The 144,179-nt window shown below is 38.2% G+C and overlaps 2 protein-coding genes and 1 pseudogene across 2 annotated transcripts; all 3 read left to right on the top strand.

The window, feature by feature from the left end:
- The first annotated feature begins 27,267 nt into the window (after window positions 1-27,267).
- On the top strand, window positions 27,268-78,595 carry LOC129764959 (tubulin beta-3 chain). The gene is made up of 4 exons (XM_055764653.1): window positions 27,268-27,746; window positions 73,198-73,306; window positions 76,408-76,652; window positions 76,724-78,595. Exons 1-4 carry the CDS (start codon window positions 27,690-27,692, stop codon window positions 77,675-77,677), a joined length of 1,365 nt encoding a protein of 454 aa, XP_055620628.1. The 5' UTR covers window positions 27,268-27,689; the 3' UTR covers window positions 77,678-78,595.
- A 17,377-nt stretch (window positions 78,596-95,972) lies between these two features.
- LOC129772361 (U4 spliceosomal RNA) lies at window positions 95,973-96,138 on the top strand (annotated as a pseudogene).
- Window positions 96,139-99,155: 3,017 nt separating this feature from the next.
- LOC129765969 (uncharacterized) lies at window positions 99,156-106,850 on the top strand. The gene is made up of 3 exons (XM_055766427.1): window positions 99,156-99,215; window positions 104,448-104,636; window positions 106,431-106,850. The coding sequence occupies exons 1-3, from the start codon at window positions 99,156-99,158 to the stop codon at window positions 106,848-106,850; spliced, it is 669 nt and encodes a 222-aa protein (XP_055622402.1).
- The last annotated feature ends 37,329 nt before the right edge of the window (window positions 106,851-144,179 follow it).

Raw genomic sequence — 144,179 nt, 5'->3', positions numbered from 1 at the left:
TTAAACAATCAGTAGGGCGTTTAGTCGCTATCTCCCTCTACCGACTCGAATATATCATTTTATTCTTCCCAGTCAAATTGTCCTCATTGCATTTTGAAGTGACTCCCACCAAAACGAATTCATTTCTCTCTTTCTCTCTCTCTCTCCCATGTACGTCTACATGCATCGATGTTTGAGTTCAACGTGGTTTGACATACGCTACAGGTGAGCTAGATTATTTTGTATCGTACACGAAAATTACTCACACGTATAAAATAGCGTGCAGTGTGTAGACAATAAACCGTGAAACCGTCATTGATGGGGTGATTTCTTTTTCGCATCAGGAATCATGTTTTCGTTCCTCTTTATATGGACGTAAAAATAAGTTGCGTACGCGGGTATAAAATTAGTGTCAGGGGGAAATGGAAGTGTGGATTGAAGTCAGTTGAATGTAGAGGCAGATTTGTATTCATTAGTCGCGTCAGTTAAAATATCCACTGACTGGACTAGTTCACCAGTCATTCTCGCTAGTCAACGCTAGTCAATTCATTTTCTAGTCAAGTAACTTTTTGTTGGCGGCGACTGCCGGAGCAGTTCTAGTCGGAGCGAGGCTGCGGAGAGTAGAGTCGGTCTTCATTTTTCACCTTGTTTACTTTTTTACGTAGAACTACGTCTTCCATTAAGGGTGCCAAATCAGAAAACAGGTCATGTTTTTATGAAATATAGTTAACTTTAATAACTATTTCTGCCGCGAACGGATTTTAGCGATTTACATACCAAACTAAGTTCTGTTTGCCTACAGAAGAGGCTCCATTTGATGCAGCGAAACTGTATGTTGATAACAATAAATGAAATAAATTGCATTTTAATTTTTGAATGCTGTGTGGGGTGATATGGTCATGTTTCTTTGGGATGAATTGGTCATACATGCTTGAGATTTTTCTTTGACCTAATTGGTTCTAGATGGTTCTAGAATTACAAAAAAATGGACAAACGACGTTGAAAGAAGGAAGAGCTTGAAAGAGCAACACAGGTCTTCAACGGATTTTCTTTGCATCGAAAGTGTTTGAAAATGCTCGATCAACAGTAAAAAGGTTCATGCAGAATTCGAAATGATCTCAATGCAATTTTTCTGATCTGGCTTCTGACCAAGACACTGGTATCGATCCCAGAACACTGTTACTGATTGTAGTATTATCCTGAATTACTTTACATAAACATAAGCATGATTTTTTCGATGAAACATCACCCCACATAAAATTTTAATGTCGAAAAATCATCTCTTTTATTTGATTACATATTTGGTAGTTTGAAGCCCGATTTAATGAGGGGGGCAATTTGGGCCCCCAAAGCGAACCGCCTAATCCGAAACAAATACGGTCTAAATGAAAAAAGTCACATTGTACACTGAGCTACATTTGTTTTCTCTCAATCAATCATGTTATCAGCTCCCGTGTACATTGGCCCTATCGCGATGCAACACTCGCCTAATTTTTTTATGCTATGATGGACGATTGTTTGGTGGTGCAATTTATGTAGCCGTGATAATGAATATATATATATATATATATATATATATATATATATATATATATATATATATATATATATATATATATATATATATATATATATATATATATATATATATATATATATATATACACAAAGAGGAAGATAGTGGAAAAGGAATATTTGCGTTAGGGTATGAATAATGGATCTCTGCTAAGGCAAATATTCAGACTTAATGAAGCAATGCAACTCTTCCCGAGGATATTGAGATAAACAGACAGAGTGTCGTTCTAGAATTTTGTATGTGATTGGGTTTCGCTTGCCAGTAGCAAAACTTTCTCCACTAAGGATAGCAGCTGCGCTTATCTAGAGCATGAGAAAGTAATGCATCTTTTTTCGAGGCCAGTAATATTAACAAAAGCGTTTCTTTTGAGAATAGCGCAAAATGATGAGAAGTGTTTACATTCTTAGTCGCTTCAAGCCACCAATGTATGCCTTTGCTGAACGCTTGTGTGACGCTGGTGGGTTTACGTTGTACAAAGGATGTCTAGAGGTGCGATTCCACTGAGACAATACTATAAAACATGAAGCATGATATTTGGTACTTGCAAGTATTGCCAATGATGTTGTTTCCATTCGGTGCCAAAGAATGATTGATGTAGTTATGAGATGTGGAATAATGGTGCTGGTGCAACAAGTATATAATCGCCTGTAGCCGAGTGTATGTTAATTGCGAAAAAGGCCACCGGAATAGCGTTCGAGGTAAATTTTCAATGCACTGACATGAAACAAAGTGCAACATGCGATCAGCTTGTGTATTATTCTGTGAGGGCAAGAATGAATCATCAATCAATTATCGTAAATTGATTCTACAGGGTTTTCCATTCGGGCTTCCGAAAGTATACAGCCCTGCGCTGACAACAGTTTGACATAGCTGTCAACCAAAGCGTCATATCGTTAGTTGAATGTCTGTCATTTTACAATATGGATTGTTTTAGCATCGCACAACGTGTTAATTTTGTTAAATTATACTATAAAAATGATGAAAAACCAGCAAATGTTTTTCGAGCATTACGGACGGATTTTGGTCGTCATGGACGGCCTACAGAGCACACAATCGCTAATGTCGTGCGTAAATTCGAACAAACTGGATCCGTAGCGGATATTGGTAAACCTGTGCGTCATCGTAACGTGCGTTCGGCCGAAAATATTGCTGCTGTTGCTGCCAGTGTGGAGGATGACCCGAATGTTTCGATTCCACGGCGTGCTCAGCAATTGGGCTTGTCAAACACATCATTGTGGTGAATTTTGCGATGAAATTGCGGTGAAATTTGGACTTACACCTACATCCATATAAAGTCCAACTGGTACAAAAATTAGAGCGTGGTGACCATGGAATGCGTCGGGCATACGTCGATTGGGTGAACGAACAACAGCAGCAAAATGCTGAATTTTCGCATCAAATTTTCTTCAGCGATGAGGCACATTTCGAGCTCGATGGCTATGTGAACACCCAAAATTTCCGTATATGGGGCTCAGAAAATCCACACGTGATTGTTGAGAGGCCATTGCATCCGCCAAAAGTCACTGTTTGGTGCGCATTATGGTCTGGTGGAGTCATCGGGTCGTATTTCTTTGAAAATGAGGACGGTGAGACGGTAACTGTGAATGGTGAGCGCTATGGCAGCATGTTAACCGATTTTTTTGCCACAAATTGAAGATATGGATACGGATGACATGTGGTTTCAGCAGGACGGCGCCACGTGCCACACAACACGACCGAACATGGCCATATTGCGAACGAAATTTGAGGGACGCATAATTTCGCGTTTTGGTGATGCCAATTGGCCGTCCAGATCTTGCGATTTGAACCCGCTACACTTTTTTTTGTGGGGTTATGCGAAAGACCGTGTCTATGCCAACTCTCCGCAAACTCTTGAACATTTGAAAGACAACATTCGTGAAGTTATGATCGAGATACTGCCCCATATGTGCCGAAAAGTCATCGAAAATTACCTGTTCCGGATCAAGGTGTGCGAGGAAGCCCTAGGTGGACATTTGAATGATGTTGTATTTCACACATAATGGCATAAACCAAACTTTAATTTGAAATAAAAGTTCCATCGAAATTCGAATTCTAAGTGTGTTTTATTTCAATTTACTTTCGGAATTTAACCCTGTTTAATAAAAAAAAACATTTGAGGGCGACCAAACCATTCTTCTAAACAGATATTTGTAAAGATTCGCAGCATTCTAAAATAATACCCGAAATTATTAACAAGCGACTTGAATAAAATAACAGCGTGGTTCTCATCAACAATGTGGTCGTGTCTTGGACACAACCTCCTTTTTTAAACTGAAATGCGTAACTCATCCAATCAAGTACAATGACAATTGGCTGCTTCATAGACACATGCAAGATATCTTTCGTAATGTAAATGATTTTGGTTTGTCCAGTCGAAAATATGATCATGGTTTGCCCTTGAATGCTCTAATTCAGCGCTCCTGTGTCAAATAAGGTATTCGAATAACAACATATAAATAAATTTGTCTTTTTCATGATTTACAGTAGTAAATCAAATCATAATTCATAGTATATTTTAACGGAATCACATGTTTAAAAGGATTATTAAATACACCTTCTATTGGTGTCAATGCGCCCCTCATTCGAGCTAACTTTTAAACGATCACCAGATGAATATTTGGCACGTATTCAGACCTTTTCTGGAATATAACACTTACAAATATTGTAAACATCATGCTTGCACACCATTCGTATTAGATTTACATAGCTAAACCATTAAATTAACGCATTTTGATAAACTCAATTCTGATCATTCAATAATGTTATTTTGTTCACATGATTTCTATGGCAACCGCTAGGCGCGCTGCAGTTTGTTTATTGTGTCCTTCGCGCAGAGCAGAAATAAAGTTTCTCTATGTTGAGTGTGTTGAGGGTAACACTTTTAAAATGCCAAAGAAAATGAACTATTCTGAAGAAAGCCTAAATTATGAATGGATCAATATGATGACAGTAAACTCAAGCAATGAAAAATGCAACATCTACTTGAGAATGAAAGGTTTTCATTCAAAAATGGTGATTTCTAAAACCGGACAAACCATGTTCATTCTTTGGACTAACCATGATCAGATGTGGTCAAACCATGAACATATTTCCTCTTTAAGGAAAATCGTTAAAAACATAAAAAATTTAATAATTTCAACACCTTATGGTAGTATTAGCAACCAGAAACTTGGGACTTTTCAACAAACCCAAACTCGTATGGATTATGTGTGATTTTCATAAAGAAAAATCGATTTGCATCTACTAGTTGCGTAAAAACACTCCAAATCGGACAAACCAAGATAATTTACCCTAACTGTATAGAAATTTTTACACTGTTTACGGAATTGTGTCTCATCGTTTGTCATTCCATTGTGAAGTAAAAATAACACTACTGATTGATGATATCTCGGCGACTGGATTTAATTATATTGTTATAAATACTGGAAGCTTCATTTTATGCGGCGGCAGCAATTTCGCTGAACATTTTTGTCGCATCAAAGATGAACGACAGCTGCTCAAATAGCGGCGATCGGCGGAGGAAAAGAGTTTGTAAATTAATTTCGAAAGACGATTAACGTGAACTATGAGGGAATGTCACATTTCTCACTTTGTTTCCACGTCTAATGATGACTTACTCCCTCTGCTTTCACTCGGTTGAATTTGTAATAGTTATTTATCAATTGGTGTAATTACAAAGCACTAAGTATGAATAAAACACCAGCTGGAAACGCTTCACTCTTCCAGATATGAGTGGAAATGAAATGTTTCCTTCTGCTTTCCTGCTCACCGCTGCAGTAACGGGGCAACATCGTTTTGATCTTGAGTGTATGTGCTTTTCAATTAAAACGATTTTCGGTAGTGTAGCGAACCGTTGAGAGGCAATGTGATGAACCGTTTCCCGGTCTGTAAGGCTATTGGACTTGGGTATTTCGCTCCCCGCCATCACACAGGAACCTCGGACCGCCTTCGCTGACTAGCGAATGGAACTAATTCGAGTGGCAGTGCCTCTTTTTCACCGAAACCTGCAATAGTGATAATTATAGATGTCAGGATCTCGTTTACGACTCGATGTGTTTAAGATGCATTTGGAATACATCAAAATCATATCACAGGTCCAAAAATAAACAAGAATTACAGTTTGACCGAAGTGTAGTGACCGCATGCAAAATGCAACCGAAGCAAGCGATTTGATACGAATAATGGCATCATTAGGCATCAAGTTTATTGCCAAACGTGAAATTATCTCGCATCGCTGGTTAGCGTTCATTGCTTATAAATGAATCGTGAAACGCAAGCAGCGAAGTCGGAGTCAACATTCGATCCATTTGATTTTAATGAGGAAATAAAGGCCGTGAATAAATCAAATACGAAAAATGATGAAATGCTTATCAAACTTTGGAAGAGAACCAATGTACTTGCTCAAATTTGAAATGTCGATCAACTCAAGTTGGAAATTTTACTCATTTTCGTTCATATATTACTGATAATTATTTCGTCCATGCCATGAACGGTAGAATGGAAATACCTGGTTCAATGGTGTTATGGGATGTTAAAATTAGACCTACAATGTGTTTTTTTTGTTCATCCAAGAAGAATATTTTTGGCTGTGGTTTTTTTACTAGTCATATTTTGGATATATCATATTTATATTTCAGAGATTGCACCAATAATTTGTTAAATTATATTAAACATAGACGAATTTCATGCCAACTCGACTGGCGTAATTTGCAGCCAAACATTATGGATGTAAAGACATCGGTCATCGTACATAAAAATAAAAAAAACATACATAAAATTTTCCGAAAAAAATCCAAAGATTTTGTGTCCTTTTTTTACAAAAATTCCTATCTGCACTTTCTCAGATAGCAGTGAAACATTGTGGGTGTAAAGACATGGGTCATTTAAGCAACTTTGCATACTTGAAATATTCGAAAAATAATTAGACAACTTTTTGGAAAAAGCCAATTTCTTGTTCCTAAATTTTTATCAAAATTAATGACTTAAAAACTATGATACCTACAAAATTCATGTCAAAGGATGAAATGTAGGAAATTGTTTAGACTTTTACGAGAAAATACCAAAAATTTCTAGAAAAAAAAGTTATTTTAAAAATTAAAATCCATTTTTCTCAAAAACGTATTTATTTAAAATTATCTTATTGAAATGTGAACTTTTGTCGAAGACGTCAACTTTCTATCTTTCTATCTATTTCTATTTTTGGAATATAGGTAATTTTTGTATGAAGACTCCTGAAAAAAAAATGTTTTGCTCGTAACATTTTTGTGTGAAAATTCTCACGTTTGACATGTTCTTGACATGCTTCCAAATAGAGAAAAGTTAGCAGAGCAAGTAAATTGCGATAATTTATACTTTTCGCAAAAAAATTTATTGAAAAAAAAAAATGATTTTAAAATTAAAATTCATTTTTCTCGAAAAAATATGCTTTCAAAATTCTGAAAGATAGAGATATGAATAGCCCTTAAAATTTCCAACAAGTTTTCCATACATCGGACAATGGGCACATTTACGTGGAAAAAGTTTTTCGAACAACATCTTTTTCATGTTTTTCTTTGAAAAAACGCTATTAATGTTCAATTTGTAACTTTTTTTTTGTATACATTATTGCATTTTAAATGCTCTGCTAACTTTTCTCTATTTAGAAACATGTCAAGAACATGTCAAACGTAGAATTTACACACAAAAATGTTACGGGAAAAACATTATTTTTTTCAGGAGTCATACAAGAATGACATGTATTCCAAAAAGATAGAAAAAAGAAAGTTGATGTCTTCGACAAAAGTTTATATTTTAACAAGATCTAAAACTTTGTCGGATACACTATATCGCTCTTAACTTTAAACAAAATTAGGATAAATTGTATTTTTTTCAAAGTAAAAAAAAAGTTGTTGTTCGAAAAACTGTTTTCCTGTAAAAGTGCCCATCTTCCGATGTATGGACGACTTGTTGGGAATTGTAATTCATATATATATTTTTGGGAATTAAAAAAAATACGTTTTTGAGAAAAATGAATTTTAATTTTTAAAATAACTTTTTTTAGCGAAATTTTTTTCCAATTTGTTTTTGGTAATTTTTCCTACATTTCATCGTTTGACAAGAATTTTGTAGGTATCATAGTTTTTAAGTAGTCTACGTAGTCTAATTGTTTTTCGAATATTTCAAGTATGCAAAGTTGCTCAAATGACCCATGTCTTAATGGTTTTTTTTCTGTATTATAGTGACTTTCAACACATTTGGCTGGTTCGTCACTTTTTACTTCCATTGTTGGAAGAACGTCGGGAGTGAGAATTGAACTCGTGACCATTTGCGTGAGAGGTATGGATGTTACCACTACGCCAGATCGCCTCCTATCTGCGATGGTGCTGCCAAGTTGGCATGAAATTCGTCCAAAAATAACATTTTGGATAAAAAATCCTCAATTCGGGTGGAATTTGCACCATTTAATTTTCGAAATCTGAAATAGAATGAATTTCTTATCCAAAAAACATAAATGGTGTACAGATACAACGTCAATATATTTGAGGTTGAAACATCATTCCATCTGGAAGTACATAAATGTGCGATTTTTGATACCCCCCTCGTCTGGTTCTAATAAGTCTTTTCCGGCATATTGTGCAAATAAAATTTTATTTATCCTCTGTTTTCTTAGATTCTATCGATTCTCTATCCGGCCCGTTTCCATCGCTAATGCATTATTTTGGTGTTTATTTGCTCTTGGATCCTAATGTTTTGCGAAGCAAAAATTATATATGTTGATGACAGTCAAACCTTACGGCTTCCGCGTTAGGTTATGTGGTTCATATATCTTTTGCTCGCAAAAATAGAAAGAAAACTAAAACTGGCAAACGAACTGGCAAAACTAATGCGAGTTCGATGACGTGCGCCAGCGATTTCCAGTGCGCGAATTTATTTCCATCTCTAATCACATTTCCACTCTATTTCTGTTTCATTTTGCCGATTCGTTTACGTCGCTGCTTCTCATCATTTCGTGAAATGATTAAATCTGCGAGTAGGTGCAGTAGATACTGAACTGAAAAGTTTAGAATAAGTGAAAGAGTCGTGGCTAAAAAGAGATAAAAATTAACGGCTCTTACTGGTTGGTCGCAATACTTGCAACTGGTAAAGACCCCGTTACAACATTTGTGCAAAATTGTTTCAGAGGGTTTATGATTGTCCAACATCACACAACTGTTCTCTCCCCTTCGAAATTTTACATATGGCACATGCGACTTCTTGTTGGATAAATCTCTGCTTTCATTAAAATCCAGTAAGCCTATACAAATGTGCGAATTCTCGCCCATAGGATCAACGGGTAGGTATAACAACAGAAGTGTAGTCATTATAAAGCGAGGAATTTCCAACCACCTGGCATTTGAACCGTCTCTCTGCACACAACACTACTTCAAATCGATTGAAGTCAATTTACACACGTACCAAAACTGTTTTTTTTCCTTGTATTCTGGATGTTCCATTTCCACGCAACGTAATGTCATCGGAACGGAGCATAATGTCTATTGTAATGTAATTATTATGGCAATAATTGCACAAACTAGAAACTTTACAAAACGTCGACTTCCGGTAATTCAATTCGAAACATTAAAAATTTGATGACCGAATCCTAAGCTCAAACTGGCGTTTGTCCTTTCGGAATTGTGTTAATGGCGCCTTATGTAACGTCATTGTTTCAATTATTTCATATTAGAACATTAGAACAAATTTCATCGATTGACAAGTGAGATGTTATAATTTGACATTTTGTAGTTGATACAAATGTTCTTGCATATACACTTTGACCGTTGTTGTGTTACGATACTTCAACGATTCGTTTTGCTGTTGATAATCCGTTCCTGATCGTTCCTGTTATTCCTACAATTCGTTAAAGTTACATTGAATAAGAATATGCCTTTATTCATCCACTGTTGTAGAGATTATATATCTTGAAAAAAATGTTCACCTTATGTACGTGCAACGTTTTTACGGTTATTGCATTTAAAATACCCCGATAGGGTCTACAAAAATCATTCATAAAGACATGAGAATTACTGGCAAGACCGTCTGGAGGATCACGCCGTCACCACGTATCATCAATGGATCACCAAAACATAGCCGATCTCGAAGGCTGGCTGCATAACAAGTGGTAAACATATGCGACATCGTCTCAGTGGACATCGGTAGAAATTGGAGAAATTGAATGGGACGATCGCTTTGTGCTGAGCGTGAGTGAATTCCAATTCGCGCTGTGTAAATAAAGGACCGTGAAAAAACAAACTGAGCCGTCCTTCTTCACAATCCCACGGATGTCGATAAACGAATTAAGACAAGTAATATGCAAAATGAGAAGAAGTGCAGAGTTTAGATCGAAGAGTTGAATGTGGAAGATTGATTCGATTGGAAATTGATCTTCATATTGGAGGTACAGGTCGTACTCTATTATATACAGACTCGATTATATACAGTTTGGATTTTTTTTTAATTTCAAATATGACTTATTTCAAGAAGAAAAATGTTAGTATTAGAGCTGGAAATTTTGAACTGAATGTTATATTAAATTTAAATGCAATGGAGTGGTTTTTCGTAGTTTTGTATATAAATCTATGTGAATATAAGTTTGTAACATATTGTAGATACTTGTATCTAATAAGAGGTTTATACAGGGCCTCTAATTTTATCGCCAGCTTATTTTACTCTTATAACTAGACCACTATCCAGGTCTATCTTTGTTTCAGTTATCTGTTGTATTTGTGAAAATAAGTGCGATATATTTGTGCATTCCTCCCGAAGGCTCATGGAAACCAGATTTTGGATTTAGTTTTTCTATTAGATATGGATGGTTTTGGACATTTTGTTTGTGAACTACCTTTAGGAACTGTGGAGGTACACATCTGTATCAGTGTGGGTAGTTGCTCTGGACGAATACAATACATCATGTACTGTGTTTGGCTGGAGCTGCTGTTTGTATTGGTATAGGTGTGTGCTTCTATGGTTTTGGAAATGTTCCTAGGTAGATCACTAAGTAGATCATTAATAACCCTAAAACGTCGCGTTCTTGATCTGATTAGAGGAATACTAAAAGGATTTCTTAGCGACCTTCTCAGGTTGCCAAAAATAACCTTGGTTTCCGCGATTAAAAAAAATATACAGATCGAGCGTTGCTAAAGGAGTTTTTTATGACCTTCTTTGGTCAGGAAGAATATCTATGTACTACGCACGATGAATAACGAAATGCATGACCTGTCCGATAAGAATGTATATTTCCTTAAATCTTATTTCGCCGAATAGTTGACAGTTAACGTTTTTTAAAATCATATCACTTACCGCAGTGAATCCTGATTTTTCTTAACCATTCCCACTAACAACTATCCCTTCTATGATAAACGCTAGGGAACCACGCTATAGAGGCGACCCTTCTGGCCTTCGGGCGGCGAATATCATACTAATATTCCTTCCCTTCCCCTGGTGACTGTAAGGACGTGGCCGGCGTCGTTATTGGCCAATTGAAGCTCGAATCAGCGAAAATTGCACAACGAAAATGATTTGCTAGTCCCAAGCGTCATTCTGTGTGTTCTTTGTGCAATTTGGTTGGTTCAGGTCAATCACGGAGAGCAACTACGAATTGTACAGTCTACCCAAGCTCAAGCTCAAGCTCAAGATTGATTCAATACAGCATGAGAGAGCAACAAGAATGGTGCCATAGCCTTCGCTGATTCATTTTTGGAAAAAATTAAAAATAAATTTAATTGTAAAATTAATATACCTTCCTTTTTCCTTTCCGCGTTGCTCTTTCAAACAAAAAAACCATATACAGATTAACACAGGCTTTGGAACATTTTTTCGAAAATGCAGCAGGTAATTTTAACACATTTGAACAGAAAAAGAACAAAATGTAAAAATAATTGGTACTTTTTCTTTCTTTAAACATGAGTTGTTCTTTCGATTTTATTTGATTCGTTATAAATATTTCAGTTGGATTTACCAGATATAAATATCGAAATTTTATAACTTCAGAAAATAATTCTTAATTATTATTTTATTATTGATGTTAGAAGAATCTGGACATGGATAACAACACAGTGCGGTGAGATTTTATTGAGAGATAAATTACAGACAATTGATCACTAAGCCAACGGTAGTACTTCAACCTTCAAAGATATAACCCACCCCTAGTTTTTTTTTATTTCTTTCTTTCTCATTCGGGTAAATATGCTAGGCAGATAAATTGTATTTCAGTGCTCGTGTTTTTTGTAAATGCTCTAGAATCTCACTGTTTTATATTCTTTTATCATCTTCGATTGACTGTGTTCAAACTATTGGAATTGTACACCACTTCATTCTTGCCCTTACATAATTCAATAGCTAATTGATGCTGTATAGTCTCTCATTCTAACCCAGAGAAAAACAATTTTGAAGATCTATTAAGTGCAATAGGATGTGTTGTGTTAATAGTCGGATATTTATGTGTAACAAAATAGTCACATCAGTTTACAGAAGTAATAGTTACTAGTAGGTAAGTAGATATTCTAGTACCGGTTGAATAACCTCCATTCGGAAAAAATAATATTGTTTACGTGAATATGGCGAATTTATCGTTCATATAATTATTCATTTAATGCATTAGCTGTCTTTCAGGGTATACAGTACTGGCAATAAATAAGAATACACTCTGTTAGTTCTAAAAATGTAATCAAAAGGGAGACTCATTTTGGCCTGGTAAAGGAAAAGAATACATGTCGTGTATCTGAAACAAAAGCATATAAAACCAGTCAGCTTAGAGGCGAATGAACTGCAAAGTTTAAAGCCTCTTAAAAACAAAGAAAGAAGAAGAAACCAGTCATTACTTTTTCGTGTGTCCTCCTTCGGTACAGATAACTGTCTGCAGACGTCGGGGCATACTTTCACCAAGTTGTGCAGGTAATGGTGATCAATTTGTTTTCACGTCGTTGGAAGTTCTTGAAACTGCAGAGTTTTGTTGGTTACCGTTCTTTTTTCTATTTTTTTTTATCAAGAATCGACCACAGATTTTCGATCAGGATCAGATCGAGAGACTATGGTGGCCAATCCATCAACTTTACACTAGATTGACGGAAGTAGTACATCGTTTTTTGGTGCCGTATGCTTTGGATTCCGTGCTGAACTCTTGAAATTGTGCATAAGGATATCGATGTACTTGTCTGCGTTCATTCTACCATCGATCTGAACCATGTTTCCAACACCGGACCAAGCCAAACAGCCCAGAGCACGAAATTGCCGCCACCGTGTTTAACTGTTTTCTGAACGTTCTTGTCACACAGCTCCTCTCCTCGTCATAATCCATACTAATTTCCTAATTTGCTTTTGCTTTAGTTGCTTTTGTCTGACCACAGCACCTTCTTCCAGAACGAGATTGTCTTTTTTTTTTCATCTGTATTATAATGATTTTCAACTCATTTGGCTGGTTCGTCACTTTTTTCTTCCATGTTTGGAAGAATGTCGGAGGTGAGAATTGAACTCGTGACCTTTAGCGTGAGAGGCATGGATGTTACCACTACGCCAGATCGCCTCCACGAGATTGTCTTTTGGACGTATTAATTGGCGACCTCTACACATTTGATCCGATTAACCTTACGGATTAATGGTCGTCGAGATGCAAACTTGCTCTTTAATCCTGGCTGATGCAGTCTTAATCGCATTGTTCGTTCCGAATTGTTCATTGATAAGTTTTCCTTTATAGTTCTGCTTGTAGCACTTGAGTTTTTTTACACTTCTCTGACGATTCTGGCATCATAGCGGTCCGTTGTCAAGCGTTTGCGGCCACGTCATACCCGGTCGCAAACGGTACTAAGTACTTTCTACAAAGCTTTTGAATCTCACCAATGCCTACGTTATATTTGGCCGCTATGTTTCGAAAGGATACGTTATCTTGGAGGTGTTTAACTAAAGGGTGTGTCACATCAAATTGCATCACGGAAAAAACGCTGTAGAAATTCGCCTAGTAGACCGATCCTTTTGAAAATTTTAGACAGTAAAATAAAAACTATTAAACAACTTTTGGCATTTTCTTTTTATTCATACTTCGAGCCCAAGCCCGTATGCTCGCACCTTCCTCTTTACCCCGTCCATAAGGTTCTGTACAACGTCAGGTTGTAGTTTTTTTTGAACAGAAATCCATTTTCTCTTGAAGTCCGCCTCCTATTTGACAACTTTTGGGTTCTTCCGGAGGGCCTGCTTCATAATCGCCCAATATTTCTCTATTGGGTGAAGCTCCGGCGCGTTGGGCGGGTTCATTTTCTTTGGCACGAAGGTGACCCCGTTGGCTTCGTACCACTCCAACACGTCCTTTGAATAGTGGCACGAAGCGAGATCCGGCCAGAAGATGGTGGGGCCCTCGTGCTGCTTCAATAGTGATAGTAAGCGCTTCTGTACGCACTCCTTAAGGTAAACCTGCCCGTTTACCGTGCCGGTCATCACGAAGGGGGCGCTCCGCTTTCCGCAAGAGCAGATCGCTTGCCACACCATGTACTTTTTGGCAAACTTGGATAGTTTCTGCTTGCGAATCTCCTCCGGAACGCTGAATTTGTCCTCTGCGGAGAAGAACAACAGGCCCGGCAGCTGACGAAAGTCCGCTTTGACGTAGTTTTCGTCGTCCATTACCAGGCAATGCGGCTTCGTCAGCATTTCGGTGTACAGCTTCCGGGCTCGCGTTTTCCCCACCGTGTTGCTCCTTTCGTCGCGGATAGGAGCCTTCTGAACCTTGTATGTACGCAGGCCCTCCCGCTGCTTGGTCCGCTGGACGAATGAACTTGACAAATTCAGCTTATTGGCGACATCCCGGACCGAACTTCTCGGATCACGTCTAAACTGCTTAACTACGCGCTTGTGATCTTTTTCACTGACGGAGCATCCATTTTTGCCGTTCTTCACCTTCCGGTCGATGGTTAGGCTCTCGAAGTATCGTTTTAGTACTCTGCTGACCGTGGATTGGACGATTCCCAGCATCTTACCGATGTCCCGATGTGACAACTCCGGATTCTCGAAATGAGTGCACAGGATTAATTCACGACGCTCTTTTGCGTTCGACGACATTTTTCCAAATTTACGAAAAATTGACAGTGAAGCATGGCCAACGTGATCTATACACTCTTATCTGATTATAAGCGAAAGCTGAAGATATAATTCCTAAAAATTAGATTTCTACAGCGTTTTTTCCGTGATGCAATTTGATGTGACACACCCTTTAGTGAACGTTGCACAGAAATTTCGACTATCATGATCAGCAAGAAAAAAACTTTGAACAACTCGCGAACCCGTATCCAGAATCAACAAACTCAATCCGACAATCTGACGCCGAAAGCGTACAGAAATGTCATTCATATCAGAAATGATGCGCCATCTCCAGCTGAATACGAAAACTGTTCACCTGTATTCTTTTTTGTGCCTCTTTCAAAATGACCGTTTCTATTATTTATTTGTTCACAAATATTATCAAATCTGGCACAATCAATGTAAAAATTTTGTACTGAAATCCAAAAACAATATTCGTGGTGATAACTGATGTCTTACTTATGTAAAACAAACGATTCATTAGCAAACAGGGAAAATTTTAAACAGTGTATTATTGTCTGTACTGTACTGTATGTTAAGCGGATTTCAATACCTCATGCTTCTTCTTCTTCTTCAATGGCACTAACGTTCCTAGAGGAACTTCGCCGTCTCAACGTAGTATTACTTGCGTCATTTTTATTAGTACTTAGTTGAGATTTCTATGCCAAATAACACGCCTTGAATGCATTCTGAGTGGCAAGCTCTAGAATACGCGTGATCACAGTGCAAGTCGGAGGAAATTTCTTTGACGAAAAATTCCCCCGACCAGAACGGGAATCGAACCCGAACACCCGGCATGTTAGTTATGACGCTAACCACTCGGCCACGGGAGCACAATACCTCATGCTATAAACTTTAATTGACACCTTTCATATAGGTATGGGACTTTGTGATCAAAATGTGATAATCATATTCGAAAGTCCGTTATTCATATAGAACTATTAATTTAATAAATATAAAGTGAAACTATACACCTTTTCAGAATTTTGAAAAATATAGAACACAATGCTCCCTTATCTTGTTATTGCTCTACCTACACAATACAGTTCTTTTTTACGCGATTTTTTTTCTTAATTTTTTTTACGCGGTTCTCCAGAAATTAAGCGATTTGCTCGAAATTACGCATCATTCGTGTAAAAAAGAATTCAGTGTTCAAGAGTTTCTAGATAGCAGTGAATGTACAAATGTGATGTGATTTAAGAAGGTATTCTGGTGTAGCGACACGAATTCCGGGCGGTTTTTCGAGCTCTGAACAAAAAAAAAACAAAGAATATTTTTACTATACATTATTTTATCATTTGTTTATTTTTTTTTTTTACAATACAACAAGAACTAAACGGAAAAAATATTCAAAATTAGAATAGTTACAAGTTGTGGAAGTAAAGGGGCTCAGAAAAAAGTTTTGCTATGACGTATTCCAGCCCTTCTTATTGTCCTTATCAAAAAAAAAAACGAACAGATTCTGAATCAGTAAAGATGTCGCTATCGTATGAACCTCGGAAATGTCAAAACAATTTTTTTTGAAAAAATGGCGAAGAGAAATTGCTTTTACACACATTTTTATGACAATTTTTTTTTTAATCTATATAAAAAAAATGGAAGGCCAAATGTATGGTTAAGCGCAAAACCTGAAGTCCGATTTGAACCGTCTTTATTTTGTTGTATCCGTATGTTGTATTCGAATGTATTCCATGTAATGCAGAAACACGTTATTTGCAGGTGAATCAAGAAACTTGAGCGAAAATTGTGTCTGAAATCTATATTATAATGACGAGTATTGTTTGAAGTAATAGTAAATTTTCTTGATCTATTAATGGCGAGTTCTGCGATTGAACCCACGAACGTTCGCCAAGTAAGAAAACGTGAATGTTCGAAAAAAAATCATATCATAAAATTAATTTTGGACGGGACGAGGTATTTTTTTATTATTTTATGTAATACAGAGCTTTATGAAGATTGATTCACATCAAATTTGGAATTATACCATGAGTTATCGAGGTTTTGGCAGGCGTACTCCCACTAAAAGATCGCTTCAATTTATTATCACTTCGGTTCCTCATCCGGTGTAAGGTTATGAACCCATTGGTGATCGGAAATTTTGAACAGCTGATCGAGCTAAATTTTCAATCTGGGTTCATGAGTCCATATCATGAATTCATCTCCATGCAGGTTGATCCTTCTTCGTATATTCCCAACCGTGTTTGTTTTCCTGACTACATCAATTCCTCTGTGCATTTTGATCTGTCCATGAAGCAGGATATCCATGGAACATCAGATTATCTTCGATCGAGGATCGTTCCAACGATCTTCGATGCAAAGTATGGGGATATCAATTGTGATAATATGTACTTTACTGATGGGTCCTCTATGAATGAGTTCACAGGATTTGGAGTGTTCAACGAATTTTTTAGCACCTCACACAGTCTTCAGAATCTTTGCTCAGTGTATATTGCTGAATTGGCAGCGATACACTGGGCGCTGGACAGCGTCGCCTCACGACCTGTTGAACACTATTACACTGTAACGGATAGTCTTAGCTCTGTCGAAGCTATCCGTTCAGTGAGGCCGGAAAAGCACTCGCCGTATTTCCTTGAGAGAATACCAGAAATTTTGAGTGCTTTACCCAGACGCGGTTATGTCATTACCTTTGTCTGGGTCCCATCACATTGCTCAATTCCGGGTAATGAGAGGGTTGACTCATTAGCAAAGGTAGGTGCAATTGAAGGCGATATTTATCAGCGTCAAATCGCCTTCAATGAATTTTATTCTTTAGTCCACAAAAACATCATAGTTAACTGGCAACGCAAATGGAACGAAGATGAATTGGGCCGGTGGCTCCACTCGATTATCCCTAAGGTTAGCCTCAAACCATGGTTCAAAAGTCTGGACTTGAGTCGGGACTTTATTCGCACCTTCTCCCGACTCATGTCCAATCACTGTTCGTTAGATGCGCTACTCTTTCGTATTAATCTTGCCGACAACAATCTTTGTGTTTGTGGCCAAGGTTACCACGACATTGAGCACGTTGTTTGGTCGTGCGAGCTGTATCTTGTCGCCAGATCGAATTTAGAAGTCACCCTTCGGGCCCGAGGAAGGCAGCCCATGGTGCCGGTGAGAGACGTGTTGGCTCGGTTAGACCTTGATTACATGTCCCAAATATATGTATTCCTCAAAGCTATCGATCTTCGTGTGTGATTGTCCTTATACCCTTAGTTTTTCCTTTTCCTTTTCCTTTGTGAGAGATCAGATCCCTTCTTAAGAATAAGATGAAATGTAAATACATATTAGATATAAGATAGGTTTAAGCATTGAGTGTGATGAGTGTGATTGAGAGTGTGAGTGAAGAAAATATGTCACCCTTCTAAACTCGAGTCGACCGCGAGTAATCGGTTTCCTATATTATTAACATTAGAATTAAGGAAAAATGTATATATACTAGTAACAATACAGTAAGGAGTTCGGCTCCTTTAAACCTATGTAACTGAGCCTGTAAAAATAAACGATTGAAATAAAAATAAAAAATTTGGAATTAATTCCTAGAAAAACGCGTTCAAGATTTTGTGTCAAGTCGCACTAGATTAGATACTGCATGACTAAAATGTCTATAACTCGGATAATAATGGGGTTTTCGAAAAATATTTTTAGGGTATGCTTTTGGGTGTCTAAACTTCAGAATTATGAATAAAAAAATGTAGATGTTCTTCAAATTTCTTGACTAGAATATCTTCTTTATAATTTTTTTTCAGAAATATATGTATAAATTAAATTATATTGGGTAAATGCAGCATGCGGCCAGATGTTACATTCTGGTACCTGTCGTATTCGAGTTTTTGTTACACTCGGGTGACCATAACACAATCTAAAATTTAAATTCTAATGAATATGACTTTTTACCGATAGAGAAATGAATTGAATTTAAATAAAACGTATTTTTTTGTTTTTGTGGACAGTACCGTTTTAAATAAATGTTCAATCATTTGGAAAATGGAATGGAAAAACTCACGTTGTATAAATGTATAAATAACAAACAATATAAGATATTGTCTTCCATTCTCTTAAAAACGTTTGTCTCTGGAAAGCCAAAACCTTTCCCAAATTTCCTTTTGCGGCTTCCGGGCGTCTCAAAGCGAACAATAATTCATCGAACCGTGGCCATAAAACTCCAAATGACAAATGTTACATGAATGCTAACACCAATTAGTTTTCACAACTAATAACACAAAAACAGAATGGCGTTATGGATTATTCAACACTACGGCAGACAATCGGCGAGCGAAGAGCACTAACATAACAAGAAATACAATGCCTCGCCATTAATCAACGCCACTCTTTGCCTATTGCTGTTTCTTTCCTATTCCAATTGAGTTGGGTTCTATTTCTGCCTCGGGAAATTAAGAATGCTCCAATACGATTTGGTCGAATTGCAGCATAGAATGCTTGCGGTGGTGTCAAAGGTGGAAAATGTCATACTTGTTCTTTTTCCCGACAATGCATTGCTCACCGACTTATCACCTCACACGCCTCACAAATGCGCGAACGCATCGGAAAAGCATGTGTAATATTGAGGCTGGCGGAAAAAAAGAGAAAGATATTCCCAATAAAAAATACCGATGGGTGGCGCACGGGTTTTCTTCTGAATCATAAATTTAGATCAGCTGCACTGATGAAAAATGTTTTTGGTCTGAGTGGAGCTTATGTGCCACATTGCTTTATATGGTGGATGTTTGAGTGCTTATGGTGGAATGTATTGGTGTCGGACTAGTCGATGATGATCACGATGATGATGATGGTAATAACAAACGCATGCAAGCATTCATTCTTCTGACTCATCCACTGTGCAACATTTCATCGTCTTCACTAGAGAGGGGTATCCCACCGGTGCACGTGGTCTATTGGTATGTAAATGTTCTTGCTCTATAGTAGCTGAAGTCAAATAGCGCGACTGTTAACTGTTGCTCTGCTGCTACCGCATGGAAACATCTCACGCCAGCGTTTCGATGGATTACTAGCACTCGATTTTGGCATCCAAGTAAATAAGAAATCAGGGAGAATAAACAGAACACAGAACTTTTATAAATAAATGCAGAGATGGATGAATGTATTTGAACACGTGCATTTTTGCAATCAATAGATATCTTTTGCTCATTAGAAATTTTTGTTCAATTTATTGTGAGGTACAAAATTACAGAAACAGACTTTCTTGAATCCATCAAGAAAAAATAAAAATAAATTGATGTTTTCCATACTAATTGACCACATGTAGCTATTGATGTCCAATCACCTTTTGATTTCGTTTTGAACTCGATCCTTAGCGTTGATCCATGAACAGCAGATTGCTGATAAATTAGAAATTATGAACGAAAGTCGTCCGTGGTAAACTTGAAAACAAATAAGAACGAATTAAAAATTGTAATATTTTTTGAAGTTTTTCTGGACACACAATTGGTTGACATAGCTCAATCGTCACTGTGCCCCGACGTTAGATACACTCTGATGGTATCGAAGCAGCGAGGGAATTCCAGTCATATCTCACGGTGTTGAAATGGAAGGGAGTCAATGTCGGAGTCAAAGACATTGCATGTTGAAGAAAACTGTGGATTGATACGAATCGACGGATACGATGGAGGAATGGTGAATATTTTCTCTTCACCTCTTTTTTGATGATTATATCGTTGCCGGTGTTGTGTTGTAGTTTTGGCTGGATTCACTATTGCTTCTTTTCTGATTGGTCCTCTTAATTCGTTCCATTCCCATCTATACGCTCTCGTTCTTCTCAACAGTTTCATAGCGAATGCTGTCGTTCATGGTGATCGGCAGAGAGAGCAAGCGTATGAGTATAAGAATGGCTGACAAAGTACATACTGTTATATGACCCGAATGCTTAGAGTTATCAAAATGAACGTCAGTTGATATTTTTCCGCTAGCTTAACACGTTCATGCGGGCTTGTGCGCCCTACCAATTATGTCGCAATTAGCTGCAGTCTGTTTCCATGCTGAAAATTATTTTTAGATAAAGAGTATACCAACATGCTCTGTTAAATTTTGGAAATTTATATTGTTTTTAGGGAATCTTATTAAAGAGAAGAATAAAAAAATATCTCTTTCAATGTTAGTAATTCCTAAAGGAACTACTTCATAAAGTATCACTTGCGTTGTTTTTATTAATAATTAGTTGAGATTTCTATGCCAAAAAGCACGCATTGAATGTAATAACCTTTTACATTTTTTTTCTTTTAGAGTAGTTCTCCTCAAGATTTACAAAGCGATTTGCAAAATAGTGAAGTACAGGGTTGTCCAGAAAGTTTGTGTCAATTTACAGGGAAAAAATCAAAAACATCGTTTTACAGGTAGATATAAATTTCTTTAATTATACCGTGCACAGTGGATCGCTGGCCATAAGGCAAAAATAAAAATTGCCTCAGCTGTATCGTAATATTTTTCCTTTCTTTTCTATTCAAGTCCCTAAAATCCCAAATTTGGGCGCAATATAATAAAATCTGTTTTTTTTTCATCACTTTTCAAAGAAAGTACATCACTTTGAAACACTCTGCAGCTTCAATGATAGCTTGATTTTTTCGACGTTAACGGGAAAGCTGTTCGAAATTTTATCAATCATATTAGGCCCGACAAAAAAAAATAATGAAAAAAATGATTTTTGTAGAAAACCAGCTTAAAAGTTTTGTTGCCACAGTTTGCCTCGGTTTTGACAGTATACAAAAATTAGGTAAAGACTTTAATATGAATACTGTCTGCTGTGGCGCAAAACTGCGCAAATTGTTGTTTTAGATAGAAAAGCGATAACCTTTTTTTCACTATATTTTTTAATATTGTAATTTCATCTAGGATTTAATTGAATCATAATCAATAATAATCAATTGATGAAAATTTTGGTATCTCAGTAATCTTTTGAGGATAAAATTTAAATTTAAATCAAACATCATGAAATTTATCATTAAAATGTTTTAAAAAAGAAAAGAAAATTCATGAGTTGCAGATAATGATGAAAGGCATTGTTTCATTCTCATTATCCCTAACAATGATTAATGGAAAATGCGTCAACTCCTTAACAAAAACAACTTCTGCGCAACGGTGATATGCTTTTAAATATGTAATATCGGGGTTTCCTCTCCCTCCCGCACGACGTTCTGCGGCAACCATGTTGTTTCGATGATCACCTAACGAGAAATGGTGTGGCTTCAAATCGCGGATGGCTTATTTAAACCAAAAATGTTGAAAACGGGCTGAAACAAATGTATCAGTTGCTCGTTATTGACAGCTCTGTTCGGGAATGCATACAAATCGGTAGAACAAATCTATGGGAAAATGAGTATGCTTCCAGTTTTCTTTAATTTAAACTGTTTAGGCATTAGTGGATTGTACTGTATAGAGCATCAAACGAGTCTTAGAGAATTTCCGTTTCCATTGGTATGCAAATTATCAGAATTTGTTCGCTGTTAAAATAGTTATTAACGTTATCTTTATTTCACAAAAACGTGACCTGTTTTCTGATTTGGCACTCTTCCTGAAAGACGTAGTTCTACGTCAAAAATTCAGGTGAAAACAAATCGATATTTGAGCCCAGCAATACCAACCAATAGAATGGGGGCGTACTGTCATACAAATTAGAACACAAATTTCTGCATTACTCGAGAATTAATCAAGCAAATGAAACCAAATTAGGCATATGAAGGTTTTAGGGTACAATAAAAATTTCTATTGTGGTTAGAAACTTCACCCTGCTCTCAAAAAGAGGGCAGCCATACGAATGATACACAAATTTCTACATTACTCGAGAATTAATCAAGCAAATGAAACCAAATTAGACAAAGGGAGGTTTTAGGGTGCAATAATTGTTTCTATGGTGGTTAGACGCTTCTCCCCCTGTCTAAGGGGGGGGGGGACTGTCATACAAATTGGAACACAAATTTCTGCATTACTCGAGAATTAATCAAGCAAATGAAACCAAATTAGGCATATGAAGGTTTTAGGGTACAATAAATGTTTCTATTGTGGTTAGACACTTCACCCTGCTCTCAATAAGAGAGCAGCCATACAAATGATATACAATATTCTGCATTTCTCGTCGAGAATTAATCAAGCAAATGTAACCAAATTAGACAAAGGGAGGTTTTAGGGTGCAATAAATGTTTCTATGGTGGTTAGACACTTCTCCCCCTGTCTAAGAGGAGGGGGGGACTGTCATACAAATTGGAACACAAATTTCTGCATTACTCGAGAATTAATCAAGCAAATGAAACCAAATTAGGCAGATGCAGATTTTAGGGTACAATAAATGTTTCTATGGTAGTTTGAAACTCCTTTCCCCTCTCTAAAGAGGGGGGAAGTGGGAGGTAGTTGCAACTCGAGAACTAATCGAACAAATGGTATCAAACTTGGCATATAGAGGTTTTAGGGTTCGATAAACGTTTCTATGGTAGTTCGGCACTTCTCCCCCCTCTCTAAAGGGGGGCTGCCATATAAATGAAACACAAACTTCTGCATAACTCGAAAACCAATCAAACAAATGGAGCCAAATTTGGGATGTGAGGGTTTTGGACACGAGAAATGTTTCTATGATGCTATGACACCCTTCCTCCTCTGGAAAGGAGAGGGGGTCCCATAAAAATAATGCACATATTTCAACCAAACATGACAATTGAAAATTTTCGAAAAACTCTGAAGGAAAATGGGAAAATTCGAAAAATTCAATTCGCATGTGATCTACAATTACATACTGACAAGCGTTGTTAGTCCATTTGATGTTAGCGGTAGCGAAATTGATTTTCGTTCGAATGTGGAAATGGATTTTCATGTGATAAAACGCACTCCTATATTGTCTTCTATCTATATAATGGGTCCCCACGAACGTGAAGTAGCGAAGCTTAGTCACCTGGGTTTTCCGTATTGGATGTCTGAGTGGTTGCGTTCCTACCTATCTGGACGGTGGGCGTATGCAAACATCAATGGTTCTCGCTCTCGATATTTTCCCATCACATCAGGGGTGCCGCAGGGAAGCTGTTTTTGGGCTGCTTATCTTCGTTTTGTTCATAAACGACCTGAGCTTTCGACTGAATGCTAGAAAACTTCTCTATGCTGACGATCAGAAAATTTATAGATCAATAACATCTCATCTTGACTGTTGCGTGCTTCAGGCTGACGTAGAGGAGCTACGGCGGTGGTGTCAGGATAACGGAATGGAATTGAATACCAAAAAATGTAAAACAATGTCGTTCACCCACCGGCAGTCTCGAATTGAATTCCTGAAACACTAGAGTGTGTTGATTCCATTCGCGACCTTGGAGTCGTCCTAGATAACAAACTGAGGTTCAACGAGCATAATTGCGTCACTACCGCTAAACCGTTTGCTGCCCTTGGATTTGTTCGTCGGTGCACCAATAACTTCAGAGATGTTTACGCAATCAAATCGCTATACTGCTCCTTAGTACGTAGCATTTTGGAGTTTGGAGCTCTCTGTGTGTGGTCTCCGTTTCACAGCACCCAAATCACACGAATAGAGAGAGTGCAGCGTAGTTTCATTCGATATGCTCTCCGACAACTCCCTTGGACAGATCCAGACCATCCCCCCCGACTACTCGAGCCGCCAATCTTCAAAAAATATTTGTGTTCGATCTGTTAAATGGAAATCTTGACTGTCTATCATGGTTATATAATGTATTGTTGTTTGTTTATCAATCGCCATAGGACTTCCTACGGATTCCATAACACCTTAGATAATTGTTTCCGTGAATTCAATAGTGCTTGTGCTGTGTTCGATTTTAACGTGTCCAAAACTGTTTTCAAAAATAGGATTAAGAATTTAATATAAGGGTTCAGTCTCTGGAGTTATAAACAATTCGAGACGGTGATAAATAAATAAATAAATAAATAAATAAATAAATAAATAAATAAACATGGTGGTGGTGGAGGGATGGTATGAGAGTTTACCATGACAATGACCTAAAGCACATGACACATAAATTTCGCACATGGTTGCATTACAATTACTCAAAAATTATTGATACTCCTCAACAATCTCCCGGCATCAATCCTAGTTAAAAACTATGTAAGTAATCTATGTACAAAATTTACAAATCATCAACTTTCTAAAAATAAGGATTTTAAAAACCACTTGAACAAAAATTGATGAATATTCCTTCCGAATACACAAAAAATTCGTAGAATTCGCGAGAACCATTGATGTTTGCATACGCCCACCGTCCAGATAAAGACAGCTAAAGATAGCTGCAATGAACAAGGGATACCATACTAATGATGGAATTCTGAAATTGATTAACGTCTTCGAAATCCAGTTGAGAATTCAACCAGCGTACGAATATGAGTTTGAGTCATTTTTCATACATTCGCACATAAAGGGTGTGTCACATCAAATTGCATCACGGAAAAAACGCTGTAGAAATTTAATTTTTAGGAATTATATCTTCAGCTTTCGCTTATAATCAGATAAGAGTGTATAGATCACGTTGGCCTTGCTTCACTGTCAATTTTTCGTAAATTTGGAAAAATGTCGTCGAACGAAAATGAGCGTCGTGAATGAATCCTGCGCACTCATTTCAAGAATCCGGAGTTGTCACATCGGGACATCGGTAAGATGCTGGGAATCGTCCAATCCACGGTCAGCAGGGTACTAAAACGATACTTCGAGAACCTAACCATCGACCGGAAGGTGCAGAACGGCAAAAATGGATGCTCCGTCAATGAAAAAGATCACAAGCGCGTAGTTAAGCAGTTTAGACTTGATCCGAGAAGTTCGGTCCGGGATGTCGCCAATAAGCTGAATTTGTCAAGTTCATTCGTCCAGCGGACCAAGCAGCGGGAGGGCCTGTTTACATACAAGATTCAGAAGGCTCCTAACCGCGACGAAAGGTAAAACATGGAGGAGAAGACGCGAGCCCGGAAGCTGTACACCGAAATGCTAACGAAGCCACAATGCCTGGTAATGGACGACGAAACCTACGTCAAAGCGGACTTTCGTCAGCTGCCGGGCCTGTTGTTCTTCTCCGCAGAGGACAAATTCAGTGTTCCGGAGGAGATTCGCAAGCAGAAACTATCCAAGTTTGCCAAAAAGTACATGGTGTGGCAAGCGATCTTCTCTTGCGGAAAGCGGAGCGCCCCCTTCGTGATGGCCGGCACGGTAAACGGGCAGGTTTACCTTAAGGAGTGCCTACAGAAGCGCTTACTACCACTATTGAAGCAGCACGAGGGCCCGACCATCTTCTGGCCGGATCTCGCTTCGTGCCACTATTCAAAGGACGTGATGGAGTGGTACGAAGCCAACGGGGTCACCTTCGTGCCAAAGGAAATGAACCCGCCCAACGCGCCGGAGCTTCACCCAATAGAGAAATATTGGGCGATTATGGAGCAGGCCCTCCGGAAGAACCCAAAAGTTGTCAAATCGGAGGCGGACTTCAAGAGAAAATGGATTTCTGTTCAAAAAAAAAACTACAACCTGACGTTGTACAGAACCTTATGGATCAAAATTTTCAAAAGGATCGGTCTACTGGGCGAATTTCTACAGCGTTTTTTCCGTGATGCAATTTGATGTGACACACCCTTTACATTCGCCATTCTTAGATAAATAAAAACCATTATTCTGAAAACAGATAACAAACCATATAACTCTCATATGACACTATGATTTTATTTAAATAGAATGTTCCGAAAGCTTGTTTTCGACTTCTAAAAGAAGGGAATAGAGGTCGGCATGTTGGAGTACGATTACTAGTTTGTGTCACTGTATCTTCGCTCATTACCGTAGAGTGTTTCGAAACCTCTTCTTTAAATTAAAATTTTTGATATTAATTTGTGAAGTCATTTTCGTGGAATCTATAAGTGCAGTACAATAACATAAGATTTTTAAGAGTATAGTTTAAAAGATAGGTTTAATTTAGAAACACTAATGTACACATGTGTGTTCCCCGATCTAGTGATAAGCGCAAAATTGTGACGGTAGTTTGTTGTTATGTTTGCATTGCTTATACAATTATCTTCGAACATTCTATTCAAGAATAGGTTGTGTGACTTTAAATAGTTAAAAAATTGACAGATTAAAATAAGCTTAGTTATTATATTCACTAACTTGAAAATAATAGACTGATTTTTGAAGTAACATAGTAATGTGATTAAAAAGTATCTTCTTCTGGAACTGCTTGCGACTCGGTCCGTGCATGGCGACTGGGTAATTCATACACACCACCGTTGCTGAGCCGGCCGGAAAGCGAAATCATATTTTCTCGCGCCTTCTTTTTACCATTCGCCTCATCATTATCATCACCATCGCCATTGATGCGATTGCCATGAATCGCAATGCCATAGAGGCAACGGCTCTACATATGTGCATGAAACGGTTCATTCCAATGTGTGGTGGTGATGTCGACGATGATGGGGTAATGATGATGAGCAGTGAACGGTGACTTTAGCCGGCCGGCGTGAGTGAATTTACCGCCGGGAGAGCGTCAGCGGTTTTTCTTCCTTTCTATGTGCTTATGCTATGTGCGTTGATTTTTCCTTTTTGCTCTGTCTCGTCATGTTCTACCGGCCGCGGATCTATGATAAAATATGATTTGAATTTGAATTTGGTATCAGTTGTTGCCTGCACGTCAATGCGAACGGTTGTAGTCAGCTGTATCGCCTGGTCTGTTCCAACTAGAGTGTAGTAATTGGAGTAAGCTGCATCTGTACCGAATCATCGTCATCATCATTATCATCATCGTGAACATCATCATCCACCCAGTCGGTGGAGGAGAGTAAAACCAAGCTGCTGAGCAGTCAATTTGGCCACACCAGTGCCAGACGCCGAATCGTACGGATTACTTCCTCACATTTCTTCTGTGAAGAACGCTGCTCCAAGAGCTTACAAAACAGTGCGAGACATCTCTCAGTGCCTTATAGCCAAAAACCAGTGATACAGCACCACAGCTCCTCAGTTATCCAAGTGCAGTGCGCGTGTTGACACGTGAAAACCCAGAGGTCCTCATTTTTCTTTGAATCGTTCAAATTTTAAACCAACCTCACCAAAATGAGAGAAATCGTCCATCTGCAGGCCGGTCAGTGCGGAAACCAGATTGGTGCTAAGGTAAGCATACCGTTCCACGCTAACAAATCCCTGCCCCCAAGGATAGGGAGATAACTATCAATTGGAACCGGCATCCGGTGAATTCGCTATTAGTTCACGTCAGAATTGCAGATAACGCATGCACGCAGCAATTAGCGTTCTCTGCTGCCGACAAATATTTGGAGTGATTAATGCGACTGGCTGATTCAACCCACGCGCTATGGTGTGTATCGGTTATCAGTATTTGCGAGGTTCTAGGGAAATGTCAGAATGCCACGGGTAATATCGAGCGACCGTGTGGAATCGACCGAGGCGAATACTTTCGTGATAAGAATGTTGATGCATTTGTTTTTCTGTGAATTCTTGTGCTGTGCTACAAACGACAATCAGAGATAACAGAATGTGCAGTGCTATGGTAAATGGGAAATAATCATGTTCCTGTCAAATGTTTCTTGATTGGAGGGGGAGCTACTTTTTAACATATTGTCGAGGTCTCCCGCTGGATTAATCAACGCTTGTACGGAGACCTGTCAGACATATGTCGGTGGCTGATTGATATCAATTCTAGAGAGCCTTAGGAACACGGTATTTTTCACGAAATTAATGGAACAGTAGTGACGAAATTAATATCAAATTTCAATTAAAGTTAACAGTTCTTTTTTGTGGAGTAAGATACCTCATTTCACACAAGTGTATAAATATTCTACAATAAACTAGTCAGTTTGATTATTGCCATACTCAAATTGGACAGCATTGCACAGAGAAACTGCAAAACTGTAGCGGATTGTTTGCCACTTATCTTCATGAGTTCCGTCGATTTCCGGACGGCCAGTATTCACTCTTCTCGTTGCAACTCTCTGTGTATTTGCGATAGCAGCATACAGTTGTTGTTTGTTTCATTCTGCGCGCTCGATTGCTTTATTATTCTCATTATCGGCATTTGTTCAGCATGACTGAGTATCTAGCGAACAGTGAAAAGAGGCAGAAGACTTTTCTGATGTTGTATTTTCACTGTACTTTTGTACAGCGAAACATGATGTACACATTCAAGACTGGCAAGAAACATGTACCCGAACTGGAGCATCGGAGCGAACGGCGGTTTTATTTTGAAAGTTGGTGAAACTCATTCCATCAAAACTCATCTCAGTAGTGTATGCTACGCCGGAAGCTCGTAATTTCGATCTGGTCTATCTGGTACTTTGCCATTCTTCATCAACCACAAATGAGTTCCAGACAGTCATACAAATCATATACAATCCAAAGAACAGGCTCAGTTGCATCACGACTGGATGTCCTCAAATGTACTGCACACAAACATAGTCGAAGAAAGCAGTTATGATGACAAAGATCCGTAGGCGAAATTGTCATTCCGTTCGCCACAAAAAAAAACACTTATTCTGCAAAACAAAATATGATATTCTGGAAAGAGGAGAAGATTTCTTATTATAATGTGGGATGTGTTGGCGAAGGAATATTGAAAACAACTGGAGATGATGATTGCTTCGGCTATTCAGAAGGAGATGTTACATGGTATAATATTACTTTGCTATGCAATGAATATGGTTTTATACATCGTCAAAATTAATTTACGGCAGTTCTACTGTAGATATGCCAAGCTTAGGTTGATTCAGGGGTGCGAAAAATTCTGAAGTTCTATCAATGTATCCAACTCTCTTCCATAAACCAGATTTGCATCTGCAGAACGATATTTCAAAGTCAGCTTTATTTAGAATTTGGCTACACAAAATTTCTAATTTATCCATGAGCTTTTCCGATGAATTTTCGTACTTTTCGCTGAATACATTTTCTGACATTGTCATTGACATTGTGACATCGTCAACCATATCTGCTATCTTTTTCCACCACTCTTCCAAAAAATACCAGGTGTTAACATGGTATTTTGATTGTTTTGTTACACTTCTTCAATTTACGCCCAATATTTTTCAATGGGATGCTTACACTACTTACACTATATTAGATGTTGTACATCTTGGCTGTAATGGTCGAACCAGAGCTTCACGGGAGCTTCGTGTGATCACATGAATGGCAATATAACATTCTGAAGACGGTTCTCATTTGAAGTTGTCCATTCATAGTTGCTCCAGTGATGAAAACCTTTGTATTTCTTTCCACGACTACAGATGCCTTGCCAAATCATCAACTTGCAAGCGAGTTTCTCCTTACGTTTAGCAAGGTAAAATTTTTGGTCCGGAATTTGTCTTATGTCTATTTTCACATATGTTCCATCGTCCATAAACATACATCCATTGTATTTGGTCAGAATAGATGGTGTACAGTTTCATTTAACTGTTTCTTTGCAATCACTTTCTGTGTTTCACGTCCTATTGGGATGTTTACTGGCATGGTAGGACCGAAATCCTTCTCGCATACAGATTTGCCTAACTGTACTGTGCGCCGCAGTAAATCTTTTTGCTAAATCACGTCCGGAGATCCCAGGATTATTTCGGACTACCCTGATGATCAAGTTTCCGGTCATATGTTCCATTTCAACTTTTGGCTTGCTTTGCGTGATCCAACGTCAATGTTCGCTGGTAACGATTGGGCACGATATTGAAGGTCGAATTTGGAAATTTGAGAGCCTTGGCGATCATTCCTCCTGACCGCGGTGGGTTTTCAACGTAAGTTTGCAGAATTATTCTCAGGTCTCTCGCGTAACTTCTTCGGTAACTTTTCAACGCTTGTATCAATCTTGATGAAATTTTCCGCATTAAGTAAACAATCCTTCCATATCCAAACACTGATATTAGTTTCTTGGCACGATACTGAAATCGTATAAATGCAGTTCTGGATCTGTATTTCAAACAAGTGGAAAATATGCATTCTGTCTAATAGAGTGACATGTTTTCTGCAAGTTGTAATTTGGTTCAAATTTCAACAGTTTAAAACTTCCTCCGGCCACGCCAATCTAATGGAAAGTTAACAAGCTTATACTACGGTAGATGTCGACACTGTATCTTCGTGATCGTGGATGGCTATTATTATCAATTACCTAACTAATCTCCAACTAATCACCTGAAATCGATTGATCTTGGCAAGTACTTCATCCGGTGCTGCTGTTCTGTTACTTATTAAAATCAGTTTATAGTGATTCGATGCTGCCAATTAAAACCTCAAACAGCAAATTATTACACAACGTTTTGAAGAACATAATTCGTTAGTTTTCTGTTTCGTCTTAGGTTTTTATGTCTTTCATCACTGACATTAGAATACTCACGTGTTATCCCTGTACGAAGTAGACATAATAACTGCGAAGCCTAACAACTAATGCTCTTGTTGACAAACTAAATTCAACTACGATGGCTTCCATAATCGTACCTTCCGCAGCAGACCGATTACTCCTGTTTCTTCTGTAGGAGCCCTGAACTACTGCACACTAGGTCTTTGCATCCCCCCTCATAAAGGTATGACTTGCTTTATGAACTTTCTACCTTCTACCTTTTTGTTCAGCGGACCATATATCGTTAGGCAAAAGAAAACAAAAGGAAACTTCCCAAAAATTACAGTCTTCACTGAAGCAACAGACTGCTTTGACCTAGTAAGTGTTCCGATGATTCAGTTTCAAAATTACAGAAACGACAATTATCATCTGTAAGCTTAACAATTTTTTTTGTGATACCTGCTCGGGCAGTGTCCGGCAAATAGATCGGCTAACGTACTGAGATCTGCATTATTCAAGCTCAGTAAGCTACATTTAAGTTGTCTGTTTTATCTATTTATTTATTTTGGCTTAACGTCTTCACAACATGACCAGATTCACAATCTTCTTGTGTATCGTTCGTTGCTCAATGTTTTGTTTTAGTGGTGCGGCTTGCAAGGCCTGCGACCAACCCCACTATCTCGCAGGAGGATCATCGTGATACTGCTGCTTTACGTCCCGAGAACCACCAGGACTGGGCAAAGACGCTTATAGCGGCGTCAATTCGCTTCGAGGAGCTGTTTCCGGATTTTTGTGGCTTTTTTTTGTGGACTGGCAATGCCCAATGCCCATCCCACCACACCCTAGACAGTTCCCCTTTACAAGTGCAAGCCAGAAAAACGATCTATGACTATAGAATTTCTGACCCGAACGGGAATCGAACGCGAAGCCCCCATCTTGGCAAGCGCAACGCTTACCATTTGGTCATGGGGACCACTGTCTGTTACAAAGTGTAATGAATAATTTTGATTGCCTTTTGATTGTCGATAATCCACGAAATGGATCAGGCCCGACGAAATTAGTTGAAGAATCAACCTTTGCCAAAAGATCGTCGTTTTCATCACCTTCTACACTGTAGGGACCAGGCACCCAGTATAGTTAAGCATCGTAAGTTGCAAGTTCCCAAACTAGCATAGACTTATATGAGTATGCTTTCAATGCATTTAGAGCTGCTTGGTTTTTGTTTACAATGATTCAACATCCCATTGAGAGATTCGATCTGATTCACAACTTTTCGCCAATAAACACGGTCCATGGCTGCAGTTATCCAACTCCCGGCTGTACGGATTCTTGCCAAGTCCTGCTCCTCCTGGTCCAACCACCTCGCTCGCTGGGCTCCTTTCCTTCTTGTTCCTACCGGATTCGATGCGAACACCATCTTTGTAGGGCTGCTGTCCGGCAATCTTGCAACATGCCCTGCTCATCGCACTCGTCCAGCCTTGGCGACTTTCTGGATGCTGGGTTCGCCGTAGAGTTCGCCAGTTCGTGGTTCATTCTCCTTCTCCATACTCCGTTTTCCTGTACACCACCGTATATTGTTCTAAGCACTCGGCGTTCGAAAACACCAAGCGCTTGTGAGTCCTCTTCAAGCATTGTCCATGCTTCGTGCCCATAGAAAACAACCGGTCGAATTGGGGACTTGTCAGTTGTTATCAACGAGCCAAGGTAGACAAATTCCTCTACCACCTCGGAGCTGCTTAGTTATATTAGTAAATACAGTTACTGGGCGTGTATTTCCAAGCCAAACAAACATTTGTATATATACCGATCATGGTTCTTGCCAATTAAGATGCGACAAAGATGTTTTCATACTTCGTATAACATATGATAATAAAGGTAACTAATATAAGCATATAAGCTCATAAGCATTCCCTTTCGAATAAAAATACCTTCCACTACGATAAGAAACGTTGGCCCTAATACGTTTAAAAATTCCCATAAAGTCGATATAAAACCGTGTTACTCAACGTGTCAATACTATCTGGTTCAGCTGACTGGCTGCTCGTTGACTGATCGCGGAAAGGTTTGAGTATATACACATATATTTTTTCATTTTTTTACGATTATCACCTCAGACCACGATGGATCCCTATGAAATTATGTAATATGCGCGAGATGTTTGCGAGTGGAATTTAACTTTCCTTGTTAATTGCGGTCATGGTACGTTATATATTTTTTGTTTTTAATATGATGTTTCGTTTCTTCAAATGAAATAAAATTTATGTTCAGACATAAATTTCATTCCATGAGTACCAAATCAGGTGGAACCGGTTGCGGGTTTGGATCATATACGCGATTCCAAGCCAAAATTTGATGCGCAATTAGTTACTTGCAATCTGGATTAGAAGATTCGGCTCAAATTCTGCGGAGTTTCTAAACTCTAAGTTAATACCTAGATATACAGACCACATAAATCATTCAATAAACCTGCTACAGAATTTTCGTTGATATACAAAGTTTCTTTCAACTTATGAGAGCTGTCTATATGGAGTGAATGTAACATTTAAGTCAATTTCAGAATAAAGATAAATTAATAGTGTAAATAGTTTTTTATCCCATCTGTTTATTTTATTAGGCTTATTTTAGCAATTCAGCTGTAACAGGATCGAATTTATTCGTGTACATTTTTATCTAATGATAATTTTGTTGTATATTACACAGTAGCCATTTTTTTGGCGCAAGAATATTCGATACACATTTTTCATCTATTACACGGTAGCCATTTAGGCGGAAGAGTATTCCTATTCTAATGATTTTTTTTCGGCGTAAGAATATTCCTGTTATTTGAATTTTCAAAGTTGGTCTATTAATATGAGGCTTCTATTCCTAGTGCAAGTGGTTGTGGTTTATTAAAAAAAATCTCTCGGACAAAATAAATCTTACACATGGTTTTCATTTTATTTAATGAATATCAGAAGAGCTTCATTCAACCGTTAATATTTGTTGTGGCCACCTTTTGTCTTAATTACGGATTCCAGTCGTCGTGGCATGCTTTCGGCATGTTTGTGTGGATATCCCTGGTCAATTTGTTCCCACGCTGTCTCAAGAGCTTCAAATTTGGATTTTTTGTTAGTAACTTCTGTTTTGTGCACTTTCTCATCTAAATAACCCCCTTAAATTCGCCATGAATTTTGAAATTGAGAGACTGTGGAGGCTACACCAGTAGTTTAATTCGGTTTAGCTTGAAAAACGCAATGGAATCTTCGCAGTGTGTTTCGAATCGTTGTCTTGAAGAAAAATGTAGTTGATTTCTATCCCAGTTTTCAAAAGTGAAACCTCGGAATTTTCGCAAACGAAGTCAATATCAGCAACCATTATTCCTGTTATCCGTGTAAAGCTTTCAACTCCAGACCACGCGAACGAGTATCTTACCACTATGATGCCACCTCAATGTTTAACTATTTGTTGGATATATCGTTCCCTTAGTGCATTTCCAGATTTTCTTCAAACCCTAGAGCTTTTTTTTGTTCAAATAGGTCATCATACTATAATACTCTATAAAACTTCTGGGAAAAGTTATAGACATTCCAGTATATTTTCTGGCGTTTTTTTTTGTTCCGTTCGTTGTTGAAAAGGCGTTTAGCTGTCAAACTGGTTTTCGAAACTTTTTAATTGAACCGACGGTGAACAGTGCTTCTGTTAATATTGAGTTTTGTTGTTTCCACTCGATGAAAACTCCGGATTTTGTTCAGCCAGTCGAAAAATCCGAGCATCGTCGCGATTAGTTGAACACCGCTACCGCTTCGTACTTTTTCGTACTATGTTCTTCACAGATTCTACTGAAATAGCGAACTTGGTTTTGGGTAGAAAATTTCGAATTTTAAAAGAAATCTTCTTGGGCGACATTTTTTTACTTCAAATATAAAACTAAAATGGTTTCATTCAGTTTTCATGAATTGCTTCCTGTTGTAACGTTTCAAACCAGATCACGTTGCAGTGCTGCTATATATTTAAACTGGAAAATCTAAAATTGCCCCTAGGCATAAATATTGAAGTGTATTATTCATTTTATCCACGCCTAAATCCGCTCCATGTACAACGTGAAACAACGTATCCGTACTACAAAGTATGTCTTTGGCGATAATGTAATAATTATTTTGTCCAATATTGTATGGATAAACCGTTTGACCAGAAGGCACAAAGCTGACACCCCAAGTCAGTTCTGATTCTGAATGGTGGTTTCAATCGAAACAAACTTTTTTACATTTTGAGCCAATAATAATATATTGCCACTTTGCTTAAAAATATTATAAACTAAAAAATATTGATAACCTGTCCAAAACCTATTTCTAATAGTCAAAGCAACGATAATATGATTACATCTGTAAATGAAGATGACACTTATGTCACTTCATATGTTCTTTTGACCGTTTCTTATCATTCAGTGACATAACTGCAAGGTGCTCACCCCCATTTTCGCAATTTTCACACTTTCACATAAAAAGCGGTCAAAAATGTCATTACTCTGAAATGAAGCAATGAAACTCGAGAAATCTACGATAATCACCTCCATCCGGAAGACACCTCAACCAGAGACGTAACCCATTAAAGCATTCCATGTATGAATCAAGCATTACGTGCAGATTTAGTATCATTTCAAAGTGAAGTTATCTCCAGATAACCCCTCCCGATCTCATGGGGAAGAAAAGATCATGCCTGCATGCTTTCGCACAAGCTTGTTGACGTACGATTGTGGTCGTTTGTGGTTTGAAGCGAATCAAATAAAAAATCCTTCTCCTCACGTATCCACCGGTAGAAGCCTCCAACCTGTGGAAGGTGCGCGGCGAGCTGGCCGCAAGTGAACCATTAAAAGAAAAAAAAAAAGGCTTAGAAGAAAACCGCCAAACGGCCGTCATGGACATGAACTTCTACCACGTTCGTCACGGGTTCGTCATTTGTTTTACCCCTTGTTTCTTTGCTCGTACATCTGTATAGGGGAGAATTAAATTTTGCGACAAATTTCAGAAGCACATTCGTTTGTACGTACAAGAACCATACTCAGATTTACGATCAACGCACCGGATTTGATCACTTTTGGAAATCATGGAATCATGCGCTTCAACCCTGTTCCTAGTTTTTCCCCTATTACATGAGGGAATAAAGTTTATAGTTCAAAGCGTATACTGCCACAGTCATTAGGCGGCTTGGCTTTAATTACAGAGTTTCCATTTGCGTGAGAGACTTTTTTCTGCTCTGCTCCGAAACGTTCACGCAGAATAAAATCAGCTAGCGCTAAACGCATTTTTTGGGTGTAAGTATGGCTCGATCGACCAATTCCGGTGATTCTCTCATACACCTGATTTTCAGTAAACGGGACAATACTGAAAAAAAAACGAGACTCGTGGCTTCACTAGAAAATGAACGCCACGAATCACCAGCAGCAGTAGTGATCTATGGTCGGTTATGGTCGGGGAGGGCTGGAAAAGTCAATAAACTTGCCAAGCGCGCTAACTGGCCCGATGAGCAACTGTGGCACAGGCGTTGACGATGATCAGTCAGCTGCGGCGTTATACTACATGGGTTAGCGGATATTTTATGAAGCTTGAAATTAAATCTAGTCTGGGTCTGGGTCCGCCACGAATTGCCTATGGATTACCGCCGTTCGTGTGCGATTTCACTGGGGAAAAGCTTTTTTCCATCTGCTGCTGCGGTTGAAACGGTGTAAAGTGGGCAAGAAGAAAAGCAATTGAAAGAAGCGGGAAATAGGATTAACAATGGTTGGGTAATAAAACTCATTACGGACCGTCCGATCTCATCAGTACAGTTTTGCACAAGTTGGAAATCGAAATTGTTCCGATTCGATCTCCGATCGGAAGCGATGGCTGCGGGTGATAGTCGTATTGTTGTTTTCACCATTATTCTCCAATCATAACATGAAAAATATATCGGATTGATTTAACGCAAACGAAGCGCTGCCGAGTTGAAATGTGATTTATCCGATAATACGGGATTTTGCCCAGCCAGCATAACAGGTTCAGTGATGTGCGGTTTTCGAAGTGATGTTATGTGAGTAAATGCGGTTATATTGAATAGGGTGAGATATGGGATATTCTGTTCCATCACTTTGTGGTAATCACCTGAGATGTGCGTCCGCAGATGATTGTCTAACAGATAATCGATTTCAAAGAAAGGAAGCTGTTTTGATATTGCAGCTTTGCATCTTCTTAACATTGTAGAAAATTCGGGGGCTTTGGAAAATATAAATTTGAGCATAATATTGACAACTCGAAATTTTTTTGCGATTTTTTTGTATGTATATTTTTTCTAAATTTTAAATATAATAGAAATAATCAAAACACAGAGCAAAGTGTTTTAGGACCTGTGTAAAAAATCCCATCCATATCTTTAACCTGAAAATTATTGGGGTTCCGAACAGTGTTTCGTAATAAGGAAACGCCTCTGTGAGACAAACAGTGCGAATGTTCTTTCTGGAAAGGCATCATTTTCTAAAAAATGTCAAATGATAAAATCATAATGGTGAGATAATCGAGAATAGAAATCTGGTCGTTTTTTCTAATAATTAAAGCAATACAGGTCGGACTAGATTATCCGAAAGAATTTTCTTTCGGTAAACGTAAACTAATTATTATTTGCACTTATTTATTAAACGGTTTTATCTAGCTTGATCCGCTTGTATGTTTGTGACTTTGTAACTTTGTCACTTTGTCTGTAGCGCGGTACCACACTAATAGAATTTCAACCCCCTTCCCCTTGTTGACCGATTGATCTGAAATTTGGAACACATCTTTAATACTACCCGTTATATATAAAGTGGTATGGAAATATAAGGGAGCTTTAAGCTCTTGAGCGGTGGTCTTTTGAGAGGAATTCAAAATAAAATTCAATAAGTTGTTTACAACGGACACCACATCAATTATCCCGCCTCTGCGATAAATTTAATCATCGGAGTCTTCTGAACTGGAACACTCGTTATCGCTGATTTTCGCCGACGTGTTGACCGTCCACGGTTCGTTCAGCAGCGAAGTTCGTAGATGTTTTCTTCTGCGTTAGTTGAACGCCAGGTACATCTGCAATCAGGCATCGATCGGTTCCAAGAGCCTTACGAATGAATGACGGGCCCCTGAAACGTGGCTCAAGCTTCTTGCTAAATCCAGTTGCTTGCGGGTCCTCTTTTCCACAAGAACCAAATCTCCTTCACAGTACTTTCGTGCTGGACGTCTCAACTTATCGAAATAATACTTCTGCTTCTGTTGCTTCTTTCAATTCTGGCACGCACTAGATCCTTTATAGCTTCCGATTGCCCATCTGGAATTTCCGCAGTAAACAATTGATTCTGTATAATATCACGGGGATTTCTCGTCTGTTTTCTCGTTCGACCTGACCATTGGCGCGAGAAGTTCCAACGGCAACCCTCACGTGCGTGATCCCCGACTGAACACAACAATTTTCGAGGTGTAGGCTGTTCCACGATCAGTGTCTATGCGTCGTGGTTTTCCGAAGATAGAGAAAACTTCATTCAGCATTTGAACGACTGGAATTGTCTTCGCGTTGCGCACCGCTTTGAGCACGACGTATTTCGTGAATCCATCAACCAGGACAATGATGAATTCATTCAGTTGCGACAAACGAATAAATGGACCAAGATGATCCAAATGGATTGTGTCGAAGGGCACCGCAATTTTCTCTATAGGATGCAGCAAGCCCTCTTTCGCCCCGCCTTTAGCTTTCACGTACGCACGGTGTACGCATGAACCAATGTATCTCTTCAAATAATTTCTCATTCGTCGAAACCAAAAACCTTTGCGAATGGCTTCCAACACCTTCTCGACTCCTTTGTGCCCCAGATCGTCATGGTAGTTTCGAGCAATTCGCCATCGGGCACATGTCGGTACTACCCACTTCAATCTATCCTTACACTTTCGCATAACACCTTCCTTCTTCTGAGCGTATTCCTTATGAATGTGCTTGTCTCGATTATCCACCGGGGCTTTCGACAGCATCATCATAATCTTGAACAACTTTGGATCTTCCCTCTGCAGAAGTTTCAAGCACTGATCTTCTACAATGTTCATTTCCATCATGTGTGCCAGTGCAGGTTCTGGTTCTTCGGTTTCCGGCTCATCCACTGGATTTCTGCTCAGACAATCAGCATGTTTAATTTTTTACCCTTTTTTGTGCATTAATTCATAATCGTATTCTTGTAGCTTCAACAACCACTTTCCTACTACCGGTAATATAATCTTCTTTGCTGCAGTTTTCTTTGCCACTTCACAATCCGTGACAATCACAAAATGTCTTCCCAACAAGTATTTTCGGAATCTTTCCACCGATTCGACTACTGCTAAGGCCTCAAATTCGTAGCTATATTTCTGGCACTCCACTGGGGACGTTTTTCTGCTAAAGTAGCCTCTAGGATGTAAACCATCCTCCATTTGCTGCAGCAATATGCCTGACAACCCATGGGAACAAGCATCTGTATGCAACTCAATATTCCGATTTGGTTCGTACATTACGACGACTGGTCGACTCACCAGGGTTCCCTTTAAGGTATGAAAAGCTGCCTGTTGGGCATCACCCCACACGAACGCCATTTCATTCTTCGTAAAACGGGTCAGTGGTTCAGCTATGATACTGAACTCCTTCACGAATCGTCGAAAATAGTTAGCTCTTATCGCTAAAATTTTCTCCGTTCCGGGTCTTATTTCACCTTCACTAACTTCATGGCCCAAAAAATTCACAGTATTCTTCAGAAACTGCGTCTTCTCTAAGTTTACTGTTAGTCCACAATCAGCTAATCTCTTCAACAATGCTTCAAACTTTCTCCGCATGTCGTCAACATCGTGTCCACCGAAGGTAACACCATCAAGATATGCCACGAATCCGATCGAACGCAAAGGCGCAATCACATCGTCTATCATTCTCTGGAACACTGCACTACCATTGCTCAATCCAAAAGGCATTTTCCGGAATGACCAAATAGAGTCGAAAACGCTGTAAACTTTCCGCACGAGTCCGCAATTGGAATCTGATGATAGCTCCTAAACAAATCAACAGCCGTAAATAATCTTCCACCAACTATTCGATTCAAACAGTCCTCGATTTCTGGCATGGGCCACGATTCCTTTACTGTCATAGCGTTGATTGCTCTATAGTCAACCACCATACTGCCGTAATCTCGCAAAGTGACGCATGCGCAAAAATTGTCATTTTACGTTTTTTGTTATAGATCGAAAAAGAATACCAAATCCTTTCAAACGACTGTGAATTTGATTGTGATGCGATGTGAGTTTTTGATCTGTTCTGATAGCGTGGGATGAACGAGCAGAGACAGCAAATTTCACATAATAACATCTTCCGTAATGAACGTTTAGCATAATAAAACTCACTTCCCTTTTTTCTTGTAAAAACACTTATCCGAAAAGCTCGTCATGCCAAATATTTTAATCAAAAACAGTCCATCCCCATGCAATGCTACTTTTATAATAGCAATTTTGTTTTAGAACTACAAATCATATACTAAGGAGCGCATAAAATCATGTACTCTAAATTCATAAAATCAATCTTATCTCAAAGGAAAAATTTAAAAAATTTAAATCCTAGGTTGTTGTTCTCACATATAGCATATAAAGATTAGAACTAAATACTTAAAACTCAACAACTTAATCGTTGATTACAATGATTCCCTAATATGTAGTGTCTTTTTTCTTCAGGCATCAAGGGACAAAGTTTCTTGACGATGTTTACTTTAGTCGCCTGCTCAATTCCTCTTTCGAATACATTGAAGATGTGTGTTGATTGAAGGGTGAATGTCGGATTTGGTGAACAGCTGCACTCTTCTAAATGCTACATCGAAACGTATCTTGTAACAAAACTCAAAACATCCTCGCGTAAACTGTATCTGTATCTGTATCTTTTGTCGGATAATTTCGGACGGTATTATCTTATTTAACAAGTATGGTTTAAATTGCATTTTGAATTAAAAAAAACGGTGCTGTCCATAATTATTAGGCTGTCAAAAAAGTCCTGCGGTATTTTTTTTTTAATTTTCATTTGTTCATAAAATTAGTTACAATCATCTGTTTTAAGTCAAATATGCGCCGTTTTGTTCGATGACTTGTTCCCAACGAGATGCCAACTTCATAATACCTATGTTATAGAAGCTCGCTTCCTTATTGGCAAAAAACTCGGATAGCCAATTTTCACAGGCATCTTTTGTGGCTAACTTCTGACTACCTAGCTCGTTCGCCATGGACAAAAACAGGTGGTAGTCACTTGATGCAAGGTCCGGACTATACGGTGGATGCAAAAGAACCTCCCATCCGAGCTCCCGGAGCTTCTGGCGCGTCACCAAAGAAGTGTGTGGCCTGGCGTTGTCCTGATGGAAGACAATGCGGCCTCTGTTTATCAAAGATGGCCTCTTCTTCATGAGTGCTACCTTCAAGCGGTCCAGTTGTTGGCAGTACAGGTCCGAATTGAGCGTTTGGCCATAGGGAAGCAGCTCATAATAGATTATTCCTTGACAATCCCACCAAACACACAGCAGAACCTTCCTGGCCGTTAATGAGGGCTTGGCCACCGTCTGAGCCGCTTCAGCGGGCTTCGACCACGACCGTTTGCGCTTCACGTTGTCGTAAGTGACCCACTTTTCATCGCCAGTCACCATCCGCTTCAGAAACGGGTCGATTTTGTTTCGATTCAGCAGCGATTCACATGCGTCGATACGGTCAAAGATGTTTTTTTGCGTCAACGTGTGTGGCACCCATACATCGAGCTTCTTTGCTTCTTCGAGCTTCTTCAAATGGTTAATAACGGTTTGATGACTTATCCCCAGCTCTTGGCCGATGCTACGGCTGCTACTATGCCGGTCTTTCTCGGCTAATTCAGCGATTTTGTCGCAATTTTCGACGACAGGCCTTCCGGAGCGTGGCGCATCTTTGACGACCTCTACACCAGAACGAAAACGTTGAAACCATCGCTGAGCGGTGGAAATGGAAACTGTATCGGGTCCATAAACTGCACAAATTTTATTTTGGTTAGGTGGTCTGCCATACAAATGAAGCACAAATTTCTACATTACTCGCGAATCAATCAAGCAAATGAAACTAAATTAGGCATGTGGACGTTTTATGGGGAAGAAACATTCCTAAGGTGGTTCGACACTCCACCCCCCTTTCTAAGGGTTGGCTGTCATACAAATAAAAACAAATTTCTGCATAACTCGAAAACGAATCAAGGAAATGGAGCCAAATTTGGCATGTGAAGATTTTAGGGGGCACGAAACGTTTCTATGGTGAATAGACACTCCTACCCCCTCTCTAAGGAGAGAAGAGGGGAGGGGTCTGTCTTTATTCTATCATATGTTCTGTATCAATCATTTATTCCATGTAACGGAAACACATGTTATTTGCAAGTGGTTGAAAAATCTTGAACGATAATTGTGTCTGAAAATAATCTGATATTATAATGATGAGTTTTGGTAGAAGTACTAGAAATTTTTTAGTGAAAGGTAAATTTAACGAGGTCGATTAGAAGATCAATCAATGACCAGTTCTGCGATTGGACTCATGAACTTGCGCTTTGTAAGAAAACGTGAATGTTTGAAGGTATTGATAGTAAAAAACAAATTTTGGACAGGACGAAGTCAGCTCAACTAGTTTCATATGAAAATTAAAGATTTTTAAAGGCTACGAGAAAGTTACAACTAAATCACAAATCTGGACCACCAAAAAATTCTACTAGAGAGATGATTGATCCTCATATGTTTAAACTTAGCCGAAAATTTTGAATTACGACTTTATTGACCTACGAAGAAATTTGAAATTCGATTCTAATTTTCGGAAGACTCGTGTTTTGGTTGACAATCATTACCTCCTGCCGTAGAATAAATCTCATCATCCATCACAAACTTATATTCCGATGAAGCAGCGAATTAAAATCGTCAAGAGCCGGTAGCTTGGATTCAATCACGATGAACTGGTTCCGATGGAAGGAGGTTTCGTTGTTTCAAATTTTTGTTGTATACACATTCTTGAACATATCGTTTCACTGTTTTGGATCAATATAATTCTTGCCAATTTGTCAACCGAATAGCTTTTTTTTCCATTTTCGCCGAAGTTTACTGTCTCATATATCGCATTTGAAAATCAATTAACTACAGTAAACTTCCGATAACGCCACTTTTCAACTAAATGTTACTTGACAGAATCAACTGGTCGTGTTGCCAATTCCATAAAAGTGATTTTTCATTGTGTAGAAACATATTTCCCGATTCATGTAGTTCTCAGAAACAAAGATAGCTTCAAAAGTTGTTCGAATTTTTTTCTTCGCAAGTTCATTGCTGCTGGATAGTATTGAAGCAAGATCTGTTCAGTTGCATATACTGTACCCAAAACTCCACAGATTTAGAAAAAGAACACAAATCATTAGGGATATTTTTGGGAAAAAAAATAGAGTTATGCATAGAATTCAATATCAAATTTGAAGAAGTTGTCGATTGAAGAGTATGAATCACCCCAGAAGTACTAAATGTGTCGAAATGCTATGATCGAAAGATCATTAAAAGTGCACGGAAATCGAGATTTGACGTAAACGACACTGTGACGTCGTGTTATCCAGCGATTAGCGGACCATGCAGTCGTCTTTAGACTTAATCAAGTCCCCTCTATTTCTCCCCCGCCTCGTCCAACTTCCGAATGACAACGTGAATTTTGCGCATGAATTATGCTGTTTATGTGGTTGCCTGCGTCAGTAGTCTTGCATTGCTTTAATCGATTAGTTCGTTTCCCGCGACAACCACTCCATTCCACTTCCGCTGGATTTCGATGGATTTTAGGGACGATGTAAAAGAGAACAATTTTTCTTGGCGTGCGACACGGCAAGAGACGGACGGCACCACACCAAGTGAGTAATGAATTGGGTCTAATTCAATTAGCGGACGACTTGAGGCAAGCCGCCGTTTCTGTCTTATCTCCGTCAATTACGACCAACAGCTATATTTTCTCCGGAACGGTCTGATTCAGCGGTTGAGCAATTCGCTGAGTTAAAAACAATTTAGTTCGGCTTAATTACAGCACAACAGCCACACTTGGTTGAGTCAGACTCCGCCATCTCTGTCTCCAGCAGCTTATTTTCGTAAGCTATGCACGCGGTTTTGTGTGTGTGTGTGCGTTTCGAGAAATTACTCCGTTGACAGGATGATCACCGTGTTTTTTTCGGTCCAAGCGCGACAAAAACCGAACATGGTTTATCAGTTTATGGGCGGCCCAAATGCAACAGTCAGAAGTGCCGTGGCGATGGAGTGATTTAAAATTAGATCTTTCGAACGCGAGCACGTTTTGGTTGCATCCTCGCGATCGCACATTCGCTGATAAGTCGTCACATCGTAAAATTGGAAGTGTGCAGGGAAATGCGTTTCTCCGAGGAAAAGAGACACCGTGGAAGCGAACGTGAAAATTAACAAAACGGACATGGTTTTCTAGTCGCTAGACGAGCGATGGGATGTATTTTTAAACACAACACAAGAAGACTCCAAGTGATGAGTGCTTGCAGGGCGGTTGCACGGTGAGCTGCATGTTTCAATTCGATTCGATTCAACACTGATGGTCCCTTTAAGTGGGTCAAACTAAGCAAGAAAGAAATAGCGCACTTCAAAACCGTTTTAGAGAACACGATTCGTGGTGGTAATTTTTTTCTCCGGTCTACACACAAAATCGATCGGAAGCCAGTTCAAATACCCCCGAGCTGGCAGATAAAATAAACAACACGTTATTTCGATTTGAATACGGTGCCGTAATAGGTTAACTGGAAGGGGATGTCCAGGTCACCACATTTCCCGCCACGCTATCGCGTTGGGACGCCCTAGAACATGTCGATCGGAGCCAGTGGCGTGTTCCATCTCTTTGTGTTGCACCTACGAGGGTACATAATTACTATCATTCGTACGATTTATTTGAGGTTATTGGCTGTCTAGGGGACAACTAATTGCGGGTTTGGTCGAAACCGCGGATATGAGCAATTAAATAATACGTTCTTGTTGGTTTTCCAATCTAACAGACTGCATGCAGATTACTTTTTTTTCGGGAAAAAAAACATTGGTGTGTCGCAACGAAATGAATGCTAGTTTCGAGCTTAGATTAACATCGACGCCACGCTCCTCCCGTTTGCTCTTCAACACGCGCACCACGTGTGAGCTATAAAACGCATGAAGGAAATGTTCGGTACTGTTTCCAAAAATATCCGCGCCCAAATCGGCGGCTTCTTAAGCGGTGCAGTAAGTATACACGCACCCGTTCGGATGCGACTCCTCAGCTCGATCTCTTGGGTTTTATGTTGCAATCGGCGTCGTCGTTGCTGGTGGCGACTTGGTTGTGGGGTGGTTGCAGTGCTGTGTGTATTTCTTCATCGACCAACCGACCGACCGATGATGATGAGCGCATGTTGTCTGCCGCTTTTAGCCTAATTAGCTGCTATTTAGGTTCCGTGTAGAACATACGTACGTGCTTGATTCACGGAGGTATTCACTTCACAGGGACATTAAATAGAAACGCAGGTTCGCAGGCCTCCGCATCGCTCGTTTCAACTGGGAAATAAACCCGCCTTAGGCACAAGCATTCATTTCTATATTCCAGTCAGACCTGATGTAATCAGTCGTAATTGACATCGGTTGGTGCTTGATGTGCATTCGTATAAACACGCATCTTAAATTTTTAAATAATTTGAATTTATCTTAAAATTTGATTCATGCCGTATCAAACATGTACCGTGGGAATAAATATTTCGAAACGCGGTCGAACTGAAACGAGGTGCAATCCTGACACAGACAATTTTGGCTGTCGACTGCAACAGGTACGACTTCTTTGGTAAAATTCCATGTTTGGTGATTGCTGTCTCAGGAGCGTTACAGCATGAGCGTATTTCATGGGGGATTCTATCCCAAAAGAGTTCAGCCGAATTTCTTCCTCTCTGGAAATGATTCAAGAAAGATATACGAAGGAGTATGACCAAACTTCAATGCAAAGGAAGGATAGGAAACTGGTTTCATTTCCAAATTCAGTTCATGTTTCTGATTATCGTTCAACTAAAATTATTGAAGTACAATCATTTGTTTTCTTTACGTGTCATTTGAAGATATCAGATGTAAAAGCAAGTTGTAATGGGTGCGCAACTAAGATCATGTTGTTATTTTCATAAAAGTGCAACTTCATTGCACAATGGTCCAGGAGATGTATTTAAGTGGAAATTAGCATTTAGAGCTCGACAGTTATTGTCTAGACAAAAAACGCCTTCGACAAAGTTGTTACAAAGTTGCTATATACTATATAGTTGTCATTTTATGTTATCAAAAATAGGGTGATCAAAATTTTCGATGAAATAAAAAATCTAACTTGTGAAAAGAGCGTGTTTTTTGGGAAGAAATGTCAATTACTTTGGGTGAAGTTGAGATATTGACAAGTTTTGCATAGCAAAATGTTTGTATTAGTATGTTCTAAAAGTCTTCCGAAAACTGTTTGTATGTAGAATTTGAAATAGAAAAGTTAGAGCAAAAAACATTTTTTTTCATGGTGACCCTAAGGTAACTTAGAAAAAAAGCGCTGTATCGGTTATCTCAAGAGATAGAAAAAAAATTGTTCTGCAAAGATGTCTCAAATAACTGGGACTAGAACATTGTCGAACTATATTCACCTTTATCTATAAAGATAAGAAATTTAGATTTTTTATTTCATCGACAATTTTGGTCACCCTATTTTTGATAACATAAAAATGAGCGCTAAAAATAAAAAATTGCTGTAATGGAGTATGTAACAACTTTGTCGGAGACGATTTTTGTCTAGAGAATAACTGTCGAGCTCTAAGTGCTAATTTCCACTAAAATGCATCTCCTGGACCATTGTGCATTGTTGAAAAAAGGTAACAAATGGATCATTCATAATACTGCCCAGCGTTAGCTACCATTTTTTTCATCTTTCTCATCATCAAGCTTTTGTCTTTCGAGGCTTTCCACGAATGAAGCCATTTTTTTATCTTCTCATATGAGCGGAAATTTGGTTCAGCCAGAGTTATGACTTATGAGTTCCCATGACTTCCTTTTGTTTGGATTGCTGCAATGGATCTATTTTTCATCACCCATTAGGACGCCCTTCTTGTATTTCCACTGAACAGTTATTTACAGACGATAAAACGTCCCTCGGGCTCGAATTATAGTAACCAATGCTCCTTGCTTTTGATTTGTTCTCCATGCATGTAATCGCTGAATCGGAAGTGGGTAACTTCCAAGGCTAAAACAAGCCTAACAAACATTTGATCGTATAACTAGCGCATATACATCATCATATACCCCTTATTTTAGTAGTTAGATATCACATTTATAAATCAAATTGGGAACCTTGCGCAGCAAAAAAAACCAAGGCGCTTAGAATTATACTACCAGGTACGACAAAGCCACTCTGCAGCCATCTTGAAACTCTATTGTGTTTCGTTTTTCAACAAAAGTGCTAGGACTAGTAGCATCTAAATGTCACTTAATATATTAAGAGAATGTAGGATTTTTCAGACTGTTCAACATTTGGGAAGTGTTGAGCATTTAACGAGTTACCTTAACTCATTTTGAATTTCAAATAAATGTGTTTTTCAAGCGAAAACGTTACGAATTAAGTTTCAGTTGTCATTTTGTTTATTTTGTTGTTGTTGGTGCCTCCCGTTTTCAATCCAGAACTATTTGATCAGCCTATCTCGACGAGCGATGCTTATATCCAATTCAGCGTCTTGGAAGGTTTTCGGTCTTCCTTTACACGGACGGTCATCAACATCACAGGACTGTGTTTCACTCAGAGCACCATCTCTGTGATTTTTTTGGAGCTCTCGATTGGCTTCAGTCTTCGTTTTATTCGAATCAAACAGAACCAAAAATATTTAACGACAAAATCAAAATCTCTGATGATTTAAAATGGTTTGTCTACCATATGTCTAAGCTTGGTTCATGAAGTTCTGAATATGTTAAAATTTTCCAGCAATTACAGTTGGAGTCATCTACAAACAACGGAAACTTAGTTAAGTAACTAAAATAATATAGGAACATCTGAACTCGAGTGTCATATCAGTCGGAATATCAGAATAAAATTGAGAACTGAAGAGCAAACGTCAACATCAAAATAAAGGAATTATTTTAAAAGCACACACCTACATGATGGAAAATGTTCAGGTTTTCAAAAGACACTCTCAAAGAAAAGATGTTTGATCGTACCACCCTTTATCAGCAATTCTTTTGATGAGGAGTCCATATGCTGCCAGAAAGATGGGAAAACGTTCTGATCAGTGTGGCTCAAATGTTGATAAAGAACGCCGAATGTAGATTTGTATTCATTTCGCAAAAAAGAAATTGAATTTTGACGTCTTCAATAACAAAGATGAATATGACACTGGATGGAAAAATGAACTATAAAACATTTTGAAAAACAAAAGTTCGTATATTCAATAGTTTTGGGTAACTGAATTTTTTTTCCAACTTTTCTCGAACCCAGGACGTGATAGCTGTCTCCACCTCATTGTCCGAGCTTTCACGATTACCCTTAAGGTCTCTTTTGAGTAGAAGAAGAAATAAAAATGGCATGGCGTGGGGTCAGGAGAATCCGGAGGGTGTTGAATTGGTTGCCTCTAATACGACAAACTTGACGTCGGATAAGTTGTTGAGTGATTCGCCGGACATTTTGCATCAAATCTTAAAAAAGTTTGCGATGATAAACGTCTATGGCGTGTTCTGTCAACAATTAAGGCTTTTCCATGTTGCCAACAACGATTTTTTTTTAGTTTAGTTAGTTCATCTTCTAAAAGCATGCGTGCATTACTTATCAGCCTACCCTTGTATTTCAAACGGAGTGTAACTTTTCTATTTCATTCCAGATACATACGAATTGTAGGGAAATGGTCTGCACATGTCTTTACTGATGGAGTATGTTCACCATAAGCTTCCACAAGCAAACGATGAGGTTCGACTGTTTTTTTTTCTTTAAATGGAAAAAGAAACAAAAGTAACGAATTCCGCAAATGCTCTCTACGAGTATTCGGAACGAACATCGACATTTTCAATACGCAGAACAACCAAGATACTTTGTATTTTTTGCAGACTGTCGCTAAAGTATTTTTGAAGCCTAATGTCAATCAAATGACATATATGTCAAACCGAAGGAATGCATGCAACACTGCTAGCAACAACAATTTTAACTTGCACACATAGTATAATTCGACCATTTCTCACAATTGAGTGTGCAACTCAATTAGTGCCATTTCCACTTTTTTGTTGTGTCTTAGAGTTTTGCACAACACAGCCATTGGCGGGAAGCTTTGATTTTCTGTTTTCATTGGAAGAAAAGTGCAGCTGGAGCGCATCGAATGCTTGTGGAAGTTTATGGTGACTCTGTAACATTGGATAGATTTTGTAGAGAATGATTTGGACGATTTAAAAGTGGTGATTTTAGTATTAAAGACAAAAAGCATCCCGGTCAATCGAAAAAGTTTGAAGAAGAAGAATTAGAGACATCACTCGATCAAGATTATCAAACGCAAACAGAGCTCACCGAATCATTGGGAGTAACTCTACGAGCTTTCTTTCTACACGACTCACTGAAAAGAACGGCACTTATGGTCGCAGTGATTCGAAGCTCCTACAGAAGAAGGGGAGAAACCAATCAAAGCCACAGTCCAAAAGCAAGGAAATTATGTTCCATGCGAATTGAAAGGGAGAGATGTCGAGTGGCGACTCTGTATGTCCGAAAGGTTGCTTGAACGGCACAAAAGGGCGTCGAATCGTTACTGAGGCTCACTACGACAATCCAAAACGCAAAAGATCGTATGTGAAGCCGAGCTAACCAGGAACATCAACGTCGAAGGCGAATATCTACGGTGCCGAAGGAATGTAGTACATTTGGTGGAATCAAAAGCATGTGATCCACTGTGAGCTGCTAAAGCCTGGTAAAACACGTTCAATGGAGACTTCTACAGGTAACAACTGATCCCTTTAGAGCGAGTTATCGCCGAGAGATGTCCACATTATCCGACCAGACACGAGTCGATAATATTCCATCATGACAACGCTCGGTCTCATGTTGCTGGTCTAGTTAGAAACTATTCGGAAAATAGCGGCTGGGAAATTCTGGTTCACCCGCCTTATAGCCCATACATTGCCCTTCACACTATCATTTGTATCGATCGATGCAGAACCCTTTCAGTGGAATACGTTTTAGTTCAGAACAAGGTATCGAAAATCGGTTAGATTCGTTTTTGGCTCCGAATAATGAACGCTTTTTTCTCGACGGAATCTGTAGATTGTTAGAAAGATGAGAAAAAGTAGTGACTAAAGATGGCCAATACTTTGAATAATGTACTGATTTCTTTTATTATTCAAACAAATGTGTTTTTTATGCAAAACGGAACGGGTTGAATTGCACATCCAATAAATTCTTCCGGATTTCTCTTCAGGTAGACCGAGGAATAAAATTTTTGCTTTGAAATTTGACCGACAACTATCAGATAGTACGTTTTGTTATCCATAACCACACAATCGTATTTTGTTAACAATATTTTGCACAATCTGGGCCCTAAAACTTCTCAATCCAGCTTTCTTTTTCGCTTATTGGAATAAAAACTGCGAAGCATTTGCTTCTTTCGCCGTTTTTATCGAGAACAGCTTCGGGTTCCGATTGAAAAGACCTGCTTCTTTTGCACGTCTTTTAGGATTCGCTGGCTTTGTCGGTCTTGTACTCCTGGCTTTCCGGGCGATTGTCAATCGCTAGTTATCAGTTACATATTACGATGGTAGCTCAGAAGAAGATTGTCAAAATATCGAACTCCCGGTCTCAAAAGACTAACGCCAAATGAGATTCAATACAAATATGACTCAATACATTAATACATTAATGATTCCGGTGATGATAAATATATCACTTCAGATGCGGAACAGGTATTATTGGGAACACGATTATGTTCACGGTTTTGAAGATGCTAGCCCCCTTTCCTCTTCCTGTCGCCGTGTAAAATTACTGTCCAGGGAACTGCTTGAAGTCTGATTTTGCCAACTTCGCATGCGGTTAGCTTGATTTTTTTAAGAACGTTTCTCCTCTTTCTATGGACGCCATTTAAGAACTGAAGAGCAAACGTCAAATTCAAAATAGTGGAATGATTCCACACGAACAAACATTCAAAGTTTTTTAAATATATACTCAAATGAAATATGTCAAATTTAATTTGACCAAATTTATGACTCAACCATTGCATGTCATACCTATGTAAATGTTTGCTGGGAAAACATCGGGATTCAACCCTGGAAATTAATGTCAACAGTGAATTCTGAGAAGAAGATCTATTCTTTGTTTGGTGAGCCAACTCGGACTCGATTATATATAATCGTCATTTCACTTTCAACGTTAATTTTCGAATCCAATACATAATCGAATCACAAAAATGCTATTTTTCTATTAATGTTTGACATTCATACATTAATGAAAAAATTGTTTTCTTGAGATTCGATTATGTATAGGATTTGAAAATAATTGTTGAAAAAAAATGGTCGACTATATATAATCGAGTCCGACCTGTATTAACTTTGAAATAATTACATGTCAAGGTGATCGATTCTGATGTCTGGCCATCTTTCCTACATTCCTACTATCTATATCCAACTATCTATCCAGCCATTGACTAGATCACCATCGTTAGTTGTCTCGTCATTCTCTTTGCATAATTTTGGCTCTACTGAACGAATAGTGACGAAATCGAAACTAGATATTCTAGAGACACTCCAGAATTGAACTTGTTTGTACATCATTGGCATCCCCGTGGAATTTCGTGTTCTTGCTTAAATTTTATTTACGATAATATTTTTTATTTGAAATCTTTTGAAATTGTTTGGAAGTATACATGTCTTGTAGATACATAAACACTTACTCACTGCTTTGAGCGATTGGGTAAACAACTTTCACAAATAAACACCTCTCACGAGTAACCGATATATATTAATTATCCTCGAAATAAAACCGGTAGATCACAATTATAAAACCGCTCAGCCGCAGTTGGAGTGCCATCGATCGAAGCGTGAAACTGCTTCAAACTCGCTTCGAGTACTTGCTATGGCTAAAAATCAGCCAAGTTCATAGGCGCAATACGTGATGATCATGATCATGGCAAAAGTCAACAATCGGAGCGAATCGGAATTGTTTCCACGTTGCTGTTTTTGTTGTTGTTGTTGCTCCTGTGTGCCCTTCCGCGGCGATGGAAATGTGACTTCCCAACGATGACGATTCACTAAAATGGAAACTTCACCAAACCAAAAGCTATTAAAAACGCTACAGGGAATCTACAAGGGGGGCAGACGCCTGGTGGAAACTAAAAACGATTTCAATCTCCGGAGACTTTAATCTGAATCAGTCAAGCTGAACCAGTCTTTGTTGAGCGCATGGTGTGTGTGTGTATATGTGTCCTAATTCGACACATGAGCACCCGTTGAGTCCCAGAGGATGTAGGTTTGGTTGATGTCGAGAAACGGGTTGAGAATTACTTCTTATTCATCACAATCAGTAAAAGTTTTCCTTATTTTTGTACACGTTAATATAGCTTCACCAGCGTGGTTCAGTTTTTTTTTCACAGTTCAGTGATTTAATCTCTTCACAATTAATCAATTTTCAGTATTTCATTAGTCCGAGTTCCCGAATTTGGTGTGAATGCTTCTAAAATGACGCGTAAAACAGTCAAACGACATGACATTTCACAAACCTGATGGTATCAGAGTTTACGATCACGGTTACAAAGCGCACTCGCTAATCAAATTATCGGTTCTTCACGGTGGATATCTTAAATCCTTCACGCTCAATAAACTCAGTCGGTAGGCAGTTGAATGAAACCCTCATCGTCTGCCCCTGGTCATTAGTTCCGATCAAAGCGGGCAATTAGATTCCTTAATCTGGCGATTTCCTCTTCATTATCGAATCATCACACCACACTCACAATCAATGCTCGGTTGCGTAAAGATGCTTTCACACACCGGACGACTTCCGCTGGTCAGTTGTTTTTTGTGTTTTTGTTACAAAATTATATTTCATGCGTGAAAGTATTCTTATTCCGTCATAATGGTAGAGGTTAACATTGATCATGTTTGATCAATGCAAAATGAATCACCCCTCAGGGTGCTCATACACTGTTTGACCGAAGCCAAATATTTGACTCTTTTTGACAGATAAATTTTGTCCAACGTGTACTGATCAAATATATTCTACACAAAACACGACAAGCAAATATTCAATTATGCCTAAAATATTTTTTCAGTCTGTTCTTCGAACCTGTCGGTATATGGTTAGGTTACCTTGAATATTTCAGTTGATTTTTTCCATGTTCGGTGTTTGATATTGTTTACTACTGTTGAAAATTGAAGAGTGGCAAACAAAATAGTGTTTGTACAAATATCAACTCAAACCTTATCTGTCAAAAAATATCAAATATTTGACCTCCGGGCAAACAGTGTACGGCCACCTTCAGCGAAGCGCAAAATTTGTCTTACTGTAGAGGTCAGCAGTGTTGAGTATCGTTTCGAAGTGTGACCGATGAAACTCACATCTACTTTTGAAAATGTGAACTATTAATGATATACGCTGTTCCTAGAGGATAGATGAGCTTTTTAGTGATACAAAGATTTGCGAATAAACAATGATAAAAAAAGAGAAATTGACACAACCGTGATTCAATCTGGAATTGAAATTACAGTGTCGCTGTGAGTCTGCGCGCCGCGTGGTTTGATAACTGCCTTAATTCAATAATAGTCGCGTATAAAAGCAAAAATATGTTACGAATGCTTATGCGAGCAACGTTTATTTCCTCCGTCCCAAAAAAGCAACAATAACGAACCACTTAATTTCACGCTTCAAACCAATCACATTTGCACGTTTGGAATCGTTCCTGTTTAATTCAATCAAAGCTCCAAGTGGCAGATTTTGATGTGGTGAACCTTGGTCTGATTTCACACACAGAGCTGTTCCAGTTTCAGTTTTTGATATTCCTGCCTCCTGCCTTTCTGCCATCAGATTCTGGCTTCCTACGGCAAAGATCACCAACCAAATTAAGACATCGATTCCCTGTTGGATGGATAGATCCAGTTGATCTGTGCCACTCCACTAAGCCGATAATCTGTTGATGTTGATTACGGGTATTGACGGGGTGGAAAGTATATCAAAAACATGATCAACGGGGTAGAAAACATGACTATGTAGAAGTCTGCTTTGGCGTTTCGCATTTTGCACTCCACACTAATTGGACCGGTGGAGCGAGAAAACATTTTCTGCTGCTCAGCTGTGAACGCATTGCTTGATTGATTTTGAAGGAAATTGGAACATCAAATTCTAATAGAAGTTAAGAGAGAAAGTGCAAACTACACTTTGATCCGTGAACTGTTGTTCCAGATTAGATTAACGACCAACATTCGTATCCTATAAAATAAACTACATGATTGCTGATCACATCTCCTAATCGAACAGTTATATTCAAACACACAAATTAATCAACTAATCAACAATCAATAAGAGAAATCGTCATAAATCTGTAGGGCTTTCAAAAACTGCAAAGCAATGAGATGCATTTCTTAGACGAAATTTATTACCTTTTTTATATATTTGAATCGAAACTCTGATTTATATGCCATTACTCCACTTGGACATAAACTTTGTTCAAATTTGCTCTCTCTCTAAGTCGCTCTGATCACAACATTATCTCACATTCCCACAGACAGCGATGCGATGTGATTGGATTAACAGCTTTCAATTTTATTTCGGCCCTCGTGTCGACGAAAATGCTTGGAAAATTGGATCAATCCATTTCTTTCTCCGTTAATTTTTTTGTTCCTCTTCATTGCTCCATTGGATTCGTTCAAGAAAAAGAATCCCGTAAGCAACACTTTCCACCGTTAATCGATGGAAAATTACCTCCGCGTTGAGCCTTTACAGGGGAGAGGAGATGTGTGCATGCTGGAGTGCAACTTTGCTTCACAGTTTCTTGACTGCTATTAGTAGACACTAAACTGATTTAAATTGCACCCTCATTAAATTAATTGTGGCAAAATACAAGACAATGCATGCGAAAAAAAAAGAGACCGTCGAATGCTGGAGTTTGAAGATGGAGAATCTGCAGACGTTTGCGTGATAAGTGTGATCTTGGCACCATGCAGTTTTGTTTCGATTCCCATCTTATGCCGAGACTTGGTTTGGAGATGCTGCATTGAAATTTTATTGTGTACTGTTAGGCATGTCAGATGATGGTTTTATAATGTCATGTTATTATTTGGAACTGATTTTTATGAGTCGGGTTTCATTTAATTGTTTGCAAAACACCAAGCATTTTGAATTATATTCCCTAGATGACGATAGTTCTTTCATCCCGTAATGTTCGTTGTTCAAAGCCTTTTCTCATCGAATTCAGTTTTTGCTACTAAAAAAGGGAAAGTTTTCTTAGGCTTTTCTTTTATCTGTATTCATGACATCGATACTGTATGCTATTTACTATCTATGTACGATTGATGATGTCAAAAAAAACAATAGCGTCTAACGTAATCGAGCTAAACGTTTTTCGCTACAGTGGAAGTAAGTTCCTCTCCATCGACCTCCCGATAAAACCAACAGTATATTATTCTTCTAGATGCATCCGATTTCAGCACATTGATATATTCAACAGCCTCGTACGGTTTTTGGAAATCAACGTCTTGTTGGGATGTTTGCTGGCATGGTACGACCGAAATATTTCTAGTATACACTGCGTTTCACAACTATAAAACCACTAGTTTTTTATGAGTATCCAGAGATATGTAAGAAGTCGATTGAATTCAAGTATATTGAAGTATTGTAGAACACAATAACTATCTTCATCTATAAGGCTGGCCATTTCAACTTTATTGTTTTGTTCAGGCGCGAAACACTCAAAAAACTAAAATTCCAATAACTATGGAACCAGAGGGAAAACTCTCACTCCTTTACAAAATTAACGCCAATTTAACATGAATTACGATAAGTTTCTAATTCGTAGGTCATCTTTACGTCACAATCAGCTCGAATAACCCATTCGGTGTAGTTACGACCAAGCTGTGACATGTTGTAGTGTGTATCTCGTAATGCGCAGAAGGTACTGCTCGTTTAAGCTCTTCAAATCACACATACTGCTTGTAGACTGCATCTACTTTCCGTACGACCACTCCTCATAAGTTCCTGACATGGTTTTGATTTGGTAAACAAGCTGACCAGTCCAGAATCTGAAGCCCTTATTCATTGAACCATACCATGACTTTCCGGATTTTATGAATTGAAGCTAAATTTCGCAATAATCACTTTGTTTTTGATGCAATAACAGCAGTAAATGATTCTGAAGTACTTCCTTGCACTTATGACTGTTCATTCGTGTTGATGGTAAGCTATCTGAACCAGACCTTTTTGGGAAAATTCTCCTCAAACCATAAAAATCCCATTTTCAAAGCTGCTAGGCCAAGAACTAATGTGGAAGCTGATCCCATGGGTTTCTCTATTTCAGGAGAACTTTTCCGATAAAAAAAAACAATTTGAATAGAATTTCTTCATACTGGAAGGATTTACGGAGCGTGTCATGTTATTTTTCAAATCGTTCTTTGCAGGCGACAGTTCTCATTCTACGAAATTGGTCATTCGAGATTCCGTTTTGTTCATATTACTATTCATAAATGGTTACGATTTCGCAAAGCATGGAAATTAAATAAATAAAGGTCTAAAAAAAGTAGAAGGGTCTGAGCCTAGGGGCACGGTCGGAAGTTTGACGTAGGACTGTGATTGTTCAGAACACTTGGTTATTTTAAATGTAATTTTTTCTCATTGTTCAGAAATCTGTTAGTTTAACTCTTTTGGAACTCTAAATAGTAGCGCTAAAAAGAGCCGTTTGTTGTATGTACTCATAACCTTCAAACGGTTTGTAACGAACAAAGAAAGACAATAAGCTTCTGAAAGGGAAGTTCAACTGTCTAACTGAAAATGATTAATGAATGGTGGAATGGTAGATGAAATATATGTGAATCGGTAAACAAAAAAAACATCGTCATTGATTACATTGAATATGAAATTTATGGGGGAGAAACGAAAAAAACAAGTTGAAAATATTCACAAGTTGAAGATATTCACGAAAATATTCACAGACTATCACAATCAAGTTGTATTGGTTCTACTGCTCAATCTATCATAGAAGGAATTGAGTCATTGAGAATTGTGAATATGGTTCATGAAGAATATTAATATTTAATATCGTTTCATTTTTGTGTTGCGATGTAATGCAGATCTCAATAAGTCTTCGCATAATCGCTGCCTCCTCCTAATTAATGAACGATCACTGTATGAGTAACACTTTCCTCGTTGCTTTGATTAAATCTTGCATGAAGTTTGAGTGATGCATGGCATCTTGCATATCATTACTTTAACATATTGCCTATTTTTTAGATAGAACGAATTATTGCACGCAATTTTGTATTACATACAACATTCATGGGAACGAAGTTCGAAGAAAGAATGCATAATACATGATTTACCTCCGCTCGTTCAAAATACCCCTTTTAATTGTTAAATTGCTCTCTTGTTTTATTATTTCCACTGTTGATGTCTCAGACGAAAAAAAAAGTGGATCAATTTGCCTAATGGTACATATTATAACATACATCGTAAGAACGATTCTGCCTAATATGCATTTGAAAACTCTTTATAAACGTAACATTTTTCGTAGAGTGACCCCCCTATATAGAAATCAAAGACGTAGTCCTACGTCAAAAATCGAAAATTATCGCGTCAAAATCTGTCGTTTTAAGGCTGATTTGACGCGGTATTACGATCCATTGGATTTTTTACGCGATTTTTTCCGTGATTTTATTTAACACGATTTTTTTTACGCGATTCTCTCGAAATCACGAATTTTTCTTTTGCGCGATTCTCTTGAAATTAAGTGATTTTCTTGAAATTATGCGATTTGGCAATGTCTACCGTCGCTTCGTTGGGAAGAGAAAGAGAAGAAAAGCAAATTCTGTGAGAGCGTGTGCGAGTGTTATTGTGACGAGCGCGTGCCGGTGATGGGGAATCTTTTTTTACGCAATTCTCAAGATATTACGCGATTTGTTTGGAGTTCCTGGTTGGAAATTCCTGGTATGTTCCGTAACAGTCGGAGTTCTCATCCTCTCATTCATCTCTTCTTGCATGAAAAAATGTCAACTGTTGACGTCATAGATCAATGGATCATGAGTGATGTAGAATGCTGATCTCAATCATCAAGTTACACAAAACTAGCTACGGCTTCAACAAGCCTCTGCATTACTGAAAGCTGAGAAAAAAAAATTCAAACGTTTGAATGCAATCTCGTCCTGCTCTTCAGACGTCGTTCTTTTGAACTATCACAATTATCAAAATAGGGGAAGCAAATACGCAAAACTAAACCCACTAAGTTTTCCATATTTGCATCAGTAGTCTTTAGCACATCTTTTAACATCCTCATACAAACCTTTAAATGAGCTTGAAAATATCGTTAAAAGAACTATCAGAGGAAGCCATACACGTCGTACACACACTTATACAGAATTTACACAAGCGAGAGGCGAGTTTGTGTATAACACATATGCATGTCATAGCGTTGAAAAATAACATAATTTTTTAACGCACACATCAAATGTTTTACGTTTAAATACAGTTGTTTACACTCTCCGTTTTATTCTCAGTAAAAAAGGCATGTTTTAATGTGGTGTACTACTCTCGTGCATTAGTGTGACTGCGCCAGTAGTTGTGTGGCTAGCGCGGTGTGTTCCACACCACCTCAGCCAACCCAGCCGGCTTGGGTTCAATTCCTGTTTGGCATCGTTCGGGATTTTCTTTGGTTATAATTCTAAACTAACCTTCAGTCTGAGAAAGTGATAAATCTGCTCTATACATGTAAACATTTTCTTCTCTTAAACTCAGCATACGGCCTGGCACCAAGGTGCTTCTATTTATGCAATTGCCGCTCTAATGCAAAAAAGCATATTTTCTGTCAACGCTAGTTTGGGCGTACTGATCAGGGCTCGGCAAAGTCGTATTCAATTGAGCATAGTCAGGAAACTATGAAGAAATTCGCCTTCGTATTCATTTGGAAATGACTTTGGTTTATTTCAGCAGTTTTTCCGTCACCAATCATTCGGATATTTAGTTGCTATCTCACTCTACGACTCGACTATCGCTTTTCATTCTTCCCCGTCAAATGGACTTCATTGCATATTGAAGTGACTCCCCTCAAAATGAATTCGTTTCTCTCTATCATGTATTACGTATGCATGTATTGATGTTATAATTCAACATGATTTGACATATACTACAGGTTAGCTACATTTTTTTGAATCGTACATGAAAATTACCTATACATTCTAAAATAGTGTGCAGTGTTGTGTTCAGAAACACTGATAAATTTGTGTATTTTGTTGATAATAACCCGTTTTTCTAACCGTAAAGGGTTAAAGTTTAATAACACCGCTACCAGGTATTTTCCATTCTTTATGTTAGAATACTATTTGTGTTATAATAAGTTTATCAGAATAGAAATAATTTTCCAGAAGCCTGATGGTTCTGGAATGGAAATAGCTTTTCTGTTGATAAACTGAAGCAACCGCTTTTTTACACTCAATTCTGGAATTTTTTTCTTGCAATCCTAGAATATTTCGACCCAGGACTTCGTCTTTGATTTCTATATAAGGGGGTTATCCTCTGGAATGGGAACTAGTAACGGAATATAACGGGATGTTTACATACACCATTAGACGGCGAACAAATTCGCTGAAAACACAAAAAGTGGAGATAGTAAAAGAAATGGACATTTTAACGAATAACATAAATATGATTTGTAAGTGAATGCGTTATTCGTTATTTCAAATATCCAGCCAGTGTGATACAAATATGTGTGATGTAAACGGTTTCCGACCTTTCGACCTTGTGACATAGATAATCGTGTTTATATCAACTTGGTTACTGCTTCCATGTGATAACGCTACTTTTATTGTGAAATCACGCCGGGAAAAGCGAACAAAAGCGATTAAAACGCATCGCCGTCAATGTTTCGAACAAGAATAAAATCTACAAGTCAATAAAGAAGAATAGTTTGTTTTCTATATATTTCTATATTTCTGTAGCAGTATTGATAATTAAAGGTTCATAACTAACAGTTTAATTCTCACAATCCATTTGAAGGATATTCACTGCTTATAAAATATACAGTTTTTCCCACGGAAACCATTTCGAGTATTAAAAGATTCGTACGTCAACACATCTTCCTTGTCTTTGGCAAAGACCCTTCTACTTTTATTGTCTTAAGATGCGCGTTCCTTTGTGAGATATTAACAAAGCACTTTCTAACTCCACGTTGCATAATATGAATTAGAGCCCTTCGCCTTAACGTTGATGTTCTATGTGGGTCTCAAATATTTTAAGAGATTTGCATTCTCCAAGAGATTTATAGTCTCCTGTTCGTGCATGGTGCTTGAGTAAACGCGTGGCACGATCATTATCATCATTATTTTTTATTTAGGTCTTTGTATATCGAACTTGACCGTATTTTTTCATTTTACATTTTATCTTTCTCGCTGACTTTTCATGTTTTCAATTATTTCTTGCATCTTGCATTTCTTGCATTTCGAAGATGTTCAATTCAAGATTTTTGGAAAAAAAGTCAAAACACTCGTCGTTGGTAAATCTAAGGAAAATGAAGAATATATTTTCGATTCGGACTCCGTTAACGCATCATTTTTGAATAATTTTTCTGCTCGTGACTCACTTGTTCAGACTCGGTTGTTCAACGCTGGGAAGGAAACGCCACTAGGTTAGAATTCCAACCCATTCTCACTCATTAGGTTGTAAATGTGATCTACGAGATCAAATCAAATGCGGCTGGTGTATACGGAATATCCATGAAATTTTTGAAGATAATTCTTCCGTTGATCGCTGATCATATTACCTGGTTCTTCAATAACATTCTTGCGTATGCAGTGTTTCCATCTCTCCGGAAAAAAGCGAGAGTATTGCCACTTCGCAAGAAAAAGCACATCAACGCAATTGATAATTTGCATCCTATAAGTCTTCTGTGTGTGCTCCCTTGGTCGAGTGGTTAGCGTCATAACTAACATGCTGGGTGTTCGGGTTCGATTCCCGTTCTGGTCGGGGGAATTTTTCGTCAAAGAAATTTCCTCCGACTTGCACTGTGATCACGCGTATTCTAGAGCTTGCCACTCAAAATGCATTCAAGGCGTGTTATTTGGCATAGAAATCTCAACTAAGTACTAATAAAAATGACGCAAGTAATACTACGTTGAGACGGCGAAGTTCCTCTAGGAACGTTAGTGCCATTGGAGAAGAGAGAGAAGAGAAGAAGAAGTCTTCTGTGTGGATTATCTAAAGCTTTGGAAAAGCTAGTCAAGAGACAGATTGTAACACATATCAAAAGATTTAACCTTCTTTCTGATCAGCAGGCTGGTTTCAGAGAAGACCAGAGCGTCAAAACAGCCTTACTTGGGGTTTATGATGACATCGCAGTAGCCGTTGATAACAAGAATAAAGTGATGTTGTTGTTGTTGGATTTCTCAAAAGCGTTCGATACGATCTCACACACTCGTTTGTGCAGCAAGTTTTTCAACCGCTATTTCTTCAGCAACACAGCTATATCATTGATTCAATCCTATCTGAGTGAAAGAACACAAGTGGTTGTTTGTAATGGAAAGGTTTCCCAATCGGCTGCTGTAACATCTGGTGTTCCGCAAGGCTCCGTGCTTGGACCAGTTCTTTTCGTAATGTACATTGACGATCTTCCGAACGTATTGAGGTATTGTGAAGCCCAAATGTTTGCTGATGATGTTCAGCTTATCTGTATATGTCCTGATAAATCGCCTGCTGCGTTGATACATCTGATTAATGGGGATCTGACTAGACTTCATCGATGGGCTATGAGAAACAAGTTATTTATAAACCACAATAAAAGCAAGGCTTTGCTGTTTGGAGCGAACAGGGACGAGAGCATAGTACTACCAGATGTGGTAATTGACGGTAATAACATCGAGCTCACCAGTGAAGCAGTTAATCTTGGGATATAATCTGTCTCACGTCAATGCGGAAAAATCTACAGCGGATTGAGAACTTTACGAGCAGTGACGAAGGACATGCCTATGCAAACGAAGCTAAAATTGTTTAAATCACTGCTGTTACCGCACTTCATATTTGCGGATGTTATCTACATGAATATGACTATGGGACAATTTCCTAAACTTGAAGTTGCTTTGAATGGCTGTGTAAGATATGTTTATAACATAAATCGATGGACCTCAGTACGACATCTTCAAGGAACTCTTCTGAGTTGTCCTTTTCGCAACTTTCGCAACGTTTCGTGAAGGGTCTGGTGTATTTTAATTCACTCCCACTTGATTTAAAACGTAATTGTTCGGACGCAATGTTCAAGAAAGGCTGCACTTCATTTTTCCAACAGAGGTTTTAATTTTAAGTAATTTTTGTAGTATAAGTATAATGTTAATGCATATGGTGTTATACGTACATGCTACCGATATGGCAAGAAAAAGACATTAGTCTTAAGTCATGATTTATAAATAAACTTAAACTAAAACTAAACTAAGATGTTCAATTCAGTTTGCGTTAATTTTTTGATGAAGTATTTAGTTTATTTTGATTACAAGTTTTTGAGTTTTCGGGATTATCGATTATCATGAATTTTCTTGGCATTATCATACAATTAATTTAATCTTCGTTATAGCCCACGCACCACTGGTAGACTGAGTTATGGAGTCTAAAATTTAAACGCAGATTGAAAACATGATTTGATGTTGGATTATTGTTCGATATCAATTATTTCGCCGACAAAATAAACACATTGTCGTTCACAGAGCAATAATGCAAATTTTAACTTTCTGTTGTTTTATAGACTACAGATATAAACTGGAAACTGACATCTTCAGTTTTGAGTGAGTTTGATAATCAATGAACAATGAGGCCAAAATAAAATGCTTATTCTTCAAACTTATTGCGCAAAAAATGGTTTGAATTTATCCTCTGTTTACATTCTGTCGTACGAATGTAAAATAACATACAATCTTTCCTATAAAATTATCAACTTTCAATTACTCTTTTCGATACAAAAAGCACAGCTCATAAATCAGTTACATGAAAAATCGCGTTTTCGCCAATTTCTCATATTGCTCGCTCCAAATGCTCCAACTCCTCCATAATTTACTTTCTAAATCTGCTTTTCTCAACCCCATGAACAGAACAGCCCCCTTTCGATGTGAGTTTCTGCAAAGTACCAGCGAACAAAACCACTTTAATAGAAAACACGATCATGAACCCATTGCCAAGCGATGTTTTCTTTCCTTTCTTTTTTTTCTTCTTCTGAACGACTACCAGTTTCTGTTTAATGGCTCAACAGCGAAATTGTTGCCTATTACTCTCACATCTAATACTTTAGGTGAAATTATCTAGCACCAAAAAAACACCATCAGGTGTGTGTTCAATCATATCTTGTTACTTCCGTGCTTAATGATCGTAGATCGACGGAAACTAGGTGGAATCCCGATCGAGATAATTGGATATTAATGTTTCTTCTGGGTGGTTGGGGTAGTAGAAGTGTGCATTCGAACATCTGGTTTTGATTTGACAACTTATTTTTAAAGAATTTGTGTGAATATGATTTATGATCGCAAATGCTTCTACAGAAGTGATGTCAGAGTTTCTAATATCAATTTTTATTCTCCCTCTGTTACAGGTAATTATTCCTCGTGTCATGGACGAACCTAATAAATCGTAAGGATTGCTACAACAAAACGGAATTTCTTTGGATATTTTTCTTGCGAAGCATTGTACAAAACGGGGATGCGAGAAGCCTTACTCATTACAACACATACGACTTCCCAGCATGGGATAGACACTGACTAACGGAAGTCATGTTTTCGTTTCTCTCCATTGAGGGGCCAATGTGCTAACAGTAGCACTGAAACTTTTCTCTAATGATACTTTTAATTGCAGTGGTTATTTTCGACAACCGAAACTTTGGCTTTGGATAAAACGGTAGCGGTAGGAAGTTGGAACGTTTTTTAACGATCTATACTCTGTCACACACGGCTAAATTTCGACCGTGAGTTTAATATAAGGTTAACATTCCTTCTTCCCTCCCCAAAAATCGCTCGAGAATAGCTTACACCGTTGAATGAAACTTAACCGGTCGGGGAGAAAGTAAGTTGCTCGTACGAGTCAACCGTTAATTATGCTTAATTGGTGAACTGTAGTTTAGCTCCATCGTACACAATATTTATGCGCAATTGTACCTCGGCTTATCCATTGTTTGGTTCTCGAAATGGCACACGTCCCGTGAGTCAACAAATTCAAGCATAACTTATGCCCTATATTGGCGGAAACATGCATTCCATAACTCATCCGATATATGCTATCAAACGACCGACGTCACATAACGCATTCGCATGGCGGTGGAGCCAAACGATGACTCATACACCACATTCTTCCCCCCGGAGAAATTCTTGTGAGCGGATGAGAAGATCTTGTGATAGCATTCTCCAGCATAATTAAAAATCATTCGTTGCGACCAATTATAATAACGTTGTTTTTAACACCGTCACACAAGTGAGAACGTGATGTTAAATGCAGGCGCTCCGGTCAACATACACACACAAAAAAAAAGGCCAGCGGGGAACACCTTTCCACAAATGTGGATTTAGACAACATCAAAAAAATAACACTTCTTCGTTTCTGTTTCGTGGAATTCCTTGGGACAAAGAAGACGCAAAGATAATAAATAAATACCATAAAGCCACCGTGTCTCTCATAAAAAAGCGAGCGCGACGGAAGACTATTTATGGAGCCACTTTCCAGGCGCTTCTGGGGGATTTTGGAATGACAGCCATACTGCATGATCTTCGTAGCATACGATCCGTTCATCTTGCGAGTGAGCTTCGGCCCATTCTGGGGAACGTTCTCGTTAACGAATTCATAACAATAAAGATTAGTGTTACGATTATTTTAGTTGGTTGGTTTCCCGCTTGCTTTCTCCGGAAAATAAAAATATTTTCATGAAGCTTAGAAATGAGCTGCCTCTTTTCTCTCTTCCGAGCAGTTGCAACCGAACACGATGTTGACTTTTTAGAGTATCGTGGCAAAAACTAATGGATCTAAAATCCTATAGTTAAATCCATAATTAGACAATATCTACTGACCCCTTGAAAGATCACTCGCGAGCAGCCAATGCATCACCAAACAGCCAACCAATCCCAAGCTAACGCAAAGAAACATAAACCGGGAAGGTGCTAATATATGAATGTTTTCTTCTCTCACTCAACTAGCTTCCTTTTTTTACTTGTACCGCACCAAGTGAAGATCTTCGCGCGCTTCGCGGATGCATTCTTCCGTTCGTAAACCTTTTGTTTCAATGGAGCTCGAATCCCATCCATTTTCGAGTGCTGCCGAGAGGTGAAAATAGACCTCTCCGATTTCTGAAGTGGAAAAATAAAAACACGTCGCGATGAAGGAAAGCACGCACTTGGACGGGGATGGGTCGATGGAAGATCTCCCTCCCGGAAAGCAAAGTGAACCGAGAGGCACGTGGGGTATGTCACTGTGTGGCGGCGCGGCGGTAGGCCATCCGCGGCCGAACAACGGCAGACGGGTTTAATTAATATGTGAATGCGGTGTTAGCTGCACGAATTGCGAGATGTGGGAAGATTATCTGCATCCTGTCGGAAGAAAAGTGTGTGAAAATTGCGTTCGAAATGTATATCAACCGAATGCATTGAAATATCCATTGTATGGAACTGAAGTGAGACATAAACGAATAGTTCGGAATTGAATAATAATCTGCTATGTTTGGCCATTTTAACTATGGAAAATGGTAGAAAACTGAGTTGATTTTTTTGGATTTATGCTGCTCTGTCATAGCTTTTTACAAATCTCGATCGTTTACTGTCTCAATTTCATGTATTCCTTCCTTAACTACGTGGATGAGAAGCCTCGGACTTCACACAAAGGTATCTCCTGTTTGTCATGTCCTTGGGTCCATAAATGACCCCGTTGGTTTCCTACCACTCAAGGATATCCTTTGAATAGTGGCACGAAGATAGATCCGACCAGAAGATCGTAGGGCCCTCGTGTTGCTTCAACAGACGACGCAGACGCTTCTGTAGACACTTGTTGAGGTAAATCGGCTCGATTACAGTCCCGGTAGTTACGGACGGCGCACTTCGTTTGCTATATGAGCAGATCGCTCGTCAAATCACGTATTTCTTGGCAAACTGCTTCCTTACCTCCTCCGGAACATCAAACTTGTGCAAATTTTTCTTCCGTTCGATGCTCAGAGTTTCGTTATAACGTTCAATCACACGACTCACCGTTGATAGCACGATTCCGAGTTGTTTTCCGATGTTCCGATGAGAGGGTTGAGGATTTTCCAGGTGCTTGCTCAAAATCAATTCACGACGCTGCTTTTCGGGTGACGCTATATTTCCAATTTTCTGAAAACTGACAGCCGTAAAAATACCGTGTAAACAATACATGCTAAATTACGTCTACTCAAATTTTCAGGATAAAATACCCAATGGGTGATTTTCTACAGCGTTTTTTCTGTGATTCAATTGGGTGTCCCTTTGAGATGCGCGACTAATTTCTCGCTGTTTTTTTTATGAAAATGCTACTTTATTGTAAAATTATTGTTACGTACTCAAAATATATCAAAATATATCGCTACATCCAAAATTAATTCTTGTTCATATTTTGGCATCCAGATTCATTAGATTAAATGGGCTTAAGAACAACAGAAACTGTGCTACTGGTACTGGTACTGGTACAGCATTTGTATAATATATATGCCATAACTATAAATATAATAGCAGTATGAGCGAGCGAAACAAAAGACACATTGCAAATAAACTTAGTGCGTGCCTTTTCGCATACTATGCTACATACACGGCCCAGACGAAGATAGATATAGATTCACGTTTATTTTTACTTTTAGAAAATACTTTCCAACTTCATTTTATAATGTGGTGTTATATTATCATGCATTTATGCAACAGCAATGGTGGCTAAGTGGATAGCGTAGTCCTGTAAAACAGCCTTGCATTCCAGCCGGGCTTGGTTCGTACCCTGTTGACTTTGTTTGGACTTTTTTTTTTGTAGAATCACTTTTTTTATGCTTTTACTGTACTGTGGTTTTTTTTTCCCGTAGTGCCCGACTCAATCGTGTCAATTGTGCCGATCTGGTCCCACCAAACACGTAGCGTAACCTTTGCAGCGTGAATATTTGGATGAGCCGACAACGAAAAAGTATGAGTTGATACGTAACATGACATTTATTTTGGGTTGCTATAATGAATCCAATTTCCGTTTTGTCACTAGGGCAGCTCTTTGGCTTCAAATCATACGGTACTCAGGTTCCTTACTTTTCGAACATCCTCATGAAATCCCTTGGCAATGGCTTGGCGGGTAACTCACAATACTGAAGAAAGCTGGAACGGTTCTTTATCGAACAATACATTTAACTCGGCGTTTTCAATAGTTTTTGGACTTCCGTGCAAATATTGACAATATATAAGAGGCGAAACCAACCAGGAAAGGTTGATTTACTTAGAGCTGAGACGAGACATGACAAGTTTTTTTTATCAAACTCGGACCACTGGCAACACAGCTGCTGAAAATAATTGACAAAGATTTATACACAAAAATGGGATTCCCTACATTTTTATAGTGTTGCCGAATTTATTAAAAATTGAATAATAGTTCATTCACATTTCATCGATTATTTGTATATTTTCGTTTCCATTACGTCCTTTGTTCAGTTCCTGAAGGGAGAGAAACATTGCATCGGAAATTCTACCCTAAACATTTTGGCGATCCTTCTGCCATCTAGTTATGCTATAGCGGCGGCCTAGCAGAGAAGAGCATTCAATTATTTTCCAACCGTAAAGCAGTTATCAATCAAAGTAGGACCAAATAACAAATAACAACCACAAAAAATATTCAAATCATGTTGGAACCTGCATAAACATACAATACAAAACAACTGAATAAACAATACGTTTTCGACGTTTCATGCAATTTTATGAAATTTGACATCAATTTTTTTTCGAAACACACAATTTTCCTCGACATTACCCACTCGTATGTTTTTTTTTCACTTCGTTTGTTCATCTCTTTTGATATTATCTAGAATAAAACGAAATTTTAGAAATAATTCTTTAGTCGAAAGCTTTCTGGTCCTGGAAAGATCCGATGGTTCACATTGTTTTGTAGAAGCCACTGAATAGGACTGATTCATGATTCGTTCTTGAACTCGCGAGAACAATATACACGATGACCATGTGACACAATTTATCATAAAGGTAGAAGACACACATCAACTTTCGTAGATTTGAGGATGATTTTACATACAGTTATTTATCTATATCTATAAAAATGGATTTCTGTCTGTCTGATACTTATGGAGTCGGAAATTACTGAACAAACTGACATGGAAATTGATATGTAAGGATTTTTGGGGCCAGGTAATGTTCTTATGATAGTTCGAGACCCCTGCCCCCTCTCTAAGGGGGGGGCTGCCATACAAATGAAACATAAATATCTGCAATACTCGAGAATTAATGAAGCAAACGAAACCAAATTTGACATGTGGAGGTTTTAGAGTGCAATAAATGTTTCTATGGTGGTTAGACATTTATTCCCCCTCTCTAAGAAGGGGGCTGCCGTACAAATGGAGCATAAATTCCTGCATAACTCGAAAACTAATCAATGAAAAGGAGCCAAATTTGGCATGTGAAGGTTTGAGGGGCACGAAACGTTTCTATGGTGAATAGACACTCCTCCCCCTTTCTAAGAGGAGGCTGCCATACAAATGAAACACAAATTTTTGCATAACTCGAAAACTAATCAATCAAATTTTGAATGTGAGGGTTTTTGGATACGAGAAATATTTCTTTGATGGCATGACATCCCTCTCTCCTATGAAATGGAGAGGTAGTCCAGTAAAAATAATACACATATTTTAACCAAACACGACAATTGAAAATTTTCGGAAAATTCTGAAGGAAAATAGGAAAATTAGGAAAATTCAAATTCGCATACGTTATACAATTACATAGTGACAAACTTTGTTAGTCCATTTGGTGTTTGCGCTAACGAAATTTTAGCTCGAAAGTGGAAATGGATTTTAATGTGATAGAACGCACTTCCATATCTTCTTCTATCTATATAAAAAAGGGATGACCGAATGAGTTGATAATTGCAAAACTCGAGAAAGGAATTGTCCGATTTAGGACTGTCTTTATTGTATCATATTTTCTGTATCAAACATTTATTTCATGTAACGGAGAAACATTTTATTTCCAAGTGGTTCAAAAATCTTCGAGGAATGTGTCTGAAAATAATCTGATATTATAATGAAGAGTTTCGGTAGAAGTTCTAGGTAATTTATAGTAAAAGGTAATATAAAGGGTAGAAGATCAATCAATGAACAGTTTTGCAATTGGACCCATGAACGCGCGCTTAGTAAGAAAACGTGAATGTGATAATGAAAAATAAATTTTGGGCGGGACGAAGTTTGCCGGATCAACTAGTTTTATATAAAAGCTATGGCGGCGAATTTCTTCACAATATACAAAAGCATAGAATGAATGTAAGGAAAATTGGAATGCTCTCAGTTGTCGCCAATATAAACTATTTATGGTCTAGGGAATCGTAATGTAAAGCATATCAAATCATAGAGAATTTCCGAGATATTTGGTATTTAAAATACCAAAATCTGTTCACTGCAGTATTAGTGAAAAACGTTGAAACTATTCAATAAAAACGTGACATGTTTTTTGATTTCGCATTCTGTTTGGAGGTGGGAGTTTGACGATGTTGGGAGTATTTTTTCTATCAGCAAACGAGGAACATATCCCATTTGTTTCATTCCAACTCCAACGAATTCAGAAATGTGACTGGAGCTATGGGAAGATATTTTAATTCCTTACATCGAGATCGACGGAAACGAGGAACTAATATTTTAGCATAACAATGTATCGATTCACATTCCCAAGCAATCAAAGGCTTGGATTCATTAAATGAACATTGCAGACAGGATTACAATCCCATAGAAAACTTCTGAAGGATAATGATGGGTTGGTGTTTTCAGATGGCAATATCACCATTGCCAGCATACGAACGGTCATTCAGTAATGGCGGAGAAAATTGTCATGGTAAGATTACTAAATTTGTCGATATCCATGCCAAATCGTATTTTTGAAGTGATTAGAAATGGAAGAGGCAAGATTTTTAATTTTGAACATTTCAAAATGGTTTTTTGAATGTTTTTCCATATTTCCCCTTTTTATCAATGACTCTAATAAAAATGAATGTATTTACACACTAGAAACAATAAAATGCCTAATAGTTTGTTTTATTATTGAAAAAAAAATAAACTGCTTCCATGCGGCTAAACGAAGACTAAAATGTATTTGAAAAAATACCTTTTACGGATTTTTGATCAACGTCTTATGTTAGGGGTAGTGGGGGCAAATTGGTCATGGGGGGCAAAATGGTCACCTGCTTGTTTAATAGATATAACTATTGGCTATTGACACCGTATTGATAGTCACCTTATGTTTGAAGAATTTAATGACTTTTGAGTCACCCTGTACTTCAGTACTACTGTCACAATTCAAAATATAAATAAAAACAGAAACTGCTCTCACGATAGCCATCCGGCCGTAGTTCTGTGCGCATGGTATCTAAGGAATTTCTCGTGACATTTAGTTTATTCAATCTCATATGTTGGACAAATCATCAGTTCGGACGACTGTTCTCATATATGCTAGGAGAGGTGAACAGATTTTTTGTTCAATTTTAGCGATTGATTAGCATAAAATTACTTTGATATTTGGGGGCAAAGTGGTCATAGGTGCATAACGACTTACAATGTTCTGTTTACTAAAGCTTATATACCTCATCACATTCTGCTCTTGAAAAGGTTCCTTTTGAGGCTTTGACCCTGGAAAAATATGCCACTCCAACTAAACCATGCCTCATTTTGCAGAATGTTATGTGTTTCTTACAAAGTTTTTGTATGCATTAAAAAAATTAAATTGAGACTTTAGGTGAATAGGCCAAGTTTATTTCATACTTGTACCTACTATATATAACATGATTTGGACTAATTTGGATAAAAAAACGCATAAATCTATCTCATTTAGCTTGATATTTGCGAGTGACCACTTTACCTCCAAGCAAAAAAAAACGATCGATTTTTCACCTTTTTTTTAATGATGAAAATGTGCTATTTTGAATTTTTATAGTAAAAGCCCTATGCTATTTTGAACAACAATGAGTTGAACTATAATATTCCAACAAAAACGGGAATTTAAGCGGTATGTGGACGCCGGTAATGGACATATTCCTTAGGCCCCCCATTCCTTTGCCCCCACTTCCCCTATGTGTATTTGTGACTGAATGAAATTGTGTGTTGTATTCATCGCCCCAAATAGCAAATCATAAAGCCTACCAGCGCTATGGATTTTATCAATTTGAATTGCTTCGTTTGCAACAATGCTTCAAAGATTGAGATTAATGCTGGCTCAAATTTTGGCCTCAATTGAAATTGACGATGAACACATGATTTGACACGATTAACACGAATAATTTGTCACAGTTTGGATATATGTTCGAAAAGAGTCAAGTATACCTCTACTCAACAGCATCAGCACCACCTAGCTGTCAGCAGAGGAAGTGACGTTTTGTTTTCGCGAGATCTGCTTCAAAATTTATGTGCGTCTCGCTAAATTACGTGCATAAAAGTAACACAGGTGCAAGCTTTGTTTAAAAAGCGTGGCGGTTGTAATGATTTATAGTTTATGATTTATTTCGTTTGGAGCGCATGAACTTGACTTTCGTGCAATTAAGGTTATATTGGTATAGTTCTGGTCTCTTCAAGCCCACTCAAAACCTATGTTAGTTTTGCGAAATCATTTCATTCTCACAATTTACCCATCCTCATCCATCCATTAATGTTATCTATCCCACGGAGCGATATAAGTTCTATAAAACTTGGCGGATGCTTTGGGCGGACGTGTCTTTTTGGGCGGAACAGGAAGCCTCTTTCGCACAGTGACTCTTCCGACGACGCACGATGGCCTTCGTCCGATGAAAGGCAGAAAGTGAAGCATAACATGGGATGGAAACCAAATAGAAACATCTCACCAGTCGAACCGTCTCGATGACGATAGCACGTGGGGCAGCGGAACAAAGGGTCGGCGAGCGGACTCGATGAGCCCTGGGATATCGATGCCGGCTGGACGGACGCCGGCCTGACAACAACGCCTTTGCTGTGTTGTAAAACTTGTGGGGTTTCTTCTTTCACACGCGTCTAAGTGGATGCGATGGTCGTGTCAGCGTTTCGCTCTTGGATCTCCGGCAGCAGCAGCTGGTGGACGGTTCCTCCCGTCACCAACGAAAGTGAAGGTTTTTCCTTGAAAGTGAACGCATTTCCTCCGACGGTACGCTCCGTGGACCATGGCGGAGAGATCTGCAGCAGCCGCAGCGATGGTCGACGCTGTCAGGCGCGCGCACCGTTCCCATGATGCAACGCAACTCAGAAGCCGAAGGGATAAATATCTCTCGTAGCTAAGCCCGGCACGACGCGGAATGGGCACATAAATTATAGAATTCTAAAAATAAACATGTCATTTGTTATTTCTTGGCAGGAGTGCGTAGTTGCTTTTGGATGCTGCACTTTCGTTGCATTGGTTACACTCGCTGCAAGCGATGGGTGTTTAATGTGGTGAATCAAATCTTTCCATGCATGACTTTTTCCTAATCTGTCAAACCGAATTTGAAGTCGGAACAGCGATAGCCAATCATTGCCGTTAAAATTTCCCCGCAGGGTCGTTGGCCTGTGTTGGATGCGGTGCGACTTTCCGATGGGTGGGTTTTCAATCTTGCAACTCCGTTAGAATAATAAGCGATAGTTGTGCGGTAGGGATTGGACTAATTATAGGTTTTGCACGCGAAGAACGGAATGGCACTTTTCCGTGTCGTTGCTTTCGTGATATAATTCGGCAGTTGGGTTCTTTTAAGGCAATTATCGATGCGTGACAGCGAATAACTGTTTCCGAGTCTATCCGATTATCATGTCCCCATGAATCGAATTGGTGGTTCAAATAATCTTACACTGTCCCAAAGTGATACAGATTTCTGATTTCTATTTTTTCCCCTTATATCTATTACACAGTTCTGGGAAATCATCTCCGAGGAGCATGGAATCGACGCTACCGGAATCTACCACGGAGAATCGGATCTGCAATTGGAACGTGTCAGCGTGTACTACAATGAAGCTTCAGGTGAGTTTAAAATCGGGCCTCCCTGGCAGAAATCGTGAGCCATCGATGAGGAATGTTCCGTAGATGGGTTTGCGCACACCTAAGCGAACCGATCATTCAGCAGACTAGAAGACACAGAGAAGAAGTGAACCCAGAACCGTTGCTGGCATTAATGACTTCCGCTGTGAGAATTTATTGCAATCATTAGAATGCAATGGAGCACATTCGGCGATGAAAAGCGTGTCTCGGATTCACGAACAGAGCTCGTGATGCATTCATTTTTTTTCGCTCTTTTTTGTTTTTTTTTGGCGAAGGTTAATCATACAAATTGTGCTATCAATCAACACATCTTCTCCGTCTCGCGCCTGTAGTGTGTTATGCAAGAATTTTTTTTTTGAATTTTTTTTTTTTATGACTGAATTTGTTTCTACTGGCTTGGCAACGTAAAGCATCAATGAGTCGTGTTGAATATGAATAGGGAAAGCTTCTGTGAGTAGAACAATGCAAATATTCTTTTCTCAAAAAGGCATGAAAACCCTATCATCTTTTCTAAAAATTGTACAGTTTCAATAATTATATAACAATTCATAATAAAATATTATGAGAGGCTTCTTAAACATGAGTCTGCACACTACCCGTATTAAATAATGAGAATAACTATTATTCTTTGAACCATGATTTGAGGGAAACTCTGGAAATGATAGAATATTACGACCGACCTTTATCACTACTATTCCGTCTTGTCTGCCTAGACTCGAGTTTACGTTCACGAGAAAAATGAAGATATTCATCAAAAGTAATAGGCCAATGAAATAAAAGTCCTTCCGTAACGCCCTACTTATTAAGTAAATCTGCTTTCTCATTTCCTGGTATTGAACAATGAGAGGGAATTCATACAAAAGTGATATTAAATGATCTACTCATCAAAACCTAGGCCCGAAATGACTGATGAACTATTCTAGTCAATGATTATTCTAATTAACGTGGCTAATGAATACACATCTGCCTCCTCATCCAACTGATTTCAATCCACACTTCTACTTCCCCCTGACATGAATCTCTTTATCCGCGTACACAATCTTATTTTTACGTGCATATAAAGTGAAATGAAAACTTGATTTCTAAGGCAAAAAGTAGTTACAACATTAATGGACGGTTTATTGTCTACCCACCGTGAACTCAAACCAACGCATTTGGACAGTTATTAGGTATGCTATAAAGGTCCTTGCGTTAGTATTATTAAACAGTGTGCAGTTCGGGAGGAATTCCAAACAAAATTTTAGTTCACTTTGTTTCCGAGTTTAATTTTGTGAAAAAATATACAAGAAAACGGGTATATATCAACAATATTCACAAATTTGTCAGAGGTTCTGAAACAAACACTTCACGCTATTTTATATGGGTGAGTAATTTTCGTGTACGATACAAAAAAAACTAGTTCACCTGTAGATACATGCATACGTGATACATGAGAGAGAGAAACAAATTCATTTTAAGGGGAGTCACTTCAAAATGCAATGAAGTTTATTTGACGGGGAAGAATGAAATGAGATAGTCGAGTCGTAGTGGGGGGAGATAGCGACTAAACGCCCGACCGACTGTTGAGTCATGTTGACGGAGAAATTGCTGGAAGAAGCCAAAAGTCATTTCCAATTGAATACGAAGGGGAATTTCTTCATAGTCTCGTGACTATCCTCAGCTGAATATGACTAGCCGAGCCCTAATCAAAACACTTAAAGACTGTTGGTTTTCAGACAAGAATCACGAAGAATATCTAGACCTTACCGAACGGAGTACCTCTAAAGAGCTGAGAGTTCCGGAAAATATGAAAATATGCTCGTGTGGCAATGTCTGAATATGTTGAAAGGCAGTGTATATTGCAGCCAATTCCGCAATAAACTTCGAACAGGGCAAATTATGTCTTCGGAATGTGGAGATTTAAATTTGAACAACCCAAACCGTGTAGATCGATTAAGGCTAGATCCACCTTTATCAAAGTTTTGATTGAGTCAATATGTTCATTCCTTAACAAGAATATTGCTGATATAACAATTTGGCGGAAATTACCTGGAATACAACGCACATCATTTTTCCATGACAGATCACATTAATAGAAGGATTGAACAAAAATGAAACCAGACAAAGCAGAGAAACTTTCCTGGGTCAGAAATCCATGATATCCATGATACATTCGCTTGGTTTGAGTGCCTAAGGGTAGCATTTTTCAAAGTTTGCTATTACTATCGGATTAAGAGTTTTACAGCTTATAAAAAAAAGTAATGATAACACGAAAAAGCGCGCAGAAAGAGGAGGTATGCCAGCTATAATTTCCAGGGTCATTGTATATAAAAAGACGTTTTCATAGAGTTTGTAGACCGCTTCTTGAATTTCAACAATGTGAGTCAGAATATACACTCGATATTCATTAGTGAACGAATTATTATGACCAACCTCGTTAGCTTCTTTACAATCTGACAGCATAACACGAAGCTTGGACTTGTTCACCTTTGTAATCTCCAAAACACTTGAGTACTGAGTTTCCCTTTGGGACAGAAGAAAACCCCCCAACGTTTCTTCGAAGCGCTCTGAACATCCGGATGCTGTCTCATACGAGAAAGGTTTATGGGAGGAACACTCTCGATATGTAGATTCTGAGAGGAACTACTTGGTACAGAGCCACTATTGGCCAAAGAATGATAATTCTTTTTTCTAAATCGCGAAACTTAAAAAAAACCATCAGGAGGAGGATCCAATCTTCTCATATCAGCATCGGAGGATTCGTTTCCCTCCATTAAAAAAACAATGAACGAAAATGATAGAGTAGATACTATAGGTAACACGAATGAAAACCAATTGAATGCTTAACAATAACAGTAACAATGAAATATTATAATATTATATATGCTCCGACTCCGAAATCCGATAACCCGGATGCGAAAACTTCATATGATCCTTTTCCTGATTCTTGAAAAATGTTTACAATATACTAAAATAACTCAGAAAAAACAATGACAGAAAATCTGTTTATTTTTGAGATGATTAAAAACAAAATACTTTTCAACTTTAACTCAAGGCTCATATAAGATTTTTTTAAATCTTGTTTGTTTTTGTTCCCCCCGCAGCGGTATCTCGTTCCTCGGGTGGCAAATATGTACCACGTGCCATTCTGCTGGATCTTGAACCGGGTACTATGGAGGCCGTTCGCTCCGGACCATACGGCAAACTTTTCCGTCCCGATAACTTCGTCTTCGGACAGTCTGGTGCCGGCAACAACTGGGCCAAGGGACACTATACCGAGGGTGCCGAGCTGGTCGATGCTGTGCTGGATGTAGTGCGCAAAGAGTGCGAAAACTGCGACTGCCTGCAGGTATGACCGAAACTGTGCGTGACCGACCTGTGATTACCAACACTCACACTTTTTTTTTCTTGCAATTTTAGGGATTCCAACTGACCCACTCCCTCGGTGGTGGTACCGGTTCCGGTATGGGAACCCTGCTGATCTCTAAAATTCGCGAAGAATATCCCGACAGAATCATGAACACCTACTCTGTTGTCCCATCACCAAAGGTGTCCGACACCGTTGTGGAACCTTACAACGCCACGCTATCGATCCACCAGCTGGTTGAGAACACCGACGAAACCTATTGCATTGATAACGAAGCACTCTATGACATCTGCTTCCGCACGCTGAAGGTGCCAAACCCAAGCTACGGCGACCTTAACCATCTCGTCTCGCTGACAATGTCCGGAGTTACCACCTGCCTGCGTTTCCCTGGCCAGCTGAACGCCGATCTGCGAAAACTGGCCGTCAACATGGTCCCATTCCCTCGGCTGCATTTCTTCATGCCAGGATTCGCTCCACTAACCTCACGCGGATCTCAACAGTACCGCGCTCTGACCGTCCCAGAGCTCACCCAGCAGATGTTCGACGCCAAGAACATGATGGCTGCCTGTGATCCACGTCACGGACGCTATCTGACCGTGGCCGCCGTCTTCCGTGGGCGCATGTCGATGAAGGAGGTCGACGAACAGATGCTGGCCGTCCAGAACAAGAACAGCAGCTACTTCGTCGAGTGGATCCCGAACAACGTCAAAACCGCCGTCTGTGATATTCCACCAAAGGGTCTGAAGATGTCGTCGACCTTCATCGGAAACACCACTGCCATCCAGGAGCTGTTCAAGCGCATCTCCGAACAGTTCTCCGCTATGTTCCGTCGTAAGGCTTTCTTGCATTGGTACACTGGCGAGGGTATGGATGAGATGGAATTCACCGAAGCCGAGAGCAACATGAACGATCTCGTGTCAGAGTATCAACAGTACCAGGAAGCGACGGCCGACGACGAGTTCGAGCAGGAAGAATGTGCCGACGAAATGGAAGGTGAATGCGTCTAAATCACTGCTGCTGCTGCTGTTGCTGACAACTCCTCGGCTATTTCGAGAAGCATTTTTACTATTTATTATTTTAGTTAGATAAATCGAATCGATGTGTTTTATGTGTACACAAGCCGGAGAAATAGTCTTTAAAATTCTAACAATTCATCCTACTCTTGGATCTCAGCATACTTACTAATCAGTCAGACAAGGCAAAATCAAGTAAGTTTTAGAAAGATTAAAACTATTCATTCACCGCACATAAAAACATCGAACGGAAACCAATTGTGTAAGTAGGAGAGCGAGAGTGTGACTTAGTATTGAATTTGGAGCGGAGACGAAAAATTTGAACGCCCGCCCCCTCCGGAACAGCGAGAATAACCACGTGAAAGCCTATACTCTCAGGCAATATTTCCAGGGGAAGGAAATAACTTGCATCACTGAGCATCGCTGGCTTTCGCGTGACCTATCCGGGACGGGGTTTAGTAAGGGAGGTGTGGAGGTGTGGAATGTGACGAAAGAGCTGCCAAAGCGGAAGTTGTTCGTGGAATCATCCGCTTCTCGCTGTACGACCGTTTATCATACATTTAGCAATATACCCAAAGATTTGTTTGTTTGTGGAAAAGCGTTCAGTCTTCTCAGTATCTGTCAGTCTTTTATTTCCTTCGATCGGGAACCTTACGAACGAACAATAATAATACCGGACGTCTTATCTTTGCTCTTATTTTTCATATTTATCATTTGAATATTTAAATTGCGTTATCAGAAGAATAAAACATACAGGAATTGTCAATTTTATTTTTAAGGATCGTTGCTTGATCTTGTGCTATTCTATTCATACACACTTGTATACTTGAACACCTTTGAAAAAGCAAATCTGGGACAACTCGAATGTTGGTAATTGAAACAGAACAATAAAATATTTTGTATTTATTTGTAGTTCATGGAATACTTTTTTCGGATGACATAATAGATCTGAGGCCCGTAGTTCTAATGTATTTTAATGTGTTTTGTTAAAATGTTAGACATTGTTTTTATTTCTTTGACAATATTTTTGTTTGAAGTTGAGATTTGGTTTATGTTTATTATGTTATTTTGTTTGATTTCGGTGATTATTCTTTAGATTTAGTTTTTGTTATTGTAAATCGCTGTCGTTGTACTGCTAGAATTGACCATAAACTACATTTTTTGATTCGGGACCTACGAGGCGATGTTGTGAGAATAACTCGAAAATCGGTTCTTTTTAGTGAAAATAATTGTGCAGATACATTACAGTAAGAACAAATGAATTGCATTCGCTTTGCATTGTTTTATGTTCCTTACAATTTATGGATTTTATTTCCAATGAACTGTTCCATTTTTGAATTGCTCAGTCATTTCATGATGGATTAATGAGATTTTTGCGTCAATCAAACCTCATTGTGGTGTGTTTTGCGAAATGATCTTTGGCTACATCTTTACAAGATACAAATTGCCTTATAATCTAAAGCCACTAGACTATATGAAGCGCCGAGACTTATCCGATTGAGCTCTGGCTCTGATGATTTTCATCAAAAAATCATCTTCATATGAGTTATTGGTCAGATGCAAACACACATGTGCTTCAAGCAAGACCATGGCATGCGAAAAACATTACTGTTTAGTGTGGTTTTCATGCCGGAGGAGTGTTCGGGCCGTATTTCTTCGTCGATGAGAACGACTGTCATGTTACTGACAATGGAGAGCGCCTTCGCGACATGTTGGAAAACTGTTTTTGGCCAGAATTGGAAGATTTTAACATCAATGATAACAGTTCGGCTGAAAAGTTCATAAGGATGGCGTCTAGATGGCGCCTCTTGCAAAAATCTACTGGGCTATCACAAAGCACCATCTTTTAATGGATATGTGTCAAAATTTGACAGCAATCGGTCGATTGGTTCGTGAGTTACAGCATTGAGAGTGAAGCAACTTTTTTTTTTTTTTTTTTTTTATAAATTCGTTTATTTTTACAGGCTCAGTTGCATAAGTTTAAAGGAGCCGAAATCTTAAATATATTTTTAAAACTATATATATGAACAATTTTCTTAAATCTATGGTTAGTAATGTGGGAAACCGATTACTCGCGGTGAACTCGAGATTAGAAGGGTGACATATTTTTCTCAGGAAAAGGATGGGGTATAAGGAAATTATTACAATGTTGATAATCACACACACTCAATTCTTAAATCTATTCGTACATCTATTGTGAATTTACATTTCATTCTCCTGTTTATAGCAAGCGGACCAATTACTCATAAAGGAAGAAATGGAGGGTATAAGGATATAAGGATAATCACACACGAACATCGATAGATTTAAGGAAAACATATATTTGGGACATGTAATCAAGGTCTAACCGAGCCAACACATCTCTCACCGGCACATTGGGCTGCCTTCCTCTAGCCCGAAGGGAGTTCTCTAAATTCGATCTGGCAACAAGATACACCTCACACGACCAAACAACGTGTTCGATGTCGTGGTAGCCTCGGCCACAAACGCAGATATTGCTGCCGGCCAGATTGAAACGAAAGAGTAGCGCGTCTAACGAACAGTGATTGGACATGAGTCGGGAGAAGGTGCGAATAAAGTCCCGACTCAAGTCCAGACTTTTGAACCATGGTTTGAGGCTAACCTTAGGGATAATCGAGTGAAGCCACCGGCCCAATTCACCTTCGTTCCATTTGCGTTGCCAGTTAGCGATGGTATTTTTACGGACTAAAGAGTAAAATTCATTGAAGGCGATTTGACGCTGATAAATATCGCCTTCAATCGCACCTACCTTTGCTAATGAGTCAGCCCTCTCATTACCCGGAATTGAGCAATGAGAAGGGACCCACACAAAGGTAATGACATAACAGCGTCTGGATAAAGCACTCAAATTTTCTCGTATTCTCTCAAGGAAGTACGGCGAGTGCTTTTCCGGCCTCACTGAACGGATAGCTTCGACAGAGCTAAGACTATCCGTTACAATGTAATAGTGTTCAACAGGTCGTGAGGCGACGCTGTCCAGCGCCCAATGAATTGCTGCCAATTCAGCAATATACACTGAGCAAGGATTCTGAAGACTGTGTGAGGTGCTAAAAAATTCGTTGAACACTCCAAATCCTGTGGACTCGTTTATAGTGGACCCATCAGTAAAGTACATATTATCACAATTGATACCCCCATACTTTTCATCGAAGATCGTTGGAGCGATCCTCGATCGTTGGTAATCTGAATATCCATGGATATCTTGCTTCATGGACAGATCAAAATGCACAGAGGAATTGATGTAGTCAGGGAAACAAACACGGTTGGGAATATACGAAGAAGGATCAACCTGCATGGAGATGAATTCATGATATGAACTCATGAATCCGGAGTGAAAATTTAGCTCGATCAGCTGCTCAAAATTTCCGATCACCAATGGGTTCATGACCTTACACCGGATGAAGAACCGAAGAGATAATAAATTGAAGCGATCTTTTAGTGGGAGTAGGCCTGCCAAAACCTCGAGACTCATGGTATGCGTTGAGGGCATACATCCCAACGCGATACGGAGACAAAGATACTGAATTCGCTCGAGTTTAATGAGGTGTGTTTTGGCAGCTGATTGAAAGCAGAAACTGCCATACTCCATCACTGAGAGAATAGTTGTTCGATACAACATTATAAGATCTTCGGGATGGGCTCCCCACCAGGTGCCGGTAATTGTACGGAGAAAGTTTATTCTTTGTTGACATTTTTTACTCAGATACCTAATATGGGCCCCCCAAGTACATTTGGAGTCGAACCAGACCCCAAGATACTTGAATGACATAGCATGAGTGATCGGTTTACCCAAAAGTTGAAGCTTTGGTTTTGCTGGTCTATGCTTCCTAGAAAAAACCACCATCTCTGTTTTCTCCGTGGAGAATTCGATCCCTAGCCCAATGGCCCAGGTTGAAAAATTGTTCAAAGTATCTTGTAAGGGTCCTTGCAGGTCGGATTCGTTTGATCCTACGACAGACACCACTCCATCATCTGCAAGTTGTCTTAGGCTGCAATTTTGTGTAAGGCAATTGTCGATGTCGCTTACATAGAAGTTGTACAAAAGGGGGCTTAAACATGAGCCCTGGGGGAGTCCCATGTAAGAGACCCGACTTACTGCCGAATCTCCGTGAGAAAAGTTCAAATGCTTCTCACAAAGCAAGTTATATAAAATATTATTCAATAGAGGCGGAAGACCCCGAGAGTGTAATTTGTCTGACAAAACCTCTATTGAAACAGAATCAAAGGCCCCCTTTATGTCCAAGAATACTGAAGCCATTTGTTTTTTTCCGGCGTAAGCCATTTGAATTTCTGAAGAAAGCAACGCAAGACAATCATTCGTCCCCTTGCCCCTGCGGAACCCATATTGTGTATCTGAGAGTAGGCCATTCGTTTCAACCCATCGATCAAGGCGAAACAAGATCATTTTCTCCAACAATTTCCGTATACAAGACAGCATTGCTATTGGGCGGTACGAATTGAAGTCGGACGCGGGTTTTCCGGGTTTTTGAATAGCTATAACTCGTACTTGTCTCCAATCATCTGGAACAATATTATTCTCCAGAAACCGATTGAATAAATTCAACAAGCGATGTTTCGCCACATCAGGGAGGTTTTTCAGCAAGTTGAACTTAATTCTATCCGATCCCGGAGCAGAATTGTTACATGAAAGGAGAGCAAGAGAGAATTCTACCATCGAAAACTCGGAATCAAGATCGCACCTATCTTGTGGTATATCTCGAACAATTTTTTGCACAGGAGCGGAATCAGGACAAACCTTCCGTGCAAAATTAAAAATCCATCGATGTGAATATTCTTCGCTTTCATTCGTTGAAGAGCGATTTCTCATGTTTCGAGCCACTTTCCATAATTTTTTCATTGACGTTTCTCGTGACAAACCTCCCACGAAATTTCGCCAATAAGCACGTTTTTTCCCTTTGATTAAGTTTTTAAATTGATCTTCAAGGGCTAAATACGTTTGAAAATTTTCAGGGGTTCCACGTTTCCGAAAAGCTTTAAATGCATTCGATTTTTCTACATAAAGCTTGGAACATTGGCTATCCCACCATAGATTGGGAGGCCTTCGGGAAATGGTGGAACCTGGGATGGGTTTCGTTTGAGCGCGAACCGCGCTGTCATAGATCAAACGAGAAAGGAAGTTATACTCCTCCAATGGAGGTAAACCATCTCTGGAATTGATGGCTAGAGCAATCGCGTCCGCATATTTTTTCCAGTCAATGTGTCTTGTGAGGTCATATGCCATGTTTATAGATTCAGGAGAATTTGACCCAATGGTGATGGAAATTTTGATTGGCAAGTGATCACTACCGTTGGGGTCCTGGATTACATTCCACTTGCAATCTAACGATAGTGAATTCGAGCAAAGCGAGAGGTCAAGAGCACTTGGGTTAGCAGGAGGTTTAGGTACACGTGTTGTTTCCCCAGTGTTCAAAAGTGTCATATTGAAGCTGTTACAAAGATCATATATCAACAGTGAACGATTGTCGTCGTACTGTTCCCCCCAGGCAGTTCCGTGAGAGTTGAAGTCTCCCAAGATCAATCGTGGCTCAGGAAGGAGTGAGCACATGTCAACAAGTTGCTTGCGGCTAACCGCAGCTCTCGGAGGCCAATACAAGCTGACAATACAGAGGTCTTTTCCTCTGATGTTTGCATGACAAGCAACAGCTTCAATCCCTCCAATAGGTGGAAGGTCAATTCGAAAAAATGAGTGGCACTTATTGATCCCCAATAGCACCCCTCCGTATCTGTCATCACGGTCCAAGCGTATAATATTAAAATCGTGGAAAGAGAGATCATCTCGCGAAGAAAGCCAAGTTTCGGACAGAGCAAAAACATCACAATTGAACTTATGAATTAAAAATTTGAATGTATCCAATTTAGGGATAAGACTACGACAATTCCACTGTAAAACAGTGATATCTCCGACCTCTCTATTTGAATTAGACATCAAGAGAGATAATCATTGCAAGGAGGGGCCATGTTTGCATCAATTGTTGCAAAATTGTCTTTAATACTGGAAGCATTGATATGACAATGGTTCTGATGGAGTCGGAAACATTAAAGCATGTGAAGATTTGAGCCACAAGGTCAGTCAACTTTATAAATCCCGATTGGGAAGTTGAACTTGACGGTAAAATAGGGACAGTTGGGGTTTTCGATGTTCCTTCGAGTGCTGGGTCGTTCGAAGGTGAATTATTCCCACGGAAGCCAGGAGGAACCTGATTTTGCTTGTCCGCTGCACTCGATTTTTTAGGCATGCTAACAGAGGGTATAACCGGAGGGGCTTGTACTTGAACTTTGGGAGTGGTCACATTTTTGCGCCGGGGATTCCCTTGGAAGATGTACGGTGTGCCCTCGTTAGCTGTATCCGCTTCCATTTCGTCAACTGGCAGCGAAGCGAAGACATTGTTTGCGGTTAAAGGTTGTTGCTGTTGGGCCAATGGAGAAGCGCCCTTTAAAATTTCCGCAAAAGTGCGCTTCGAGCGTTCCTTTAAAGAGCGCTTCTGCTTCTCCCAGCGACTCTTGTAAGTTTCACAAGCCGAGAGCACGTGCGGAATTCCTCCGCAATATGGACACTTTTGCTCAATCGCACTGCAGGATTTGTCCACATGTTGCTCTCCGCAAGTGGCACAGCGCTCCTTGTTGGCGCAGTAAGCTGCTGTGTGACCAACTGACTTGCATTTCAGGCAAGTCATGGGCTTTGGCACGAAGAGTCGCAGCGGTAGCCTCAATTTGTCCACCATAACGTAGTCAGGGAGGGCGGAGCCAGCAAAAGTGACTCTAAACGAGTCGGACGGCGTAAATTTCGATTCTTTCCCTTCCTGGGAGACTTTGCCGAGTTGTCGGCATTCTAAGATTTTAACCTTAATCAAAGGCAGCTTTTTAAATCTGCCATCTCCTTCCATAATTGATTTGCACGTCAGACCCGTTTCGGTTATCACCCCCGAGATTTCTACGTCATGGGAAGGCACGTAGACACGATATTCCAGGGTAAACCTCTGGTCGACGACAATACCGTTTGCGTCTTTCCGATCAGCTACGACAACACGCAGTTTGGTCGGTCTAACCTTCGAAATTTCTGTCACGGAGGAGTATCTTGCCAGATCTTTCATGATCTGAATAACATTAAGTGCTTTTCCGTTTGGCTTAGGCCTGAAGAAAACAACCCACGGACCAGTTCCAGGTGCATCTTCAGGATAGACCTTGACACGTGGAGAGAAGACTACAGGACGAGAAGGAGATGACGAGGATTGAAGGGGATCGGGGACAACAGGATGGGGAGGCGAAATCTGAGCTGTTGTAGGAGCGAGGGGGGTTGGAGAGGAGGTATTTGCAGGTTTTTTAGAGGGGGGCTTGCTAGAGTTAGCAGACTCGTCCCCGGACGAAACATCCTCTGATGTAGGAACGCGTTTAAGTGTCTTCGCTGTTCCTTTATTAGAACTTTTTTCAACCAGAGGGGAGTCATCATCAGAGATCTCCATATCTGGAGATCCTCCCCCTCCTTCTGCCATTCTGTAATTCGTACTTATATTCTAATAATTTGTTTTTAATAATAATAATAATAATTAAAAAAAAAAAAAATTAAAAAAAAATAAATCTTATATCTTATTTATTTCTATTCACCACAATGCACCCCAGTGCTGATGAACTGGCAACCGCTGCTTGCTTCTCAATCGGAGCGCTTGAGCGCTCGGCACTATCACACACCACTAAGAAGTGATGCTCTCCTTCACACTGCTGTAACTTAGCAGCGAATCGCGCTGGTATTGTGTGCGTGCAACTGACCACCGATGTCCGACTTCGACTGCGATGGCGACAAATCGGCGATAACTGAAAGCCGGCTGGCCTTGCCAGGCTTTGACGATTCAGCCTTTCTCACCAATTCCGAGTTCACACTGCGTTCCACGATATCTCGAACAATTCGAAAACGCGCGAAAAAAGCACACCCGGGCGACAAAAAAAAATAATAACAGCCAACGGTAACCGAAAACAATGCTTCAACGGAGACGCTCACAGCACACCGAAGCAACTTTTGTTATTATGAAAAAAATTGAAAAATCCGAATTTCGTGTATTGATAAAGCATTGTTTTTTGATGGAAAAAATACAGTGCAAACTAAAGCATGGCTTGACAAATGTAATCCGGACTCTGCTCCAGCTATTGCAACTGTGGAATAAAGGGTGTGTCACATCAAATTGCATCACGGAAAAAACGCTGTAGAAATTCGCCCAGTAGACCGATCCTTTTGAAAATTTTAGACAGTAAAATAAAAACTATTAAACAACTTTTGGCATTTTTTTTATTCATACTTCGAGCCCAAGCCCGTATGCTCGCACCTTCCTCTTTACCCCGTCCATAAGGTTCTGTACAACGTCAGGTTGTAGTTTTTTTTTTGAACAGAAATCCATTTCCTCTTGCAGTCCGCGTCCGATTTGACAACTTTTGGGTTCTTCCGGAGGGCCTGCTTCATAATCGCCCAATATTTCTGTATTGGGCGAAGCTCCGGCGCGTTGGGCGGGTTCATTTCCTTTGGCACGAAGGTGACCCCGTTGACTTCGTACCACTCCAACACGTCCTTTGAATAGTGGCACGAAGCGAGATCTGGCCAGAAGATGGTCGGGCCCTCGTGCTGCTTCAATAGTGGTAGTAAGCGCTTCTGTAGGCACTCTTTAAGGTAAACCTGCCCGTTTACCGTGCCGGTCATCACGAAGGGGGCGCTCCGCTTTCCGCAAGAGCAGATCGCTTGCCACACCATGTACTTTTTGGCAAACTTGGATAGTTTCTGCTTGCGAATCTCCTCCGGAACGCTGAATTTGTCCTCTGCGGAGAAGAACAACAGGCCCGGCAGCTGACGAAAGTCCGCTTTGACGTAGGTTTCGTCGTCCATTACCAGGCAATGCGGCTTCGTCAGCATTTCGGTGTACAGCTTCCGGGCTCGCGTCTTCCCCACCATGTTTTGCCTTTCGTCGCGGTTAGGAGCCTTCTGAACCTTGTATGTACGCAGGCCCTCCCGCTGCTTGGTCCGCTGGACGAATGAACTTGACAAATTCAGCTTATTGGCGACATCCCGGACCGAACTTCTCGGATCACGTCTAAACTGCTTAACTACGCGCTTGTGATCTTTTTCACTGACGGAGCATCCATTTTTGCCGTTCTTCACCTTCCGGTCGATGGTTAGGTTCTCGAAGTATCGTTTTAGTACTCTGCTGACCGTGGATTGGACGATTCCCAGCATCTTACCGATGTCCCGATGTGACAACTCCGGATTCTCGAAATGAGTGCACAGGATTAATTCACGACGCTCTTTTTCGTTCGACTACATTTTTCCAAATTTACGAAAAATTGACAGTGAAGCATGGCCAACGTGATCTATACACTCTTATCTGATTATAAGCGAAAGCTGAAGATATAATTCCTAAAAATTAAATTTCGACAGCGTTTTATCCGTGATGCTATTTGATGTGACACACCCTTTATTACCGAAATTACTGAAATTACCGAATTACCGAAACTGATGCCTATTTTGAGGAGAAACCGAAAGAGTACTATGAAAATGACATCGAAAAGTTGCAAGATCACTATGATCGCTGTATCGCTCTCGAAGGCAATAATGTTGAATAATGAAATTGTTTTACTGTGTTACCTTATAAACTTTTCAGTCAAACTGTTATGTGGTTTCAACAAGACATACCACACTTGTCACACAGCGCACTTTACAATGGATCAATTGAAAAATATGTTTAGTGAAAGTGTTATTTCGAGAAATGGACCTTTGGCCGCTTCGTTCATGCGCGATTTGACGCCATTGGATTTCTTTTTATGGGGCTATGTCAAGTCACTGGTCTATTCCAACAAGCCAGCAACGTTAAGGGGTATTTTAGTGCAGAGGCACGAATTTCGGACTTTTTTCCAAGCTCTGAAAAAAAATTGTAAGGAGTTGTATCTAGGACACGACCGCATATTTTCTACGTAGAACTACGCAATTATATTTAGAATGCATCGAAATTTTTGTAACAGATAATGTTCCTTGTTACAAATAAATTCTGCAAATAGTTCTACGTCAAATAACAAAGATTATTTTTACTATCGATTATATCATTATTTGTTTATCTATCTTTTACAATACATGAAACAGTGAAATTTGAAAATTCTACTTTTATTGGTTGGCTCTTGCGATAGAGACAGGTATACAGATTGTAAATTCATATAAATTCATAGATCGGTTCAGTAGTACTTTATATACCGTGTATGCCAGTTTGAAAAAAAAATTGAGGGGTTGTATCCGAGACACGACCGCTTAGGACGTAGGACTACGCAATATTTTTTTTAATTTGTTGGTTTATCGATTCGGATGTTATTTGCGAATACGTCGAAATTCCATAAATAACTCTTTAGTAAAAAGTTTCGGGGACCATGAAAAGTTTTCATGGCTTGAGTGGTTTGTAGAATCATTTCAAGACGCAACGATTCTTTCTTGCCTTTGCGAGAACAATACACTAATTGGTTATATGTCGGAATTTGTATCTTTATATCAATGCACGCATTGCACTGAGTATTTAACGAGAGACATTTTCCGTGCATCGCCATTCAACAAGCATAATTATATGCCAGCGACAGTTTACTCACTCTGCAAGGGTGGAGTTTACTTCCCAAATATTCTCTTTTCGCTGTCCCCCTTCGTTGTTTCTATTCTAGCGTCTGCATAAGTTGCCCGTTATTGACAGCTCTGTTCGGGAAAGCACACGAATGAACAAAACAATTGTATGGGGAAATGGGAATGCTTCTAATTTTCATCAATTCAAACCATACACTGACTATGGGATTGTAATGTATAGCATATCAAACAAATCTTAGAAAATTTCCGTTTCGATTGGTATGCAAATCGTTAAAATCCGTTCGCAGCAAAAATAGTTATTAACGTTAACCTTGTTTCATAAAAAGTGACCTGTTTTCTGATTTGGCACCCTTAATGTAAGACGTAGTCCTACGTCAAAAATAAGTTTCGAGAAAACGCGTTAGGAGTTAATTGTTATGGCCGTATGAGATTAGATATAGCATCACTAAAATTGGTGACAAATGGGATTTTCGAATAGTCCTTTCTAGGGTATATTCCTTAACTTCAAAACTGGCAAAGCGTTCTGAGACAACATCCAACGAGAAATTCGCAACATTCTGGTCGAAGTGTAGTGCCGAGTAGTGGAAATTAGGTCCAGCGGATCGATCGCTGTAAACGGGCCCGTGGTGTTGAACTACAACCTACAATTTGAACTGAATATCTCTAAAAAAATGTGTTTTATTAAAAAAAAGTTGACAAGTCTTTAATGAAAGACCCGTTATTTATGAATACACAAATAATCGAAAACGTGATTTTATTCCTCTTCAAAAGTTGAAATACAATATAGGGGAAATGCGATTAAAATGAACAGGGCGGGTAAAATGAGCCGGTGCTCAAATTCCGATAATTCAACTAAAAACTAATCGATACTTCTTGATTATCCTATTCTTAGAACATATGAAGCTATTTAAGACACCCTGTTACGCAAAAACTGTCAATTTCTACATAAAAAAATCAATGAATAAATAAAACGGAAATTTCTCTCGCGGTAGCCATTCGGATGTAATCGCGCATCGTATTTAAGGAATTTCCCGTGAAATTTAAGTTATTCGACCTGATATCTTCGATAAATTATCAGATTGGACGACTGTTCATATATTCGATCAGAGGTAAACAAATTTTTGTTTGATTTCAGTGATAAATTCGCTTTCAAAATTACTTTATTGTTTGGGGCAAAATGAGCCACCACCGGATAAACGACGTACAATGTTATGTTTTTTAGAGCTGATATACCTTATCACATGTTGCCCTTCAATGTATTCCTTCTGTGGCTTTGACCCTGGTAAAATATGACACCCCAAACAAAACCAAACCTCATTATGTGAAGGGTTATGGGTTTCTTACTACGTTTTTGTACGCATGAGAAAATTCTAATTACTATTCTAGATGAATAGGTTCAGATTATTCAATGGATATATCTACTATCCTACAATGATTAAGAACAAATTCGGACATGAAACAATGTATAAATCTAAGCCATTTAACATGATATGTACAGGTGTTCATTTTACTACCACCAGATGATTATTTTAACCTCACACTAAAGAAATGTTTGATTTTACAAGCCTTTTTATTTTTATTTTTTTATAATAAAAACCGTATGATATCTTAAACAACAATTAATTGAACTATAATATTCTTCAAAGAACGGAGATTGTAGTTGTGTGTGGACGTAGTAAATGGGCATATTCCTTAGGGTGTTCATTTTAACCGCATTTCCCCTTCTGTTTTTCGAAATAATCGGTCAAATGTCTTACAAATTTTTTTTTTATGTTTTACTGGAATTAACACAGACCGAAAGGTAGAACTTTTTTTTTCGATGCGGGTAATACGAACATATAGTCGGGGGAATATGAACAGGTCTTTAGTATACGAAGTGTAGAAGTTTAACGCTCGTAAAGAGAAAGCGGGCGAAAAAGGGTTGAATACTTGTCATAGGGTGGTTTGAATATTTTAGAATAAAATGTAGAAGGTGTTCTTATTAACAGAAATTTTATTTGAATTTTACCCCTGCTGTCCGTCTTACTCGCACTTCCCCTATTGCTGAGTTTGTATTTAACCCTTTCACGTACAACATCGAGTCTCACTCGATGTGAAATAATTGTGCCAAAACGTACAACGTCGAGTTTCTCTCGTGGTGTGCTTGCATACCACAAAGTGCTAAGAATGCTCGAAGCATTTGCATTTTTTTTTTGCTTTTTCGAAAACTAAATCGTACACGAAGGGGTTAAACTGCTTTTTCGCATTCAAATATCAAGCGACAAACAGCAGCAACAGTTATGCAACAAATATCTAGTCGATATTGCATACACGTCAGGCGAATATTCAACCGTTTGCAAACTGATGGTTCTGACCGATTCCGTCACACTCGTTTTCACGTTAATCGCCACTGAACAAACCTTTTGGAATAGTTGGGTAACACGTGGTGTGTTGGACATACGGGGTGATTGAACCACCCCTTTATCTCAAAAAGTACGGCTCAACATGGATTTTCATAATGCCATCTCCTTTTATTGTTGAACCGTATGTACCTAAGGTAAAAAAACTTTGGTAAAATTCGACAGGTGGAAATAAACGGTAGCATGAATACAGCAAGCACTTTGATTGTCAAAAAATATGAGTTATTCGTTCGTGTTTTTAAGGTTTTCCCGCTGATTAAACATTGTGCTGATTCGTGTATTGTGCACTAAAGTTCTGTTCGCCTACAGAAGAGGAACAATTTGATGCAGCGAAACTGTAAGTTTGATAACAATAAATAAAATTAATTGCATTTTAATTTTTGCACGTTTCTGTGGGGTGAATTGGTCCTACAGGTTTGAGGCTTTTCTTGGGGTGATTGATTCCAGATGCCGCTGAATTATAAAAAGTGGATGGGGAGACGAAGTTAGAAGGAGAAGGAGCTTGAAAGAGCAACGTAGGCCATCAAGAATGGATTTTCTTTTACCAAGCATCGAAAATGTTTAAAAATGCTCGAACAACAGTGAAAAGATCCATGCAGAACTCGAGATGGTCTGGTTTGGAATCTGGCTAAGACACCTGGTATCGATCCCAGAACACACTACATAACCATAAGTATGTTTTTTCGATGAAACCCACACTGGACCAAATCACCCCGCATCAAACTTCAACGTCCAAAATTTACCTATTTTATTTTATGATATATTTGGTAATTTTAGGCTTGATATAATGATTGAACATTATTGATTGAGAGTAAACAAGTGTAGCTCAGTATACAATGTGACATTTGGCTTGGAAATATTAGGCGATTTGCTTAGGGGGTCCAAATTCCCCCCCATTTCCCCTATATGTCAATTTCGAAATCCCGCTAAAACGTAGGTTAATTCTAGATGTAACTATGGTAGATATTCGGTAACTGGGCAGGAAAAGAAGCATAGTTATCGGCATCCGCTTGCTTGCTGGACCGGCATGAAAAACATCAAACAAAATTCGGGGGAACTTCAATGAATTGTTTGATTCGCGTTGACGGCATTGAGCTTTGTGTTTCGAATTTGAGAAGCAAAAATGACTATAATAATGGATTTGCAGGAGGAATGAACACTCTATTAAAATGAAAACTATTATTTCCCAGTTAAATTAGCATTCTATGTAAATGAAGATAATTTTTTTCTGCGAGTGGTAAAACATTCTCTGCTAAAATTTGTTTCAGAATGATTTCGTATCATAATAAGCTTTAGTAGGAATAACAGAAAAAGAAAATAGGTTAGGGTCTGGACTACGTGCTTTAAGCCTTCAAAAGACCGTGGCAACTATATTGCCACCCACGAAGAATATGTTTCTCGCTGCATTTGGAATATTATTTCAATATTTTACATAATCAAAAACTTCTGAAGGTATCTGTCAATACTTCAATTTTTATGGGCTGCTATAAATGTACGATATTAATTTGGGAGTCATTTTTATGTAACAAAACCGCGATCATAGAGTGTCGCAGAAAATGTTGTTAACATTCGTTGAAAATGTAACAAGTTGATAATTTTTTCACTGTAAGCGTATTATTTAATATCTACTGTGTAAAATCTTGCAGTTTTCTCTTAAATAAAATGAATTGTGTATTTGTTGAAAAATTAAAATTTTATTTTGACGTAGGACTACGTCTTTCATTTCTATACTGGGGTGTAAGTTCAAAGTTTCGAAGAAGGAAGCGTTACGCCGGAAAAAAATGGAGCCTGGGCAAATTGGCATTGCAAAATAGATGCAAATTACGGGTACTTTTGTATTCGCTTGTATTTTTGCAAACCGGAATGTGTTTTCCAAATACAGATTCCGAAATCAAATACAGGGTGGGTCATTTAAAGTGGAAGGATTTGTTTTTGCAATAGCAAAGTAAAGAAGTGGAATTTAATTTTTTTTTTTTGAAATTCATTTATTTTGGTCCAAGGAGATTTGTTCTAACTACTTTTTGATTATGATATCTCGTAAATGACCGCCTCTGGCCTTGACCGCAAAATGTGCCCTTTTTTCTGCATTTTCCATCACTTTGCCCAATGTTTCGGCCGATATTGCAGCAATTTCTTGTTGGATATTGTCTTTCAGCGCAGCCAGGGTCCTTGGTTTACCAGTGTATACCTTGGATTTTAAATATCCCCATAAAAAAAAGTCGGGAGGCGTCAAATCAGGTGATCTCGGTGGCCAGTCATAATCGCCGTTTTTCGATATTAATCTTCCGGGGAACATTTCGCGCAATAATTTGGTCGTGGCAGCCGCTGTATGGCATGTAGCGCCGTCCTGTTGGAACCAGTAATTGTCCAATTCATTTTCGCGAACAAATGGCAATAAAGAATCGGTTATCATTGTCCGATAACGCTTCCCATTCACGGTTACCGTTGCTCCATTTTCGTTTTCAAAGAAGTACGGGCCGATGACTTTATCGGCATAAATGCCACACCACACAGTAACTTTTTGGTCGTAAAGAGGTTGCGTTTCGATGAATTGAGGGTTTTCAGTAGCATAAAACCGACAATTTTGTTTATTCACTCCTCCATTCAAGTTGAAATGCGCCTCATGAGACATTATGATTTTTTGCCAAAAGCCACGTTCATTTTTGGCCATTTCGATGGTCCATTTCGCAAAATCAAGTCGACGTGGTAAGTCAGATGGGTTAAGTTGTTGAGCCATTTGAATTTTATACGGAAACATTTTCAAATCAACACGAATTATGCGTTGGAGAGTGGTTCGAGCGATGCCTAACTCTTGCGAACGATGGCGACCTGATGTCGATGGAGTCTCTGCAACACTGGCTCGAACGGCATCAATATTCTTGTCGAAACGTCTTGGTCGTTGTCTGGACAGATGACTGGCATTACCAACACTACCAGACGATATAAATTTGGCATATAATCGACGTATAGTGTTGTCTCCAGGCGATGTTTAAACTTTATTTTTATTTTTCCACGCACGTTTAGTTAACACAATTGAGAAGTTATTTTGAATGTACAGCTGAACAATTTCAGCGCGTTGTTTAGGTGTGTATTGTTCCATGGTTAAAATTGTACTGAAATGACGCTTCCAACGCGGTATGACATTTGTTAATCTGACATCTCTGTCAAAAGTTATGGGGTTGCCAGATGCTTCCACTTTAAATGGCCCACCCTGTAGTTAGGAAACTCGACATTGCAAATACATTCATGTCGGTAATACTTTTATACCCCCATGCATTTTGACGTAGGACTACGTCTAACCGGAAGATATAGGGGGTGAAATGGAAATCTAGACACTGTACAAGTAGGAAAAAATGTAATATTTGGAACGCTTATAACTCGAGCATTTCTCAATAGATCGCAAAGGTTTTTGCATCAATTGATAGAAAATATATCTACGCATCTATGATAACGAATAACATTTCATTTTTCTTGAGATAAATAATTGAATAATTGTGAAATATCAAGCATTGTCCAAATGCACTATGTGCCCATTTTTGATTGGTCCATTTTGTGCTCCTCAAATCGTACCGACCAAAACGGGCAACCAGAGCAGCAGCAAAATACAATGAAGCAATATTGGAAAGGAAAAAGAAAAAAAAATAAACGAAACATTGGTCGCAGTCTCACACATGCGTAATTCTCGAGCCAGCCAGTCAGCTTAAAAATCCCCGCTCCGCTGCCGTAACGATCATTCTCATCATTCTTTGTGTGGACACCGACTGGATAACATCGTTGCTGGACGAGCTGGACGGCGAGGGATCGAGTGCCTTTCTCAAGGCAATGAGGGTGGAGGTGTAATGCAGCAGTTAGAGTAGAGTTTCAAGGGCTTTTCTCAAGGCTAGAGACGAATGAACTGAAAAGTATAAAGTTTCTATAATACAAAACCACCACCACCACCGTAACGATCATTCTCATCCAAACCGTACACCACATCGTTTCGCATCACATCACATCAACAAACCAACACAAGCAGCCATGTCTGGACATGACAAAGGAGGAAAAGTGAAGGGAAAAGCAAAATCCCGCTCGAACCGTGTTAGTCTGCAATTCCCCGTAGGTGTATTCGCCAATTGCTCCGCAAGGGCAGCTAGACCGAGCGCGTTAGTACCAGTGTACCAGTCCACCTAGTCAGCGTTGTATAGTTTCGGCCGCCGAAGTGATCGAGTTAGAGTGGCAAACGCAATCGCAAAACGGCAGCAGGTAGAAGAAGGAAAAAAGTTTGTTTATACAAACTGCTTTGGTGGCAAAACCAGCCACCGTAAAACTCGGCGCTTTTCAGGGCCATTAAACCATTCAAAGAAGAGTTATTAAAAGTTTTTCACAATTCCAATGCATTCTAAAGTGAAATAATATGACATATAATATAAACTGATATATTTTGTTTATGCTTGTTCTTGAACTTATTGGTGGTTGGAGTCTTTTATTGATCATTCAGTTTTCACAAACCCATGCATGGTTTCCGAATTAAAAGTGGCTTCAAATTACAACACATTGTATGCAGGATGGCATTAAGGAATTTTATCGGTAGCAAGAACTGTTTTCTTTGGTTGATAACTGATGTTGAAAATTGACTGACGTTACATCTGCATTGTAGAGAAAAATAACTAAGGAGCAACATGATGAGTTATGTATTTCCTGCTGCTCTGTTCAACGCCGAAAGATTCCCGGCGTTGAACATTTAATAAGTACAAAGCCCTCCTGAAAAAAATCAAGAATCAAGTTTGTAAAAAAAACGCAAAAACACAACACCAAAGGTTCTTTTAACCTCCAACATGTTCATAAAGAGTAAACAGTATACTAATCCATTTTTCAGATAGATAGGTGGTATTCACGTAGGAGAAGAAAATGAAACAATATATTTAAAATATATATTTAGCAAAAGCCCCTTGTATAGTCCTACGTCACTCCGGTTATGTCCCCGACATTACCCACCCGTCTTTTTTTACACTCCGGAATGCGTTTTGCTATCACGGTCTACAAAAGCGGGTACAAATACAACGCTTTGGCTCGATTATTCAAGACTGCATTTAAAGATATCTCTTCATGTCGTCAGCTCACTGAACTTCTTTGATGATTAGACAAAATGTTGATAACTATTTGCTGCGATAACTACTTCCATAATGCATGAATTGACTTAAATTGGGATTTGTTTGCAATTGAATTCTTTAATAGTTTCATTAATTCGCTAGTTTAATCAATACATACAAAAGATAGCTCTACGCAGCGGCGATATCATACCCAATGAGGAACATCCGAGGTGGGATTATTGCTAATTGAAGAAATACAATTGATTACTTAGCCAACGGCAGTCCTTCGTCGACTTTGCGGTTATATCATAGGTATAACCCATTCATAGTTTTTGACGTAGGACTACGTCTTTCATTTCTATACCGGGGTGTAAAATCAATGTTTCGAAAACGAAAGCGTTACGCCGGAGACCGAGATTTTGAGCGTTAATAGCTCCTAAACAACTGAACGAAATGGTATGATAAACACTTCATTCGAAAGATAAAATGTCTACGCGTTATATACTTGTTACTTTTTGATCCAAAAACTTGTTTCAATAGTCTTAAAATTGCTTTCAAAACAGGCTATTGAAATCATCAATCGGTATATAAGCGAGCGGCGCTCGGAAATCCACTCAGTTCTAATTGAACAGCGATTGGAGCATGTTGTCGCTGTTGCGGTGAAGCTCTTTATTTATCATGAAAGCGCGGATGAACGGTGTCACCAAGAGCCTGTTTGTGCACCCTAGGCCAGAAGGGAATCTATCAGGAGGAGAGTGATGCCACAAACGGTTCCCTGGGAAGACATCGCTACACACACATACACGCGCGGCTATTAACAGGTGGTTATCGAGTTGGCATTAACGACTGGTGGGCTTCCAGTATCGAGGAAAATGTAAAAATATCTAATCGTTACTGAAAATAATCTGCCAGTTCCTCTGGGAATTTTCAAAATATATTCATGTGAAAGAGTTTAATTGAATGTTTTCTATCCATGTTACACTGTGAACAAATATGTTTCAATCAAGTGCTATTAACAGGTGGTTATCGAGTTGGCATTAACCACTGGTGGGCTTCCAGTATCGAGGAAAATGTGGAAATATCTAATCGTTACTGAAAATAATCTGCCAGTTCCTTTGGGAATTTTCAAAATATATTCATGTGAAAGAGTTTAATTGAATGTTTTCTATCCATGTAACACTGTGACCAAATACATTTGGTTTTGTGGTTTTTCAATCAATCGCAATTAACAGGATAGTTTCAGAAGATTATTCTTCCCCATCAGTAGGATATTTCCGTATCCAATATTGTATGCGCCCGCAATCGATTATTGCTCATTCGCCGAAAGTTCCGAGCTCAGAGAGTTCATTCCCCTCTAGTTTGCCTTCCAAATTGCCATCGTAAACCACACCTTCTCTCGATTCAATCACACACAAAAAGCATACTTAAGCGATATTCTGGTGGTGAGACACATTCATTTTTCGTGAGGACATCGACAAGACAACATCGTTGCCTAACGTGCTGGAGGAGTTGGACGGCGAAGGATCGACACATACACGCGCAGAACTCTTTCCGTTAGGATGCCATTCAGCATCGAGAAAGTTCCGGAAAGATCTAATCATTGCTGGAAAATAATATGCCAGTTCCTCTGGGAATTTAAAAATACATTCATGTGAAAGAGTTTATTTGAATGTTTTCTATCCATGTAACACTGTGACCAAAAATTTTCATCAAGTACTATTAACAGATGGTTATCGAGTTAGTATTAACCACTGGTTGGCTTCCAGTATCGAGGAAAATGTGGAAATATCTAATCGTTGCTGGAAAATAATCTGCCAGTTCCCCTTGGAATTAAAAATGACATTCAAGCGAAAGAGTTTATTTTAATGTTTTCTATCCATAAAATATCCATATAATACATTTGGGTTTGTGATTTGTCAATCAAGTACAGTTAGCAGGTTAGCTTCTGAAGATTATTCTTCAGAAAAAGGTTTCGTATCCTATATTGGATGCATAAAACCTTGTGCCTCCAACGTAACGCTCTCTTTTTCGAAGTCCCCCAAATATTCATTTATTCATTCATTCAGAATGGATTTAGATTCAACTTCAAACAAATGATCTCTAAATCAGCGATAGTCCTACGTCACCCTTGCGGTTATACCATAGATATAACCCACTTCCTGTTTTTTTCTTTGAAACTCTATATAAAAAACAGTTTTTCTTCGCTCCACTACAAATTTTTTTTTGATTCTTGCATAAGGCGCAATAAAGTGAATTTGCAAGGCAGCGGCAAACAGTGTTTTTGAAGTTAACGGGCAGTGGTAACTATATTGCCATCATTTTTTTCAGCTGTTTCAATAGTTAATTTTTTATCAATGGTAAATATATGTTATTCAACATGTAAAGGCGGCATTCCATCTATTCAACATGCTACATGATACAAGTCAATGGTAAACAACAATGGATATTATACTTGTGTAATTTTTTATTTTGTATCCACCTCAGCCACTACACAGTAGTATGCGAACGCTCACTGTTCCATCATTATTGTGAGATATGATAATCGTCAGTAAATTGCGTAGTTGCTCCAAAATTGTCGTACATGTCGTGCTACACATATCGCACCGATCCGCAGGTCATTGGATAAGGCCAACATTGCTCGACACGACCAATTATGCTGTAAAAAGAGACGCTCCAATAAGCAAGAACCATTGACTTGTAGCATGTAGCATGTTGCATAGATGGAATTCCGCCCTCAGGATCATGTTCTCTGAAGTTGAAGCCTATTTCCACGGCCATATACCGTTCGGATCCATATTTCGAACGCTTAAGGCATATGATGAAGAAAACAGATCTAAACTATATGCACAGGTATTATTTGATTGATATTTTTAAGAAATTAGTTCAATTAGCTTTTATGCTTTCTACTGAAAACATAAAACAAATCATCGAATAAAATGCTTTTCAAAGAAGCCAATAAGAATCAAACTTCGGACACTATTTATAAAAAAAGTCAAATTTCGGACACTTTATTTTGTAATTTTTTAGACGAAAATTACATTACACTTGATTATATTTTATAGTCAACTGCGAAACACTTACCAAGGAATCACAGAAAACTGTTAACGTTGATGAGAACAGATGAAACACGGGAGAAATTTAAACATTGATGAACGAGTTAATTCTACGTGCTCATGCTAAGCAAACGTCAAACACAAACGATAATGAGTAGTGTCCGATTTTTGCCGATTATGTTATAATTCAAATGTAGTTCTCGTATGGAATGATAGTGAAACCAAGGGATTACTGCAATTGTGATATTAATTTTATAGTTTTTTTTATATATGAGATATTAGAACAAAGCGCCGAAATATGATGTTGTCCGAAAAATGATTCAGAACGGTAAAGGTTTAAATGACAAACAGCACCAACAGTCACGCGACAAAAAGGTATTCCGTGATGCGTATACGTCAGGCGTAATCTCAACCGTTTGCGAACTGTTGAAACAGTCCGATTTCCTCACACTCGTTTTCACGTTACTGCTACACTGGAAGAACGTTTTTTCGGGCACAGTAAACAACAATCTTTAAACCACAATGCGACGTAGGTTAAATCTAGATGTAACTGTAAAAATATATTAATATAGGTTAAAATGATTTCGTGTGTATTTTGTAGTAATTTATTCATCATTACACTAACAAATCTTCACTATAAGTGTTATACTTATCTGAAAATTGAATTAATTTTTTGAAACTTAATTTCAAGGCAAATCTAAAATTTAACTTGTTCTTAAATTGCCGAAGAAAATAGCATTATTCTGATTACGAGATCCACGATTATGGAACTACGATGAGAAACAAACCCGTCAGTAATTTTCAACGTTCGCATTATAGTTTCCTTGTAATTGGCGCTTACATTAAAATTTGTATTTATTAGAATAGAAATTTATTTGTTTTTGTGGAATTTGCGATCGTGGATAATCGGTGCTCTACTGCAATTGCAAAATTGATGGTGACATTTATTGAGCAGACGGAGTGAACTAAGTATTGGAAATCAATAAGGGGAGATATTTGGGCAATTCGATTGGACATATTTCCGAGTTACTACTAACACTTCTTTCTCAGATATACTTGATTAGAAATTCAATTCTGTCTTTGAATCTGACTTCCATAAAACATATGAAAATTTAAAGCAGAACAACCCCAAAGAAGTTTGATACTATTCAACGATGGACTTTCTTCAATATTGGGATTATCGACAAAAAAATAGAGGAACAGAGTGCAAAGTCGGAAATTGAAAGGGATTTTTGACATGCTGTAACTTCGTGAAAAATTAACGTATATCGATGGGATGTGCATCAATCTAGAGTTACAAGTGTGTGTAGGTGTAGTGGGCAACAACATCGGGAAGAAATGAAAAATCGATTTTTCTTCGTTTTTTTCAAGAAAGTTCTGGATTAACACAATTTTTCGCTAACCAACTCAACAGAAAATCCAATTAACCTTATCAACCAGTCCCAAGAACGTTCCTGTAGGACCTTCCCACACAGAGATATTTCAGTTTGAATGAAAAATTGCCCCTTCGTCTTCGATGATGAATAATTCAATAAACAACCATCGCACTGCAAATCAAAAGGCAGTGTTTAATACTCCAATAAATTCTGTACAAGAAAAATTTGTTACTTTGTTACTTATTTTGGATCGGTTTAAAAAAAGTGCAATAAACAGAATAGTGCTTTACAAAATTCATTGTAGTTCTGCAATTATTGCAGTAAGTTCTAAAGTTTGCAGGCAAATTTTTAGCCTAGTGTATTCGCTAAACATCTGTGAACGTTTCATATTGATACGTTGAGCCCTTTTTTCAAGCCGATTCTTCAAAATTTGGAGTAAATTAGAGGAGCATTTAATCGCAAATCGTACCAGAAGTACAAAATCCTACGCGACTCTCAGAATGAACGATTCGTAACTTTCGTTTTCATGCGTTTGTAGGTACAAATATTGTAAGGAGTGATGATACTCACACATATTTATACGCATTTTCATGTATACACGCACTCTTCACCCACAAACTTATGAAGACGAATGTTACGAATCGTTCATTCTGAGAGTCGCGTAGGATTTTGTACTTCTGGTACGATTTGCGATTAAATGCTCTTCTAATTTACTCCAAACTTTGAAAAATCGACTAGAAAAAACGGCTAAACGTATCAATTAGAAACGTTCACCGATGTTTAGGAAATCCACTAGGTTAAATATTTGCCTGCAAACTTTAGAACTTACTGCGATAATTGCAGAACTACAATGGATTTTGTAAAGCACTATCCTGTTTTTTGCACTTTTTTGAAATCGATGCGAAAAAATAAAATAATTTTTTCCGTCACAGTAACAAATTATTCTTATGCAGAATTTATGCCTCTGCCGTGTCGTGTTTATGAATTTATGCCTTGCCTCTCGATTTGCGGTCCGATGGTTGGGACCGTTCTTGGGACCAAACAAAAGCTGGTTGATAAGGTTAATTGGATTTGCTGTTGAGTTAGTTAGCGAAAAAATGTGTTAGTTCAGAATATTTTTGAAAATATAAAGAAAATATCGATTTTTCATTTCTTCCCGATATTGTTGCACACACCAAGATAAAAATATGTACGTAAAATATTCTAATGCCTGAAAATTGTGGCTTCAAAATGATGTACATCTCATCGATATGCGTTGATTTTTCACGAAGATACAGCATGTAAAAAATAACTTCAAATTTCCGACTTCGCACTCTGTTCCTCTAATTTTTTTTGTTGAGTGTATGTTGAGCAATTCCAAAAATGAACTTATCCTTCCTATACTCGGGCATAGGTCTGACATACCGAGAATGAATGAGGTGGCTGAATTGAATGACTATTAAAACTGGATGAAGTAGAAGAAAACATATTCTCTGTAGTGTTTTCATGCACTTATATCTTTTTCAATTAATAAACTAATTGAATCAGCGATTATTTTTTTGATATGAACTCATTCAAGCATTCGCATTTTTTAATGTTTTTTTTTTTGGAACTTTAATGTTGGTTATTTTTTTTTGGAACTTTAATGTTGGTTGGAACTTTAATTTTTGGTTGCTTCGTGAAATTTTATATCAATGACCTATCGTGTATTGTGAAAAATTTAGCACAAGTGTAATTGTAAAATTGTATATAATAACAGTTGTGTTAAAATGACTTAATAATATGGAACGATTCAATTCAATTTTCTTAAATAAAAACCAAGGTGTGTTCCCGCTCGAGAACGAGTCGTTCGGTTTAAGCTGTCTGTTCTGTTGTGTTCATTTTCACTCAAGAAAAGGAAATGTGAAGAAATATTCGAAAAAGTGATTTCCCATATGCTCTACATATAGTATTAGGTGTTGTTAGTCCAATTTAAATTCGCATTGGGTTGAATAAATAATCGGAAAGTAAAAATTATAAAACAAAATTTCCTTTTCCATTTCAAATATGTTTTCTCTATATTAAAGTAACATGTTTTTACTGATAAGAAAAATTGATAATTGTGTTCGGTATTGGTAATTATCTTATATTACATTGGTGAGTTTTTTTGCTTTATTTCATCCAACACAGGAAGCATTTCATCTAGGGTCACAGAGGGCGGTTCTCATCATATCTCATTCCACTTCGGCATCTTCTATCTGATACGCACCACCCAACGACTGTTTACCATACTTCTGTCATCATCACTCGGTAAACACTGGTGGAGTGAGTGAACAAACAATAGCCATTAACCAAACAAATATACCCGTTCCAGGGCCACCAAATAATTATCAAAGAGTTTAATTATGTAATTCAGATAGCCTAACGGAATCCTACGTCAACTATGCGGTCGTCTCTCGGATACAACTCTCCTTTGACTTTTTTTTGATTGAAAGCATAAAAAAATCATCGAATAATTTTTTTTTTCAAATGAAGCGAATAAGAATCAAACTTCGGACACTATTTATGAAAAAAAACAAATTTCGGACAGATTAAATTCAAATTTCGGACACTCTGTTTGCATAACGGTTTCTTGTGATTTTATGCACTATTTGAATTTCTGTACAATTACTAATGCTGTAAAATGATCAAACATCCGAAAATAACAACAACTTGCCCTGTCTAAAAGTGTGCTGCAACCTTCCATGCACACAAAAGTTTTAAAAATTGTCTACAACCATTGATGGCTGGTTAAATTGTAATAGAAATTTTATCAACTGGTTTCCAATTGGCTTGAAATAATTTCCAACAACCTCTTTAGTGATTTTTCTATTTTTCCCCAAAATCCTTGTCGTTTATTGATGTTTCTTGGTAGCTTCACGATCATTCGTATTGACGTTAGTTAGACAGAATTATATTAAACAAGATAGTGTTATTTCACAAAGTTGGAATGATTGGCAATAATGACGAAAATCCGGATTTTCTGATATTGGTTCATTATTACTGAAATATGGCAGGGACATGGTCATTTTATTAATAACGATTGATAAAGTAGGGCGCGCTGAGTTCATTTTATTAATAGCACTTCATAAAGTAAGGTGGGCTGAGTTCATTTTAGGACAACTAAGTACGGTGTCGACATCTAGGAACGTTTTGAATGAGTGAAACAAGCATAAGCTATTAACATTACTATGCAAAAAGACAGATTTAAATCGTTAAAAGATCAATGAAAATAATTGCTAATTGTTTTTTGAATTTTCAAAACATGGAAATCTGACTTTTTTTAATCATCACTGAAGGACATTATAAGGATAAATCAATTTTTTGAAATTATAATTAGACACCATTGGAAATAATTTTCGTTTAAGATTTTTCCATTGCTTACAGAGAACTTTTCAGACTATCTATTAGGATATTTATTTGACACAGAAAAGTTAATTTTCATTAATAATTTTTATTTCGAGAATGTGTTTATTTCTTCCACGGATATGAATGCTAGAGTTGCTGCACTCATACAAGCTGTCAAAATCGGCTTCGCTGTCGTGGATCATTGTACATAGACAGTTATCCTGGTATGCTATAAAGGTCCTCGCATTAGTGTTAGTAAATAAGCAGCAAAACATCTTGTGCAATACTTCGTAGTTTTGCAAATTATTTTCATTTGTGTGAGTATTTTTGGTGTAAGGTTTAGCATACCTGTAGTAGTTGTTAAATTAAGTTGGTCGTAAATTACACTGTTTATTTCGAGAAGCGGTAAAATCAATATGTCGATTCCGGAGAATGTTTGTGTAGTAAAGGGTGATGGTGTTCTGAAATCATTCATTGAAACTTACGAGGAACTACCTATATTGTGAAATCCTACATATCCCAATTATTATAATAAAATAAAAGGAAATGGCGCACTCGCAAAGCTGCCGTCTATCTACGAAAAATGCAAACCAGGAGCGACAATATGTGATCTTCTTCTTGAATGGCGTTAACGTTCCCTGTGGAACTTTTGCCGTCTCAACATATGCATTAACTAGCGTCATTCATTAATACTTAGTTGAGATTTCTTAAGCCAAATAACACGCCTTGAATGTATTTCGAGGGGCAAGCTCTAGAATACGCGTGACCACAGTGCAAGTCGGAGTAAATTTCTTTGACGAAAAATCCTCCGGCCAGAACGGGAATCGAACCCAAACACCCGGCATGATAATGTGAGACGCTAACCACTCGGCCACGGGTGCACCAGACAGTATGTGATGTGAAACGTAAAATTAATACGTTGAGAAGCAATTATAGGAAGGAATTAAAAAGAATAGAGGACTCGAAAAGATCAGGGACTGGAGCCGACGACGTATATTCACCATCGTCGTGGGTTTTTCACGCATTGCAATTTCTAAGCAAATTTGAGCAACCTGTTGACCTTGGGAACACACAAGTAAGTAATTCTAATTGTTTCACTTATTCATAGATGTATTTATTAGAATTTCATTTTTTCAATTTTTGATTAATATACGATACGTATGACTACAATACGGAATCTCTCCCGTATTGTTTTAGCATCCGCCCCACAGTTTCTGGTGAAGGTGCTTTGTAATAGCGAATTCGTTTTTGTTCAGTTTCAACCCCAGTGCCGCACTAACTGCTGTCAAAACGTTTTTTTATTCACTCAGTTTCGCACTCAGTGTCGCACTAGTTCGCCCCGAAAGCTGTTAGTTTCGCACTGAGATGTTTCACGGGTTGGCACTCGGGTTCACCGATACAACTATACTGAACTGTCAAGTTCCGAGTATTGTTTTGGAAAATCTAAAAATAGAGACCATGAAAATGGAAAACCTGCTGCTCTTGCTTTTGTATTATTTGAATCGTAATCCAATTCGGATTCTGATTTTGAAGAGTATATTCGTGTAGACGGCATTAAGCTCCGTGTGCTTTCATTGGGAGGCGAAAATTATTATGGATATTCAGGAGGAATAAACATGCTCTCAAAATCAAAATTAGGAATGAAAATTTACTTTAACGTATCGAATATTTATTTTATGTGATGAAATAAGAGGGTTTTTTTTCCGATATCGCAGAAACATTGAACGAAAACTGTGTCTAATGATGATTTTATATTATAATAGTAATTATTTGTGGAACAAACAGGAAATGCATCGACAAATGGTTAAGTGAGTGTCAGGACTACATGTGTTAGGTAATCAAATAATATGAAGTAAAAATTTTCATTCAAACTTTTATATTTTTACACTGCACTTGGCCCTTCTGATCTTATAGAGAATACTTTACCTCCCAAGCACTAATATCTCCACCAGACGTCGACACTGTACATTTGTCGTCGCAAACATAAACAAATCAGACTATACAACGCACACCAACAAACCACCGCATTCGTGAAACTGAAAACGTTTTTTTATTACATAGTCAGTGTGGCACTGATTCAGTTTTAAAAACGAATTCGCTATAAGTTAACAAGATCGTTTTCACTTATTTCAGTAGTACCGGTGAAAAAATAGGATTGTTGGGACTCCTTTGCCAGAAAATTGTGCAGATAGCAGCATGCCATTGTTATCGTTGATGCTTTTTGTGGTGCCAAATTGATTGGCTTTTGAAAAACTCCAAATCTGGAAGACAACATTCCAAAAGTGTTTTCCACAACGACACGAGCTCTTGATAACCTTTTATTGTATTGAAGTCGCTCTGGAGACAATGTCTTCTCAGCAAATGGTTTCATTAGATTAACACGTAATGCAAACGCTTCATCGTCAATGAACACGTATGGGAAACGTTCAGTAGTATTAGGTAATGCTGCAGGTTCCGGTATATTTTAACCATCTTGTTGTAAAAGGGCTCCAAATTTTGAGTGGTACAAAACATCACCATCAGATATTCGTCCATTCATCCCTGAATCAACCATGATGAACTCTTTTTTTGCGTTCAATATGGCCAACAGCACAATGCTGAAGAATCCTTTGCAGTTGTAGTAAAGGGACCCTGAATATGCCCGTTTTCGTGATAGCAATATGTTTGCCATCTATTGCTTCGAGTGTGTTCCAAAATTGGTGTCGATTCCCAAATTCTTGTGCTATTTCAATCCATTCTTCAGATGTTTTTGGAAACTGTTACATAGAAAAAAGTATACTGTAAATCAAAGTCTGATATAATATATTTTTTCCAGGTACAATTCGATGGAGAGGAAAATGAAAATCCAACTCAGGCAACACCTTAAACATCACGTTCATCAATAGTACCACCTCTTGAGCCTATGCCCAAAAGAGCCAGGAATATCGGACCCATTGCTCGACAAAATGATTTGTTGCTAAAAGCATGTGCTTATTTGGACGATTCCTCCAGAAGCAATGACCAAACAGAAATCCCCGCTATCGCCAAAGCTTGGGGTGAAAAGCTTCTACAATTACGTCCCCATCAACGACATTTTGCAGAGAAAGCAATTAATGACATTTTATTTGAAGCCTGTCAGGGTACATTACATAGGAATTCCGTAACAATCAACGACGGATTTTCAGGCCAAGGTTTGGTGGCTTCCTCACCAGTGAGCAGTGTGGACAATACATATGAGACATTACTCCAACAGCAAGAATCCAATTCCGGAATTTATGATCCACTGGCACCCAACTCCAATTCTGAATAGCTGGAAAAATATTTCAAAAGAAATAATTCAAAAATAGTTTTTGTAATAGAATTGTTTCATTTTTCTTTAACATATATATGATAACACAAATAAATTAGTTGTTGATTTTTGGGATTATTTTTGAATATACAGATTAATGATCGAAAGACAGTTTCTCATTTTGACTGAATTCCATGTGTTTCTACGCCAGATTTTTAATTCAAAAAAATTGGGGAGGGCGATAGTCGTGATGTATGTCAAATCAAGGTATATTTCTAAAAAACAACCTTTTAAAAATAAAGAGTACAGATATGTCCAAAGGATACATGTTGTGTATAAGCTAATAATTATTAAAAATGTTTTATAAACATTCTCAGGTTTGTCACTGGCTAACAGCACGGAAAAGAACGGAAGAATGCTTACCTTTAAACTTACTGGAGAACATATACAAATACTTCGCAATAATAGCAGCACTTATTGATGATGGTGACATAACTGCTGAAAATTTTAGGTCTTCAAAGTTTCTCCCAGTGGCAAGGTACCTCAATGTAACTGCTAGTCTTTCCTTCACGGGCAAACACTGTCTCATGTTTGTGTCTTGTCGTAACAAAAACGGTGTAACCAATTTCAGCAGTTTATCAAAGGTGATATCATTCATGCGGAAATAGTTCTTGTAGTCCTCTGGCTCGGTGTCTCTGATTTCATTCAATAACGAAACATGAGAATACTCTTCCCGTTTTTCCAACCACTCCTTCATCGAACGTTTACGTTTAACTCGGCGTTTTGTAGCTAATGCCATGATTATAGCGAAGCAAGCGGTTTTACGCGGATCCATATTAATCATACAATCTTGCTCGCACGGAGAACATAACAATACTGAAGGAATGTAATGACAATGAGTATGATTGTGTAGGGTTGAACAACAACGATAAAGTGGATTGCAGTGAACCTCGAATGAACATCATTACTGTTAATGTCATTGCTAATGATCGTGTAAGGGCCGCTTAAGGCTTATATTGCTTCAATGATAATTATATATATTTTAATTCCGTTATTTGTAATAAAATAATTGAAGGCATCAGAGCATGAATTTCTTCTTAATTTTTGTTACATAGTCACATCTATTTTGTCATTATCCTTTTGTACCAATTTCTCTCTCTTAATTCTTGAATTTTCACCTTTTTTTTTTTGCAGTTCTTCAATGTTTTTTTTTCTTCTTCATCCGTTCTTCCTGCTTTCTCAACATAGCTATTGTTTGGATTTCTTTTTCTTCCCGTTTCAACTCAGTTTTTCTTTTCTTTTCCTCAAGTTGTTTGGCGGTTCGTCATTTCAATCAACTTCTTCGCAGATTCTACTTCTTTATACAACATATCCAAGTTCGATTCAAATTTCGGACACTATAAAGTGTCCGAATTGTAATTTGTAATTTTTTGAAGGAAAAAAAATGGGTGGGTTATATCTATTACATAACCGCAAGGTTGACGTGGGACTACCTTAGCTTAGCAATCATTTGTTGGGATTGGTTTAATTTTTGATTGAATGAAACAATTTCTGAATTCAATTGACGTCAATATATTTGTTTTGTGAGTAAAAAGATTGTATAATGCCATGTAAGGTCCATTCATAAATTGTGATATATTATGTTCTTCGTTACAAGTAAATTTAATGACAGTCCTTTTACGGTTGGTATGATGCTTAGAACAAAATTTGTGAACGGAAGAATTATCAAACGATTATTTTATTTTACGTTTTCTTCTGAAATTTGCATCTCTCAAGTGTATGTACTTCTCGAATCGCGAATTTGCTTGATTTAATAAACTTCAGGCACTCAGTTTCAACTTTGACATTTGCGTCGAACACATATTGTTTAATCAAGCAAATGGTTATCAACATTTTTCCTAATCTTCAAATGGTATGCGTAGAAATTCAGTGAGCAGAAGATATGAAGGCATATCCTTCAATGCAATCTTGAATAACCGAGCCAAAGTGTTGTGTTCGTACCCGCTTTTGTAATCCAGTTTGGAAAATACTTTTCGGAGAGCAAAGAAGTACCCCGGCTTGCATGAATCAACAACTTCAACTTCTTTTTTTTATACTATAGAGGATTTATACTTGAAAGTTCATTCGCCTCTAGTGTCTGCACGATTTTCCCAGGTTCCTAAGTTTAGGAGACCGTGTTAAGGAAACATTTACTAATTTGCACAAAGGCAAGCGAGCACAAAAGTACTCTCAATTTGCATTTGTTTACAAAGCCGATTTTCCCAGACATCTTGGTTCTGAAGTCTGTTTTGGGGAAACATGTTTCAATCGGAACAAAATTACCCCCGACCTGCATGTATTCGCAATGCCAATTTCCCTACGCTCCATGGATTTGAAGTCTGTGTTAGGGGAACACACTCAGTCAGAAGGAAGGAAGGAAGGTATTGTATTATAGAGACTTTAAACTTTTGCAGTTCATTCGTCTCTAGCCTTGAGAAAGGCCCTTTGAAAACTCTACTCTACTTTACTCCAGCGCTACCACCTCCGCCCTCTTGCCTTGAGAAAGGCACTCGATCCCTCGCCGTCCAGTCCGTCCAGCAACGATGTTGTCCAGTGACACAGTCAGAACAAAAATACCCCCAACTTTCATGTATTTGCAATGCCGATATCCCCAAGGCTGCTTGGTTTTGATGGCTGTGTTAGGGAAATCGTAAATCTAGCCAATCAAAACGAGGCAGTTAGGGCGTTTAGATAACGCTTAACATTTTACAATTATTCAATCATTTATCTAATGAAAAATAATATTTTATTAATTGCGTTAGAAGCGTAGAAATATTCCCTATCAATTGATGCAAACATCTTTCCGATCCAGTAAGAAATGTTCGAGTTATAAGCATTCGGAATCTTTCATTTTTTCCTGCATGTTCTGTGTTTAGGTTTTCATTTTACCCCCCATATACTCCGGTTAAACGTAGTCCCACGTCAAAATATATTATACTTGATTATATTTCATAGTCAACTGAGAAACATTTACCAAGCAATAACAGTAAACTGATAACTATGATGAAAACTGATGAAACACGAGAGAAATTTAAATATTGATGAACGGTTAAATTCTACGTGCTCACGCTAAGCAAACGTCAAACACAAACAATATTGAGTAGTGCTGTTGAATTTGTTCCTACTATGTTTTAATTCATATGTAATTCTTATATTAAATGATAGTGAAGCCAAGGAATTACTGTAAAGAATCAGTTGTGATATTAATTTTATAGTTATATCATCAGTGCATTAAGTATTTCAAGACTTTATTACAAAATGTAGGAAGTTTGATTCAGAACGGTATGTGTACCTTGCCCATTTAAAATTTATGTTCTTGCTGTTCAACAATTCAAAAGCATTTTTCGACTGATTAATGCAGACTTTCTGGTTAGACTGTACGTTCGCCAGCCGATGAATGTCTCAATAACATGTTAAGGGAATTCTATCAGCTCAAATTTCTTTTGAAGCTTGAAACATCCTAGCTACAACAGTGTTCATTTTTCTACAATGTTTCAATCGTGAACTTTCAATTATAAGGCGTTGTATTCCGTTGAATGGCTGGCGGCGATCGAACTTACACGAAGGATCCACTCCGGCATGTATCTTTTTGTGAAACGAATAGAACATACCTAGCCGCATTTCAAGCGATTTGTGCATCTTCACTCTCTTGGGGCCACAAAGAAAGGTTTCTTGTAGAACTCTCCGCCGATACATGCCGCCATGTCTGTTGTTTTTGTTTGATGGTAGGGAAACACTTTTGTTTTCAATTCGTTTCCACTGGAGCGAAAAGTGGGCGAATTGTGACATCGCGTTGTATATAGAACCGAGTTTTATATGTACATCGAAGAGCCGCATCGTGTGCACTAAATCACTGCACTTATGCTGATGCAAGCGAAACATTCGAGAGTGTGTGTATGTGTGTGCATGTATAGTGTGGGGTTGATGGATCAGTGCTTCTCCGTTGTGGGTGGAACAAAACAAGCGAATCAAAACTAAACCATAAGTGAAGGCGAAAGTGCTTGCGAAAACAAAACATGCTTGTGATAATGGGTTCTGGATTGCGCTCTGTCTCGGTAAACAGTTAGGAATCCTTCGGTTCTTGTGAAGGTTTTCTTCGTTGACAATGCTTTGACTCGAGCGATACTTTTGCTTATATGTTTTACATGAGGAACAACATTTTCTTCCGAAAGCGAGAATGTTTCAGTACTGTTTTTATTGATTTGTTAACTTTAACACAGCCAACATATCTACCAAATTCGAACATGAATGTCTACCCAATGCAGTCTGATTCGGTGAAATGACAAAAAAGCAAACACAGAAACCACTGGCAGTTTAGTGTTACAACTAAACGTAAGAAATTTAATCAGATCAACTCAATCCGATCTCCGGCTCAACGTTGGCCACGCCGTCTCCGGTTACCGAGTGGAACCCCAGCGGCTCTTGGACAGCCAAGTGGAACAAATTACCAGGCGTGCACTTTTGCGTGTGTAAATCTCGTGAAATGATTAGAAACAAACAACCGAATTGTGCAACACGGGAAAATCGATTGCAAAATTGGCTCTGGGCCTTGGCGGACATTCTAGCGCGGGACTTTTATATGTCATTAGGTTTTCAAAGTCCATGCAAAACCCATTCAGAAGTGGAGTGAGTTGTTCATGTTTGTATCTTAATAGTTCCCCCAAAAACAATTTTGCTTCGATCCCTTCAACATAGATTGTGGGTATCCATTTGATGTGGGATTCACGGTTTTAGTTAGAATTCCTTTATAATGTGATTGGGGGTGGAGATAAGATGAACACGTTAGGCAAATGGGTAAATCCAGTTTGATTAATGCACATGAAAGCAGATAGTAAAATTTTGCAACTGAAATTCAATTTTCTCATATAGTTTATGGATCAATTAGAGTGAACTAAGTAAAGCTAAGTAGTTTTTATTGAAAAAAGTTTCTGTGAGTTTCAAACACTTCTGCTTTTTTAAATTTTTTGTTCACTCTGTCTGCACGAGAAATACCACTTAACAGATCATCCATTCAATTACTGTAAATCTATGTAGTTTTATTGAAATGTATGCAAATACATACTTGTGGTGGGAGACACAGTTCCAAGAATTAGAGGCGAATGAACTGCAGAGTTTGAAATCTTTTTTAAATAAACAAAATCAAGTTCAGTCTCAAGAATAATAAAGGTCTGAAAATCCAATTTATATTGATGTCAATTTATATACGAAGCGGACATTCACATCATTTGACGTTAGCCCGGGATGACGGAAGCTACCGGATACAATACGATCAGAATTAAAAATCCCCCGAATTAACACTCAACAGACGGAAACGAAACAAAACCCTTTGTTACACAATACGCATCACTCCTCACACAGAGTATAAAAGCAGGTGTGAAGGTTTGCCATACAAATGAGACACAAGTTTCTGCATTACTCGAGAATCAATCAAGCAAATGAAATGGAATATGGCATGTGAAGGTTTTAGGGTGCAATGATTCAATGGGGGTTATATACTCCTCCCCCTCTCTTAAGGGGGCCACCATACAAATAAAACACAAATTTCTGCATTACTCGAGAACTAATCAAGTAAATGAAACCAAATTAGGTATATGGAGGTTTTAGGGCACAATAAATGTTTTCACGGTGATTCGACACTCCTCCCCTCTCTCTTAGGGTGGGTGGCTTGAAAACTGATCGAGCAAAGTGAGCCAAATTTGGCATGTGTGGATTTTAGGGGCACGAAACGTTTCTATGGTGAATAGACACTCCTCTACCTCTCTAAGGGGAGAAGAGAGGAGGGGTCTGTCTTTATTCTATCATATTTTCTGTATCAAACATTTATTCCATGTAACGAAGAAATATGTTATTTGCAAGTGGTTGAAAAATCTTGAACGAGAATTGTGTCTGAAAATGAACTGATATTATAATGATGAGTTTTGGTAGAAGTACTAGGAACTTTTTACTAAAATGTAAATTCAACGGGGTCCATTAGAAGATCAATCAATGAACAGTTCTGCGATTGGACTCATGAACTTGCGCTTAGTAAGAAAACGTGAATGTTTGAAGGTATTGATAACAAAAAACAAATTTTGGGCGAGACGAAGTTTGCCGGGTCAGCCAGTAAACTTTTATAGTAAAAAGATCCTAGTACTTCTACCAAAACTCATCATTATAATATCAGATCATTTTCAGACACAATTCTCGTTCAAGATTTTAATTATAGCGCTAAAATTGTTGTAAATGAATCGTGTATTTTCAAGTATGGTATTAACTTACCTTGCGATGTCTTCACTTCAACTTTCTAAGTAATCAATGAAAACTTGTTCCATCAAGATGCATCCTCATTTGAAATTTTCGCTTCAGTGGACAATTTTCTTCAAAGGGTGATCGGTGTTGGTTTCAAATTCTGATGAAACTATTTCAAGCTGTTCAGTTGAAGGAATACTTTCCACTAATATCAACATTTTCTCCTGAAGTTTGGAATGTATCCCAATTTATCGTTTTTGGATCTCTGAACTGTTCGATCAAAAGATCACCGGAATTCTAATTAAACATTAGGGGAAACGGGGAACCCCTAAGTAAATCGCCAAATATGGTCTAAATAAAAAATGTCACATTGTATACTGAGCTACACTTGTTTTCTCTCAATCAATAATTTTTAATCATTATATCAAGCTTCATATTACCAAATATATTATAATATAAAAAAGATGATTTTTGGACATTCAAATTTGATGCAGGACTATCTGTGGGGTGATCTGATCCAGTGTGTGTTTCATCGAAAAAAAATACTCATGTTTATGTAAAGTATTTTGGGATAATGTTATAATCAGTAACAGTGTTCTGGGATCGATACCAGGTGTTTTGGCCAGATTCCAGAACAGAAAAATTGGATTGAGACAATCTCGAATTCTTCATGGATCTTTTCACTGTTGTTCGAACATTTTCATACACTTTCGATGTCGAAGAAAATCCGTTCTTGACGGCCTTCGTTGCTCTTTCAAGCTCTTCCTTCTTCCAACGTTGTATGTCCATCCTTGTCTTGTTATTTAGCGCAATCAATTAGATCGAAGAAAAGTCTCAAATCTGTAGGAACAACCGATTTCGCGATTTCGCATTGGCTGCTGCCTGCCTTGGACATTTTGCGGATGACCATCCGCTGTGTTTCCGTGGAATTATGCGGGCCCATTTTTCGTTGACTGCAACTAGAATTCCAGAATTAAAACCTTGCATACTTCTTGTTTACACGATAAATAACTACCAGAATCCGAAAAACACAAAATAACACCGAGAAACAATCAATTTACCACAGATGTTATAAATTTCTTCGAAAAATGCAAATAAATTACTATAAATGGATTGAAGCACTGGATTGGATTATCTTTTCTCAATGTTTTGTTACTTTCTTTTTTTGCTTGAGTAGTTATCTTAATGTTTTTTTTTTAGACTGTATATTGTTCTATCCTAGTTTTATCCTACATCAAAAATTATATATAACATTTTATCCTAGGACTAACCGTTCTCGAGATGTGATCAACTTTATATAATGAAAATGCATACTGTTGCTGGACATTACGTGAAAGGTTCTGACATCGTATAGAAATTTTAGCTGACCTTTTTTACCGTGCAACTCGTGGGACTTATATGAACAACTCTAACAAGCTTTTCGGGTTCAAGCAGCCTCTCCCTGAAGAATGGGGACGAATAAAATGCTGGATAGAATAAAGTTTATTCAGGTGAACCTTCAACACGCCAAGGGAGCAAGCAGTGTCCTATGCAAAAGGCATTTCTCAACAGATGTTTGCATCAATTGATAGGAAATATGTCTACGCGTCTATCACAATTGTTAAATTTTATTTTTGTTATTTTTCATGTGATGAACAATTGAATAATTGTAAAATGTCAAGCGTTATCTAAAAGCCCCAACTGCGAAGTTTTGATTGGCCCGATTTACGGTTTCCCCTACACAGACTTCAAAATCGATGTACCTGAGGAAATCCGCTTTGCAAATATACATGCAAGTCGGGGATATTTTTGTTCCCACCGAGCTGTGTTTCCCTAACACGAACTTCAAAATCAATGTGCCAGGGGGAATCCGCTTTGTCAAAACATGCAAGTCGGGGGTGTTTTTTGGTGTTGAGTACTTTTGTACTCGCTTGTCGTTGTGCAGACCGGAATATGTTTCCCTTAAACGTCATTCCGTCATTTCAGATACTGATGAATGAGCTTTCGCGGATCGAGAACTACGTAAACATGAGATGTGCAATAATTTCAGAGGAAAATGTAAAATACAATGATCATTTGACAATTCTTTCGTTCACATATTTTGGTTATCCTAGGCATAATATCAAACGTAAAAGTACGTTCAAAAAATTTATTTAATAATTTAATTTATCACAAAAAAATTCGATGCATTCTGAAATAACATTTGAAGTGGTAAACAAGTGGATTGCATAATGTAATTACGTAGTTCTACGTCGAAAATATGCGGTCGTGTCCTAGATACAACCCCTTACAATTTTATTCGTTTTTGAGTTATGATTTTTCAAAGTTTACCGATGGTCCAAAAAATCATATTTTGTCCTTTTTCCAAAAATAACTTTTGACGTAGGACTACGTCTAACCGGAATATATAGGGGGTGAAATGGAAATCTAGGCACTGAACAAGTAGGAAAAAATGCAAGATTTGGAACGCTTATAACTCGAGCATTTCTCAATAGATCGCAAAGGTTTTTGCATCAATTGATAGGAAATATATCTACGCATCTATCATAACGAATAACATTTCATTTTTCGTGAGATAAATAATTGAACAATTGTGAAATATCAAGCATTGTCCAAATACACTATGTGCCCATTTTTGATTGGTCCATTTTGTGCTCCTCAAATCGTACCGACCAAAACGGGCAACCAGAGCAGCAGCGAAATAGAATGAAGCACGATTGGAAAGGAAAAAGAAAAAAAATGAGGGAAACATTGGTCGCAGTCTCACACATGCGTAATTCTCGAGCCAGCCAGTCAGCTTAAAAATCCCCTCTCCGCTGCCGTAACGATCATTCTCATCCGAACCGTACACCACATTGTTTCGCATCACCTCACATCAACAAACCAACACAAGCAGCCATGGTTGGATAAGGCAAAGGAGGAAAAGTGAAGGGAAAGGCAAAATCCCGCTCGAACCGTGGTGGTCTGCAATTTCCCGTAGGTGTATCCGCCAATTGCACCGGAAAAGGTAGCTAGGTCGAGCGCGTTAGTACCTGTGTACCAGTCCACCTAGCCGGCGTTATATAGTTTCGGCCGCCGGAGTGATCGAGTTAGCTGGCAAAGCTGCTCGCGACGATAAGAAAACCTGCATTCGGAACAGAACACATTCGGTTCGGCGGACATCCACGAGTACTAAGTTTTCTAAATTGGAACCATTCCATAAAACAAGGCGCTTTTCAGGGCCATTAAACCTTCCAAACAAGAGTTTAGGAAATAAAGTTCAATGCTTTCTAAAACATTATCCAAAATAATAATAAAACACAAATTGATGTTTTCATAATTTGTTTGCCAGGATCTGATGAGTATGTGAATTTGGCAGTTGTTCTGAGCTTATTGATAGTTGGGGACTTTCCTGATTATTCAATTTTCACCAATTCTTAAATTGTTTCGAGATTGAAAGTACAGTAATCTACAATTAGTTCGACATTTAGCTAATTGGACGGACATGTAATGTGACTTATTTAGTTGGACATTTTTGTAAACATAGAGATCCAAATTATGATCCCACATTGAAAGTCGTCACTGTACCACTGTCATCGCAAATGTTCAATTACAGGTTAAAATTACCTCCAATCCGGCACTGAGTGGTGGTAATGCGACGTGCCATTGAATGTAATTTACTGTAAAATATGTCACAAGCTGGATGGGAAGAAATTTTCCAACTGTGAAAGCTGTGGCGAGTGACAACAAATCGCTAAACAGGAAGGTTTAGCCGAACAAGATGGGGATATCGAGTGATAACAAAACAATAAACTCTTTAGACTTTTTGTGATCCTGAAAAGGACCTTTTTTAGTCTGTATGTGAATCCAACGAGCGAACAAATCGTAATGAATGTATTTTTTTGCCATCGCTCCCTTTTAACGCTCATTCGTTCGTCTCGTTGGACCCGCCCCTTTGGCTGAGTCTGCCGATTTGTCTCTATCCTGTGAGTGTGTACCGCTAGAGTATAAAACACGCGGACCCCAAAAAAATATCTTATTTTCTTTCAAACCGTAAACCCGTGTGGTTGTACGGCATCGGCATCGTGTACTCAACAAAGGAGGAAAAGAGAAGGGAAAGGCAAAATCTCGCTCGAACCGTGGTGGTCTGCTATTTCCCGTAGGTGTATCCGCCAATTGCACCGGAAAAGGTAGCTAGGTCGAGCGCGTTAGTACCTGTGTACCAGTCCACCTAGCCGGCGTTATATAGTTTCGGCCGCCGGAGTGATCGAGTTAGCTGGCAAAGCTGCTCGCGACGATAAGAAAACCTGCATTCGGAACATAACACATTCGGTTCGGCGGACATCAAGACAACAGGCAGTTGCAGCGAATGGCGAGTGGCAAACGCAATCGCAAAACGGCATCAGGTAGCAGAAGAAAAAAGTTTGTTCTTTATACAAACTGCTTTGGTGGCAAATCCAGAACAAGGCGGCATCGAGGGCGTTCGAAATGGTTTTTTTCAAAACCACGAGTACTAAGTTTTCTAAATTGGAACCATTCCATAAAACAAGGCGCTTTTCAGGGCCATTAAACCTTCCAAAAAAGAGTTTAGGAAATAAAGTTCAATGCTTTCTAAAACATTATCCAAAATAATAATAAAACACAAATTGATGTTTTCATAATTTGTTTGCCAGGATTTGATGAGTATGTGAATTTGGCAGTTGTTCTGAGCTTATTGATAGTTGGGGACTTTCCTGATTATTCAATTTTCACCAATTCTTAAATTGTTTCCAGATTGAAAGTACAGTAATCTACAATTAGTTCGACATTTAGCTAATTGGACGGACATGTAATGTGACTTATTTAGTTGGACATTTTTGTAAACATAGAGATCCAAATTATGATCCCACATTGAAAGTCGACACTGTACCACTGTCATCGCAAATGTTCAATTACAGGTTAAAATTACCTCCAATCCGGCACTGAGTGGTGGTAATGCGACGTGCCATTGAATGTAATTTACTGTAAAATATGTCACAAGCTGGATGGGAAGAAATTTTCCAACTGTGAAAGCTGTGGCGAGTGACAACAAATCGCTAAACAGGAAGGATTAGCCGAACAAGATGGGAATATCGATTGATAACAAAAACACAACACCAAAGGTTCTTTTCAGAACCATTAACATATTCATAAAGAGTAAACAGTAAACTAATCCATTTTTCAGGTAGATAGGTAGGTATTCACGTAGGTGAAGAAAATAAAACAATATATTTAAAATATATATTTAACAAAAGCTGTCCCCTTTGCATAGTCCTACGTCACTCCGGTTATGTCCCCGACATTACCCACCCGTCTTTTTTTTTCAAAATATCATAACTTTTGAACTACTAAATCGATTCATTTGATCGATATATCAAATTGAAACTAATGAGCTTCAATCTTTTAAAAAATAATGAACTTGCGACAAAATTGGATTCTAGTCGCATTTAACTTTGAAACTTCGTTAACTTTGAAAAATTATAACTCAAAAACGAAAACAAAACTCCTGTCTAATTTTTGGATATATTATATAAAAACCCCTCAGCTTTCAAAAAATATATATAAAAATATAGAGCATCATTGGTCCCAAAACAATGTAAACTGCGAAAACAATAAAAAATCAAAAATTACGAAAACGGAATCCAATTTTTCCGGGGGTTCAATATTCTTTTAAAACTAATTAGTTAACTGGCTTCAATTAGATATGTCGATCATCCAATTCGGGTCAACAGTTCTAAAGTAATGAATTTTTGAAAATAAGTCTTTTTTGTAAAAAAGGGGAAAAAGTTAATTTTTCGTACCACCCTGAAATGGAAATGGGCACCCAAATGAAGAAATAAAAAAATACGAGTCTAATATTTTGCAATAAGGAGCAAAACCACCCTTTTTCATGAATGTCTGAGAACCACTATATCGGTTTGGAATAGAATGGCGAATAATAAAAATAATAAAAGTTGCAAAAAGTTATGAGGTAAGAAGAGTTTTGCGTTGTTTTGATCTATTTTTTACGTAGAACTACGTCTTCCATATCAGAAAGCAAGTCACGTTTCTATGAAAGAAAATTAGCGTTAATAGCTATTTTTGACGCGAACAGACAACGACGATTTGAATACCAAACGAATCGGAAATTCCCTAAGATTTGTTTTTGACGTGGGACTACGTCTAACCGGAGTATATGGGGGTAAAATGAAAACCTAAACATAGAACATGCAAGAAAAAATGAAAAATTCCGAATGCTCGTAACTCGATCATTTCTTATTGGATCGGAAGGATGTTTGCATCAGTTGATACGGAATATTTCTACGCTTCTATCTTGCGATAAATAAAATTAATAAAATGTTTTTTTCATTAGATAAGCAACTGAATAACTGTCAAATGTTAAACGCTATCTAAACGCCCTAACTAGCTCGTTTTGATTGGCCCGATTTACGTTTTCCCCAACACAGCCATCCAAACCAAGCAGCATGGGGGAAATCGGCATTGCAAACACATGAAAGTATGGGGACTTTCGCTCGCACTGAAATGTGTTCCCTAACACAGACTTCAAAATCAAGCAGCGTTAGAGAAATCAGCATTGCAAATACATGAAAGTCGGGGATATTTTTGTTCCGACTGGAATGTATTTCCATAACACAGACTTCAAATCCATGGAGCGTGGGGAAATTGGCATTGTAAATACATGCAAGTCGGGGGCATTTTTGTTCCGACTGAAATATATTTCCCCAACACAGACTTCAGAACCAAGGTGTCTGAGGAAATTGGCATTGCAAATTAATGCAGCTCAGGGGTATTTTTGTTCCGGCTGAAATGTGTTTACCTAATAAAGACTTCTAAACCGAGGTGTCTGGGGAAATCGGCATTGCAAATACATGCAAGTCGGGGGCATTTTTGTTCCGACTGAAATATATTTCCCCAACACAGACTTCAGAACCAAGGTGTCTGAGGAAATTGGCATTGCAAATTAATGCAGCTCAGGGGTATTTTTGTTCCGGCTGAAATGTGTTTACCTAATAAAGACTTCTAAACCGAGGTGTCTGGGGAAATCGGCATTGCAAATACATGCAAATCGGGGGTATTTTTGTTCTGACTGAAATGTGTTTGCCTAACACATACATCAAAACCAAGATGTCATCATACCAAACGTAAAAGACTGTCATTAAATTTACTTGTAACGAAGAACATAATCTATTGCATTAATTGACCTCACATGGCATTGTACAATCTTTTTACTCACAAAGCAAATATATTGAATTCAATTGAATTCGGAAATTGTTTCATTCAATCAAAATTTGAATCAATAAAAACAAATGATTGCTAAGCTAAGGAAGTCCCACGTCAACCTTGCGGTTATATCATAAATATAACCCACCCATTTTATGCTATATATTACAACCCCCTGGTGTGTAACGGTTCAAATTGATGAACATTAGAGGCTTTTCCATTTTCCCATACATTTGTGTGAGCTTCCCTACCCATGCCGTCAATAACGAGTAACTTATCGGCGATCAACGAAGGGGAATGATTTGAAGTCTCCGTGAACCAAGAAGAGAAGAAGAAGAAGAACAAACGGGGATATTTGCCTAGATCACAAACTACATCAAACTGACGCCATTCATCAAACTATCCTATAATCGACTCACCAAGGAAATAATTGTGCTGGAATTCTGTGTGTGATTTTGTTTCGCATGACAGTAACAAAACTATCTCCACCAAGGATGACAGCTAAGATAATCGAAGAAGAGCTTCTGTTGAGAAGAGCGCAAAGTGGAGGACTTGAACAAAATAACAGCGTACAACCTCCTACAACTTTTGACGTAGAACTAGGTCTTTCATTAAGGGTGCCAAGTCAGAAAACAGGTCACGTTTTTATGAAATAAAGTTAACGTTAATAACTATTCTTGCCGCGAACGGATTTTGGCGATTTACTACATACTAAACGAATTGGAAATTCCCTTGTTTAACAGACATTAGAATCCCCTGGTTTGTAAATAATTCATCAAAACTTTAAGCGTTTCCATTTTCCCATACATTTGTTCTGTCCATTTGTGTGCTTTCCCGAACAGAGCTGTCAATAACGAGCAACTTATCGACGACCACGACGGCTTCTTTGGTGCCTTTGAGAATGCATTAATGCATTAAACTGACGTAATGGCGAAGCAGGCGTTAAGGTTGTGCTCCAAAAAAATATTTAGGGAATACCAAGCATCTTGACGTGCACCCGTGGCCGAGTGGTTAGCGTTTCACATTATCATGCCGGGTGTTCGGGTTCGATTCCCGTTCTGGCCGGGGGATTTTTCTTCAAAGAAATTTCCTTCGACTTGCACTGTGGTCACGCGTATTCTATAGCTTGCCCCTCGGAATACATTCAAGGCGTGTTATTTGGCTTAAGAGATCTCAACTAAGTATTAATAAATGACGCTAGTTAATGCATACGTTGAGACGGCAAAAGTTCCACAGGGAACGTTAACGCCATTCAAGAGGAAGAAGAAGCATCTTGAATGTCTTACTGGAATGTTATAAGTTATTTAGGTTCGCGTGCCAGTCGCAAAACTGCCTTCAACTAGGATTGCATTTGCGCTTGATTATAATGAAGCAATGCTACTGGTTTTCGAGGCTGTTGATATTAACAAAAAGAATTTATTTGGCTTGTTTAGTCACCAAGAAGAAAGTAAATGTCATTCTGGAATTTTGTATGTGATTAGGTTCCGCTTGCCAGTAACAGAACTTAGCTTAGCTTGACAGCTGTGCTTATCTCGAGCATGAGAAAGTAATGCAACTTTATTCGAGGCCAGTAACATGAACAGAAGTGTTTCTTTTGACAATAGCGCAAAATGATGAGAAGTGTTTATATTCCTAGTAGTTTCAAGCCATCAATGTATGGCTCTGTATGCATGCTATGGCAAACGCTTGTTTGGCGCTTGGTTTACGTTGTACGAACGATGCCTGGAGGTGCGATTCCTTTGAGGAAATACTAAATAACATGTAGCATGATATTTGATACTTGCAAGTGTTGTCATTGTTGTTGTTTCCATGCGGTGTCAAAGATATATTGATGTAGTTACGAGTTTATAGCCGAGTCTATGTCAATTGCGAAAAAGGCCACCGGAATAGCGTTCGAGGTAAATTTTCAATGCATTGACATGAAATAAATTGCGACATACGATCAGCTAGTGTGTTGTTTTGCGAGGGCAAGAATGAATCTTCAATCAATTATCGTCAAATGATTCTACAATGAAAAAACCATTTCAGATATTATTCTACTAAGTAGTTGTTCCGAATATTTTCACAGCATTATAGAATAATATCCGAAGGTATGAACAAGCGACTTATATAAAATAACAGCGTAGTTCTACGTCAACAATGCGGTCGTATCTTGGACACAACCTCCTATAATTTTTTTCATTTTTGAGGATGACGATTAAGCTACCTGAAATAACTGGAAAGTTCGAAACTACATTGTCAAGGAAACCTCCATTTTAAAGTAGTTAAAGTGCGTATTCGTTTTTGTGAAAAAGTTCATGAATTTTTTTTAGAAATTCGATTTGTTCGAAAAATTGCTTTTGGGGCAAAAGTGAGCAGTGGCGATGAGGCCAGCGTCCAGAGTTTTGCTCTCAAAAAAATTTATAAAATGTTTTCAACCATATTTTTAACGAGACCCACAAGAAGAAAATTAATTTGAAGAAATGCTCGAAATGGCCCGACAGAGGCTTCGGGAGGGAGCCTCAAAGCGTTGAATTGCGGCAGACCTAAGTATTTCTGAATCAGTTCTGAGATAGAGGCTCATATCAGTAAGTGATTTATGATTTGAAACTTCTTTTATTGGCATTTCTACTTCTGCTAAGATGTGCGAGCACCTAGGGTGGTTCAGGCCAATATTTACGAGTGAGCAGTCTGAGGATCTGGCGAACCATTGCTGATTTTCGGCCCCTGTCGTTTGATTTTGCGAAAGGGATTGGACTTCTAGTTTCATGAGGAAACATCGTATGTCTCTTTGATCTCCACAATAGCGCTCCAAGACAAAGCGTCGGAATCCTCAGAACCGAAATCCAAGATGAGAAAGAAAAATAAACAATTGTTTGAAAATAATTAAAAATGAGTCTCAAATGAAAAATGTTTTTATTTTCACAATGAATTCAATTCAATAACGGTTATGCGTCGTTTATGTTTATGTTTTCACGATGAACTTCAATTGTTTTTGTTTTTTTCAATAATGAGTTTCAAATAAATCAGGTGATGGAAACTATGTATTTATATTAAAAGAATTCTGTTTCAAATGTAGGACATTTTTGGATATCTTATATTGTCAGTCCGTTCCATCCCAAAAAAATCCACGTAGTATGTGGGTGGCCCGTTATCATATTTCTAGGTTCCAAGAATCAATGAACACATAACAAACAACCCTTCTTGACCAATAAAACACCATACAACATCCTCCTCCTCCCCACTGGATGGTCCCTACATAATCTAGTATTGATACTTTTCCCGCTGGTAATGATAAAGCATTTAATTTTGTTACAAGTTATCTCAGAAGTTCAATTAAATTACCCAATAGTGGGGGAAAAAGTGCGCATTTGTCATTTTGTATTAACACAGGTATTTGTCCAACTTCAAAAATAGCTCGAGAAATTCTTGTACTTCGTTTCGAAGGTAATCTATAGTTACAATTTGGTAAGCAAACTGGATTTTATTTGCTTTTACGAGTATGTCAAGAGTTATTGGACGACAACAGTTAGGTGCGCACCTTTGCCCCGCTCTACTCTATGGAACTATACTTTATTTTTGGAATTTGAATTCCAAATATTCAGTTCAATTCAAAACAGAAGTTGGCCAGCATCGTTAGCTTGTATATTTCCAACTGACTAGGTCTATAGTTTCTATTATATGTAGAATCTGAACGGTCTTCGCTTATTGTAACGAAGATTACCACTTTCTCTCTTAACCAGCAAAATTGTCTGCGTTCTGTTTGCGTTGGTTAGAGAAATATGATAGCTTCTTAATCATAAATCATAATGAAAAAAACATGCTCAACATGCATACACTTAGTATTATGATTTCTATTTCTCCTTCAATTTTATTAGTTACCGTGATGACGCACATTTTGAATTTCGAAGGTATCGCACACTCTTCCAAAGCAGTTAGTGTCAGCCGTTATTAACCGAGCGTTTAATTGTTTCGAGTTACCGTCGAACGTGGGGATCATTTTTATGGGGTTAGGGAATAAAACGTTGCTGTCCAACGATTACGGTTGTTGATTACATAACACAATGTTCTGGGGGTGTTGTACTTCAAATAGTGATTCAATTTGCTTCAACGTGGTGTCACATTTCTTCAAATCTGCGTCAAATGGATCAACAATCTGCATTAGTTTTTATAGCCCGTTTGCACCATGCTTTTATTTTCGTTTAACGATATGTTTTCTGACGTATGATTTTGATTGGAATGTGAGCTAGGTTTCCTGACTTAAATAAAAAAGGTTTCAAGTAAAGTAATCTGCACCACTTTTAAGGCATTCCATTCCTGGTATTTTGACTTTGATTGAACATTTACAGAAAGTAATGATTTTTGGTCCTGGATCTCAGCACCTACAACCGACTAGGTTGTACAAGAAAATAGCGTTAGCCAATCCAATTATGATTACATTTGCTGAGATTCAGCTTAATACAAAATAGATAATCATTTTTGTTATATCAATCATTTACTTATATCATTCAATCAAAAAAATCGGAGAAACACTTCAGGGAAGAGATACATAAATTCAAGAATCGCTGTGTTAAGCTTGTGTATCAATTTCTACAAAAAAATAAATAAATAAATAAATAAATAATAAATAATTCTTGTAATATCCTGACTGTTATTGTTGCAAAATCTCACAACACATGTATGTACGTGAAGGTGCAACAAGCCCATCTACAGCTAATCACTATTGCACAAGTGTAGCATTCCATCTCTCCCAAACACCTCCTACATAGCTTTTCCATGTACGGTAAAATGCGACCTGAAAGACACAAATCCAACGCAAACATCCCACGCTAAATACCTGTTACCTGTTAAACAATCAATTGGCGGCTACCGCTTTTCGAAGGAAATTGAGTGCCCGATATTTAATTACTGGCACGACTGCACGAGCGTTGGAGGTGCACATATGAGTTCGCGAAACTTTCCAAAGTCTCAGAACACCGAGTATATGATAAACTGAAAGATTTAGAAAAAAAGTCGCCCGAAACGGTGGTCTGGCAAGTGACAACGGTCAATAATTAACGAGCAATTCGTCGTTGCTTTTAATCAGATTTTTCGTTTTGAGTTCCGTCGCTTCTGAGTGTTTTGAATTCTTATTACCGACCAAACCTATAGGTCGTGCTGATGATTAATGGAGATCACAGCTCAGCACGTTGCAAACCTTCGTCCACAAGAGGAGCCTTTCATTCGCAGAAACAACAACGTAGCAGCCTATCTCGACAAAAAAGATTTTTCGAAAAAGCGTCACGGATATCAAAAAGGGTTCCTTTGCTATACCGTAGTTGAAATCGTTTATATTTTCTCATCATCTGTTGGACAATGTAATGAATCTTCGATTGTATATTCTTAAGATCCATTTACTTCAGGTGTTAACATTCTTCCATTACAGTAGATTACATCTCCATCTCACCAAATAGCACCAAAAAAGTGACAAAAGAAAGTCGAGATGGAAACAGAACAGAGTTTTTTTTGACGTAGGACTACGTCTCACACTAAGAGAGCCAAATCAGAAAACAAGTCACGTTTTCATGAAATAAATTTAACGTTAAAAACTATTTTTGCTGCGAACGGATTTTAACGATTTGCGTACCAATCGAATCAGAAATTCTCTAAGATTTGTTTGATATGCTATACATTACAATTCGCCAATCTCTAAACGGTTTAAATTCATGAAAACTGGAAGTACTTCCTTTTTTCCCATATATTTGTTCTACCGATTTGTGTGCTAGCCCTACCCGTATTTCGAATGCTTATAACTCGAACATTTCCTAACAGATGTCGCATCAATTGATAGGAAATATTTCTACGCGTCTATCACAATTAATAAAATGTCAATTTCATGAGATGAGCAATTGAATAATTGTAAAATGTCAAGCGTTATCTAAACGCCCTCACTTCCAAGTTTTGATTGGCCCGATTTACGGTTTCCCCAACATAGAATTCAAAATTGATGTACCTGTGGAAATCTGCTTTGCAAATATACATGCAAGTCGGGGATATTTTTGTTCCCACCGAGCTGTGTTTCCCTAACACGGACTTCAAAATTTATGTGCTTGGGCAAATCCGCTTTGCAAATACATGCAAGTCGGGGGTATTTTTTTGGTGTTGAGTACTTTTGAACTCGCTTGTCGTTGTGCAGACCGGAATATGTTTCCCTAAAACGTCGTTTCGTCATTTCAGATACTAGAGGTGAATAGGTGGTGAATGAGCTTTCGCGGATCGAGAACTACGTAAACATAAGATGTGCAATAATTTCAGAGGAAAATGTAAAATACAAAGATCATTTGACAATTCTTTCGTTCAAATATTTTAGTAATCCTAGGCATAATATCAAACGTGAAAGGACGGTCATAAAATTTATTTGTAACGAAGAACATAATTTATTACAAAAAATTCTATGCATTCTAAAATAATATTTGAAGTGGTAAACAAGTGGATTGCATATTGTTATTACGTAGTTCTACGTCGAAAATATGCGGTCCTAGATACAACCTCTCACAATTTTTTTACTTTGGTAAGAACCATAACTGAGGACGAAAAAATCAAACCGTGGACAGAAAAGTTAGAATCGAAGATAATAGATTGCAATAAAATATCTTTATATATAGAAATGGATTTCTGTCTGTCTGTCTGTCTGTCTGATTCTTATGGACTCGGAAACTACTGAACCGATCAACATGAAAATTGGTATGTAGGGGTTTTTGGGGCCGGGGAAGGTTTTCGTGATAGTTCGAGACCCCTCCCCCTCTCTAAGGGGAGGCTGCCATACAAATTAAACACAAACTTCCACATTACTCGGGAATTAATTAAGCAAATGAAACGGAATTTTGCATACGGAGGTTTTCGGGTGTGATAAATGATTCTATGGTGGTGAGACTCTCCAGCATCCTCTCCAAGGGGAGGCTGCCATACAAATAAAACACAAATTTCTGCATCACTCGAGAATTATTCAAGTAAATGAAACCAAATTAGGCACATTAAGGTTTTGGGGTGCAATGAATTTTTCTATGGTGGTCTGCCATACAAATGAAACACAAATTTCTGCATTACTCAAGAATTAATCAAGCAAATGAAACCAAATTTAGCATGTGCTGGTTTTGGGGTGCAATAAATAAATGTTTTTACGGTGGATAGATACTCCTCCCCCCTCTCTTAGGGGGGCTGCCATACAAATGAAATACAATTTTCTGCATTACACTAGAATTAATTAAGCTAATGATAATTTGGTTTCATATTTAAATATTTAATATTTTAATTTTAGGGTGCAACAAATGTTTCTATGATGGTTAGACTCTCCACCCCCTTCTCTAAGGGGGGGCTGCCATACAAATGAAACACAAATTTCTGCATTACTCAAGAATTAATCAAGCAAATGAAACCAATTTGGGCATATTGAGGTTTTAGGGTGTAATAAATGTTTCTATGATTGTTAGACTCTCCACACCCCTCTCTATGGGGGGCTGCCATACAAATGAAACACAAATTTCTGCATTACTCGAGAATTAATCAAGCAAATGAAACCAAATTTGGCATGTGGAGGTTTTAGATTGCAATAAATGTTTCTAAAATAGTATGACACCCCTCCCTCCTCTGGATTGGAGAGGGGGTCCCGAAAAATATTAAACATGTTTCAACCAAACATATTCTAACAAAACATGACAATCGAAAATTTTCGGAAAACTCTGAAGGAAAAAGGGAAAATTCGGAAAATTAAATTCCTATCAATGAAAATTCGGAAAATTAAATTCCCATATGTTCTACAATTACATAGTGACAAGAGCTGTTAGTCCATTTGATGTTTGCGTTAGCGAAATTGATCTTTGTTCGAATCTGGAAATGGATTTTAATGTGATGAAACGCGCTCCTATATCTTCTTCTATCTATACAAAAAAAGACGGGTGGGTAATGTCGGGGACATAACCGGAGAGACGTAGGACTACACCAGGGGGTGTACATTATTCGAATATCATGAAGCACAGATCCCAGAATGATCAACTTTTCATATACAAAATTCAAATATCAAAGGATAAAATAAAACCTCAGCAATCAGCAAACACTCAAACGTTTAGATTCAACGACGAAAAAATCAAAATTTGTCGTGCAAATGTCGTGCGGTGCAAATGTTGCAGGGGTTATTGTTGAGCCGGCAACGAACACATACTTGATGACAAGCGTATCGTAATAGGAATTTACCGTCTGGTATCGTGATATAATTGGGCTTTGCACTCCTCATGAATAACTGTGTTCTACTAGTCAAGTCCTTCATTTGATACCCATATATAATATGTAATTTGTGCCATTTTGTGGTGGCGGCCATTTTTGATTTGCATTTTTCATAAATAACTGTGATCTACTAGTCAATCCCTTTCATTTGATACCCATATTGATGAGACTTTGAGAAAATATGTAATCCGCCATTTTGTAGCGGTCGCCATCTTGGATTTTCAATATCATGAAATATGAAGTTTTGTAATGACTGCAGAGATGAAGGTGTGTTCCAAATTTCAGATCAACCGGTCAACAGGAAAGGGGTCAAATTTCAATTAATGTGGTACAGCGCCATAGACAAACATGTTACATACAAACATACAAATATGTCACATATAAATAAAACCGTTCAAAAACTCCAGCATTCTATCAAATCGAGCGCGATTAGCCACTCATTCACCCGGCGCGACGCTTCCACCGCTTTTAACACACTTCGATTACTCTCCTGCTCCACATCCCATTGAAACTCCTGTCTCTCACTCTTGGGTATCGCACCGCATACATCCCCGACAAATGCAGCAATCACTTATGCTACAAATCTATTTCAAGATAGCGTCTTTCCTGCTTGGCGTCCTATGATAGAATGTGGTCAAGCCCCACCATCGCTCACTTTATATAGCCATATAGTTAACGTTGTAGCGACCGCCTATATTTATTTATAATCTCTTTTATCTTATCTCTCCATACGGTTCGCTCGTACCCGTGGTTGTATGTAATGAATAGCTGTTTACTGCGGGAGCGCAGACAAAATGTATGGGAAAGTAGGGAATTCTTTCTTCCAATTTTTCATTAATTTGAACTTTATATGAGCTAAAAACCCGTAATGTGTAGCATATAAATAATTGCTGAGGATATTTCCTATCAATATGTGTATTTTGAACCAAAATCCATTCATTAATTGAGGAGGTATTAGCGTTCAAAAACTGAACACTTTTTCACACCGAAATATTGAAATGGTCCCCTATATTGAAAGGTTAGACGTAGTCCTACGTCAAAAAGGATCGCCGGATGTGTTGATAAGAGCAGAACTCGAGGAAGGAGTTTAACCATTTAGGGCAGTCTTTATTCTATCATACTTTCTGTATGAAACATTTATTCCAGGTAACGGAGAAACATGTTATTTGCAAGTGGTTGAAAAATCTTGAACGAGAATTGTGTCTGAAAATAATCTAATATTATAATGATGAGTTTTTTTTCGAAATACTAGGAATTTTATAGTAAAAGTTAAATTCAACGGGGTCGATTAGAAGATCAATCAATGAACAGTTCTTCGATTGGACCCATGAACTTGTTCATAGTAAAAAACGTGGATTTTTGAAGATATTGATAACAAAACACAAATTTTGGGCGGGACGAAGTTTGCCGGGCCAGCTAGTATGGAATAAAATTACAATGGTAATTTAGGAATAGAATGATTTATGTGTAAATCAATTTTAGTAAGATTTCGGTTTCAGTTTTGTTTTTTTTTTCATTGAGAATCATCACGCACATTGTCATTTCCCCTCTGCCATACAAATGAAGCATAAATTTCTGCATAACTCAAGAACTAATCAATAGAATGGAATAAAACTTGGCATATGGAGGTTTTGGGGATCGATGAACGATTCTATTGTTGTTCGACACTCCTCCCCTCTCTATAAGGGGAGGCTGCCATACAAATGAAACACAAATTTCTGCATAACTCGAGAACTGATCAAGCAAATCGAGTCAAATTTGACTTGCGGAGATTTCTATCGCGAATCAACACTCCTCCCCTCTCTCTAAGGGGGAGGGGGGCCGTCCTCGCATTCCTCTTCCGTTGTCCCCGCTCCCCTTGCCAGAGTTTATCCAGAAAATGCACCTGGCACTGATCCTTGGGTTGTTTTTTCCGGCCCAAACCTGATGGTAAAGCCCTAAAGGTAGTTCAGATTATGACAGATCTGAAAAGATACACCTCTGTTTCCGAAACATGCAAAGTAAGACCGGACGAACTGCGAGTTATCGTGTCCGACCGAAACGAGGCAAACGAGATTGAGCACTTCATTCTCGAATATAGAGTATTCATTCCATCCCATAACATAGAAATAAGAGGGGTGATAAATGAAACGGGTCTGGCGAGCTATCAAATAAAAATTGAAGGTATAGGTAAGTTCAAGAAGCTCCCCTTTATGGAAGTAAAAATCTTGGACTGTCGGCAAATCGGAAAAGTTTCCCATGAACAGGAAAAAACTAAATTTACGCCGTTCGATTCGTTTAGAGTTACCTTAGCTGGTGCCGCCCTCCCTGACTACGTTATGCTGGAAAAATTGAGGCTACCGGTGCGACTCTTCGTGCCAAAACCCATGACTTGCTAAAAATGCAAAAATTTAAGGAGTAGGTAAGATGGTTTACCTATTGTAGGAATATAACTTCCTTTCGTTTCTATGACAGCGCAGTTCATTTCCATAACAATTTTTTTCGTTGAATAAATTAATATATGTCATAAAACTAACTATCGAACAATTGAAAAATCTCAACCCCTATCCTAACGGAAATGTCCAGTTCTGTTTGGTCAAAATTGACGACATAAGTGGCGGCTCATGTACTTGCAATTATTGCTCAGTTATTTACTGATGGGTTTTCGAGGTTTTTGCAACAATCGATCTGAGCACTCTATAACAATTCATCACAATGAATAACATAATATATTGTATGAAGCTAACTATCAAACAATTGATAAATTTCGAACGTTATCCAAACGGAAATACCTCGTTCTGATTGCTCGAAATTGGAGATACAAGCTTCCTTTTGTACTCACAATTGTTGCTCAGTCATTTTCTGATAAATTAACGATAGTTTTGCGTCAATCATTTTGGGCAATCCAATTCATTCAACATTCAACAATTCATTGCATTGAAAATGAAAAAATTGTATATTAGGTTGGGGAAAAAGTTATCCATTATTTTCTCGGTAGCTGGCATTTGTGATCAATATCTCGTGTAATATCGATCATACAATTTCAAGTTTGGAATCGTTGTAAAGGTGACATTTCAGACTAAAACAAATTATTTTGCTGTTTTTTTTGTTTGTTCCATTCAGTTGTGAGTTACAGGAGGTCAACAAAGAGAAAATTCGGTTAATTTCGGCTTTTCTTTTATAAAGAAAGAAAAATGCAAGCCAGGTCGCTGAAATTGTGGTTGATGACTTATGGTGCTGAAACTGCAACAGTAAAATACGTGCAATTTTATGGTTTTTATGTATTTAAATTTTTTTTTAAATTTTATTTTCTATTTTTATTTAAATTTTGTTTGGTGCAATACACTAAATTCAGATCTCTACTGTCAACAAATGGACTGTTTAAAGCTAGCGATTGACCAGAATTTGCCAACAGGAAAGGCGTTGTGTTCCATCAAGCCAACGCAAGGCAACACAATTCCGAGGGATGTTTTAATGCATCCACCATATAGTCCGTACCAGACACCAAGCGATTACCACCTTTTTCTCGCATTGCAAAATTTCCAGAGTGATAAGAAATGTGGATCAAGCAAAGACTGTAAAAATATATTGTTAGTGTTTTTCGCCAATAATGCCCAAGACTTCTATGATAGAGACATTATGAAGCTACCTTTAGAATGGCAACAAATTTTACAATAAAACGGTGCATATTTGATCCAAATCGGGCAATCCGAAGGATATTAAAAACGGATTGTAAATTTGTTTTCGAGATAACAGTAAATCTCATGCTATTTTAAGACATTTGGCATCAAAAATATTTTTTTAAAACCCCGATTTTCCGTGATTTTTCGGTTTTCAAAAAACTCAAATTTTAATGTCTGCGACACTAGTAAACGAAGTCCGAATCAGCTAATATTTTGCATAGGGTATATTATCGTGTGAATCAACATTTCGCAGCAAGTTCCGAGTGAAAAATCGAGATAACAATTTTTATTGGCAACCAAAACCATACTTTTCGTCTCGTATTCCGAATAAAAATCCCAGAGTGTCGATTTTTGACAAAACAAATCTTTGAGATGACACTAGATCTCGACATTTCATGCAATTTTAAGACATTTGGCATAAAAAAAACTATGTATGGGTTATACCTATGATATAACCGCAAGGTTGACGTAGGACTTCCGTTGGTCTAGTAATCAATTGTATTTCTTCAATTAGCAAACGAGTATAAAAGTTCCCGCAGCTCGCATCTATTTTGCAATGCCGATTTCCCCAGGCTTCATGATTTTGAAGTCTGTGTCAGGGTAACATCCATCCATTCCAGCGATCGTACCTCATTCGTTTCGCAATCCTAACTGAGTGGATTTCCGAGCGGCACCCGCTTATATACTGATTGGTGTGATTTCAATAGCCTGTTTTGAAAGCAATTTTAGGGCTATTGAAACAAGTTTTTGGATCAAAAAATAACAAGCATATAACGCGTAGACATTTTATCTTTCGAATGAATTGTTTATCATACCATTTCGTTCAGTTGTTTAGGAGCTATAAACACTCAAAATCTCGTTCACCGGCGTAACGCTTTCGTTTTCGAAACTTTGAACTTACACCCTATTATAGAAATGAAAGACGTAGTCCTACGTCATTTTTTTTCGAAAACACCGATTTCCTTTACTCCCCCCTTGGGTGATTTTTCGATTTTCAAAAAACTCTAACTTTGACCGCTTTGCGCCACTTTCCCTTAAGTCCGATTGAGCTGGAATTTTGCATAGGGTGTTTTTTTTCGAGGTGGTGAACATTTTGTTTAACCTATACAAATGTTTTTGAAATTTTAGGGTCGATTTTTTCCCATACATTCATTGGCACCCTAGTGTTCCCGCTCGAGAACGGATCGTTCGGTTTAAGCTGTATGTTTTGTTGTGTTCATTTTCACCCAAGGAAAATTCATGCGGTGAGAAAAACGGGAAAAGTAAAAGAATATTCGAAAAAGTGATTTCCCATACGCTTTACATGTCGTATTAGGTGCTGTTATTCCAATTGGAATTCACATCGTGTTCCATTGGGTTGTGAAAATGGAGCGAAAATGGAAATGGGAATAAACACTAAAAATTATAAAAGAAAATAACCTTTTCCATTTCAAGTATGTTTTATCTATAATCAAGTAACATGTTTTTTTTGTGGTGAGAAAAATTGATAATTGTGTCCGATAATGTTAATTATCTTCTATTACATTGGTGAGTTTTTTTTAGTTCATCCATACAGAACACAGGAGGCATCTCGTCTAGGGCCACAAAGGGTGGCTTCTGTCATATCTCATTCCACTTCGGCATCTTCTATCGTGATACGTATCATCCAACGACTAATCACCATCCGTCTGTCATCATCACTCGGTTGTAAACACTGGTTGAGTGAACAAACACTACCGAACATCCAAACAAAGCGGCCCTTTTCAGGACCACAAAATCATTATCAAGGAGTTTAACAATGTAATTTTCCAATCACATTCAAAATTAGCATGTAACGGATAGCCTAACGGAATTCTACGTAAACTGTGCGGTCGTGTTTCGCATTCAACCCTCCTGTGACTTTCAAAGCTGGTTGACAACATTCCTAGCATATCTCTTTTCTGCCTTCTGGCTCTCGAAGAAACCAGTGCAAATCACATCTATTGCGCTTCAGAATTCCGTTGAATATGAAAATGTTTGAACATTATGTGAATTTTACATCAACATTGCCTTTTAGATGAGAATCAATGCGAAAGAAAAAAGGGTGGGTAATATCTATTATATAACCGCAAGGTTGACGTGAGACTACCTTAGCTTAGCAATCATTTGTTTGTAATGATTGAATTTTTGATTGAATGAAACAATTTCCGAATTGACTTCAATATATTTGTTTTGTGAGTAAAAAGATTGTATAATGCCATGTAAGGTCAGATCATGCATTGTGATATATTATGTTCTTCGTGATAACTAAATTTAATGACAGTCCTTTTACGTTTGGTATGATGCCTAGGACAAAATAACGGGTGTTAAATAAAAAATAAGAAATTTTTCAATACCTTTCAGTAACTCAAATAAAGAGCGTAAAGTTTTTTTCTCCAAGAAAATTGCTCTTTGGGCTCCCTAGAAACAGTAGGCGTGTTAAGTTTTGCTAGTTTGAATTTAGTCAAAGCGAAGATGGCGTCGAAACAGCACGTGCTCCGCGAACGCATTGTACGGTTCTACGAAACGCATTTCCAGCAAGGAAAAAAGTTCACGGTGGCACATTTTAAGGAAGAAAATGTACCTGTCAGTACGGTATATCGTATCCTGGGTTCCCTGAACGTAGAGCGGAAAGTCGGAAGTGGTCGTCCGGTGACGATAATGACGAAGCAGAGGAAGACATCGTTAAAGAAGTTGTTTGACAACAAGAACGCAACCAGCCTACGTGACGCCGGTCGGAAATATGGCTGATCCCACGTATTGATCCATCGGACCCTCAAGATGGAAGGAATCGTCTACAGGAAGAAGACGATGTCGCCGGAGTACACGGAGGAGCAGATTGAGACGGTTAAATCACAGTGTCTGTGGATGACCAAAAAATACCGCGGGACGTCTTTCGTTCTGGACGACGAAAGCTATTTTCCGTTGTCCAAAACGCATATTCCAGAAAATGATAATTACTACTCCAGCGACAAGTCATCCACACCGCCTGAAGTGAAATACAAGTTCAAGCACAAGTTTGAAAAAAAGGTTATGTTGTACATCGCCATTTCCGACCGGGGCATTTCAAAGCCTTGGTTTAAGCCGAGCGGTCTGGCAATCAACCAACAAATCTATCGAGAAGAGTGCCTCGATAAAATCCTGCTGCCGTTCCTGAATGAGCATCACGCGGATGGGAAGTACGTCTCCTGGCCGGACAAGACGTCTTCTCATTACGCCAAGAAGACGCTGGCGTATCTTGAGGAGAAAAAGATACCGTTCGTGCCGAAAGATCGTAACCCAACAAACTTGCCCCAGTGCCACCCAATAGAGGATTTCTTTAGCTCACTCAGTGCCCTAGTGTATAAAAACAATTGGAGGGCCAAGGACACGAAGCAACTGACTACAAGAATCCGGAATTGTATTCGGAAAATGAACGTAAGTGCCGTACAACGTTCTTGTGAGAGCATCGCGACAAAGTTGCGTCGAACAGCAGACCACGGACCTTACTCAAACATTCACTGACATTTTTTGACGTAGGATTACGTCTTTCGGGAACATATTGGGGTACAAATTGAAAATAGAAAATCGTGCACATCGTGAAAATTGTCCAATTTCAAACGCTTTTTGCTCAGTCATTTCACGATGGATTGATGAAATTTTTGAGTCAATCGATTTCGGAACTCCATAACAGTTTTTTATATTGAAGAAAATAATATATATCATGAAACTAAATATCGAATAATTGAAAAATCTCAACCCCTATCCTAACGGAAATACCCACTTCTGATTGGTCGAAATTGACGACACATGCGGCGGGTCCTTAACAGAGATATCAAAACCAAGCTGCCTGGGGGAAATCGGGATTGCAAATACATGAAAGAAGGGGGGGGGGGCTTTTGTTTCTACCGAAATATATTCCCTAACAGAGACATCAAAACCAAGCTTCCTGGGAGAAATCGACATTGCAAATACATGAAAGTAAAGGGAGCTTTTGTTCCCACCGAAATGTTTTCCCTAACAGAAACATCAAAACCAATGTGCCCGGGGGAAATAGGCATTGCAAATATATGAAAAGGATAGTGATACGATTAATTCTAGCAAATAAAATTTAGATTTGGAACTTTAATGTTGATTGCTCCGTGAAATTTAATATCAATGACCGATCGTGTATTGTGAAAAATTTAGCAGAAGTGTAAGTGTCAAGTTGTACGAGGGTCACTATTTATATTTCGGGGATAGGAACAAAAACAAATAGTTAAGCTGCGAATATATTTTTATTGTTTTTCAAAGTACTCGCCACGATGATCGATACACTTTTGTTGCATGCGCTTAAACTAATTTTCAAAGCATTTATTCCAATCGACACGAGCCTTTTTTTTGAGCGATTGTCAAATTATGTGGGATCCAACGTGAAAATAATTTTTGCACAACTAAGTGTTCATGTAAAATCGCATATATGCTGGTGGAACTAATGCTTAGGGATGCCTCAATCTCACAATAGGTTACATGACGATCTTGCTTAATCATTTCGTGCACAGCATCGATGTTTTCTGGCACTACAGTCGATTTTGGACGACCTTCACGAAACTCGTCGGACAGCGAACTACGACCACGATTGAATTCACTATACCAGCGATACACAGTGGTTTTTGATGGAGCTTCATCGCCAAAAGTCAAATTAAGTTGATTGACGCACTCTTGTTGTGATAATCCACGTCGAAAGTCGTAAAAAATCATCACACGAAAATGTTCACGATTCAGTTCCATTTTTTTGCCGAGACCAAACTTTCAACTAAATATAAAATAAACAAATAGCGTCCGTATGACAAAATGTTCTGAGTACGTATATCGTCAAAAATGTCGAACTTTACGATGGAACCGTCAGATGGACTCACATGACATCAGTGTTGCCAATTCCCGAAATATAAATAGTGACCCTCGTATATGGTAGCAGTTGTGTTAAAAATGACTTGATATATGAAACGATTTATTTTATTTTCAAAACCAAGATGTTTTCCCGCTCGAGAACGGGTCGTTTGGTTTAACCCTCTACCGGCCAATTTTTTTTATTTATCTAAAAAAACTACTTCAGTTTTATCTCGAATTTTCGACTTTCAACAAATAATACTCCTAGCAGAAAGCTGCCAGCATAAAAACAATATATATGTGTGATAGATGAAAATATTCTAAAGACGTTCTAGTGGGTCTGTCTGAATAATTCGAAAAGAGAATCCGCGAAGCCCGTCTAAAGGCGGGCTTGGGCTGTAGAGGGTTAAGCTGTCTGTTTTGTTGTGTTCATTTTCACCCAAGGAAAGTTTATACGGCGAGAAATTGGAAAAGTGAAGAAATATTAGAAACAGTGATTGCTCTACATATAGTATTAGGTGTTGAAAGACCAATTAAAATTCGCATTGGGTTGCATAAACACTCAGAAAGTAAAAATTATAAAAGAAAATTACCTTTTCCATTTCAAATATTTTTTTTCTATATTAAAGTAACATGTTTATATTGATAAGAAAAATTAATAATTGTGTTCGGTATTGGTAATTATCTTATTACATTGGTGAGTTTTTTTTTCTTTATTTCATCCATAACACAGAAGGCATCCCGTCTAGGATCACAGAGGGCGGTTTTCATTATATCTCGTTCCACTTCGGTAACTTTTATCTGAAACGCACCATCCAACGACTATTTATTATCCTTCTGTCATTATCACTCGGTAAACACTGGTGGAGTGAACAAACAATACCCAACTACCAAACAAAACGGCCCTTTTCAGGAGGCCACCAAATCATTATCAAAGAGTTTAATGATTTAATCTATCAAACATATCAAAAATCAACAGATAGCCTAACGGAATCCTACGTCAATTATGCGGTCGTGTCTCGGACACAACCCTCCTGTGACTTTTTGAAGAAAATACATTATGTTATTAATAAAAAATACTGAAATCGATGAAAAAAAATTTTTTTTTTTATATGTGATTGAAAAAATTCTAATTTTTTATTTAACACCCGTTATGTGAACGGAAGAATTATCAAACCATTATTTTATTTTACGTTTCCTTCTGAAGTTTGCATCTCTCAAGTATACGTACTTCTCGAACAGCGAATTTTCTTGATTTGATATACTTCAGGCACTCAGTTTCGATTTTGACATGTGCGTTGATCGCATATTGTTTAATCAATAGGCGTTATCGCAGCAAATGGTTATCAACATTTTGCATTATCATCAAATGGTATGCGTAGAAATTCAGTGAGCAGAAGATATGAAGGCAATCTGCAATCTTGAATAACCGAGCCAGAGCGTTGTGTTCGTACCCGCTTTTGTAATCCGTGTTAGGAAAACACTTTTCGGAGTGCAAAAAAGTACCCCCGGCTTGCATGAATCAACAAGTTCATCTTCTTTTTTTTATACTATAGAGGATTTAAACTTGAAAGTTTATTCGCCTCTAGTATCGGTACGATTTTCCCTGTGTTGGGGAAATATACTTCAGTCGGAACAAAATTACCCCCGACCTGCATGTATTTGCAAAGCCAATTTCCCTACGCTCCATGGATTTGAAGTCTGTGTTAGGAAAACACATTTCAGTCGGAACAAAAACGCCCCCAACTTTCATGTGTTTGCAATGCCGATATCCCCAAGGCTGCTTGGTTTTGATGGCTGTGTTAGGGAAACTGTATATCGGGCCAATCAAAACGAGGCAGTTAGGGCGTTTAGATAACGCTTAACATTCTACAGTTATTCCATTGTTTATCTAATGAAAAATAACATTTTATTCATTGCGATAGAAGCGTAGAAACATTCCCTATCAATTGATACAAACATTTTTCCGATCCAGTAAGAAATGTTCGAGTTATAAGCATTCGGAATCTTTCATTTTTTCCTGCATGTTCTGTGTTTAGGATTTCATTTTACCCCCCATATACTCCGGTTAGACGCAGTCCCACGTCAAAATAAAATGCATTGTAGAATACTTCACTACGCAAATCGTGTTATAGACTAGCCGAGAGCAATCAAAGCTAGGGGTATATCCCGAACAGCTTCATTCATTAATTCCTTTGAATGACCATTCGCATCAATTGAGATTCTCCGTGCGTAGCCCATTCGGATCGTTCCGCGTCCACCGCGTGTCCGTCCTTGTTATTCGGAGCAGCATCATCGCCGCTCATTAAAACGTAACGTCGCATAATAAATTGCCACTAATATACCACCATTTATTCATAAATCACGACAGATGTTGAGAATCCATTCGGCAGCGGATCCATGTCAGAAAATTGACGAGAAGAAGCGAGCGAAAGGAAAACGGCCACAAAATAGCAAAAGAATTGAGAGGAATAAAGCGCGACAGCGTGAAGATATAAACAAATATTATGTAATATTTGCGCTCGTTTATTTTTTTTTCTCTCCTCCTCTTTTGTGGGACCGAAAGCATGCCGCGGAAAATTAGGTGGCTGAAGGTGAGGGGGCGGCGGTAAGGTAACAAAGTGGGGTGATATCGCGGCGCGGCTGCATTCGCCGCTTGGAGCAAAGCTGAATAAGTGGCGCTCTACAAAATATATGTCGCTGTGTTTGTGTGCCACCAAAAGAAACTCCACTTTGCGCAGCCGCTCCTGCCGCTGGTGTTCCACTCCTGGTCCACTAGGGTGAAAATCCCGCGGTCACGTCACGACGTTAGCGTTTGTGTTCACGGTACAAATCAATCGCCGCACACTGAGAGGGGTGAGTGAATGATGGGCAAATCTCGGTCGCTAAATGAAATTGTGATTTTATTTCCCTTACTGAATAATGTGGGAATTAATTTTGTGTCTTTGATTTTCTAGGCTGTTTAAGTGTTCACGGAGCTTCGTTCTTCAGTTCATTTTCCTTGAAGTTCAATACACTTTCACCAGCGATTCTTTGCGTATAATAAAAACTTAAACTTAGACAACACTCGCAGAAAATTACTTTTACCACTAAGATTTCGCCCTCGGTCAACAGTGCAAATGCAGAACTAACTCTGAAAATCCACCTAAAAGCACCCCGACCGTTGTTTCGCTCGCAAACTTCGACGTTATCGTCCGAGTGCTTTGAAAAAGGTAAAAATTGCGCTAGAAAATTGCATCGGAGCAAAGAAGCGAACGGGGGAAAAAGTTGGTAGAGAAAAAAAAATGAATACCACATTCATAGTCGGTCGTGCGATGGCAAAAGTCAGTCCCTCTCTTCGCCGCATTTTTTTCCACATTTTTTTTTGCGCTGCGCAGTCTGTCTGATGAAATCGAAAGTTGCAGCCGAACGGTACAGTGAACCGAGAAAAGCAACAGCCGGCCTGACACAGTGATCCGTTGGCCGAGTGGCCTTGCCGAGGCAGGAACAACAAATTGAAACAAAAATGCAACCACTGATCGGTTAGTATACATACCGTGGTAACGTTTCACAGGGGCTTCTCGATCATGTTGGATCGGAGCGGAAGTATTGGTGGGAGCGTTTTGAGGAAACATCCTTGAACAACCTTGTCACTTTTTTATGCTGTATGGATTGAGTGGTCTGTTGACTGGGGAAGTGTCCTCTCTAGTGTTGATTTTGATGAGTTTTGTAGGTTAGATTTGAGAAGAATTTTTTCTTAAAATAATGTGATGTTAACCCTTTGCAGTCGTTTGTCTGCTCTAGGTCAGTATACCGTTTTTACTGTTCCGGTCGTTTGTCTACTCTCATCCTCCACAGCAATGAATCATACTTATCATATAATTTACCCAACCATGTACGGGTTGGACCCGATTATACGTGTTTTGATTATATACAATTTTGGACTCGATTATACACTGCGTTTCACAACTATAGAACCACTATTTTTTTCTGAGTTTCAGAGATATGTAAGAAGTCGGTTGAATTGAAGTATGTCGTGTAGGATATAATAACTATCTTCATTTAAAAGACTGGCCATTTGAACTTTATTGTTGTGTTCATGCGCGTAACAATCAAAAAACTAAAATTCAAGTCATTCATGACTATAGAACCAGATGGAAAAACTCTCACTCCCTTACGAAATTAACGTCAGTTTCACATGAATTACAATAAGTTTCTAATTTGTAGATTATCTTTAGTTCTCAATCAAATCAAATAACCCATTCGGGGTGGTTTTGACCAAGTTGTGTCATGTTGTAGTGTGTATCTCGTTCTACGCAGAGGATACTGCTCGTTTAAGCTTTTAAAATCACTCATACTGCTTGTAAACTGCATCATCTATTCGTACGATTACTCCTCATAAGTTCTTGATAGGGTTTTGATCTGGTAAACAAGCTGACCATTCCAGAATTTGAAGACCCCATTCAATAAACCACTTTCCGGATTTTATGAATTGATGCCAAATTACCCAATTTCACGGTGTTTTTGATGCAAAAACACAAGTAAATGATTCTGTAGTACTTCTTTGCTCCTCTGACTGTGCATTCATGTTGATGAAAAGCTGTCTCAACCAGGCCGTTTTGATAATATTTTTCTCAAACTATCAAGCAACCGCCTGCAAGGTTACGAGTTGAAAAATTGTATGACACGTTCCGTATGTCCGGTATGAAGAAATTCTATTCAAGTAGGATTTCTTCTTATTAGAGAAGTTCTCCTGAAATAATGAAACTTATGCCATTAGCTTCCACATTAGTTTTTGGACGGGATGGGATGATGGAATTTTTATGGTTTGGGGAGAATTTTCTCAAAAAGGCCTGGTTGAGATAGCTTACCATCAACACTAATGATCAGTCAGAAGTACAACGAAGTACTTCAGAATCATTTACTGCTGTTTTTACATCAAAAACAATGTGATAATTGCGTAATTTGATAAATAAGGGCTTCAGATGGACTGGTCAGCTTGTTTAACAGACCAAAATCCGATCAAGAATTTATGAGGAGTGATCGTACCAATAGAAGAAGCAGCTTACAAGCAGTATGAGTGATTTGAAGAGCTTAAACGAGCAGTACCCTCTGCATAGAACGAGATACACACTACAATATGGCACAACTTGGTCAAAACCACCCCGAATAGGTTATTTGATCTGATGATGACCTACGAATTAGAAACTTATTGTAATTCGTGTTACATTGACGTTAATTTTGTAAAGGAGTGCGAGTTTTTCCATCAGGTCCTATAGTTATGAAACAGTGGCATTTTAGTTTTTTGAATATTTCGCACCTGAACACAACAATGAATTTCAAATGGTCGGTCTTTTAACCCCTTCGCGTACGATTTAATCTTCAAAAGACCGGACCAAATGCAAACACTTCGATGGTTCACGCATCGAATAATTTCACTTCTCTGTTGAGCGTCTTAGCACTTTGTGATATGCAAGCGCACCACGAGTGAGACTCGATGTTGTACGTGGAAGGGTTAAATGAAGATAGTTATTATATCCTACACGATATCCTTCAATTCAACCGTCTTCTTACATATCTCAGGAAACTCAGAAAAATGGAGTGGTTCTATAGTTATGAAACGCAGTGTATACAGTTTGAATTAGTTTTTCATTTCAAATATGATTTTGATTTAAGAAACAATGTCACCTTTGAACGTTCAGGTGGAAATTAAGTGGTTATTATATGTACAGTGGGGCAAACATCGTGATTTTTGAAGGTTTTGCTTGTATTTTCACCAGGAATTGTTTATATCGATATTGCAGCGAAATTAAGATAGAAGTTGGGTGTCAAAGAACAAATTGTAGAGTGGTTTGAGAACTTTAATTTGATTGATAGAAATAATAAAATTCAATTTTTGCGATAAAATTAATAATAACACATTAAAAATTACTAACTTTGAAATTTTCACTTCCAAAACAGTTATTTAAATCCACTAATTTAGATGCAACACTACTATTTCTTGTACTAAATTTTTTTATCTTTCAAATGAAGGCAACAGAATTGGCTAACGCAGCGTACTTTTTAGTGAAGAGTCAGTTGGAGGCAACAGAGTCCGAAACAAACAAAGTTCTATAACTCTGTCATTGTTGAAATTTGAACATATGCATAGAAGGATTTTTTTCATCAAATATGATCGTCTATCAAGTTCTGAGAGATTCAGGATTTTTTTTTCCATGTTAGAAAGGTGTTTTCTGACTTTAAAGGGATGAATCAAAAATTAAATTCTCCTTTTATTCTCAAATAACGAAAAATATATGCATAAAAAACGAATAAAAAAAATTATATTTTTTTGACTCGATGACAGGATTCGATTATATACGGTGAAAAGAAATCGGAAACTGTATATAATCGAGTCCGCGCTGTTTCAATTTACGTTTTTTTTGACGAATCTTAAAGTCTAATGTACCTATTTGCGAGTTAATATGGAGTTTCTAAGAATGATAGATAACGGTACTCAGAATTAAAAAAAATAGCGTGGAAAGATAAGAGGATAGTCACGATGCTGTGGATGCTGGCATGTGGAGGTTTAAGAGAGCACGAAACGTTTCTAGGGTGGTTCGACACTCCTCCATCCCTTCCTCCTATATCTTTTAGCTATATAAATAAAAACGGATCGCCAAATTGTTGGTAAGCGCGAAACTCGAGGAAGGAATCGTTCGGTTTGAGAGGTCTTCATTTAATTATATTTTCTGTATCAAACATGTATTCCATATAACGGAGAAACATGTTATTTACAAGTGATTGAAAAATCCTGATCGAGAATTGTGTCTGAAAATAATTTGGCGTTATAATGACGAGTTTTGGTAGAAGTACTACGAAACTTGTAGTAAAAGGATATATTAAATGGTCAATTTGAAGATCAATCAGTCAAATGTATAGATAACAATAAATCCATTTTGGGCGGGACGCAGTTTGCCGGGTCAGCTAGTATGAATATAGAAGGAGTACGAAAATTTGAACGAAAATTGGTGGAACGACTTGTATGTGATTCTGGTGTGATATAAACGAAGGAGAATTATAAAATATAATTATTGTGTAAAACACATTAAAACATATTGTTTGGTGAATACATATCTGAAGCTTACAAGAAATTCACAGATCTAATTCAGCTTTCATGATT

The sequence above is a fragment of the Toxorhynchites rutilus genome, chromosome 2 (genome assembly GCF_029784135.1).
Source record: "Toxorhynchites rutilus septentrionalis strain SRP chromosome 2, ASM2978413v1, whole genome shotgun sequence".
Taxonomy (NCBI): domain Eukaryota; kingdom Metazoa; phylum Arthropoda; class Insecta; order Diptera; family Culicidae; genus Toxorhynchites; species Toxorhynchites rutilus.
The sequence above is the reverse complement of the archived record's forward strand: the minus strand, read 5'-3'. Positions and strand labels throughout refer to the sequence as shown.

Excerpts from the sequence above, each read along its gene's own strand:
- LOC129764959 (XM_055764653.1), top strand. The coding sequence starts at position 27,690 with ATGAGAGAAATCGTCCATCTGCAGGCCGGTCAGTGCGGAAACCAGATT. Across the intron at positions 27,747-73,197 it reads GAAACCAGATTGGTGCTAAG|TTCTGGGAAATCATCTCCGA; the intron begins GTAAGCATACCG and ends TCTATTACACAG. Across the intron at positions 73,307-76,407 it reads GTACTACAATGAAGCTTCAG|CGGTATCTCGTTCCTCGGGT; the intron begins GTGAGTTTAAAA and ends TTCCCCCCGCAG.
- LOC129765969 (XM_055766427.1), top strand. The coding sequence starts at position 99,156 with ATGATTCAGAACGGTAAAGGTTTAAATGACAAACAGCACCAACAGTCA. Across the intron at positions 99,216-104,447 it reads AACAGTCACGCGACAAAAAG|ACAGTATGTGATGTGAAACG; the intron begins GTATTCCGTGAT and ends CGGGTGCACCAG. Across the intron at positions 104,637-106,430 it reads TTGACCTTGGGAACACACAA|TCACGTTCATCAATAGTACC; the intron begins GTAAGTAATTCT and ends ACACCTTAAACA.